The sequence below is a fragment of the Salmo salar genome, chromosome 15 (assembly GCF_965601325.2).
Source record: "Salmo salar chromosome 15, fSalSal1, whole genome shotgun sequence".
Classification (NCBI taxonomy): domain Eukaryota; kingdom Metazoa; phylum Chordata; class Actinopteri; order Salmoniformes; family Salmonidae; genus Salmo; species Salmo salar.
Window position 1 is genome coordinate 65,906,371 of NC_138305.1, and position 144,179 is coordinate 66,050,549.

General features: G+C 42.7%; 2 protein-coding genes across 2 annotated transcripts; one reads left to right on the forward strand and one right to left on the reverse strand.

Moving 5' to 3' along the window:
• Positions 1 to 27,984: 27,984 nt before the first annotated feature.
• Positions 27,985 to 67,706, reverse strand: LOC106571864 (MAP kinase-activated protein kinase 2). Its single transcript, XM_014145367.3, has 10 exons — positions 67,099 to 67,706; positions 48,108 to 48,247; positions 47,963 to 48,027; positions 34,944 to 35,023; positions 34,715 to 34,841; positions 34,485 to 34,560; positions 34,249 to 34,373; positions 32,441 to 32,526; positions 29,720 to 29,800; positions 27,985 to 29,473 (listed from the first exon to the last, which is right to left on the reverse strand). Exons 1-10 carry the CDS (start codon positions 67,339 to 67,341, stop codon positions 29,330 to 29,332), a joined length of 1,167 nt encoding a protein of 388 aa, XP_014000842.1. The 5' UTR covers positions 67,342 to 67,706; the 3' UTR covers positions 27,985 to 29,329.
• Positions 67,707 to 83,470: 15,764 nt separating this feature from the next.
• eif2d (eukaryotic translation initiation factor 2D) lies at positions 83,471 to 97,251 on the forward strand. The gene is made up of 15 exons (XM_014145366.3): positions 83,471 to 83,719; positions 92,829 to 93,019; positions 93,111 to 93,194; positions 93,294 to 93,384; positions 93,532 to 93,639; positions 94,521 to 94,768; positions 95,111 to 95,228; positions 95,369 to 95,414; positions 95,610 to 95,716; positions 95,806 to 95,964; positions 96,082 to 96,171; positions 96,367 to 96,462; positions 96,556 to 96,676; positions 96,791 to 96,965; positions 97,082 to 97,251. Exons 1-15 carry the CDS (start codon positions 83,664 to 83,666, stop codon positions 97,153 to 97,155), a joined length of 1,764 nt encoding a protein of 587 aa, XP_014000841.1. The 5' UTR covers positions 83,471 to 83,663; the 3' UTR covers positions 97,156 to 97,251.
• Positions 97,252 to 144,179: the final 46,928 nt, after the last annotated feature.

Genomic DNA, 144,179 nt, shown 5'->3' on the forward strand with positions numbered 1-144,179 from the left:
TTGTTTTACTCCATGTACAACTCTGTGTTGTTGTATGTGTCGAACTGCTTTGCTTTATCTTGGCCAGGTCGCAATTGTAAATGAGAACTTGTTCTCAACTTGCCTATCTGGTTAAATAAAGGTGAAATAAATAAATAAAAAGAAAATATAACTTGACTTAAAATCAATATTTTCGAATAATGTCTATGGTGATTGATGTGCCTTTGTCCACTATATAAAAAAAACGTTTTGTTTCAAATCAATACAAATAAATCTATTTAGACTGTTACAAAAGTTTCATTAGGGTTGGTACCATTATATTGCTTCCAGTTCTTTGATTGTGGGGGGATTGATGTCAGGTCATCCAGAATGTTGCGAACTTGTTTCAAAACAGCCAATCAACGAGCTAATTGAAACTTTAAAAGCCATTTCATAGCCACTAAATCCTTTTGCTCTCACCACTTTGTTACCTATTTAAAAATGTTTAAGCCTACCCAAGGGCAGACTTAGTGATTTGGAGGCCCCAATTTTAATAATAGCATTCACCTAGGAACTCACTTGGTGAAGGCCACAAGACTGAAAATGAACAAATTCAATAACCAATGTCTTTGTCAATAACTAGTACAGTCATGGGTGGTAACTCAACACTTCACTCGAAAAGGCTAGGCACACTGAGAAATATGCAAATTGACTTTTACACCATACAGTTTAAAACAGCACCCCAAAACGAGTTACTGTAACACCACAGGTGTTAACTTCCTTACACTGACAAATTGTAACATCTTCAACACTAAACCAGTGTTAATTTAACACTGAAATGTGTGGACCCGTATAGGCACTGGATCAGTGTTAAATGTAACACTCTTAGTGCTGATTCAACACTGGAGAATTTGCTGTATAACTGAAAAGACTTGAAATGCCCTTCACTAGTAAAGGTCTTTGCATCCCCACATAGAACAGGGTTGGGCAATAATTTGGACTTGAGAGCCACATCGGGATTTCGGAAGATCGACCAATTATTTTATATAAAAGTTTTTCATTGTATGACCTTTTTAATAAACATTCTAGCACAGATACAAACTGCAACCAAGTTTCTATTTTCATAAGGCTAATACGAAAATATGTCAAATGACTTAAATGGGAAAGGTGTAACAATTTCTTACATCAGCTGATATCTCAAAGTGCTGTACAGAAACCCAGCCTAAAACCCCAAACAGCAAGCAATGCAGGTGTAGAAGCACAGTGGCTAGGAAAAACTCCCTAGAAAGGCCAGAACCTAGGAAGAAACCAAGAGAGGAACCAGGCTATGAGGGGTGGCCAGTGCTGTGCCGGGTGGAGATTATAACAGAACATGGCCAAGATGTTCAAATGTTCATAGGTGACCAGCAGGGTCAAATAAAAATAATCACAGTGGATGTCGAGGGTGCAACAGGTCAGCACCTCAGGAGTAAATGTCAGTTGGCTTTTCATAGCCGATCATTCAGAGTATCTCTACCACTCCTGCTGTCTCTAGAGTCTAGAGAGTTGAAAACAGCAGGTCTGGGACAGGTAGCATGCCCGGTGAACAGGTCTGATTCCATAGCCGCAGGCAGAACAGTTGAAACTGGAGCAGCAGCACGGCCAGGTGGACTGGGGACAGCAAGGAGTCATCATGCCAGGTAGTCCTGAGGCATGGGCCTAGGTCCTCCGAGAGAAAGAAAGAAAGAAAGAAAGAAAGAGAGAAAGCGAGAAAGAAAGAGAGAAAAAGAGAGAGTTAGAGAGAGCATATTTAAATTCACACAGGACACCGGATAAGACAGGAGAAACACTCCAGATATAACAAACTGGCCCTAGCCCCCGGACACATAAACTACTGCAGCATAAATACTGGAGGCTGAGACAGGAGTGGTTGGGAAACACTGTGGGCCCATCCGACAATACCCCCGGACAGGGCCAAACAGGCAGGATATAACTCCACCCACTTGGCCAGAGCACAACCCCCACACCACTAGAGGGATACCTTCAACCACCAACTTACCATCCAGAGACAAGGCAGAGTATAGCCCACAAAGATCTCCGCCACGGCACAACCCAAGGTGGGGCGCCAACCCAGACAGGAAGATCACGTCTATGACTCAACCCACTCAAGTGACGCACCCCTCCCAGGGACGGCATGGAAGAGCACCAGTAAGCCAGTGACTCAGCCCCTGTAACAGGGTTAGAGGCAGAGAATCCCAGTGGAGAGAGGGGGACCGGTCAGGCAGAGACAGCAAGGGCGGTTCGTTGCTCCAGTGCCTTTCCGTTCACCTTCACACTCCTGGGCCAGACTACACTCAATCATAGGACCTACTGAAGAGATGAGTCTTCAATAAAGACTTAAAGGTTGAGACCAAGTCTGCGTCTCTCACATGGGTAAGCAGACCATTCCATAAAAATGGAGCTCTATAGGAGAAAGCCTCAGTTAATAATTGTGTGTATAAAAAAAGATATGCATTGTTTTCAATGGCAGACATTACACACCTTTCAGACCTAGTCCGTAGAAAACAGTTACAAAATGTATTGCAATGGAAACCATTTACTCCAAGAGTTTCTATTAGGCAAATTCAGGTAGGTCCCTCCCCATTTCATTCTGTTTGGTTTGTTTGGTTCCCAGTGGATTTATGCTTAATGGTTCCACGGAACAATAGACTGTTAGCCAGCACTTCTCGTAGACCAGTGGTTCCCAACTTCAGCCTTTGAATACCCCCAATAGTACACCTTTTTATTGTAGCCCCGGACAAGCACACCTGATTCAACTTGTCAGATAATCATCAGGCCCTCAATGAGTTGAATCCGGTGTTCTGTTTGGGGTACTTAAAGACTGGAGTTGTGAGCCACTGTCATAGACAATTGGCTTGCAGGCTGGCAGTGCTGTTGGTCCACTGGCTGTGCTGTTCTGCTACTGGCACTAGTTTCCCCCAAACACTTTTTCAAGAAGCCAAATATGTTTATTTCTCCATTGCCTGCTGCTTACATGCCCCACTAAAACATGGTTGAGTGCATTTCACACACTATCATACGAACATCTTCTGTTCTGTACTATAATGCAGTGTGTGTCCCCCACCTGGGGCCCAGGACTGAATTTGTGAAACCCTGCTATAATGTGTGGTACAAGTGTATAACATATCGTCAGTGTGGATGTTATGGTATGAGTTGTGTGATGTGTCAATAATCTCTCCATTCCTGCTCCGTTATGAGAAGTGGGAAAGCATTCCTATAATTTGGTGTGTTAGAGATTAAAAACAGCTGTTAAAGATGAAAAGAAGAGCCTTTGACAGATCTCCCAATATGATTTAGTTCAAATATGTGGAAATTGGCCCCAGAATAAGAGAAGTATTGTCTGGAGAGCCGCCCACCCTCCGAGTGAGCACTTTAAGGTGAAACATGAAGGAAAAGGCAGAGTAGCAACCATGGTTTTGATTTCTGCAAACAATGAGCTGGTAGAAATCTAATTCAATATGACAGGCAATTAAGTGTTTTTTTTATGTCTATATGACTCTACTAAACACTGTTTAATTGCATTACCCAGGTTGGTCAGGCTTAAAGCATGTAATTATTTTTGATACTTTAAGATCCAAACAAGGTTTTTGTCAATCTCTGATTATCCATCACATATCTAGTGAATCCATTATTATCAATGTGCACACGTAATGGATAAAATGATATGCGAAAACAGATAAAACAATTGTTGACCTCGAGACCTCTCTGAACCATGCATACAAGAGTATCGAAGATCTTAAACTTGCAAACACTGCAACCTCTGATAAATGTACTGCACAGGAGAAGACCATCGCTGACATGCAAGAGCGCTTGTTGGAATTAGAGCGATACCGGTTGGGGCTAAGGCTTTATGGTGTCCCCGAGGACCAGGGTGAGAATGTGAAGCTCAAAGTAAGTGACATCTGTAACCAAGTGGCCCTAGACTTCCCCGAAGGATATATGGACATGGCTGTGGATGTCGCTCATCGTATTGGAAAGAAGCAAGATTCCATCTGCAGCCGGTCATGTAATATATGGAGCTATACACCTTTAATGACAGTTCATAACTCCCTTGTGTTTAACAGCCAATCAGTATCACTCTTGAGGTTGAGGGTCTACCGTGCCATCAAGAACACGACATGTTGTCAGAAGTGTCAGAAGATAAAACAAAAAACTGAGAAAAAAATTCCAGTGCTAGCTGCATGAGTGAGAACATGGACTTCACCAGCAGACCACTAAAACGAGTGGCTAGTTAGCAGGCTAATGCTAATGTGAGTGAAACAACATACTTTGATATTGTTAGCTATCAAGCTTGAGATTAGCAGCAATGCAGTCTTTACACCAACATCTCCGTTGTTATTGACTGGAAACCTTGCAGAAAAGTTTTCGGAAATGGGAACAAAGACTGAACTTGTACTACAAGCCAGAGGCTAGGAAAATAGGAGTTTTGCTACACTGCATCGGCAAAGACGTGCTGGAGATATACAACACGATGGAGATCACATATTCCGACCCGAAAAACAAGACACTGGCAGAGGTGATGAAAACATTGGAAACTACTGTGCACCACGCAGGAATACTGTGTTCGAGAGACATCAGTTTTGGGCATACAAGTTCAATTAACAGGCAGGTATTGACAAGTTTGTAACTGAACTGAGACTGAGCATGCAACTTTGAGTTCAAAGTGTCACAGCTCCTCCTCTGCAGTGCAGGGGTGGTTCCCCCTGCAGGCAGAGGAGGGTCGTTAGTGATTGCAGCTGGTGTGATTGGAGCCACCTGGGCTCAGGGTATTTAACCAACTGCTCCACTAACCTCCTGTCTGGTCTGGTCTGGCTCCTCGCTGAGCTTCTGGCTCGCTGGGCTTGCTCTCTTTCTCCCTGCTCCTCCAGGTATGATCGGGTTTTGTTTGTTCCGTTGTAGATGTATTTAGTTTCCACTCAGTCATGTTTACACATACATATTCACGCATCCATGCACCTTACATACACCTTACATTATGACATTTCCACACCTCATTCCTTTTTTTTGTTTATAGTTAATAGTTTTGTTTTATAATAAAGAACATTTTGAATTGGCCTATACCAGTTGTCGATGTCCTCTCATTTTTGCCACAGGCTATGAGCCGGCCTGTGACAAGTGGGGGCTCATCCATAAGTTGTGACAAGTGGGGTGTCATCTATAATTTAAGGTTAGTTGTAGTTATAGTTGGGTTAGTTTAGTTCAGATTGCCAAGTTTTTGTTTGAGAGGGATGTTTTTGGTTTGGCCAATATTGTTGGAGAGAGCATTGAGAGCCATGGGTTCTTTTGGTTCAGTTAGCTTGGTAGCTAAATTTGATTAACAATTCACTCTGGGTTTTTGTTCAAGTGGGAGTCCTCTCCTGTTCAGGCTTATCAGCGAGTATCAATAGGAGGCTCGTGGTGTTTTTGTTTTAGGTGGCAGTGAACGTGGGTAGAGCTTCCCTTTTCCTTTCCCCTACATCGGCTCGGGAGCACCTCCGTGGTTATGGGGGGGCCGCCAGTTTCTGGTTGTCTTCTCCACTCCGCTGGTTTTGTGTGCATAAAACCCCACCACATGTGACTGCACGAAGACTAGGGCCAGTTAGTTGGTTGTTTTTGGAGGATAGTGGGGTGTGGCTCCTGTTCTTGAACCCAGACTGACAGCAGGTGAGTTGTTTTTTTTTTTTGAGCATTTGTAATAGTTGTATTGGTTGAGGAAAATGTCTTCCATTCTGAGTGGTTTTGTTCAAGCTCCTTCAGAGGTAGCCTTAGAGTTGTGTACTAAGGAGCAGTTAATTGAAATTGCTGAACATTATCAGATTGAGGTTGTTGATAAATTTTTTTAGAGACTATTAAAGCTAAATTAAAGCAGGGTCTTATGGAAATGGGTGTTTTTTCAGGTCAATCTGCTAGTAGTGAAGGTACAAGTTTTCAGTCTAGTACTTCATTAACATTTGAGCAACAGCGGGAGCTGTTGGGAATGCAGCGGGAGCTGTTAGAGCGATTGCGACATGCTAATAGACCAGAAGGACTACCAGTTTGATGTTTCACAGAATCTTCGTTTGTTGCCTAAATTTGATGAGTCAGATCCAGATACATACTTTACTTTATTTGAGCGTATTGCGGAAGCTAGAGCTTGGTCAGATTTGAACATGACTATGTTGTTGCAATGTGTACTTACAGGTAAAGCACGTGAGGCTTTTGCAGCACTGAGTGTAGCTGACAGTAAAGTGTATGCTAAAGTTAAATCAGCAGTTCTGGAGATTTACGAACATGTGCCAGAAGCATATCGTCAACGTTTTCGTTACAGGAAAAAGCTAGATTCACAAACTTATTCTGAGTTTGATTTGACTTCTGCATTTAATTGTTGGTGTACAGCTCAGAAGTTAGTACTTTTGAGGATCTGTCTAATTTGATTGTGTTAGAACAGTTCAAAAGTTCTGTGTCTGACCAGGTTGCTACATACATGAATGAACGTAAAGTTAAGTCTCCAAGTGATGCAGCAGTCCTTGCGATGAGTACAGGCTAACACATAAAAGCCATTTTGAGTCACAGTGACATGTACCATAAAAATAACTTTACTTCCAGGAATAGTAGGTCAAATTTTTCTGGAGCTTCTTTCCAAAGGCCTCAACAGAAGTTTGGGTCTGGAGGACTTAAAGCACCGGTGAATGCTAATACCTGTCGCTACTGTTTAGTTGAAGGACATTGGAAGAAAGATTGTCCTCTACTTAAATCAAAGAAGTCAGGTCAAGTTAAACCTGCTGTGATGGCAACTCCTGTTTCAGCCTCTGACCACCAGGGTGAGTTTTTTTTTTCAGCCATTAGTAGTGTTTGATTCTGTCTTCCCACTGTTATTTTTCAGCCTTTATTTCAGAGGGTGTAGTGTCCCTGAAAAATGGCAACCAAAATGTTTCGATCAAGATCTTAAGAGACACTGGAGCTTTAGATTATTTTATTCTGGAATCTGTTTTGCCATTCTCTAAGGAGTCTGATACTGGCAGATGTGTAATGGTATGTGGTATGGGTTTAGTTCCATTCTCTTCTCCTTTACATGAAGTTACCTTAAAATGTGGTCTGGTAGAGGGTGATGTAGATGTTGGGGTTAGACCCCAGTTGCCAGTAGAGGGAGTCCACATGATTTGGGGGAATGATTTAGCAGGTAGTAAGGTGTGGGCAGATGGAAAAGTAAACATCTTTACGAAGCAACCTTCAGTGTCCCCAGCAAGGGTAACTCCAGATCACAACTGTGTATCTCCTGAGATATTTCCAGTTTGTGCTGTTACCTGCGCTGCCTCTCGTAATAAGGTTGAGAGTAAACCAGAAAGTCTTGAGTTGCCAGTCAAACTCCAGACAGAACAGTTGACTAGTTATAGAGATCCATTGATAGCTGAGCAAAAGGCTGACACTACTTTGGATGATCGGTTTGAGAAAGTTGTTCCTGATTCAGTGGTGAGGAATAGTGCTCAGTGTTACTTTCTTCTTGATGGACTGTTGGTTAGGAAATGGGTTCCACACTATGATCAGGGTCTAGGTGAACCAGTCTTTCAAATAGTTGTACCTACTACTTTGCAAAATAAAGTGTTGCAAACTTCACATGGTGATGTGGCAGGTCATATGGGTGTTCGTAAAACTTATGATCGTATACTCCGATATTTTTTCTGGCCACGTTTAAAGCGGGATGTATCTCAGTTTATTAACCTCTCTAGGGTAGGTGGCACCAAATCGTCCCACCTACGTAACAGCCAGTGGAATCCTGTGGCGCGTTATCGTATCTGGGCTAGGCGGGACGAATTCGTCCCACCTACGTAACAGCCACTTTAAGCCTGTGGCGCGATTTTCAAAACCTTAAAAATCCTATTACTTCAATTTCTCAAACATATGACTATTTTACAGCTATTTAAAGACAAGACTCTCGTTAATCTAACCACACTGTCCGATTTCAAAAAGGCTTTACAACGAAAGCAAAAACATTAGATTATGTCAGCAGAGTACCCAGCCAGAAATAATCAGACACCCATTTTTCAAGCTAGCATATAATGTCACATAAACCCAAACCACAGCTAAATGTAGCACTAACCTTTGATCTTCATCAGATGACAACCCTAGGACATTATGTTATACAATACATGCATGTTTTGTTCAATCAAGCTCATATTTATATCAAAAACCAGCTTTTTACATTAGCATGTGACTAGCATGTGACTAGCATTTCCACCGAACACTGCCGGTGAATTTACTAAATTACTCACGATAAACGTTCACAAAAAGCAAAACAATTATTTTAAGAATTATAGATACAGAACTCCTCTATGCACTCGATATGTCCGATTTTAAAATAGCATTTCGGTGAAAGCACATTTTGCAATATTCTCAGTAGATAGCCTAGCCATTTAGACACCGACCAAGTTTAGCCCTGATCAAACTCCGATTTACTATTACAAAAGTTTCATTACCTTTGTTGTCTTCGTCAGAATGCACTCCCAGGACTGCTACTTCAATAACAAATGTTGGTTTGGTCCAAAATAATCCATCGTTATATCCGAATAGCGGCGTTTTGTTCGTGCGTTCCAGACACTATCTGAAATGGTAAATCAGGGTCGCGAGCATGGCGCAATTCGTGACAAAAGATTTCTAAATATTCCATTACCGTACTTCGAAGCATGTCAACCGCTGTTTAAAATCCATTTTTATGCCATTTTTTCTCGTAAAAAAGCGATAATATTCCGACCGGGAATCTCCGTTTAGCTAAACAGAGGAAAGTAAATAAAGCTTTCGGTCGACGCGGGCACGAGCCTGAGTGTCACAGTACTGTAACCAGCCACTACCCAAACGCGCTACTTTGTTTCAGCCAGAGCCTGCAAAGCCACGATTCAGCATTTTGCCGCCTTCTGAGAGTCCATGTGAGCCGTAGAAAGTGTCACGTAAGAGCAGAGATCCCCTGTAATTGATAGAGATAATCAACAAGGCCAAGAAATGGTCAGACAGGGTACTTCCTGTACAGAATCTTCTCAGGTTTTGGCCTGCCAAATGAGTTCTGTTATACTCACAGACACCATTCAAACAGTTTTAGAAACTTTGGAGTGTTTTCTATCCAAAGCTAATAATTATATGCATATTCTAGTTTCTGGGCAGGAGTACTAATCAGATTAAATCGGGTACGTTTTTTTATCCGTCCGTGAAAATACTGCCCCCTAGCCATAACAGGTTAAAATAAATTTTTATGCCATTTTTCTCATAAAAAAGCGATAATATTCAGACCGAGAATCTGCGTTTAGGTAAACAGACAAAATAAAATAAAGCATGGGGTCGACTCCGGCACGCGCCTAAGCCCATGGTACTCTGATCGGCCACTTGTCAAATGCGATAAAGTGTTTCAGCCAGAGGCTGCATCGATATCGTTCAGCTTTTTCCCGGGCTCTGAGAGCCTCTGGGAGCTGTAGGAAGTGTCACGTTATAGCAAAGATCCTCAGTCTTCAATAAAAAGAGCCAAGATGAAACACAACTTGTCAGACAGGCCACTTCCTGCATGGAATCTTCTCAGGTTTTGGCCTGCCATATGAGTTCTGTTATACTCACAGACACCATTTAAACAGTTTCAGAAACTTTAGGGTGTTTTCTATCCAAAGTCAATAATTATATGCATATTCTAGTTACTGGGCAGGAGTAGTAACCAGATTAAATTGGGTACGTTTTTTATCCAGCCGTGTCAATACTGCCCCCTAGCCCTAACAGGTTAATCCAGCCACCAGCCACAAATGAACACTCCTAGGACATTATGTTAGACAATGCATGCATTTTTAGTTCTATCAAGTTCATATTTATATCCAAAAACAGCGTTTTACTATGGCATTGATGTTGAGGAAATCGTTTCCCTCCAATAACCGGCAGTCAAGTCAGCGTCACAAATTAAATAATTAAAATTAGAAAACATTGGTAAAATATTATATTGTCATTTAAAGAATTATAGATTTACATCTCTTGAACTCAATCAACTTGCCAGATTTAAAAATAACCTTACTGGGAAATCACACTTTGCAATAATCTGAGCACTGCGCCCAGAAAAATACGCGTTGCGATACAGACTAGACGTCATGTTGGGGAGATCTAAAATCGAAAATACTATGTAAATAATCCATTACCTTTGATTCTCTTCATCAGATGTCACTTCCAGGTATCACAGGTCCATAACGAATGTAGTTTTGTTCAAAAAAGCTCATCATTTATGTCCAAAAATCTCCGTCTCGTTAGCACATGATGTAAGCCAGCCGGACTTCTCGTCATGAACGAGGGGAAAAAATATATTTCCGTTCGTTCAAACATGTCAAACGTTGTATAGCATAAATCATTAGGGCCTTTTTTAACCAGAACATGAATAATATTCAAGGTGGACGAATGCATACTCTTTTATAACGTATTGGAACGAGGGTACCCAACATGAACTCGCGCGCCAGGTGTCTAATGGGACATCATCGTTCCATGGCTCTTGTTCGGTCAGATCTCCCTCCAGAAGACTCAAAACACTTTGTAAAGGCTGGTGACATCTAGTGGAAGCAATAGGAAGTGCCAAAATATTCCTAAACCCCTGTGTTTTTCAATGGGATAGGTTTAAAGTCAATACAACACATCAGGTATCCACTTCCTGTCAGAAAATGTCTCAGGGTTTTGCCTGCCAAATGAGTTCTGTTATACTCACAGACACCATTCAAACAGTTAAAGAAACTTTGAGTGTTTTCTATCCATATATAATAAGTATATGCATATTCTAGTTACTGGGTAGGATTAGTAACCAGATTAAATCGGGTACATTTTTTTTATCCAGACGTGCAAATGCTGCCCCCTAGACCCAACAGGTTAAAACTTGTGATACGTGTCAGCGTACAAGCAAGCCAAAACAGGTTGTAAAGCCAGCGCCTTTGTATCCAATACCAGCCGTAGGGCAACCTTTTGAGCATTTTATCGATTGTGTTGGGCCTTTACCACGGTCCAAGTCAGGTCATAGCTACTTATTAACTGTTATGTGTCAAGCAACTAGATATCCGGCAGCTTTTCCCTTGCGTACCATAACTTCAAAATCAGTAGTTGAAGCGTTAACTCAATTTATTTTTTGGGATTCCAAAAATCATCCAGTCAGATCAGGGATCTAACTTTACCTCCCATTTATTTGCTCAGGTTCTCAAACGGCTTAAAGTTAAACACAATAAGTCTACTGCGTACCATGCTCAGAGTCAGGGAGCTGTGGAACATTTTCATCAAACTTTAAAATCCTTGCTTCGTGCATACTGTACAGAACTGTCTGCAGATTGGGAGGAGGGGTTACCTTGGCTGTTACTAGCTGCTCGTGAAGTAGTGCAGGAAAGCACTGGGTTTAGCCCAAATGACTTAGTGTTTGGTCATAAGGTGCGTGGGCCTTTAGCAGTGCTGCAGGATGGTTGTTTGCCTGAGGAACCACCTCGGAACCTTATTGACTATGTAAATGGTTTTAGGTTCAAGTTGTATAGGGCTGGTGAACTGGCGAAAGAGAAACTAAAATGTTCTCAACAGAAAATGAAACAGAAATGACCGACAGGCTGAGCTGCGTGAGTTTTGTCCCGGTGATCGTGTACTTGCTCTTTTGCCTCTTGTAAGTTCACCTTTTCAGGCAAAATACTGTGGTCCTTTCACTGTGTTGCGCAAAGTGTCAGATTTGAACTATCTTATTGAAACCCCTGGTCATAGGAAGTCCTCTAAATTATGCCATGTGAACCTGTTAAAATGTTATCACTCCCGTGATCTAAGCAAAGTGGAAGGCACTCCAGCAGTGAGGTCAGCGTTGACTGCTGCTCCAGTCACTGAATCTTGTGGCTTTAACTTTGGAGGGGGGAGAAGAGGAGGTAGTTAGGGTTTCGGATGAGGTCTTACAAGGTTGTTGAAAAACTCAGACTTTGCAAAACCTTGGGGTTTTGGTAGATCATTTAGACTCTGAGAAACGTGATGAATTGGTAGCTCTTATTAGAAGCTACCTTGTTTTGTTTTCTGACACTCTATCGAAAACCCACTTAATTGAGCATGACATAGACATCGGAGATGCTAAGCCTATCAAACAGAGATTTTATCGTGTATCTCAGGAGAAGAGACTGCAATTGGAAACAGAGGTGCAGTATATGTTGGGCAATGGTATTGCGGAGCCATGTTATTCGAAATGGGCTTCACCCTGTCTTCTGGTGAAAAAGTCTGATTCCACTTTCAGACCTTGCACTGATTATAGAAAAGTTAACAATGTTACTAAAGCAGACCTTTACCCTCTTCCTAGGATGGAGGACTGTATTGATCAAGTTGGGTCAGCAAAGTATGTTAGCAAATTTGATCTTTTAACCTCTTGGGGCTAGGTGGGACGCTAGCGTGCCACCCGTGGTGCACTCCATCAACAGCAGGTGCATTTCAAGAGCGGCAAATTTGAATCCAAATAAATGTCAAAATTCAAATTTTTCAAAAATACAACTATGTTACACCATTTGAAAGATAAACATCTCCTTAATCTAACCACGTTTTACGATTTCAAAAAGGTTTTACGGCGAAAGCATAAATTTAGAGTATGTTAGGACAGTACATTTACAAGAGTTGTGTGTAATGTTTTGTCAAGTCAAAGACAGGGTCACCAAAACCATAAAACCAGCTAAAATGATACACTAACCTTTTACAATCTCCATCAGATGACACTCCTAGGACATTATGTTAGACAATGCATGCATTTTTAGTTCTATCAAGTTGATATTTATATCCAAAAACAGCGTTTTACTATGGCATTGATGTTGAGGAAATCGTTTCCCTCCAATAACCGGCAGTCAAGTCAGCGTCACAAATTAAATAATTAAAATTAGAAAACATTGGTAAAATATTATATTGTCATTTAAAGAATTATAGATTTACATCTTTTGAACGCAATCAACTTGCCAGATTTAAAAATAACCTTACTGGGAAATCACACTTTGCAATAATCTGAGCACTGTGCCCAGAAAAATACGCGTTGCGATACAGACTAGACGTCATGTTGGGGAGATCTAAAATCGAAAATACTATGTAAATAATCCATTACCTTTGATTCTCTTCATCAGATGTCACTTCCAGGTATCACAGGTCCATAACGAATGTAGTTTTGTTCAAAAAAGCTCATCATTTATGTCCAAAAATCTCCGTCTCGTTAGCACATGATGTAAGCCAGCCGGACTTCTCGTCATGAACGAGGGGAAAAAATATATTTCCGTTCGTTCAAACATGTCAAACGTTGTATAGCATAAATCATTAGGGCCTTTTTTAACCAGAACATGAATAATATTCAAGGTGGACGAATGCATAGTCTTTTATAACGTATTGGAACGAGGGTACCCAACATGAAGTAGCGCGCCAGGTGTCTAATGGGACATCACCGTTCCATGGCTCTTGTTCGGTCAGATCTCCCTCCAGAAGACTCAAAACACTTTGTAAAGGCTGGTGACATCTAGTGGAAGCAATAGGAAGTGCCAAAATATTCCTAAACCCCTGTGTTTTTCAATGGGATAGGTTTAAAGTCAATACAACACATCAGGTATCCACTTCCTGTCAGAAAATGTCTCAGGGTTTTGCCTGCCAAATGAGTTCTGTTATACTCACAGACACCATTCAAACAGTTTTGGAAACTTTAGAGTGTTTTCTATCCATATATAATAAGTATATGCATATTCTAGTTACTGGGTAGGATTAGTAACCAGATTAAATCGGGTATATTTTTTTTATCCAGACGTGCAAATGCTGCCCCCTAGACCCAACAGGTTAAAGGGATATTGGCAAGTACCCTCACCAAAAGAGCTTGTGAGATTGCTGCCTTTATAACTCCATCTGGGTTGTTCTCTTATACAGTGATGCCCTTCGGGTTGCGGAATGCTCCAGCCACTTTCCAGAGGCTGATGAATCGGGTGGTCTCAGGTCTGGAAGGGTGTGCCGTGTACTTGGACGACGTGGTCGTCTACTCAGACACCTGGGAGGAGCATGTCTGTAGAGTGCAAGCCTTGTTCGAAAGACTGGTGTGGGCCAGGTTGACTATCAATTTGGCCAAGTGTGAGTTTGCCAAAGCCACAGTCACATACCTAGGCAAGGTTGTTGGTCAGGGTGTTGTCTGTCCCGTGGAAGCCAAGGTTCAGGCTGTGAAGCAGTTCCCACAGCCCTCCACAAAGAAAGAACTGATGCGCTTCCTGGGAATGGCGGGGTACTACCGTGCTTTTGTAAAAACTTTTCGGTAGTAGTGTCCCCCCTGACCAATCTGCTGAAGGCCAAGGCTGAATTTCTCTGGTCCACCCAGTGTCAAGAGGCATTTTATGCAGTTAAGGCTCTTTTGTGTTTGTCACCCGTGTTGGTAGCACCAAATTGAGAAACCTTTCAAATTGCAGGTAGACGCCAGTCAAATCGGTGCTGGGGCTGTGCTTCTCCAGGAAAATGATGACCATATTGAGTGTCCAGTCAGTTTCTTTTCCCGGAAATGTATTCAGAAGTATCAGAAAAAATATTCTGTAATTGAAAAGGAGGCTTTATGTCTCATTTGGGCTTTACAGCACTTCGAGGTCTATGTCGGTTCTGGTTTAACCCCTTTAACTGTGTTCACGGACCACAACCCACTTACTTTTCTGAAGTCCTTTCAAAATCCCAACCAGCGCCTGATGCGTTGGGCTTTGTTCTTGCAACCATTCAACCTGGATATTAGACACATTAGGGGTAAGGATGATATTATTGCTGATGCTCTGTCTCGTGCTCCTTTAACCTAGTTTGTATTTTCTCTCTGAACCCTGCACCTTCTTTTCTCTTAATTTGCTCCCGAGGTACCAGGGCTGCTGAGTTGAGGACAGACCGTCAGCTTGGGGACACGGTGCTACTATTAGGAGCCGGGACTGGTATCTGTTTTTTTGTTTGTTTTGAAGAATTTGGATTATGTGTTTTTTATGTTGGGTCATAATTTGAATTGAGGGTGGGACCCTCATTTTAAGGAGGGGGGTGTCACGGCTCCTCCTCTGCAGTGCAGGGGTGGTTCCCCCTGCAGGCAGAGGAGGGTCGTTAGTAATTGCAGCTGGTGTGATTGGAGCCACCTGGGCTCAGGGTATTTAATCAGGGTATTTGTTTGTTCCTTTGTAGCTGTATTTAGTTTCCACTCAGTCATGTTTACACATGCATATTCACGCATCCATGCACCTTACATACACCTTACATTATGACATTTCCACACCTCATTCCTTTTTCTTTGTTTATAGTTAATAGTTTTGTTTTATAATAAAGAACGTTTTGAATTGGCCTATACCAGTTGTCGATGTCCTCTCATTTTTGCCACAGGCTATGAGCCGGCCTGTGACAAGTGGGGGCTCGTCCGCAAGTTGTGACAAAAGACACTGATCTAATGCTAATGGGAAAAATTGTGTTTAGCGTCACAGATAGTGGACTAAGAGAGAAACTACTCTCCATTTCAGATTTAACCCTAGCTAAGGCCATAGATGTTTGCTGTGCAAAATAAGTTAACTCAGCTCAGGCTAATTCTCTCTTTCTGTCCTTTCTTTCTTTCTTTGTTTCTTTCTTTCTCTCGGGGGACCTGAGCCCTAGGACCATGCCTCTGGACTACCTGGCATGATGACTCCTTGCTGTCCCCAGTACACCTGGCTGTGCTGCTGCTCCAGTTTCAACTGTTCTGCCTGCGGCTATAGAACCCTGACCTGTTCACCGGACGTGCTACCTGTCCCAGACCTGCTGTTTTCAACTCTCTAGAGACAGCAGGAGCGGTAGAGATACTCTCAATGATCGACTATGAATAGCCAACTGACATTTACTCCTGAGGTGCTGACCTGTTGCACCCTTGACATCCACTGTGATTATTATTATTTGACCATATTGGTCATTTATGAACATTTGAACATCTTGGCCATGTTCTGTTATAATCTCCACCCGGCACAGCCAGAAGAAGACTGGCCACCCCTCATAGCCTGGTTCCTCTCTAGGTTCCTTCCTAGGTTTTGGCCTTTCTAGGGAGTTTTTCCTTGCCACCGTGCTTCTACACCTGCATTGCTTACTGTTTGGGGTTTTAGGCTGGGTTTCTGTACAGCACTTTGAGATATCAGCTAATGTAAGAAGGGCTATATAAATATATATAAAACATTTTTTTTGCCATGTCAGCTATCAATAGCACAGAGCAGTTTGTAAATGCTATGGAAAAAAACTTCTGCCATTTTTAGCAGTCAGAACAAAAGCAGGCCGGGCGGCAGACAGACTCAACCAGCGAGCAGCAGATAAAGACTTGAGTCCTGCATTCAATGTTGAGTGTAAAAAAATGTGGCAAGTGAAATCACTTTGCAGCTGTGTGTAGGTCAGGGACAGAGCTTACTCCCGTTGAAAGATGTCAAGGAAGTTGACATGTTGTTCATAGGTACAGTAACACAAGCACACACAAATAAGATGCCGGCTGGCACACAAACTTGTGTATAAGGGACACAGACGGTCAACTTTAAGTTAGACACAAGAACTGAAGCTAATATGTTCCCAACAAGCAATAGCAGACAAATTGCCCAAGCAATTCAAAGTGAAAGAGACTGAGACTGTACTCATAGCCTATGGAGGCACCCGAATTAAACCAAAGGGCATCATGACATTGCAAGTGAACCCGAGGCACAAACAAGCCCATCTTTACTTCTATGTTACAGATGCACCACTACCAGGCAGAGAGGCCTGTGTGCATGCCATGCTCCGCCATGCTTCGCCATGCTTCAAGGAAGAGCTACTCAAGTGCTATGCATCTGTGTATAAAGGACTCAGTGAGTTTCCAGGCCAGTACCACATCTACAGTACCAGTCAAAAGTTTGGACTCTAACAAGAAATTTGTGGAGTGGTTGAAAAACGAGTTTTAATGACTCCAATCTAAGTGTGTGTAAACTTCCGACTTCAACTGTATATATACACTGCTCAAAAAAATAAAGGGAACACTTAAACAACACATCCTAGATCTGAATGAAATAAATAATCTTATTAAATACTTTTTTCTTTACATAGTTGAATGTGATGACAACACAATCACACAAAAATAATCAATGGAAATCCAATTTATCAACCCATGGAGGTCTGGATTTGGAGTCACAGTCAAAATTAAAGTGGAAAACCACACTACAGGCTGATCCAACTTTGATGTAATGTCCTTAAAACAAGTCAAAATGAGGCTCAGTAGTGTGTGTGGCCTCCACGTGCCTGTATGACCTCCCTACAATGCCTGGGCATGCTCCTGATGAGGTGGCGGATGGTCTCCTGAGGGATCTCCTCCCAGACCTGGACTAAAGCATCCGCCAACTCCTGGACAGTCTGTGGTGCAACGTGGCGTTGGTGGATGGAGCGAGACATGATGTCCCAGATGTGCTCAATTGGATTCAGGTCTGGGGAACGGGCGGGCCAGTCCATAGCATCAATGCCTTCCTCTTGCAGGAACTGCTGACACACTCCAGCCACATGAGGTCTAGCATTGTCTTGCATTAGGAGGAACCCAAGGCCAACCGCACCAGCATATGGTCTCACAAGGGGTCTGAGGATCTCATCTCGGTACCTAATGGCAGTCGGGCTACCTCTGGCGAGCACAAGGAGGGCTGTGCGGCCCCCTAAAGAAATGCCACCCCACACCATGACTGACCCACCGCCAAACCAGTCATGCTGGAGGATGTTGCAGGCAGCTGAACGTTCTCCACGGCGTCTTCAGACTCTGTCACGTCTGTCATGAAAGCAGGTTCACACTGAGCACATCTGTGAAGAGCACAGGGCGCCAGTGGCGAATTTGCCAATCTTGGTGTTCTCTGGCAAATGCCAAACGTCCTGCACGGCGTTGGGCTGTAAGCACAACCCCCACCTGTGGACGTCGGGCCCTCATACCACCCTCATGGAGTCTGTTTCTGACCGTTTGAGCAGACACATGCACATTTGTGGCCTGCTGGAGGTCATTTTGCAGGGCTCTGGCAGTGCTCCTCCTTGCACAAAGGCGGAGGTAGCAGTCCTGCTGCTGGGTTGTTGCCCTCCTACGGCCTCCTCCACGTCTCCTGATGTACTGGCCTGTCTCCTGGTAACGCCTCCATGCTCTGGACACTACGCTGACAGACACAGCAAACCTTCTTGCCACAGCTCACATTGATGTGCCATCCTGGATGAGCTGCACTACCTGAGCCACTTGTGTGGGTTGTAGACTCCGTCTCATGCTACCACTAGAGTGAAAGCACCGCCAGCATTCAAAAGTGACCAAAACATCAGCCAGGAAGCATAGGAACTGAGAAGTGGTCTGTGGTCCCCACCTGCAGAACCACTCCTTTATTGGGGGTGTCTTGCTAATTGCCAATAATTTCCACCTGTTGTCTATTCCATTTGCACAACAGCATGTAAAATGTATTGTCAATCAGTGTTGCTTCCTAAGTGGACAGTTTGATTTCACAGAAGTGTGATTGACATGGAGTTACATTGTGTTGTTTAAGTGTTCCCTTTATTTTTTTTAGCAGTGTATTATAGAATAGTGTAATTGTTTTTAGGCCAGCTGTTTTTAGTCAAGATGTTTGTGTTTTTAAATGTAATATGTTTTTGTTGTACTGTATGTGTGTTTATAGTTTTGTTTAATGTTGTGTATGTAATTTGGTTTGTCTGAAACGTTGTTCCCCTTGCTGCTATTGGACCAGGTCTCTCTTGGAAAATAGATATTTATCTCAATGAGAATAAACCTGTATAAATAAAGGTAAAATTTAAAATTCATGACATTATTCTGAAAAAGGCACAGTGATGCCGAAACGTTGGTGTTTTACCAATAAAAGAAACGTCCCATTTTCAGGACCTTGTCTTTCAAAGATAATTCATAAATATCCAAATAACTTCACAGATCTTCATTGTAAAGGGTTTTAACACTGTTTCCCATGCTTGTTCAATGAACCATAAACAATTAATTAACCTGTTAGGGCTAGGGGGCAGTATTGACACGGCTGGATAAAAAACGTACCCAATTTAATCTGGTTACTACTCCTGCCCAGTAACTAGAATATGCATATAATTATTGGCTTTGGATAGAAAACACTCCAAAGTTTCTAAAACTGTTTGAATGGTGTCTATGAGTATAACAGAACTCAAATGGCAGGTCAAAACCTGAGAGATTCCTTTACAGGAAGTGGCCTGTCTGACCATTTATTGTCTTTCTTTGACATCTCATTCAATTACAAAGGATCTCTGCGGTAACGTGACACTTCCCACGGCTCCAATAGGCTCTCAGAGCCCGGGAAAAACCTGGATGTCGTCATTCCAGCCCCAGGCTGAAACACATTATCGCCTTTCTCAAGTGGCCGATAATGGGACTGTGGGCTTAGGCGCGTGCACTGGCCGCCCCCGTCTTTGTGTTTTTTCCTCTGTTTGCCGAAAAGGAGTTTCCCGGTCGGAATATTATCGCTTTTTTACGAGATAAATTGCATAAAAATTGATTTTAAACAGTGGTTGACATGCTTCGAGGTACGGTATTGGAATATTTAGAATTTTTTTGTCACGAATTGCGCCATGCGCGTGACCCTGATTTACCATTTCGGATAGTGTCTGGGACGCACGAACAAAACGCCGCTATTCGGATATAACGATGGATTATTTTGGACCAAACCAACATTTGTTATTGAAGTAGCAGTCCTGGGAGTGCATTCTGACGAAGACAACAAAAGGTAATCAAACTTTTATAATAGTAAATCTGATTTTGGTGAAGGCTAAACTTGCCGGGTGTCTAAATAGCTAGCCCGTGATGGCTGGGCTATGTACTTAGAATATTGCAAAATGTGCTTTCACCAAAAAGCTATTTTAAAATCGGACATATCGAGTGCATAGAGGAGGTCTGTATCTATAATTCTTAAAATAATTGTTATGCTTTTTGTGAACGTTTATCGTGAGTAATTTAGTAAATTGTTAGTAAATTCCCCGGAAGTTTGCGGGGGTATGCTAGTTCTGAACGTCACATGCTAATGTAAAAAGCAGTTTTTTGATATAAATATGAACTTGATTGAACAAAACATGCATGTATTGTATAACATAATGTCCTAGGGTTGTCATCTGATGAAGATCATCAAAGGTTAGTGCTGCATTTAGCTGTCTTCTGGGTTTTTGTGACATTATATGCTAGCTTGAAAAATGGGTGTCTGATTATTTCTGGCTGGGTACTCTGCTGACATAATCTAATGTTTTGCTTTCGTTGTAAAGCCTTTTTGAAATCGGACAGTGTGGTTAGATTAACGAGAGTCTTGTCTTTTAAATAGCTGTAAAATAGGAATATGTTTGAGAAATTGAAGTAATAGGATTTTTAAGGTATTTGAAAATCGTGCCACTGGATTACACTGGCTGTTACGTAGGTGGGACGATTACGTCCCGCCTAGCCCATAGTTAACATGCACCTGTGGAACGGTCGTTAAGACACTAACAGCTTACAGATGGTTGGCAATTAAGGCCACAGTTATGAAACCTTAGGACACTAAAGAGGCCTTTCTACTGACTCTGAAAAAGACCAAAAGAAAGATGCCCAGGGTCCCTGCTCATCTGCGTGAACTTGCCTTAGGCATGTTGCAAGGAGGCATGAGGACTGCAGATGTGGCCAGGGCAATAAATTGCAATGTCCGTACTGTGAGACACCTAAGACAGCGCTACAGAGAGACAGGACGGACAGCTGATCGTCCTCTCAGAGGCAGACCACGTGTAACAACACCTGCACAGGATCGGTACATCCGAACATCACACCTGCAGGACAGGTACAGGATGGCAACAACAACTGCCCGAGTTACACCAGGAACACACAATCCCTCCATCAGTTCTCAGATTGTCCGCAATAGGCTGAGAGAGGCTGGACTGAGGGCTTGTAGGCCTGTTGTAAGGCAGGTTCTCACCAGACATCACCGGCAACAATGTCACCTATGGGCACAAACCCACCGTCACTGGACCAGACAGGACTGGCAAAAAGTGCTCTTCACTGACGAGTTGTGGTTTTGTCTCACCAGGGGTGATGGTCGGATTCGCGTTTATCTTCAAAGGAATGAGCGTTACTCCGAGGCCTGTACTCTGGAGCGGGATCGATTTGGAGTTTGAGGGTCCGTCATGGTCTGGGGCGGTGTGTCACAGCATCATCAGACTGAGCTTGTTGTCATTGCCGGCAATCTCAACGCTGTACATTACAGGGAAGACTTACTGCAAGCCAGGAATGTCAGTGTTCTGCCATGGCCAGTGAAGAGCCCGGATCTCAATTCTATTGAGCACGTTTGGGACCTGTTGGATCGGAGGGTGAGGGCTAGGGCCATTTCGCCCAGAAATGTCCGGGAACTTGCAGGTGCCTTGGTGGAAGAGTGGGGTAACGTTACAGCAAGAACTGGCAAATCTGGTGCAGTCCATGAGGAGGAGATGCACTGCAGTACTTATCTGGCCACACCAGATACTGACTGCTACTTTTGACCCCCCCTTTGTTCTGGGACACATTATTCCCTTTTTGTTAGTCACATGTCTGTGGAACTTGTTCAGTGTAGGTCTCAGTTGATGAATCTTGTTATGTTCATACAAATATTTACACATGTTAAGTTTGATGAAAATAAATGTAGTTGACTGTGAGAGGACGTTTCTTTTTTTGCTGAGTTTATATGTATACAGAGTATGACTCTTTGTTTTCATATCTTACAGTTTATTTGTCAGCACCTCTACACTAAATAAGTTTCTCTGGGTGTGCGCCAGCTCATGCTTTTTATTAGACAATAATCCATCTGATTGTAACATCCCTGAAACATATACTGTAACCTACATCGGTGTAAAGATCACCAAAAATCTCAAGACTGTGAATGATCTTAATTTGAATCCTGTAACTGAATTGATAACAACAACAAAAACTCATGGTTAGGGACGGGGCTTTTAGCCAAAGCTGAGGGGCTATCTCGTGCATTCAATCTTTTTTCATCTATTGACATTCCCAAATCCACTTGCTGTACCTTAGATAGGCTATTGTACAACTTCATATGGAAAAACAAGCCACATAAGATAAAAAGAGATGTTATCACCAACAGGGTTTGTGATGGTGGTCTAAATGTCTTAGACTTCACTCTCTTTCATCAGAAATCAAAAGTCAACTGGGTTAAAAGTTACTTAAAAAATCCTCCGTTTTTGGAATACTGTACCTCAGTTTGTTTTTCAGAAGTTCGGAAGGCTTCATTTTTTACATAAGACCGAATCCAGGTGGTGAGTCACATAAATCGTACCATACAACCTTTGCCTGTAACCCTTTCCTGAAAGCCTTCAGGTAGAAACATCATGGCATAGCCCATTGCTGATCTAAAGCAAATGATAAGGCACAACAGAGAGGGGGAAACAAGGAAGGATCTGACCCTTTTTTCCCCTTCAATTTTTGCCTAAAATGACATACTCAAATCTAACTGCCTGTAGCTCAGGACCTGAAGCAAGGATATGCATATTCTTGATACCATTTGAACGGAAACACTTTGGAAGTGTGTGAAATTAATGTAGGAGAATATAACACATTAGATCTGGTAAAAGATAACACAAAGAAAAACATTTTCTATATAAAAAAAGCATAATCTTTGAAATGCAAGAGAAAGGCCATTATATCACTTAGGAGTCCAAGCACAATTTCTATTTTGGCCAGTAGATGGCAGCATGACATGTTCAAAGTTTTAGACTGATCCAATGGACCATTGAATTACTGTTCAAAATATTGTACCAAGTCTGCCAAAATGTATCAATTGGCCAATTGATACATTTTCAAGTACATAACTATAGAGAACACACAAAAATGATAAGGTAATAAAACATTTAAGTTTACACACTCCCAGGAATGTCATAAATGATGGATACTTAGCTTCCCTACATAAAATATTAACCTTCACACATCTAGATGGGGGTGGGCTGGCCAGACATAGCAGGGGTTCAAACTGTAGAACCCATTTTTTTATTTTATTTTATTTCACCTTTATTTAACCAGGTAGGCTAGTTGAGAGCAAGTTCTCATTTACAACTGCAACCTGGCCAAGATAAAGCAAAGCTGTTTGACACATACCACAACACAGTTACTCATGGAATAAACAAACATACAGTCAATAATACAGTAGAAAAAGTATATATACAGTGTGTGCAAATGAGGTAAGATAAGGGAGGTAAAGCAACAAATAGGCCATGGTGGCGAAGTAATTACAATATACCAATTAAACACTGGAGTGATTGATGTGCAGAAGATGAATGTGCAAGTAGAGGTACTGAGGTGCAAAGGAGCAAGATAAATAAATAAATACAGTAAGGGGATGAGGTAGTTGGATGGGCTATTTACAGATGTACTATGTACAGGTGCAGTGTTCTGTGAGTTCCTACATTTGAAAATAAAAATTGATTTTATCAAACAAAACTATGCTACATTTTATCTCTGGGACCCTCAGGATGACAAATCAGAGCAAGATTACTGAATGTAAGTACATTATTTACCTTCAGAGGTGAAAGTATCAAACCAGTTGCCGTGATAAGTTTTTTGTTGTTGGACAGTGCAGTTAGCTTAAATTCTTGTTAATTTTTCTGCCCATATAAGACATGTCTATGTCCTGGGAAATGTTCTTGTTACTTACAACGTCATGCTAATCACATTAGCACACGTTAGCTCAACCGTCACACAGGGGACAGACAGACACACCGATCCCGTAGATGTTAAAGACTAGATGGCAGCGCCGCCAATACACAGATGGGATTTATATTGACATGGCTGGGGGTGATGTATTACATGGTTGTGGAAAGTTTTTTTGTTGTAATGAGAGAGTGGCTGGGCTGCAGCTGGGGAGGGAGAGAGGGGGATGACTGAAAGAGGTAAGAGGGCTATTTACACCATGCTAAAAAAAAACTCTAAAACCCTTCTCCAGTTCCGTCTGAAGGAGACACTGCAAAAGAGTCTGGGGAGGAGGGACTGCCTCTAAATAGGCTGGAAGGTTACTGTAGTTTAATGCACGATTATTTCTATTCTTGAAATTATGAATTTAAATGAGTGATTGTTTGTGGATAAACATACTTGGAGAGTTTGAATTTTCATTGAGCCAATTAAAGGCTTTCAGAATGTGAATAATGGGCAACCTTCAAGCTTTATCAAATCTTGATTTCACAGTCCTGTCTCAGTTAATTCGTTATTTACAAGTGAATACCACTATGTATTAAGTACCAACAGATACTTTCTAGACTGAATTTCAAAACAATTGGTTTCAACTCAGTTGCAAAGTATTTGGTGGAAAATAAGGGTGTTTATTTCAATCAATAACAAAGAATAAAATATATTATTGGATGAAGTGCTTTCCCTTCACTCTGCGGTCCAACTCATACCAAACCATCTCAACTGGGTTGAGGTCGGGTGATTGTGGAGGCCAGGTCATCTGATGCAGCACTCCATCATTCTCCTTGGTCAAATAGCCCTTACACAGCCTGGAGGTGTGTTTTGGGTCATTGTCCTGTTGAAAAACAAATGATAGTTCCACTAAGTGTAAACCAGATGGGATGGCGTACCGCTGCAGAATGCTGTGGTAGCCATGCTGGTTAAGTGTGCCTTGAATTCTAAATGAATCTAAGACATTGTCACCAGCAAAGCACCCCCACACCATCACACCTCCTCCTCCATGCTTCACGGTGGGAACCACACATGCGGAGATCATCCGTTCACCTACTCTGCGTCTCACAAAGACACGGCGGTTGGAATCAAAAATCTTACATTTGGACTCAACAGACCAAAGGACAGATTTCCACCGGTCTAATGTCCAATGCTCGTGTTTCTGATGTCCTTTAGCAGTGGTTTCTTTTCAGCAATTCAAACATGAAGGCCTGATTCACGCAGTCTCCTCTGAACAGTTGATGTTGAGATGTGTCTGTTACTTGAACTCTGTGAAGCATTTATTTAGGCTGAGGTGCAGTTAATTGCGGTGCAATTGCAGTGCTTCTTCACTATTATTCCACAATGTAGAAAATAGTAAAAATAAAGAGAAACACTTGAATGAGTAGGAGTGTCCAAACTTTTGACTGGCACTCTAGGTCCTGGATGGCAGGTCAGGGGCCGAGCAGTTGCCATACCAGGTGGTGATGCAACCAGTCAGGATGCTCTTGATGGTGCAGCTGTATAACTTTTGAGGATCTGGGGACCCACGCCAAATCTTTTCAGTCTCCTGAGGAGGAAAAGGCATTGACGTGCTCTCTTCAAGACTTTCATGGTGTGTTTGGACTATGATAGTCTGTTGGTGATGTGGACACCAAGGAACTTGAAACTCTGGACCCGCTCCACTACAGCCCTGTCGATGTTAATGGGGGCGTGTTCGGCCCTCCTTTTTCTGTAGTCCACAATCATCTCCTTTGTCTTGCTCAAGTTGAGGGAGAGGTTGTTGTTCTGGCACCACACTGCCAGGTCTCTGACCTCCTCCCTATAGGCTGTGTCATCATTGTCAGTGATCAGGCCTACCACTGTTGTGTAGTAAGGAAACTTAGTGATGGTTTTGGAGTCGTACTTGGCCACGCAGTCATGGGTGAACAGGGAGTACAGGAGGGGATTAAGCATGCACCCTTGAGGGGACCCCATGTTGAGGATTAGCGTGGCAGATGTGTTGTTGCCTACCCTTACTACCTGGGGGCAGCCCGTCAGGAGGTCCAGGATCAAGTTGCAGAGAGAGGTGTTTAGTCCCAGGGCCCTTACCTTAGTGATGATCTTTGTAGGCACTATGGTGTTGAACACTGAGCTGTAGTCAATGAACAGCATTCTCACGTGTTATTTTTGTTCATTTGGGAAATGGCAGTATGGAGTGTGATCGAGATTGCTTCATCTGTGGATCTGTTGGGGCGGTATGCAAATTGGAGTGGGTCTAGGGTTTCCAGGATGATGGTGTTGATATGAGCCATGACCAGCCTTTCAAAGCAGTTCATGGCTACTGATGTGAGTGCTACAGGGGAAGGAGTCATTTAGGCAGGTTGCCTTCGCTTTCTTGGGCACAGGGACTATGGTGGTCTGCTTGAAACATGTTGGTATTACAGACTCAGTCAGGGAGAGCTGGCCCTAGCCTTTTGGGGTCCCTAAGTGAGGTTTTGTTGGGGAGCCAACAAGCAAAACATTTTAGCTGTGCCACTCTTGACAGTTTCCTGCAATTCTACACATTTTGCCATAGGAAGGAGACAAATGTTTGCAGTTTTAAATACGATTGAGTGACTAACAAAATCAATGGGACCCCCCCCCCAAATTTCACCTTGTGTATTTCTACTATTCTAACTCCCAACAGTAAGTTGGGGGAGAAGGGGGGAATTGATCCGCAGGCCTACAATAGGGTGTCTGGTTGTAACCACACATCAGGGGACATGGCAATAATGACATGACCAAATGCAACAAACATCTTATGTAAGCCTCTTCCTTGAAGTGTTGAACTGCATTACATTACAAATCGTCCGCTCCAAGCCACCACATATAGTGTCTTCAGAAAGGATTCACACACTTTGAATGTCAAAATGTTGCGTTAAAGCCTGAATTTAAAATAGATCACATTTACACTTTGTCACTGGCCCTCACACAATACCCCATAATGTCAAAGTGGAATTATGTTTTTAGAATTGTCTTTGTCAGTAAGTATTCAACCCCTTTATGGAAATAATAAATAAGTTTAGGAGTAAAAATGTGCTTAACAAGTCACATAAGTTGCATGGACTCAGTGTGCAATAATAGTGTTAAACATGATTACCTCATCTCTGTACTTCACACATACAGATAATTGTAAGGTCCCTCAGTTCAGCAGTGCATTTCAAACAGATTCAACCACAAAGACCAGGGAGGTTTTCCAATTCCTCGCTAGATGAGTATAAAAAAAGCATACATTGAATATCGCTTTGAGCATTAAGTTATTGATTACACCTTGAATGGTGTATTAATACACCCACTCACAAGAAAGATTCATGCGTCCTTCCTAACTCAGTTGCCGGAGAGGAAGGAAACCGCTCAAGGATTTCACCATGAGGCAGATGGTGAATTTAAAACAGTTTAATGGCTGTGATATAAAACTGAGGATGGATCAACATTGTAGTTACTTCACAATACTAACCTAATTGACAGAGTGAAAAGGAGGAAGCAAGTACAAAATACAAATATTCCAAAACATGCATCCTGTTTGCAATAAGGCACTAAATTTATAAAGCCAAAAAAAATGTGGCAAAGCAATTTACTTTTTGTCCTGAATACAATGTGTTGTTAATGTATTGGATTTTCCCCAAACACCACGAGTACCACTCTCCATATTTTCAAGCATAGTGGTGGCGGCATCATGTTATGGACCAGCTCCACTACAGGTATGCTTGTAATCGTTAAGGACGGGGGAGTTTCAGGATAAAAAAAAGAAATGGAATGGAACTAAGCACAGGCAAAATCCCAGAGGAAGACCTTGTTCAGTCTGCTTTCCACCAGACACTGGGAGATTAATTCACCTTTCAGCAGGACAATAACATAAAACAAGGCCAAATCTACACTGGAGTTGTTTACCAAGACAGTGATTGTCCCGAGTGGCCGAAAATGATCAACTAATTTGACAGAGCTTGAAGGATTTAAAAAAATGATAAATGTGCAAATGTTGCACAATCCAGGTGTGGAAACCTCTTAGAGACCCACCCAGAAAAACTCACAGCTCCAATTCCTGCCAAAAGAGAAACAGGGGGTTGACTAGTTATCTAATCATATTTAATTTTTTTTACAAGTTAGAATTTTTCTTGCAGTTTGACATGATTAAAATCAATTTTACTCCCACTTTGTAACACAACAAATGTGGAAAAAGTCAAGGGTTGTGAATGCTTTCTGAAGACACTATATCAGAGGTTGTCTTTCCATCTCCATGACAGCAGAGGGTGGTACAGGGCTGCACAAACAGGATAATGTCCTGCATTGCCAGTTTGACATCAAGGCTACTTTAGGATTCTGGCACAACACCACCAGTCACACATCAATCAACACATTTGAGCGGATAAGGGATTTTGTACAAGTTTTAATCCAAAAGACAGCCAGTGCTACATGTCATATGTGTACTGCCATACCCCCATGCATTACAATGGTGCCCTTGCGCTCAGTGTTCCCCATCACCTAACACAGCAGAAACGCTTAACAACATTATTGCTGCTGTGTGGAAACTGATAGTGACACTTGTGTTGTATAGTTCATTAGTGGGAATTCACTGAAAATATATTTAAACAAGTGCAATCAGCATTGAACTGTGACTTTCATCAGGATAATTGTGAAGTGGGCTACAACATCTGTGGGATGTGGGGATTTTGTGATCTCATGGTTTGGATATTTGATAACACAATGTACATTTGCTACTGCCAAAGTGGCTTGAATATTCCCCCACTGTCATCACATTGGGAAAAATCCGAATTTGAGATTAGTGCACAGACCTTGAACTTGTGTCAATCATGCATAACCTCAATGGGAGATGTGTGTGAAAATTTAGGCTATGGGCACAAATATCAAGTAAGGATTTTTCCCAAAGTCCTCAAGGCACACAGTCTTTCTAAACAGTCAGTCCACTCTAAAAATATGGTGACTATAACTTTGGCTACAGGTGCGTTGGCTAAGAAATCAAACCCAACCAACAATGAAAACACATTCAACTGCAGTCATACAATTCAGAAGTCCAATCAAAACAAAAGCAAAGAGTTCAGGGCAACAAAAACCCTACACAACAAATAGAAAATGTATATACAATGAATGACAACTAAAAAGGAAGAAGAAACTAAAGCCCATTCAATTATACATAAACAAAAATGATGCTTCCGCCATTGTGTAGTTAACAAGTGCATAGCAGAAAATGATTATGGATCCACAGTATAACTGGAGGAGCATTCAATGTTTTCATGGTCTCTCAGCTACCCATGGCAGTATCATCTGAAGACCCATAGATAAAGTTAGAAAAACATGTGGCCAATACTGAGGGGAATCAACAATGATAAAACACAGAACAGAGCTGGGTCAGATACTGGATTAGTTACAGTGCAGTCAGCTTGCATAGTGATCAGCAACAACGACAGAAAAACCCAGTACATCACCGAGATGTGACGATAAACATCTTATCTCTATGTGGCCAAAAAAAGCAAATGAACAAAATGGTTCTTTACCTTGAATGGCAAGGTGGGGGGAAAAAAACATTAAAGGGGTAAAACGATGAGAATAAAACAGCGACAAAGGAAGTTAAAAACACTGGAAATGTAATATTTCTGGAGATTCAGACTTTCACCCCTTAATAATCCCTGTTTGCCCTTTCAGCTCTCTTTCACCACAATGAAGGGCGTGCGTGTGTGTGTAAGTTATTTTGTTTCACAGGCCCGGTGGTTCAGTGGCTGCATTGTTTGCCTTCTTCCTTCTCTTAATCAGCAGCGGATTGGTCGAATCCTCGATGGTCTTGATTTTGATTTGCTCATAGTCCACTCTCATGGTTGCCAGGGCACTTGTCATTTCCTCCTAGTAACAAAAATCACACCATTAGCATATCACATAGAAACAATTATAAATAATGTGTAAAGGACCAAGAAATTCCAAAGGAGCAAATGCGCAATTGTGTAGATAGAAGCAGACCAAAACACTGTATTTTGTACAGTCTATAGTAGGATATTGTTGTTTTTGTGCTCAATCTGCATGCTAGAGGTGTGTGGATCCAAGTTTGATGCAGAAAGAATGCATTCACATCACTGCAGTGCCAGTGCTCACCTTGACCTCCTCCCAGACATCCTGTTCCTCTTGCAGCACACGACTGGTGTGGAGAGGGGTCTGAGGGACCTCCATAGACTGCTGTAGGGAGACCAGCTTAGATTAGCGCATTGCTTTGGAAAAAACATTGTGTCCAATCAAGGAACATGAATATAGGATCAAATTGGAAATGTGAAAAGTATTCAGCAACTCTAGCAACTCAATTATTACAAAAAAACATTGTTGCAAAAGATGAGCCCGGTCTCATACCGTATGTGGTTTTATGGTTGCCAAGTTAACATTACTGAGAGGCCAGTTTCTTTGGTATGACAAAGAAGCAAAACAGAGAAAAGTTAGCTTAAGCACAAACAGACTGGACCACCAGGCACAAAAAGGATGAGTGCAACAACATAATACGCTACGACAGCAAATGTGTCGTGTTGACATCACATGGCCAGTTTAGTTTGGTTGACTGAAGAATGTGATTGTCATTAGGACTTCATGCGGTGGTACATATGATTAACTTCATCCATGACGCTTGTATGTTTCTGTAATTGCAATGTACAGTGGTGTAAGAATATTTTAAGATAATACACAACACTAGAGGTCAATAGGAAATTAACGATCAATGGAAATATGTTGAATTGAAAATCAACTCTGGTTAGAATCTGTGTAGGGATTTCAGTCCTGGATTCATGTGGCAAGATCTCATTGGTCTGAATCGTCTATACATTGAGCCTGAAACAGGATACTTGTTTTTTGGCCCAATTTTACTGCAAGGAATTCTAATTGGTCAATCAAAGGCTAGGGTTAGGGGTTATAAAATACCTCCTGTCTTTGTTCTGTGGAGAATCCTTGAGGACAGGGAAGAATGAACATTGACCATCTACTTCCCAACATAACATCTATGATTTCTTCTTTGAATAAACCTATTTTTCTCCCCCTGATTTGCTTTGGGGGCTGTGTTATTGAAGAATAACATCAACTGCTAACAGTGGGTATAGAAAGTAACCACCACCTTTCAAAATGTTCACCTTTTGTTGCCTTACAGCTTGAAATTTAAAAACACAAAATTTGACTTTTTCCAGCTTTATTTACACTGTAACCCACAAAATCCAAGTAAAATACCCTATTTGGATAAGTGAACACCACCCCCTTAGAATTGCAATTGCAAACGTGAAGTATAACCAACCATCCTCCAGATCACAAATCAAGCTAATTGGCTTCTGTGGTCAATTGTAGTGACTTTGATTAGTTCAGAATAAAAGCAGTTGTTCATAGAGAACTCCACTGCTTAGTAGAGCAATTCAAAGCAAATAATCCACTATAGGTGGAAAGGTACTTTCAAAGGATCTACGAGATAAAGTTGTGGAAACACACAAGTCAGGGGATGGATATAAAAAAATGTCAAAGGCTTTGTCTATCCCTCGGCGCACAGTTAAGACCATTATTAAGTGGAAGGCGTATGGCACCACCCAGCCCTGCATAGATCAGGCAATCCCTCCAAACTGGATGATCGGGCAAGGAGAAGACTGATCAGAGAGGCTAACAAGAAGCCAATGGCGACTGAGTGAGATTCAGGCCTTTATGGAAAAGACTGGTCAAGTGTGCATATGACCACAATATCACAATCGCTCCACAAATCTGACCTCTATGGCAAGAAAAAAACCTTCCTCAAAAAAGCTACATCAAGTCTTGTTTGAGCTTTGCCAAAAAGCACATCGTAGATTCTAAGGCCAAGTGGCAAAAGGTGCTTTGGTCAAAATCCAATACATCTTTCCACCCAAAGAACCCCATGCCAGTAAAGTACAGTAAAGCTTGGCGGTGGCAGCATCCTGTTGCAGGGGTGTTTCTCTTCAGCAGGGACTGGAGCACTTGTCAGAAGAGAAGGGAAAATGGACAGTGCAAAACACCGATAGATTCTTGAGGAAGACCTACAGCCCTCCACCAAGAAGTTGAAAATAGGAAGATGGTTCACGTTTCAACATGACAATGACCCAAAGCACACTGCCAAAGTAACAGTACAGTGGCTGAAGGACAAGAAGGTGAATGTCCTTGAGTGGCCTAGACAGAGCCCCGACCTAAATCCCATTGAAAATCTGTGGAATGACTCGAAGAGTGTAGTCCGTGAACGGTCACCATGCAATTTGTCTGAGTTTGAACAATTCTGCAAGGAAGAATGGGCAAATTTTGCACAGTCTACGTGTACAAAGTAAGTAATTCAAGCAAAAGGTGGTTCCACTAAGTATTAACTCAGGGGGGTGTTCAGTTATCCAAATAGGGTATTTTACTGTTTTAATGTCAATACATTTTCTAGATTTTTTCCCCACACCTGGATATTGTGGCTTACTGTGTGTAAAAGCCAGAAAAAAAGGTTTTGAAAGGGGGTGGTGACTTTCTATACCCACTGTATGTGTTATGTTTGATATTTATCTGAATCATTGTTTCCCTCTGCTGCTGTCTTGGTTGGACCAGGTCTCTATTGAAAAATATATGTTTATCTCAATGAGACTAACCTAGATAAATTAAGGTTAAATAAAAATGTAATATGATAACTTTTGAGAATTGTGAAATTCCATTCAGAAAAAACAAAAATGTATTGCACTGTGTTGTCTTCTTGTTGTCTAGTTGCATTGAAAGCAGCTAGTGAATAATCAGTATGTATCTTCATAACAATCGACAACGATTGCTTCATGGTCATACTGCCTGGACTGGGGGATAACAGAAGGGTGCTGTGCTTACATTGATCCAGGGGTGGTTCATGAACTCTGTGATGCTCATCCTCTGGGTGGGCTCAGTCTTTAGTAAGTGGCGGATCAACTGCTTGGCTGGGAGAGAGAAAACACAGGAAAAAACAAAGTTTTAAGCAATTCACATAATTACCAAAGTCATGACATTCATTTTGAAACCAGCCCATATACAGTTGAAGTGGGAAGTTTACATAGACTTAGGTTGGAGTCATTAAAACTCATTTTTCAACCACTCCACAAATTTCTTGTTAAACTATAGTTTGGCAAGTCAGTTAGGACATCCACTTTGTGCATGACAAGTACTTTTTCCAACAATTGCTTACAGACAGATTATATAACTTATAATTCACCGTATCACAATTCCAGTGGTTCAGAAGTTCACATACACGTTGACTGTGCCTTTAAACAGCGTGGAAAATTCCAGAAAATGATGTCATGGCTTTAGAAGCTTCTAATTGACATCATTTGAGTCAATTGGAGCTGTACCTGTGGATGTATTTCAAGGCCTACCTTCAAACTCAGTGCCTCTTGCTTGACATCATGGGAAAATCAAAATAAATCAGCCAAGACCTCAGAAAGAAATTGTAGACCTCCACAAGTCTGGTTCAGCCTTGGGAGCAATTTCCAAATGCCTGAAGGTAACACGTTCATCTGTACAAACAATAGTACACAAGTATAAACACCATGGGACCACGCAGCCGTCATAGTGCTCAGGAAGGAGACACGTTCTGTCTCCTAGCGTACTTTGGTGCGAAAAGTGCAAATCAATCCCAGAACAACAGCAAAGGACCTTGTGAAGATGCTGGAGGAAACGGGTACAAAAGTATCTATATCCACAGTAAAATGAGTCCTATATTGACATAACCTGAAAGGCCGCTCAGCAAGGAAGAAGCCACTTCTCCAAAAGCGCCATGAAAAAGCCAGACTATGGTTTGCAACCGCACATGGAAACAAAGATCGTACTTTTTGGAGAAATGTCCTCTGGTCTGATGAAACAAAAATAGAACTGTTTGGCCATAATGACCATCATTATATTTGGAAGAAAAAGGGGGAGGCTTGCAAGCCGAAGAACACCATCCCAACCGTGAAGCACGGGGGTAGCAGCATCATGTTGTGGGGGTGCTTTGCTGCAGGAGGGACTGGTGCACTTTACAAAATAGATGGCATCATGAGGCAGGAAAATTATGTGGATATATTGAAGCAACATCTCAAGACATCAGTCAGGAAGTTAAAGCTTGGTTGCAAATGGGTCTTCCAAATGGACAATGACCCCAAGCATACTTCCAAAGTTTTTGAAAAATGGCTTAAGAACAACAAAGTCAAGGTATTGGAGTGGCCATCACAAAGCCCTGACCTCAATCCTATAGAAAATGTGTGGGCAGAACTGAAAAAGCATGTGCGAGCAAGGAGGCCTACAAACCTGACTCAGTTACACCAGCTCTGTCAGGAGGAATGGGTCAAAATTCACCCAACTTGTTGTGGGAAGCTTGTGGAAGGCAAGCCGAAATGTTTGACCCAAGTTAAACAATTTAAAGGCAATACTACCAAATACTAATTGAGTGTATGTAAACTTCTGACCCACTGGGAATGTGATGAAATAAAAGCTGAAATAAATAATTCTCTACTATTATTCTGACATTTCACATTCTTATAATAAAGTGGTGATCCTAACTGACCTAAGACAGGGAGTTTTTACTTGGATTAAATGTCAGGAATTGTGAAAAACTGAGTTTAAATGTATTTGGCTAAGGTGGATGTAAACTTCCGACTTCAACTGTAAATATCTGTCTTCTCTCTTACCGTCCTCTGACACGTCAGACCACTCTGGGTTGGGGAACTCGTACTGTCCGTTCCTGATGCGTTTTTTCATCCCAGGGGAGATGGCCAGGCCGTGGTTAGAGTAGAAGGGAGGATATCCACACAGCCTAGGCGGAGGAGGAGAGGAAAATATATAAGAACCACGTAAGGTGCTACGTCTTGTACACTGCAGTTATTGGGAATTGATTCATGCTGTCAAGCTATTTTGTATCACTTACAGGATATACATGATAACACCCAGAGACCACATATCACAGGATTTGTCGTACTTCTCTGGACCAAGAACCTCAGGGGCTGGGATCAAGGAGAGGAAATACAGACTTAAAATACATTGAAGCCATATATTTTATGAACTTAATAGTCAATGCCACTGAAATATTCATGAATAATTATACTAACAGGGTAGGCCGTACTATTAAACCAGTAAGACTGAGTTGCGTGCCCTTACCAACATAATAAGGGGTGTAGCATGGCGTTGCCAGGGAGTTGAGTGTGGTGATTTCTTTGGCAAACCCAAAATCGGTTAGTTTGAGGAGTGCATCTGGTTTTTTGGAGGTGTACAACAGATTTTCTGGCTGACGGACGAGAAAATAGCATACTTATTTATTGGACTGAACATGTATGCAAAAGAGATGTTTAGTATAATTCTGTTCATTGAATCACCAGACAGACTTTACCTTAATATCTCTGTGAGCGATGTCAATGGCATGCAGATACTGGATGGCTTCTCCTATACTCTTCATGATGTCAGAGGCCTCTAGACAGGGTGGGAGAGAAGAGAAAGACAGAGTTGAATACCAGTGGAGTGAAGAGATTAGAGGTCGACCGACTATTTTTAAACACCGATACAGATTGGAGGACCAAAATAAGCCGAAACCAATTAAAATCAGCCAATTTTTATATATATTTGTAATAATGACAATTACAAAAATACTGAATGAACAATGAACACTTTTATTTTAACTTACTATAATACATAAATAAAATAAAATGTAGTCTCAAATAAATAATGAAACATGTTCAATTTGGTTTAAATAATGCAAAAACACAGTGTTGGAGAAGAAAGTAAAAGTGCAATATGTGCCATGTAAAAAAGCTAACGTTTAAGTTCCTTGCTCAGAACATGAGAACATACGAAAACTGGTGGTTCCTTTTAACATGAGTCTTCAATATTCCCAGTTAAGTTTTAGGTTGTAGTGCAGAAAGCAGAGCTTGTCTGCATGTTCCCCTGTCAGTCTGCTCCTCTGCTTATCATAAAATGAGCCCCACCTCTCTCGCTTGGGACCGAAGAAGGTGGGGAACAGAGAAACTTCTTTACCAGTGGAGCGAGTGATTGAAGTCTGTCCTCATTCTGCTTCCACCACTCCAAAGGCAAGCCGCTCTTTCTGTCAATGACAGGCTCTGTGAGGTAACGCTTCAACTCAATTTCAAAACTTCACTGGACTGCCCTCTTGACTCCCAAGGATTCTAGTGTAGAGGCTGTCCACCAGACTGGGTGGCCGATCTACCCGGACTCTTAGCACCTGGATCTGGGTCCTCCTCTTCACTAGTCCCTTCTGCTGTGGCTCTGTTTTTTTTTTTTTAGTAGGTCAGATTCCTCCTTCAGCCACTCTTTTGCTTTCTCTCATGCTGTCCCTGAGGTGAAGGCGTAGCTCTTGTAACGTGGATACAGGACAGTTGCCAACACCAGGCACTTGGTCTCCTCGGCCTTGGAGAACCACCTTGTCAGACTGTCCAAGATGGTCTTCCGTAAAGTTGATGCCTTGAGTAGAAGAAACCTCCTGCTGCAGCATCAGCACCAACACACTGGGGATGATGCATGCAGCTGTAGAGTTGGAGTGGCACATCTCCAGTGTCACCTCCTCCATAGGTGCCAGAGTCTCAATTAGGTTAGAGACAATGTCCCACTGTGCAGCAGACAAACTGCTGATGTGTCCGTATTCACCTGCATACACATTCAGTGCCCGCCACTGTTCAAACATCCTCTGCAACGTGTAGTGTTGAGTTCCAGCGAGTTTGAACTGCTTGGATGATGCTGTGTTTGGGAAGGCCAAGCGCTTCCTGAATGACCCTCAGCCTCTGTTTGGCCAGTACAGAGTGGTCAAAGTGAGTTGCACAGCTCTTCAACATGGCAATAATGTCTAGCACAGCTCTCTGACTGGATAGGCCATCATTGATTACAAGCTGTAGGGTGTGTGCACCGCAGCTGAAGTCTGGAAGCTCTGCCAGTCTCATACCTTTCACCATGTCTGCCCCACTGTCCCTGAGGATCAGCACAACACGTAGTGTGGATTTCCCAGTATTCCAACATGGTCAAAAACATCTCTCTGATGTAGTTTCCTGTGTGTGATCCAGTCATAGTCTTGACATTCAGCACAACCTGCTTTCTTGTCCAGACATTGTCAATGAAATGTCCAGTAAGGCTCATCAGGGACTCTGTAGTGCCTGACCAGCAGTCAGTTGTGAATGCCATGTGTGGAGCATTCACTAGTGCCACCAGATTCTTCACTTTCATCACAACTCTTTCATGGTGTTTTATCTAGCATTTCTGTGGAGGTAGAATTTTTCATATTTGATCCTGTACCAGGGTTCAGCAAGAGTAATCAGCCACTTAAAACCAACATCAGACACCACTGTGAATGGCTGGTTGTCAGTGGCAATCATCTCAAAAATTGCTTCATCCATCTTCTTGGCCCTTGGGTCTTTTGTCTTGCCATTTTGTTTGTTTATTAAAAAGTTGTAATATTGTAGCCTGTGACGTGTCTGTATCACCTTTTCCTTGTGAAGAATTTGTTTGCTTTTTTCATCACTGCTTCCTTATGAGCTTTTGGATGTGTGTTCTTAAGGTGATTCCACAGGTTGGTGGTATTTTTTGACCTACAGCTTTCTCACAAATAAGACACCTTGCTTTCCCTGGTGCCAATTCAATGTAATAGTCCCACACTGGTGCTCTGCTTTTCTCTGCCGTCTGTAAAATTAATATAATCGTACACACACGCACAGCTCTCTGAAGTGACAAGGACACTTGAAGAGTCTGCTTAGGAGACAAATACGCTCAACTGTTTGAATAATAAAACTATAGTTTAAGTTACCTGTAATGAATGTTGAAAACAAAAACTAATTTCTATATGCAGGAAATCCTATTTTAATAATGGGCATGGTAAGAATTGACTACCAAAGTGTGATTCATAATTCCCATGACACCTTCCAGCAAAATCTGAAAAGCGTTTCCTTCAATCATTTATTCCATAGGATATTTTTAGATTCACTTCAAAAGAAGGTCTGTGTTTCGTGTAGGCTTACACCACCTTGCCAATTTGATAACTGTGTAGATATCCATAGGACAAGGTAACTCTGATCAATACTGGCTAAATATAAGCAAAGATAGTTTTTTTTTTTGTAGAGTGGATTTATGAAAATATGTTGACAAACTTTACCTTATATTTGCAAGATTTACACGAGCATCAACACGCTGAGGTGGTTTAAGCCTGCACGAAACACAGACCTTATTTGAAGTAGTTCAAGACATTCCCTACAGAAGAGATGAACGGTAAAATAACGAAGGAACCCCTTTCAAGTTCAGCTGCAAGTTATTATAAGAATTATGACGTGTCAACTATTACTCTCTATACCATTTGTATTTCATGGACCTTTGACTATTGGATGGTCTTATAGGCACTTTAGTATTGCCAGACTATTCTCAGGAGTTGATAGGCTTGAAGTCATAAACAGCGCTGTGCTTCAAGCATTGCTAAGAGCTGCTGGCAAACGCAGTAAAGTGCTATTTGAATGAATGCTTACGAGCTTGCTGCTGCCTACCACCGCTCAGACTGCTCTATCAAATCATAGACTTAATTATAATATACTAAACACACAGAAATACGAGCCTTAGGTCATTAATATGGTCAAATCCGGAAACTATCATTTCGAAAACAAAACGTTTATTCTTTCAGTGTATTACGGAAGCGTTCTGTATTTTATCGAACGGCTGGCAACCCCAAATCTAAATATTGCTGTTACATTGCACAACCTTTAATGTTATGTCATAAGTACGTAACATTTTGGAAAATGAATTACGGTCTTTGTTAACCTGTTAGGGCTAGGGGGCAGTATTGACACGGCTGGATAAAAAACATACCCGATTTAATCTGGTTACCACTCCTACCCAGTAACTAGAATATGCATATACTTATTACATATGGATAGAAAACACCCTAAATTTTCTAAAACTGTTTGAATGGTGTCTGTGAGTATAACAGAACTCAAATGGCAGGTCAAAACCTGAGAGATTCCTTTACAGGAAGTGGCCTGTCTGACCATTTCTTGAACTTCTTTTCCATCTCTATCATTTACTAAGGATCTCTGCTCTAACGTGACACTTCCCACGTCGTCCATAGGCGCTCAGAGCCCGGGAAAAAACAGAATGTCGTCATTCCAGCCCCAGGCTGAAACACATTATCGCCTTTCTCAAGTGGCCGATCAAGGGACACTGGGCTTAGGCGCGTGACCCGACCGCCCCCGCCTTTGTGATTTTTTCCTCTGTTTGCCGAAAAGGAGATTCCCTGTCGGAATATTATCGCTTTTCTACGAGAAAAATGTCGTAAAAATTGATTTTAAACAGCGGTTGACATGCTTCGAAGTACGGTAATGGAATATTTAGAATTTTATTGTCACGAATTGCGCGCGACACTTCTTTACTATTTCGGATAGTGTCTGGAACGCACGAACAAAACGCCGCTATTCGGATATAACGATGGATTATTTTGGACCAAACCAACATTTGTTATTGAAGTAGCAGTCCTGGGTGTGCATTCTGACGAAGACAACAAAAGGTAATCAAACTTTTATAATAGTAAATATGATTATGGTGAGTGCTAAACTTGCCGGGTGTCTAAATAGCGAGCCCGTGATGCCTGGGCTATGTACTTAGAATATTGCAAAATGTGCTTTCACCAAAAAGCTATTTTAAAATCGGACATATCGAGTGCATAGAGGAGGTCTGTATCTATAATTCTTAAAATAATTGTTATGCTTTTTGTGAACGTTTATCGTGAGTAATTTAGTAAAATGTTAGCGAATTCCCCGGAAGTTTGCGGGGGGTATGCTAGTTCTGAACGTCACATGCTAATGTAAAAAGCTGGTTTTTGATATAAATATGAACTTGATTGAACAAAACATGCATGTATTGTATAACATAATGTCCTAGGAGTGTCATCTGATGAAGATCAAAGGTTAGTGTTGCATTTAGCTGTGGTTTGGGTTTATGTGACATTATATGCTAGCTTGAAAAATGGGTGTCTGATTATTTCTGGCTGGGTACTCTGCTGACATAATCTAATGTTTTGCTTTCGTTGTAAAGCCTTTTTGAAATCAGAAAGTGTGGTTAGATTAACGAGAGTCTTGTCTTTAAAATGGTGTAAAAATAGTCATATGTTTGAGAAATTGAAGTAATAGCATTTCTAAGGTATTTGAATATCGCGCCACAGGATTCCACTGGCTGTTGAGGCCCATTGAGGTTAATATTGCCTGCTAACGTGAATCTTTTAACCTGTTAGGGCTAGGGGGCAGCATTTGCACGTCTGGATAGAAAAAATGTACCCGATTTAATCTGGTTACTAATCCTACCCAGTAACTAGAATATGCATATACTTATTATATATGGATAGAAAACACTCTAAAGTTTCTAAAACTGTTTGAATGGTGTCTGTGAGTATAACAGAACTCATTTGGCGGGCAAAACCCTGAGACATTTTCTGACAGGAAGTGGATACCTGATGTGTTGTATTACCTTTAAACCTATCCCATTGAAAAACACAGGGGCTGAGGAATATTTTGGCACTTCCTATTGCTTCCACTAGATGTCACCAGCCTTTACAAAGTGTTTTGAGTCTTCTGGAGGGAGATCTGACCGAACAAGAGCCATGGAACGATGATGGCCCATTAGACACCTGGCGCGCGAGTTCATGTTGGGTACCCTCGTTCCAATACGTTATAAAAGAGTATGCATTCGTCCACCTTGAATATTATTCATGTTCTGGTTAAAAAAGGCCCTAATGATTTATGCTATACAACGTTTGACATGTTTGAACGAACGTAAATATATTTTTTCCCCTCGTTCATGACGAGAAGTCCGGCTGGCTTAGATCATGTGCTAACAAGACGGAGATTTTTGGACATAAATGATGAGCTTTTTTGAACAAAACTACATTCGTTATGGACCTGTGATACCTGGAAGTGACATCTGATGAAGAGAATCAAAGGTAATGGATTATTTACATAGTATTTTCGATTTTAGATCTCCCCAACATGACGGCTAGTCTGTATCGCAACGCGTATTTTTCTGGGCGCAGTGCTCAGATTATTGCAAAGTGTGATTTCCCAGTAAGGTTATTTTTAAATCTGGCAAGTTGATTGCGTTCAAGAGATGTACATCTATAATTCTTTAAATGACAATATAATATTTTACCAATGTTTTCTAATTTTAATTATTTAATTTGTGACGCTGACTTGACTGCCGGTTATTGGAGGGAAACGATTTCCTCAACATCAATGCCATAGTAAAACGCTGTTTTTGGATATAAATATGAACTTGATAGAACTAAAAATGCATGCATTGTCTAACATAATGTCCTAGGAGTGTCATCTGATGGAGATTGTAAAAGGTTAGTGCATCATTTTAGCTGGTTTTATGGTTTTGGTGACCCTGTCTTTGACTTGACAAAACATTACACACAACTCTTGTAAATGTACTGTCCTAACATACTCTAAATTTATGCTTTCGCCGTAAAACCTTTTTGAAATCGTAAAACGTGGTTAGATTAAGGAGATGTTTATCTTTCAAAGGGTGTAAAATAGTTGTATGTTTGAAAAATTAGAATTTTGACATTTATTTGGATTCAAATTTGCCGCTCTTGAAATGCACCTGCTGTTGATGGAGTGCACCACGGGTGGCACGCTAGCATCCCACCTAGCCCATAGAGGTTAACTAAATATGCAGGTTTAAAATATATTTATGTGTATTGATTTTAAGAAAAGGTATTGATGTTGATGGTTAGGTACATTAGTGCAACGATTGTGCTTTTTTCGCGGATGCTCTTTTGTGAAATCCGCATCCGTTTGGCGAAGTTGAAGTAGGCTGTGATTCGATGATAAATTAACAGGCACCACAGTGATTATATGCAACGCAGGACAAGCTAGTTAACCTAGTAATAACATCAACCAGGTGTAGTTAACCTGTTGGGGCTAGGGGGCAGTATTGAGAATTTTGAAAAAAATATGTGCCCATTTTTAACTTCCTCCTACACCAACTCAGAAGCTGAGATATGAATATTATTAACAGATTTGGATAGAAAACTCTGAATTTTCTAAAACTGTTTGAATGGTGTCTGTAAGTATAACATAACTCATTTGGCAGTCAAAACCCTGAGACAAATTCTGACAGGAAGTGGATACCTGATGTGTTGAATTACTTTTAAGCCTATGCCATTGAAACACAGGGACTTATTAATCATTGAGCACTTCCTACGCCATCCACTAGATGTCACCAGTCTTTACAAAGTGGTTTGAGTCTTCTACTGTGAAAACTGACCGAACAAGAGACTTGGAACGTTGGTCATAAGCGGATGGCCAATACTACTCTGGCGCGCGAGTGCATGTTTGGGTACTCTCGTTCCAATACGTTTTAAAAGAGAATGCAATCGTCCGCCTTGAATATTATTGAAGTTCTGATTGAAAAAGGTCCTAATGATTTATGCTATACAACGTTTGACATGTTTGAACGAACGTAAATATTTTTTTTCTCCCTCTTTGGTGAAGACAAGTCCGGCGGGCGACGTTCATGTTTTTGAGTAGCCTACAGGACGCGCTAACAACACGGAGCTTTTTGGACATAAATTATGAGCTTTTTCGAACAAAACTACATTTGTTATGGACCTGGGATCCCTGGAAGTGCCTTCTGATGAAGATAATCAAAGGTAAGGGAATATTTACATAGTATTTTTGATTTTAGATCTCTCCAACATGGCGCCTAGTCTGTATCGCCAAGCCTATTTTTCTGAGAACAGGACCTCGTTTATTGCAAAGTGTGATTTCCCAGTAAAGTTATTTTTAAATCTGGCAATGCGGTTGCGTTCACGAGATGTTAATGTATAATTCTTTGAATGACAATATAATATTTTACCAATGGTTTCGAATAGTAATTATTTAATTTGTTGTGCTGATTGACTGGCGGTATTGGAGGGAAAATTATTTTCTCAACATCAACGCCATTGTAAAATTCTGTTTTTGGATATAAATATGAACTTCATAGACAATACATGCATTTTTTGTTCTAACATAATGTCCTAGGAGTGTCATCTGATGAAGATTGTCAAAGGTTAGTGCATAATTTTAGCTGGTTTTCTGCTTTTGGTGACGCCCGTCTTTGCATTGACAAAACATTACACACAGCTATTTTGAATGTACTGTCCTAACATAATCTAACTTTATGCTTTCGCCGTAAAGCCTTTTTGAAATCGGACAACGTGGTTAGATTAAGGAGATGTTTATCTTTCAAAGGGTGTAAGATTGTTGTATGTTTGAGAAATTTGAATTGACATTTAATTGTTTTCAAATTTGGCGCTCTTGATATTTCACCTGCTGTTTATAGGGTGTACCAGGGGTGGGACGCTTGCATCCCACCAAGCCCATAGAAGTTAACTAGTGATTATGTGAAGATTGATTGTTTTTTTTATATAGTTAAGTTTAATGCTAACTAGCAACTTACCTTGTCTCCTGGTAGCCACAAGGTCCTTTTGACGCTGCACTCGCGAAACAGGTGGTCAACCTGCCACGCAGTCTCCGTGGATTGCAATTTAATCAGCGTCCAAAAAGGCAGATTACCGATTATTATGAAAACTTGAAAATCGGCCCTAAGTAAATCGGTCGACCTCTAGAAGGAATACATTATTCAAAATGGTCAGAAATTAGAGAAATTATTTTTCATTACTAGGGCAGTGGCGGGGTCATGAAATTTTGGCAGCCGGTGATTGTCAAGCAAATAACTGCCGGTCTCACGGTAACTGACCGTTAATTAACATACACATTTAGCATCTACTGGCTTCGATGCATAGCCTACAAGCCACTGATCCAGACCTTTGGAACATCTACATTTTAAAAAGTCTAATAAAGCCATGTAATATAGCCTACAGCTTCACAATAAATCCATTATTTATTTTAGACAGGTCTAAAGAAACATAAGAAAAATGGTCTATTTCAGATTAACAGAAAAGCATACTCTGAGTTGTCCTTATGTTAGGCCCTGATCTGCCTATGCCATATGGCTGTGGGCAAAACTAGTTCATTTAGCAGACAACATTTGCCTTGAATTCAATGGCATTTTATAGCATGACGAATACAATTGAACATAGATGAATACAATGAGGGAGTGCACTCATGCAGCTATTCTGTGTTGAGTGGTTAACAAAGAAAGAGGTACTCCTATATTCTTCATGTAGAGTTATTTACGTAATTTTAGTTGTGATACAAATGTTGGGCTACAGTTGAAGTCAGAAGTTTACATACACCTTAGCCAAATACGTTCAAACTCAGTTTCACAATTCCTGACATTTAATCCTAGTAAAAATTCCCTGTCTTAGGTCAGTTAGGATCACCACTTTATTTTAAGAATATGAAATGTCAGAATAAATTATTTCAGCTTTATTTCTTTCATCACATTCCCAGTAGGTCAGAAGTTTACATACACAATTAGTATTTGGTAGCATTGCCCTTAAAATTGTTTAACTTGGGTCAAACGTTTCGGGTAGCCTTCCACAAGCTTCCCACAATAAGTTGGGTGAATTTTGACCCATTCACCCTGACAGAGCTGGTGTAACTGAGTCAGGTTTGTAGGCCTCCTTGCTCGCACATGCTTTTTCAGTTCTGCCCACACATTTTCTATAGGATTGAGGTCAGGGCTTTGTAATGGCCACTCCAATACCTTGACCTTGTTGTCCTTAAGCTATTTTGCCACAACATTGGAAGTATGCTTGGGGTCATTGTCCATTTGGAAGACCCCTTTGCGACATCAGTCAGGAAGATGAGATGTTGCTTCAATATATCCACAATTTTCCTGCCTCATGATGCCATCTATTTTGTGAAGTGCACCAGTCCCTCCTGCAACAAAGCACCCCCACAACATGATGCTGCCACCCCCGTGCTTCATGTTTGGAATGGTGTTCTTCGGCTTGCAAGCGTCCCCCTTTTTCCTCCAAACTTAACGATGGTCGTTATGGCCAAACAGTTCTATTTTTGTTTCATCAGACCAGAGGACATTACTCCAAAAAGTACGATCTTTGTTTCCATGTGCGGTTGCAAACCATAGTCTGGCTTTTTCATGGCGGTTTTGGAGCAGTGGCTTCTTCCTTGCTGAGCTGCCTTTCAGGTTATGTCGATATAGGACTCGTTTTACTGTGGATATAGATACTTTTGTACCCGTTTCCTCCAGCATCTTCACAAGGTCCTTTGCTGTTGTTCTGGGATTGATTTGCACTTTTCGCACCAAAGTACGTTCATCTCTAGGAGATAGAACGTGTCTCCTTCCTGAGCAGTATGACGGCTGCGTGGTCCCATGGTGTTTATACTTGTGTACTATTGTTTGTACAGATGAACGTGTTACCTTCAGGCATTTGGAAATTGCTCCCAAGGCTGAACCAGACTTGGAGGTCTACAATTTTTTTCTGAGGTCTTGGCTGATTTCATTTGATTTTCCCTTGTCAAGCAAGAGGCACTGAGTTTGAAGGTAGGCCTTGAAATACATCCACAGGTACACTTCCAATTGACTCAAATGATGTCAATTAGCCTATCAGAAGCTTCTAAAGCCATGACATCATTTTCTGGAATTTTCCACGCTGTTTAAAGGCACAGTCAACTTAGTCTACGTAAACTTCTGGTATTGTGATATGGTGAATTATAGGTGGAATAATCTGTCTGTAAACAATTTCTGGAAAAATTACTTATGTCATGCACAAAGTAGATGTCCTAATCGACTTGCCAAAACTATAGTTTAACAAGAAATTTGTGGAGTGGTTGAAAAACAAGTTAATGACTCCAACCTAAGTGTATGTAAACTTCCGACTTCAACTGTATGTTTTGATTTTTAATACATTCTAAGGCTGCAGGATGCGACTAATGATGATTTGAAAAATGTCACATGAAAGGCATGAGGTCTGCTGTTTTTTTGCGAAGGCTGTACACACTTCATCTGTCTCTCATTCACAATATGACAAGCACTTGATAATGCCTCAAATTTCCCAGCTGCATCTCCTTTGTAATGCCCCCTAAAAAAGTCCATGCGTCTTGCGGCCAGTGGCCCTTGTGCTGAATATAATAATTATTATTCCCTTCTCCCGGCTGAGTGCCGAAGCACCTCTCACTCACATGGCTCTACGTCATGTGATCGAGTCTTTCTCACAGGCTACAAGTGAAGATAGACACATCGGGGACGCAACTGCACGCCTACTTATCCAATTCCGAGGTGCATATTGAAGAAATTGGAAGAACTGTCCACATTTATGAAATGAACCTAACAGATGAGATTGTTTAGCTTAAAATGTTGATCAACTATTAGGCTATATGAGCGAATGTTCCATTAGCAGCAAAACACCATTCTCAAAAGTGCATGTAATGCTTTTATTATAAAAAGGTGCATTTTTATGGTGAAAATTATCTTCCCCAAACTTGAAATTCACACACTGTGTATGCATGTCAGTTAGGCTCTACACCCGATGTAAAGCAGATTAATGTGTTTCATTTAAAGAAGTTATTTGCCCACTTTAGTTGTTATACAAACCTTACCAGAACATATAGGCCTATGGGCTAGGCTACATGAGGTGTGCGACTATGATTTGGAAAGTCACAAAAAAAGCATGCGCAACAGCTAGGCATCATTCACAAGTGATAGGCTAATATTGTCACCCATCACACTATTCTTGATTTAAGTTCGTCATTCCATATCCTAAATAATATACATGTGAAATGTGTTTTGATTTAGAATGGACCATTATCATGCACCTGTCTCGAAACAGAGCAGCGGAAAAAAATATGTAATCCAGGATTGGGTAGGTTACTTTCTATATGTAATCCGTTACAGTTACTAGTTACCTGTCCAAAATTGTAATCATTAACGTCACTTTTGGATTACCCAAACTCAGTAATCTAAAAGTAACTGAATGTAATCTGATTACTTTCCCCTTAAGAGGCATTAGAAGACAAAAATGTACGTTACCAATTGAATGACATCTATTGCAGGATAAATCACTGTTAAAGTTTACATACTTGGCCATATATGGATGTTACATTTTACTTTATGGGTTGGTTATGTAGGCTTCTTCTAACCCATCGCTTTCTACTACATATAATAATAATAATAAATATATAATTTATGTAAAGATAATTGAATTAAGTCCAAAAATGGATGCAGCAACTAAAGATTGTCCCTTTAAGTCTATCAAAAGTCTGCAAATTAGGCCTATTGATAAAAAAAATCCTTATCAGCATGAATTAGATTGAGCAATAAAAGCCCCACTTTTATTCCATAGGCTGGGATCTGCTGTTGCAAGAGCAGATTTTCCACTGGTTTCAAAAACAATGATTGATAGGCAGCTTAAAGTTCTTGAATTCAACAATTATTGAGTTCAAATACACATTGAAATTTGTGAACAGCCATCCACAACAACCACAATCCGTAAGGCCCAAATAGCTAAATGACAGCAGCAGCAGGATTCACATCAATGCGCTATGTAGATATGAATAATAAGTGATATCCGTATCCCCATAGACTACACCACTGCTGTCATCCTTATCTCCAAGCTATTATTCAAGTTGGATAATCTTTGGATGCCGACAGCAGTCGCAGCATTGAAAGACATAGCTTGGACTGTAGCCTACACATTTGGCATGTCATCACAGTGGTCTCTGACTTGTGGTCAGACTCACTCAGGTGGAACAAACTTAAAAACTTGCGCCTTTTTTCAATCCTTATTAGAGAAGTGTGAAATATTTTCTTAACGCAAACATCCTTTCTGAATTTAAAAGTAATCCTCGATGTAATTCTCTAGTTTTTCAAAAGTATCTGTAATCTGATGACAATATTTCAGCTGGTAAAGGATTAGTTACCGGTTTTTCGTAATCTCTTACATGTAACAGATTACATGAAATCCGTTACTTCCCAACTCTGATGTCACCTATGCGCTTAAATAGCAAATGGAGGACTCTTTTCCCGTGGTTCATTTTCATGCCAGCCAGGTAGGCTATACTCCTCTAGTAAAGAGAAGCAATGTGCTTAATATTTGGAAAGTTAAGAAATAAATATAGTAGGTATAGTCTATAGAAAGCTGATGGGATCCTCTTTTTAATAGAGGTCATCATTGTTTTCTACCGCAATTGCATAGTTATAGAAATGTTGCACAACATGAGCTCATGAAGTGTTTGATTAGATTTTAGATTACATTTGCATTGATGTCAGAGTGAATAGAGGGACAACAGAGTGCTGAGTACCAGGCAGTTAGCAAGTTTGGTAGGCTACTAATGACCATCAGCAGCATCAGAGCTTGGAGAAGCCTAACTACCGTGACTAAACGGTCACATGGAATTTGACTGTCATGACTCGTTACCGCCGGTGTGGCGGTAATACGGTCCCCATAACAGCCCTACTCATTACCTCTTTCTGTGAATGCCTGGTTCCCTCGGTCTTGAATATGGCTGAATAGCTCACCTCCATCCATACTAAAATGGAGAGAGAAAACATTGAATAACATAGGCTAAATGTGTGTGTGTGTGTGTGTGTGTGTGTGTCAGTCACCCACCACTCCATGACGATGAGCAGGCACTTCCTGCTTTGGTAGAGGTTTTCGTAGACGTCCATGATGCGTACGATGTGAGAGCATGGCGACGCCCTCCAGTGGAGCTCTACCTCCCGACGAGCCTTCGCACAATCCTGCAGCATCTGAAGAGGGGGCGGAGTAGATGAGAAGAGAAACGAGGGAATCGGAGGGTAAATCGGATCTTCATGGCTTCCTTTCCTCCTCTCACCACCATTAAAATCAAATCAAACTTTGTCACATGCCCCGAATACAACCCGTGAAATGCTCACTTACAAGCCCTTAACCAAAAGTGCAGTTCAAGAAGATTATCTCTGATATCAGTGGTAACAGGTTTAAATAAAAGTGAAAGAAATATGATGGAAGGGTGAGAGACAATTACCAGCATGAGTGATTTTTAGGCTAATGAGGCAAACCACACAGAGCGAGCTGCTGACTAACATGTCTTTCAAAAGGTTACGTCTAGATTTCTCACCAACCAGTGTCTAGTGCAGCCTACTTTCTCCGCTACTGATAGTACATCAGGCCAGGGGTCTCAAAGATGCAGTGTCTAATTTGTCATTGTTTCTGAATTACAAAAACAATGCAGAAGATTTTCCTTCCTCAGTTCACGCCAAGTTCAGAGGCCTCAAACCACGACAGAGCAAAAGCCATCCAGAGGTAGTCACTTCCCTGATTTTGACATTCAGATCTGATTACGGCAGCCTCAGACACATCATAATACAATTTCCCTCCTTCCCAGATGGAACAAGCCTAATGGAACCTAATGACATTACTCACCAATTTGGGAGTTCAAGAACAATACCACACAAAAGACCAAGCTGGTTGAAAAGGTAAAGGCTTAACCCTTGGTCAACCTGACGTGTGGCTAGTAAGCAAACACACATTGACAATCAATCCACCGCATCCGCCAATGGTGGCCTTCCGCATCAGGAGTGGAAGGTGGCCGAGCTACAGCGGTGTTTGTGAGAACATGAGACATCCCAAAAATCTGTAGGGATGGAACGGTTTGGCCCAAGATCCACTCTGGAAAGATGACTCATGAACGTGATGGTGTTCTCAGTTCTGCTCTACGACACCCACAAGTGTCAAGGGATTCGTCTGAAGTCGGTACCGCCAATCTGCCCACTTCTGTCTGTAGCATCCGAACAGTTTAGGCTATATATCACCCCTCTATGGAAAGGTTAGACTCAGGAAAACGTACAAATAATAAACTCAGCAAAAAAAGAAACGTCCTCTCACTGTCAACTGCGTTTATTTTCAGCAAACTAATCATGTGTAAATATTTATATGAAAATAAGATTCAACAGGCAAACTGAACAAGTTCCACAGACATGTGACTAACAGAAATGGAATAATGTGTCTCTGAATAAAGGGGGGGTAAAAGTAACAGTCAGTATCTGGTGTGGCCACCAGCTGCATTAAGTACTGCAGTGCATTTCCTCCTCATGGACTGCACCAGATTTGCCAGTTCTTGATGTTACCCCACTCTTCCACCAAGGCACCTGCAAGTTCCCGGACATTTCTGGGGGGAATGGCCCTAGCTCTCACCCTCCGATCCAACAGGTCCCAGATGTGCTCAATGGGATTGAGATCCGGGCTCTTCGCTGGTCATGGCAGAACACTGACATTCCTGTCTTGCAGAAAATCACGCACAGAACGAGCAGTATGGCTGGTGGCATTGTCATGCTGGAGAGTCATGTCAGGATGAGCCTGGAGGAAGGGTACGACGTGAGGGATGAGGATGTCTTCCCTGTAACGCAGTGTTGAGATTGCATGCAATGACAACGAGCTCAGTCCGATGATGCTGTGACACACCGCCCCAGACCATGACGGACCCTCCACCTCCATCCCGCTCCAGAGTACAGGCCTCGGTGTAATGCTCATTCCCTCAACGATAAACGCGAATAAGACCAACACCCCTGGTGAGACAAAACCGCGACTCGTCAGACAAAAGCACTTTTTGCCAGTCCTGTCTGGTCCAGCGATGGTGGGTTTGTACCCATAGGCGACGTTGTTGCCGGTGATGTCTGGTGAGGACCTGCCTTACAACAGGCCTACAAGCCCTCAGTCCAGCCTCTCTCAGCCTATTGCGGACAGTCTGATCACTGAAGGAGGGATTGTGCATTCCTGGTGTAACTCAGGCAGTTGTTGTTGCCATCCAGTACCTGTCCCGCAGGTGTGATGTTCGGATGTACCGATACTGTGCAGGTGTTGTTACACGTAGTCTGCCACTGCGAGGACGATCAGCTGTCCGTCCTGTCTCCCTGTAGCGGTGTCTTAGGCGTCTCACAGTATGGACATTGCAATTTACTGCCCTGGCCACATCTGCAGTCCTCATGCCTCCTTGCAGCATGCCTAAGGCACGTTCACACAGATGAGCAGTGACCATGGGTATCTTCATTTTGGTGTTTTTTCAGAGTCAGTAGAAAGGCCTCTTTAGTGTCCTTAGTTTTCATAACTGTGACCTTAATTGCCTACCGTCTGTAAGCTGTTGGTGTCTTAACGACCGTTCCACAGGTGCATGTTCATTAATTGTTTATGGTTCATTGAACAAGCATGGGAAACAGTGTTTAAACCCTTTACAATGAAGATCTGAAGTTATTTGGATTCAAGAATTAGTTTATATAATATACACATATTATATAATATACACATACACTACCGTTCCAAAAAATTTGGGGTCACTTAGAAATGTCCTTGTTTTTTGAAAAAGCAAAGCCATTTTGTTGTCCATTAAAATAACATAACATTTATCAGAATTCCAGTGTAGACATTGATATTGTTGTAAATGACTATTGTAGTTGGAAAATAGATTTTTTTTATGGAATATCTACATACAGCGGCCCATTATCAGAAACCATCACTCCTGTGTTCCAATGGCACGTTGTGTTAGCTAATCCAAGTTTATAATTTTAAAAGGCTAATTGATCATTAGAAAACCCTTTTGCAATTATGTTAGCACAGCTGAAAACTGTTGTTCTGATTAAATAAGCAATAAAACTGGCCTTCTTTAGACTAGCTAGACTAGTAGACTAGCGTCAGCACTTGTGGGTTTGATTATAGGCTCAAAATGGCCAGAAACAAAGACCTTTCTTCTGAACTCGTCAGTCTGTTTTTGTTCTGAGAAATGAAGGCTATTCCATGCGAGAAATTGCCAAGAAACTGAACTTCTCGTACAACGCTGTGTACTACTCCCTTCACAGAACACCGCAAACTGGCTCTAAACAGAATAGAAACAGGAGTGGGAGGCCCCGGTGCACAACTGAGCAAGAGGACAGGTACATTAGAGTGTCTAGTTTGAGAAACAGACGCCTCACAAGTCCTCAACTGGCAGCTTCATTAAATAGTACCCGCAAAAGACCAGTCTCAACATCAACAGTGAAGAGGTGACTCCGGGATGCTGGCCTTCTTGGCAGAGTTCATCTCTCCAGTGTCTGTTTTCTTTTGCCCATCTAAATCTTGTATTTTATTGGCCAGTCTGAGATATGGCTTTTTCATTGCAACTCTGCCTAGAAGGCCAGCATCCCAGAGTCACCTCTTCACAGTTGAGACGTTTTTTTTGCGGGTACTATTTAATGAAGCAGCCAGTTACAGCCTAGTGTCTTCTTGGATATGACGCTACAAGCTTGGCACGCTACAAGCCTTGGGGATCTTCTCTGCAGATCCTCTCAAGCCCTGTCAGGTTGGATGGGGAGCGTCGCTACTCCGCCATTTTCAGGTCCCTCCAGAGATATTCGACAGGATTCAATTGCAGGATCTGGCTGGGCCACTCTAGAACATTCAGAGACTTGTCCCACAGCCACTCCTGTGTTGTCTTGGCTGTGTGCTTAGGGTCGTTGTTCTGAGCAGGTTTTTCATCAAGGATCTCTGTACTTTAATCCGTTCGTCTTTCCCTCGATCCTGACTAGTCTCACAGTCCCTGGCAATGAAAAACATGCCCACGGCATGATGCTGCCACCACCATGCTTCACCGTAGGGATGGTGCCAGGTTTCCTCCAGACGTGAAGCTTGGCATTCAGGCCAAAGAGTTCAATATTTCTTTCAGAGAATCGTGTTTCTCATGCTCCGAGAGTCCTTTACGTACCTTTTGTCAAACTCCAAGCGGGCAGTCCTGTGCCTTTTACTGAGGAGCGGCTTCGGTCTGGCCACTCCTCAGTAAAAGGCGCACTGTGGGACCTTTATATAGACCGCTGTGTGTCTTTCCAAATCATGTCCAATCAATTGAATTTACCACAGGTGAACTCCAATCAAGTTATAGAAACATCAAAGATGATCAATAGAAACAGGATGCACCGGAGCTCAATTTTGAGTCTCATAGGGTCTGAATACTTAAGTAAATAAGGTATGTTATTTTTTATGAATTTGAACTTTTTTTCCTAAAAACCTGTTTCTTTTTTTCATTTTGGGGTGTTATGTGTAGATTGATGAGGGGGGAAAAAAATACTTTAATCCATTTTAGAATAGGGCTGTAACGTAACAAAATGTGGAAAAAGTCAAGGGGTCTGAAAGCACCGTATTTCTCTCACATAGAACACACATCAAGCCGACTAGGTAAATAGGTCAACTATTCTACTATGGCAGGGGTGTTAAACTCATTCCATGGAGGGCCTAGTGTCCGCTGTTTTTTCCCCTTTCAATGAACCCCTAGACAAACAGGTGAGGAGAGTTCTTTACTAATTAGTGACCTTCAATCAAGTACAAGGGAATGAGTTTGACACGTGTACTATGGGGTTGTCTGATTTAGTTTTAACCTCTATAGGATCGGTGTCCCCCCATGGGGTGGTTAAGCTAACATAGGCTAATATGTGATTAGGATGAGGTTGTAAGTAACATGAACATTTTTCAGGACAGACAACTTTAACAATAATTGCACTATCCAATTTACAGTAGCTATTACAGTGAAAGAATACCATGCGATTGTTTGAGGAGAGTGCACAGTAATGAACTTGAAAATGTATTATTAAACCAATTAGGCACATTTGGGCAGTCTGATACAACATTTTGAACAGATATGCATTGGATCATTCTAAAACTTTGCACATACACTGCTGCCATCTAGCAGCCAAAATCTAAATTGCGCCTGGGCTGGAATAATGCATTATGGCGTTTCTCTTGCATTTCAAAGACGATGGTACAAAAAATTTATACTTTGTATTATCTTTTACCAGATCTAATGTGTTATATTCTCCAACATTTATTTCACAATTCCACAAATGTCAGTGTTTCCATTCAAATGGTACCAAGAATATGCATATCCTTGCTTCAGGTCCTGAGCTACAGGCAGTTAGATTTGGGTATGTCATTTTAGGCGAAAATTGGAGAAAAAAAAACAGGTTGGATCCTTAAGAGGTTCTAAAAGCAACATTACTTGGCAAAAATAGTAGCACTGGAAAGTTACATCCTGAATGATAAAGTAGCCTATAGGCTTTAAATTACTTTTACCAGCAGCTACAGTAGGCTGCACACAGCTGTTTGAGTTGGCGGTGTGCATTATATGAATTTATTTTGTATAACAGACATGCTTCTGTATTATGTCATCTCCAAATTGCAACTACTTTTCAATGTCCATGGGTGTGCGGTGTTACTCGGTGCTCATGTGGTGAGGATGCTTGTTACAATAAATGGAAAGAGGGTAGGTGTCAGAGAGCGGGAGCGAGGTTAAAGAAGGCTTCTTAAGCCTTGAGACAATTTAGACATGCATTGTGCCATTCAGAGGGTGAATGGACAAGACAAAATATTTAAGTGCCTTTGAACGTGGTATGGTAGTAGGTGCCAGAAGCAATGGTTTGAGTGTCAAAAACTGCAGCACTGCTGGGGTTTTCAGACTCAAAACAGTTTGTATCAAGAATGGTCCACCACCCAAAGGACATCCAACTTAACACAACTGAGCATTGCAGTCAACATGGGACAGTATCCCTTTGGAACACATAGACACCTTGTAGAGTCCGTGCCCTGACAAATTGAGGCTGTTCTGAGGGCAAAAGGGGGTGCAACGCAATATTAGGAAGGTGTTCCTAATGTTTTGTAAACTCAGTGTATATTAGAGTGAGCCATGTCAAGAATCCAGTATATAAATCAAATAAATAAATATGTGAGGTATAAAAAGTAACTAAAATACAATTTACAGTAGTAGAAATATTAGAATGAGATGTCGGGGATACAGTATTTAAATACACATTGTGTAACGAAGTGTCCAGTGGTTCAATGTCTCTATAGCATGTGACAGCAGCATTGGCTGAGTGTGTGTGTGTGTGTGTGTGTATATATGTATATGTGCATGTGTTTGTGAGTATGAGGTATGCGTGTGTGTGATAGCGTATGTGTGTGTGTGTGTGTGTGTGTGTGTGTGTGTGTGTGTGTGTGTGTGTGTGTGTGTGTGTGTGTTGTGTGATTGTGCAACAGTCTGATGACCTGAAAATAGAGGCTGTTTTTTAGTCTCTCTTAGCTCTGATGCACCTGTACTGTCAGACGGTAGCCGAGTGAACAGTCCATGGCTCAGGTGACTGAGGGCCTTAATGATCTTCTTGGCCAGGAACAATTGTGGCCATCTTTCTCAAGCGAAGGTCTTTGCTAACTGCCTCATTCAGTTCAGCTAGCAGAGTTCGGCTAAGCGCCAGCTGAACTGAAGCATGCTGGCTCCTTTAGGGGCCATGCTGAATTTCCTCAGCTGCCTGAGGCTGTAGAGGCACTGTTGCAACTTCTTCACGACTGTGCCGGTGTGGCGTCGATGAGGAAGGGGGTGTGCTCCCTCTTTCGTCTCCTGTAGAGCACGATAAGCTCCTTGGTTTTGTTGACCTCGAGGGAGCGGTTATTTTCCTGGCATCACTCCACCAGGGCTCTAACCTCCTCCCTGTAGTCATAGGTGAGAAGGAAGTACTGGAGGGATCCAGTTGCACATGGAGAAGTTCAGACAAGCTTGAAGGGCACTATCGTGTTAAAAGCTGAACTGTAGTCAATTTACAGCATTCTCATAGGTTTTCCTCTTGTTCAGGAAAGACAAGACGTGATTGCGTCATCAGTGGATATGTTGAGGGGGTATGGTGGAGGTGATATGATCCTTGACTTTCAAAGCACTTCATGGATGACAGAAGTGAGCGCTATTTTTATTTAACTATGCAAGTCAGTTAAGAACAAATTCTTATTTACAATGATGGCCTACACCGGCCAAACCCGTACGACGCTGGGCCAATTGTGCGCCACCCTATAGGACTCCCAATCACGGCTGGTTGTGATACAGCCTGAATGCTATGGGGCGAGTCATTTAGTTCAGTTAGCTTGCTTGGGTACAGGACCAATTGTGGCCATCTTGAAGCAAGTGGGGTTGACAGACTGGGATAGTGAGAGGTTGAAAAGGTCTGTAAACACTCCAGCCATACCGTCTGCGCATGTTCTGAAAACGCGGCTTGGGATGCCATACGGGCCGGCAGGCTTGAGGGGGTTAACACACTAGAAGGTCCTACTCACATAGGCTACAGAGATCGGGAGCCCGCAGTCCTTGTGAGCAGCGGAGGCCCATGTCAGTGGCGCTGTGTTGTTTTCCTCAAAGCTGGCACAAAAGGTGTTTAGCTTGGTTGGTTTTCCCTTTGTAATCCATGATTGTCTGAAGTCCCTGCCACATGGGTCTCGTATCTGGGCCGTTGAATTGCGATTCCACTTGTAAGGTCTTTTTGTCTCTGTCTTGCGGTGGTCTGTTTGTACTCGGCAGTGTTTTCAGTCAGTGTTTCCAGTTTCCAGCGTTGAACAGACCATACCACGTGTGCTTCCAGTTTGAATTTCTGCCTCTAGGCTGGGAGGAGATGGAGAATGAAGGTGTTGTCTAGGGCTGGGCGGTATACCTTATTTTACTATATACACCAGTATTGATGCACGAACCGGTTTGGGTTTTTACTTTACCTTCAATAACAGTATTTAAATGTTTGGTTTGTTAAATGTTATAGGCCGTATGTAACGTACATTTTTGTAGTTTACACCGCTACTTGAGTCATCCCTCTCCACTCTCACCATGCCGCTTTCCACACAGACCTAGCCCCGACCCGGCAATCAAGGAGCGCATTTTTTGTTACTTGACCACGAGACACTTGCGTTCAGTCTGCATGGTCAATCGGGCACATGCAACAACATTGATGACAACGATGTTGTTTCCACTTTGCTTCTTAATATAACTCCACAAGTGTTCTAGAATTACACTACTAGTTTGTTTCTCTTACATCTGCAAAAATCTAGTTTGTTTTTTCTTAGCAAGGTTTAGCTAAATCTTGTTAGCTGCTTATGCAAATTGATAGTTAGCTGGCAAGCTAGCTAATAAATGTACTGAGTCAGAACAACCTTAGCTAGCTATACAGCTTAATACCAGTGATGGTGTAGCCCTAAATCTGCATGTTTATGCAACAGTATCTTCTAAAAGAGGAATAGGCGAAGCACGAATAGGTTTCTAGAAACGTTTGCTAATTTATAAAAAATTAATTAGCGCTGTCCTCCCGGTCAAACTGAGCAATCGGGGGAGAAGGGTCTTGGGCAGGGAGGTGACCAAGAACCCGATCGTCCTCTGTGGACATGGGAGAACCTTCCAGAAGGACAACCATCTCTGTAGCACTCCACCAATCAGACCTTTATGGTAGAGTGCCAGACTGAAGCCACTCCTCAGTAAAAGGCACATGACAGCCGCTTGGAGTTGGCCAAAAGGCACCTAAAGGACTATCAGACCATGAGAAACAAGATTCTCTGGTCTGAGGAAACCAAGATTGAACTCTCTGGCCTGAATGCCAAGAGTCACGTCTGGAAGAACGAAGCAAAGTACAGAAAGATCCTTGATGAAAACCTGCTCCAGAGTGCTCAGGACCTCAGACTGGGGCAATGGATCACCTTCCAACAGGACTACAACCTGAAAATAGCTGTGCAGCGACACTCCCAATCCAACCTGACAGAGCTTGAGAGGATCTGCATAGAAGAATGGGAGAAACTCCCCAAATACAGGTGTGCCAAGCTTGTAACGTCAAACCTAAGAAAACTCAAGGATATAACCGCTGCTTCAACAAAGTACTGAGTAAAGGGTCTGAATACTTGTGTAAATGTGATATTTCTAAAAACCTTCTTTTGTCTTCTCATTATGGGGTATTGTGTGAGGATTTAATACATTTGGAATAAGGCTGTAACGTAACAACATTTGGAAAAACTCAAGGGGTTTGAATACTTTACGAATGCACTGTATGTGGGTTTTTGGTAACGGAATTACAAGGCACTGTTTCTTAAACTTAGAGAAGGCAAATAATTTCTACCAAACTAAATATAAAAGCGCTGATATTAGGGTCTTCACTTCAATATTGTGTTTTTACATATTTAGCTTTTAAAATACTTTTTCTGGTAGATGTCCAAAATCCCTTTTCCATCTGTTTGACCAGAAATCAAACTCTTTGCTTATTCCTAATTGTTAGGATGGCAAATGGTAATAAAATGTATATATGCTTTCATTTCAACAACAAAAAATATATAGACTCCTCGCTTTCATTTGACATGCTCCCATGAACTTCACGTTGGTGCTCATGGGTACTTTACATGGAAATGCCCAACACACACAGAGACATAAGAAATTCTCCTCATTAAAGTATTGTATACATTTGGAAATACCCAGTACAGTTGACTCCTGATATCATCTCAATGTAAATATGCACTAAACCAAACATGCAGAAATCCAGAGCAACTAAAAAGTAGGCCAACTGAATTTGAACAGGGGAACGGCGCTAATATGAATAAATAGCACTTAATCCACGTCGGAAGTTTAAGGCGCAAGGTGTCAGCGATGTTGTGTCCTCCTGACCCTGCTTACTGCGTGTAGCCTACCCACTTCCACATCAACAAACATGAGTCATTCCCTGACGTCATTCAGTATTCACGGGAGGAAGGGGCACCGTACAGCTGGCACTACCATTGCCTCAGCATGACACACACCGACCACACGTATTTACACATGCGCGTCGCACACACACACACACACACACGTGTGTGTATGGACCACCTAAGCATTGTCACGACAGCAGGATGTGATCGTCACAACTTTTATCAGGGAGAACGGTACTAGCCCAGTCAGTTTTAATGATAAAGTGATTCCAGTGTGACGGAATTACAATTTGATTCTGATTTTTCACTTAAAAAAGAAATGTATGCCAAACAAAAAACACTGATTTCAAAAAGTTTAACAAAGCCATACAAACTCTATGCACAATGACTTCTTTGTACAATTTAGACAGACAAATTCCCAAAAACACATTTACTGGATGAACTGTCCAAATGGAAAGTTTTGTAACAGAATTACGGTAAAATCTCCTTCAGTTGTTATGCGACCACGTTTTCCAAAAACTCTTAAATATCTGCGGCCGGCTGCAACACAGCCCGGGATCGAGCCCGGATCTGTAATGATGCCTCAAGCACTGCAATGTAGTGCCTTAGACCGATGCGCAACTTGGGAGGCTCTCAGTCACATTTAAGACCTTTGAAAACTGAATAAGACAATTTATATAAATGAATGTAATTCTTTAAAGGACCCGCAGACACTGACAGTAGTTGAGTAGAGTTCAGTACAGTACAATACATTATACAGTACTGTTCTATACCTTTCTTTACTGTCCTGTACTCTACTTTCTTTACTGTATTGTGTGGTGGGAAAACAATTTCGGGACGGTAAAACATTTTCAGTGTAAACTTAAATGACTAAAACCAGATATAAAGTATGCAGAAAGTACTGTAGAGTACAGTATAACGTCTTGTATTGAACTCTTCTCTACTAATGTCAGGGTGTCCACGGGTCCTTTACATTCATTTATCTAAATTAAATGCCTTAAAAGTCATCTCAAGGGAGAGGTTCGGTATGAAATACACTCCCTTCTAGATGTGCTGGGTGGTACCACCTGAAGGCTTACTATAAAAGCAGGTGACAGCGCGCCTTATTTGGCAATGGTCCTGTTAAATGGAGTGTGCCAATATATTTTGCATGTTTCCTTGACTAGACTACTGACGTTACACAAATTTCAAAAGGCAGTAAGGCACATTTCCGTACTTACGTTTTTTTATTTTTTATTATGCGGATAGCCAGGGGCACAAATTAAGCATTTGTTTAGTGAGTCCGCCAGATCAGAAGCAGTAGGGATGACCAGGGATGTTCTCTTGATAAGTGTGTGTCAGGGAAAATGTATGGAGTAAAAAGTACATTATTTTCTTTAGAAATGTAGCAAAGTAAAAGTTGCCAAAAATCGAAATAGTAAAGTACAGATACCCCAAAAAACTACTTCAGTAGTACTTGAAAGTATTTTTTACACCACTGGTCCACGTTTCAAAAAAATGTTTTGCGCGCAATGGGGGTATTCAAACTTACACTGCAAGTGTAAATAGATGTCAGGAACTTGGTGCCTTACCCCTGTGAGCCATGTGTCCTGGGACCGGTTTCCCAAAAGCATTTTAAGGCTAAGTTCATTGTTAGGCCGTCATTGTAAATAAAAATGTGTTCTTAACCAACTTGCCTAGTTAAATAAAAAATACAAATATTGTTAGAACCTTCGTAGGAGCATCGTTAAAATATCCGAGCTGTTAACTAAAACCAATGTTATTAATGCTGCACTTAAACTCTCATATTCTAACACCAGCCTCAGACCTCTCATAGAACAGCCACGTTGCTAGAAGCTTTTTGCCCTCCCGCATCACTTTATAAAGAGAAGATCTCCGCTAAGCATAGAAGAATAACAGTGATACCCGTCTCTCCATGACCGCCGATAACTGACTACATTTTGTCAGCGGGGGCAAATTTCATGTTCATTCAGTTGAGTTGCATTTAGCTACTGTCAATTTTTTTGCCTTAATATACTTCATGATGAACGAAGCTACCCAGTGCCACATCAATTTACAACAGGTATGTCTTCAATTGGGTCATACACCTAACATGTGCGCAATGATGTGAAACATATTAATGTAGTGCATTATAGGGTAAGCATTAGATAAGCCGCTCAATATTTACAGCTGGTGATATTTACATGTGATAATCTCTCTCCAGGAGCTGATCTGTCGTCAGTATTTAGGAATAATTCTAATGTTAACTTCTTATGGCTTGGGGGCCTATTTTCACGTCCGGATGAAAAGTGTGCCCAATGTAAACTGCCTGCTACTCAGGCCCAGAAGCTAGGATATGCATATAATTGGTAGATTTGGATAGAAAACACTCTAAAGGTTTCTAAAAATGTTTGAATGATGTCTGTGAGTATAACATAACTTATTTGGCAGGCGAAACCCAGAGGACAAACCATCCAGGGAAAAAAAAATTGAGGCCACTCTTTTCAATGGGTTTTCATTGAGAATCTAGAATTCTAAGGCACTTGCTTGCAGTTCCTATCGCTTCCACTGGATGTCAACAGTCTTTAGAAATTGGTTGATGTTTTTCCTTTGTGTAATGAAGAAGTATTGCTGTTCAGAATGAGGGTAGAGTGAAGTGTACTGTTTGATAGAGGCGCGTAACCTGAAAAGCACACTCCACTTTGTTTTCCTCCGGTATTGAACGCAGTTTATCCCGTCTTAAATTTTATTGATTATTTACGTAAAAAAAATACCTAAAGTTGTATTAGGGAAGTTGTTTGAAATGTTTGGACAAAGATTACAGGTAATTTATGAGATATTTTGTAGTCATATTGCGCGAGTTGGAACCGGTGTTTTCCTGGATCAAACGCGCCAAATAAATGGACATTTTGGATATATAACGACGGAATTAATCGAACAAAAGGACCATTTGTGATGTTTATGGGACATATTGGAGTGCCAACAGAAGAAGCTCGTCAAAGGTAAGGCATGAATTATATCGTTATTTCTGAGTTTTGTCGCGCCTGGTGGGATGAAATATGATTGTGTTTTTTGATGGGGTTTGCTTTCGCCGTAAAGCCTTTTTGAAATCTGACACGGTGGCTAGATTAACAAGAAATTCAACTTTAATTTGGTGTATTGCACTTGTGAATGTATGAAAGTGAAATATTTGTAATACTTTTTTTATTTGGCGCTCTGCCATTTCACCGGATGTTGTCAAATCGATCCCGTTAACGGGATATGAGGCATAAGTTGTTAACCTGTTTAGGATAGGGGGCAGTATTTTCACGGCTGGATAAAAAACGTACCCGATTTAATCTGGTTATTACTCCTGCCCAGAAACTAGAATATGCATATAATTGTTTGATTTGGATAGAAAACACCCTAAAGTTTCTAAAACTGTTTGAATGGTGTCTGTGAGTATAACAGAACTCATATGGCAGGCCAAAACCTGAGAAGATTCTATACAGGAAGTGCCCTCTCTGAACATTTCTTGTCCTTCTATAGCCTCTTTATGGAAAATAGAGGATCTCTGCTGTAACGTGACATTTTCTAAGGCTCCCATAGGCTCTCAGAAGGCGCCAGAACGGGGAATGATGACTCTGCAGTCCCTGGGCGAAAAACAGTAGGGGATTTAGAAAGTGGTCGATCTGAGAACAATGACACGGGTGCGCCAGTACATGTGAAGACACCATTTTCTTCTTTCAGTGTTTGAACGGATACAACGTATCCCGGTCGGAATATTATCGCTATTTTACGAGAAAAATCGCATAAAAATTGATTTTAAACAGCGTTTGACATGCTTCGAAGTACGGTAATGGAATATTTAGAATTTTTTTGTCACGATCACCCTTCGGATAGTGTCTTGAACGCAAGAACAAAACGCCGCTATTTGGATATAACTATGGATTATTTGGAACCAAAACAACATTGGGTGTTGAAGTAGAAGTCCTGGGAGTGCATTCTGACGAAGAACAGCAAAGGTAATCACATTTTTCTTATAGTAAATCTGAGTTTGGTGAGTGCCAAACTTGGTGGGTGTCAAAATGGCTAGCCTGTGATGGCCGGGCTATCTACTCAGAATATTGCAAAATGTGCTTTCACCGAAAAGCTATTTTAAAAATCGGACACCGCGATTGCATAAAGGAGTTCTGTATCTATAATTCTTAAAATAATTGTTATGTTTTTTGTTTATCGTGAGTAATTTAGTAAATTCACCGGAAGATTTCGGTGGGAATGCTAGTCACATGCTAATGTAAAAAGCTGTTTTTTGATATAAATATGAACTTGATTGAACAAAACATGCATGTATTGTATAACATAATGTCCTAGGAGTGTCATCTCATGAAGATCATCAAAGGTTAGTGCTGCATTTAGCTGTGGTTTTGGTTTTTGTGACATTATATGCTAGCTTGAAAAATGGGTGTCTGATTATTTCTGGCTGGGTACTCTCCTGACATAATCTAATGTTTTGCTTTCGTTGTAAAGCCTTTTTGAAATCGGATAATGTGGTTAGATAAAGGAGAGTCTTGTCTTTAAAATGGTGTATAATAGTAATATGTTTGAAAAATTGAAGTTTTTGGATTTTTGAGGAGTTTGTAATTCGCGCCACGCTCTATCATTGGATATTGGCGAGGCGTACCGCTAGCGGAACATCTAGATGTAAGAGGGAACTCCTGATTTAGTCCAGAAATCAAAGACTTTGCTTATTCATAATTTTTGGGATGGGAAATGGTTGAAAAATGTATTCAAGAAAGTACAGTATTCAGACCACTTGACTGTTTCCACATTCTACTACAATACATTTGCCTTATTCTTAAATGGATAAAAAAAAAAAAGAAGGAAACTCTTCAATACACAAACACCCCATAATGAAAGAGCAAAGAGGTTGACATTTTTGCAAATGTATTAAAAAAAAAAAAAAATTAAAACTACTGAAATGTCATATTTAAATACAGTTGAAGTTGGAAGTTTACATCCACCTTAGCCAAATACATTTAACCTCAGTTTTTCACAATTCCTGAAATTTAATCCTAGCAAAAGTTCCTGTCTTAGGTCAGTTAGGATCATCACTTTATTTTAAGAATGTGAAATGTCAGAATAATAGAAGAGAGAATGATTTATTTCAGCTTTTATTTCTTTCATCACATTCCCAGTGGGTCAGAAGTTTACATACACTCAATTAGAATTTGGTAGCATTGCCTTTAAATTGGGTCAAACGTGTCTGGTAGACTTCCACAAGCCTCCCACAATAAAATTGGGGGAATTTAAGTTGGGGGAATTTTGGCCCATTCCTCCTGACAGAGCTGGTGTAACTGACTCAGGTTTGTAGGCCTCCTTACTCGCACACTCTTTTTCTGTCATCCTCCCACAAATCAGCTAGCTAGCTTAGTTTTGCATTTTTTTGGTACTGCATTTGCAATGTACCCAATTTCTGTTTGTGTGGTTATTGGTATAGCTTTCTGTAACTTTGTAGCAAGTACGGTCTGCATGTGTAGGTGCATATTGTTTCAAGATTGCAAGGTGTCCTGATTTATTTTCCAACTGTCCATTATCTGGTTTTAAATGCACATTCTAGAATGCCCTTCTAGCCTATCAGAAACGAGTACTCAACAATGCTGTGTTATAGGGCTGAGCGGTATACCGTATTTTATGATATACCGGTATTGATGCAGGGACCGGTTTGGGTTTTTACTTTACCTTCTATACCGGTATTTGAATGTTTGGTTTGTTAAATGTGATACGCCATGTGTAAAGTAAATTTTGTAGTTTACTTTGCTACTTGAGTCATCTCTCTCCGCGCCACTTTCCACACAGACCTAGCCACGCCACCTGTCACTCAAGGAGCGCATTTGATGTGCATCAACCACGAGATACTTGCGTTCAGTCTGCATGGTCAATGCAGCACATGCAACAATGTTCATGACAACAATGCTGTTTTCACTTCTCTTCTTAATATAAATCCCCACTAGCAATCTATAATGAAACTATTAGTTTGTGTTTCTTACATCAGCAAACAGGTAGTTTGTATTTTCTTAGATAGTTGCCCTAAATCTTGTGAGACACTAATTGTTAGCCGCTAATGCTAATAAATGTACTGAGTAAGAGAAAACGTAGCTAGTTAATACAGCCTGATAATACCAGTGATGGAGTAGACCTAAATCTGCATGTTGTTTGTGCAACAGTATCTTCTAAATCAAAGAGGAATATGCAAAGAAAGAATATGTAAGCTACATGAAGTAGATAAGAGAAAACATGCAATGTAGTCAAAGCTTAAAGGGTCCCCTAGGAAACACTTATCAACACTTCAGTTCCTACCCTGTCACAATAACTCCTCCCTGGCATTTTAATTTGTCATCATCTCAAACACTGTATTCAATGTGCCCACTATTATATTCTAACTGTAGAATTAGAATAGTAATTATATTTCCATGATTCCAACAGTTTTGCTCTAATTCGAAAGTCAAAAATCGCAATTACAACATTTGGCTAAAAATAAGTCCTAGATTATTTGCCCATATCGTGCAGCCCTACACGGCTGTGTGGAAATTATCTCAATTGAGCAGTGGTGTAAAGTAATTAAGTAAAAATACTTTCAAGTACTACTTAAGTTGTTTTGTTCTTTGTATCTGTACTTTACTTTTATTGACAACTTTTACTTCACTACATTCCTAAAGAAAATACTGTACTTTTTACTTCATACATTTTCTCTGACACCTAAAAGTACTCGTTACATTTTGAATGCTTAGCTGGACAGGAAAATTGACCAATTCATGCACTTGTCAAGAGAACATCCCTGGTCATCTACTGCCTCTGATCTGGAGAACACTAAACACAAATGGTTTGTTTGTAAATTATGTCTGAGTGTGCCCTGGCTATCCGTAAATAAAAAAATAAAAAAATAAAATGGTGCCATCTAGTTTGCTTAATATAAGGAATTTGAAATGTTTTATACTTTAGATACTTAAGTACATTTCATCAATTACATTTACTTTTGACACTTAAGTATATTTAAAGCTAAATACTTTTATACAAGTAGTATTTTACTGGGTGACTTTCACTTTTACTTGAGTCATTTTCTATTAACGCATCTTTACTTTTACTCAAGTATGACAATTGAGTACTTTTTCCACCACTGCAATTGAGTGCAGGAATCACAGAAATTATGAAAATGCTGAAATTGTTTTATACTGTTCACTTCAACCAAAACAATCAGAATGGAGAAATACTCATTGAAATCACTTAGAATATATATGTGTTGCCACCCTAGGATCACTCACTACTCATAAAGCAAATGTATAACCTTTATTTTTCAAAAACTCTACAGTCAAATACCGTCATACAGTCCAATTTTTTTTTAAACTACCGTGATATATTTTGGCCATATCGCCCAGCCCTACTGTGGTATAAATGCATATACACATCATCCTCACACTCATCTCCACTTCAAAGTCAAGCTGTGCTCAGCATCCCAAAGCTGCAACCCTGGTCCCCCAAATGGAGCAGGTGTCCAGGAGGAGGACACATACATTAGGGCTGACTAATAGATCCCAGAGGAGCAGACTGAGGAACTATCAGGGGAAGTGATCAATTTTCAATGATCTTTGCCTGCCTACTAACACTGGGGCTTGCAGGCAGAGACACTGCCCTGAGGAGTAATGAAAGGAGGAAGAGTGTGTGTCTGTGAGATCAGAGGAAGAGTGTGTGAGGTGAAAGGAGACAGGAGGGGGTGGGATGCTGTTATTGGTTAAGGCTTATCTGAGAGATCTAGAAAACAGCATGGGACATTGTCTAATTCAAGTCTGCCAATTATCTAGAACAGGAGTATTCAACTCTTCCCCTACAAGGTCTGAAGCCTGCTGGTTTTCTGTTCTACCTGATAATTATTGCACCCACCTGGTGTCCCAGGTCTAAATCAGTCCCTAATTAGAAGGCAAAAATGAAAGAAAAAAACCCCCAGTGGAACTGACTTCGAGGTCCATGGTTGAATTTGAGGGATCTAGAAGATCTTATAGTTGAAGCAAAGGAGTTATAGTGGACTCTTACAACAATGCAGTGAGTGAGGCAAACAAATGAGTGGCATATCAGTTACTTAACTTCCGAAAAAAAACAGTTCTGGTGTACAGTATTTAAAAAACATTGTCCCTTCTAAAAATGTTTCCTGGAAACCTCTAAAGTTATCAAATCTGTGGGGACAAATGGTTTAATTTTAGCCTTGAATATAACTGTTACATAAATAGGCCTATAGATCTGATAATGTGTTAGACTCATTGTTTTTTAAATACTGAGAAAAATGAAAGCAATGTCAGAATAGGTGCAGAGGAGGCCTAAATGCAGACATATTCAAACAAGATCAGAAAGTTTACCCATTTTAAAATGAGAGGAGAGGCTGACCATAATGCATTCAAAAAAGCAATGATTTGGTCAGATATGAATCATTGGATTTCTAGTGTATAGTCAGGGCCTCAGGGAGAAAGTGGCACCCACAAGAGACTAACTGGTATCGTGGGACTCTCGTCTGCTGTCTTATGAGTAAACAGATTTCTCACCCCAATTTAAAAATAAATAAAAAATTGAACAGAAACATATTGTGCTTCAAATTATCCATATCACACAGTACTAAATAGAGCCATGACTATATGGAACTCGATTCCACATCAAGTAACTGATGCAAGCAGTAAAATCAGAATTAACAAAAACCTTATGGAACAGCGGGACTGAAGCAAAACAGCAGCTAATGCGGATCCATAATAAAGTACAAATCACTTTGAAAACATTATATGGTAACAAAGTTGCAAGTGAGATGTATTAAACTATTCAACTTCCAGTCTGGAAATGGAATGTGCTTTGGAAAGTGTGGGTATGTCTTAAGGAATTAATTCGCGTTTTTGCTGTCAAAATAACATTTCGGCCATTGCACATGGAAGTGCACTACCATAATTGATCATTCATCAGTGGGATGGTAAAAATACTTACCTCGATTGTGTTTACAAATATGCAGGGCTATAGAAGCACTATTCCTCAAAATGTAAAATGGTTCCACTTTCTTGACCACTTTAGACAGTTTCACTAGGTAGTCTCAAATAAAAAGAATAACACAACATTGTATCAAGTCGAGTGATACACAAAACACATTTACCTTCAGAGCGTATTTATCTCCACTTCCTTTTTGGAATATTTCCAATACTTTCCCATTGATGCCCATCCCAAGGACTTGATTTGTAACTTTGTAGTCGTCAGTTATGGCATTCTTTTTTATTTGAAGAGGGTTGTGGGGTTTGACGAAAAACGGAGGAAATGGAGCAGAGTTCAGATTTGGCACTTGCTGTTGTTGCTGGTTCGGAAACGCCGGTTGGTTCTGGTTTTGAGGATTCGACAACATTTTTCTGATTTGGTTTGAGAGAGCGGGTTCACTGATAACAATTCTAATTTTTCCGCCGTGAAATCCTCAGTTAAAATGGAAACAGTGGCTTCCTTAATGGTTCGCTAATGCTAGCTAGTTACCTGCTGATGTGTGGTTGCACTAGCATGCTAACGATCTAGCAATATCTTACAATGAAAATCTCAGTTCTACAGTCAACAGTACACTTAAAATAACTTTAGATAGATAGCCAACGAGCTAGCTAGCTAGCTAACCTACTTGCTTATGAACCGTCGCGTGATATTCATATCTAGCAAAGTTATATCAACTTATCTTGGCGGCGAAGCTAGCTGGCTAGATTGACTCGTTCCGACTCACTCACTGCCACCTGCATTAAAGTCACCACCAGAGAAAGGAGGAGGGGTTATTTTTCGTGAAGCACACACCACAGACAGAACAATGAAACAGACATTTCACTGGATGTATAAATATGAAGCATCCGCTTGGCGTTTCCACACACTACCACATATGGTAGTGAGAGGAAGCCCAGCGGCCGGCAGTGGGAGAACTTGAAAGGAGAAGGAGTTTGGCCTAGATTCTGCAAATCTTCTCATCCATTAATCATTTGATCTCAATCCAATATTATTTACCCCAAACTAGAATATGTTATGAACAGAGTGGACTAAGTTTTGTAGACTTTTTACCCTTTGACAACGTTTTACAAAATCACGTTGTCTGTGAGTGCAAAGGCGAATTGAGTTATTTCACTCGCGTAGTGCATAGGCCAATAGGATCTCGCTAGCTCGTGCTTGGCTCTGCCCACCTCCTTGTTTGTTCTGCCCACTATGACTCATCTGTTCCGGTTGGAAACGACAGGCTGTGGTCTCTTGTTTTAGTTATAAAAAATCTTTGCAGACGCTTTCCTTTTATTGACAAGATGTTATCATGTCTTATCATGTCTTCGTCGCTTCTGTCTTTACAGGGTACCTCCCCCTGCAAAAAAAATCCCCTGGCTTCAGTATCGAATGGGCCAGACGTCACGACTTCCTAGGTTGTCTGCTGACTCTGCTTCCCATGACCTCACAGTTGTAGCTCGAATCATGGATTGGCAGGCATCAGAGAGCGGTCTCTGGACATGGTGGGCAAATTAGCTAATTTCCCCAATAACAAAAACACATGTTGGTAGAGATAAAAGTAATAATTCTTCCAATATTTTAAACATGGGAAGATTGATCATGGCTGATCAAAGGCCAGACAACAGATCTAATGGTGCATGATCAATAAATGAGGTATTATCACCACTGACCCACACAGTTGAGTGTATCTTTATTGTTTAAAAAAAAAACAATATAGGTTTAATCCTGTTCCTGTCTGCACAATACATTTCCCAGTTGGAGAAATAAAGTTTGACATTACATTTTGACCTGACTTGATTGTACAGTGCAATCAATTTACAGTATGTCCCTCAGAGGGCTTTTTTTTATTGCTTCAACACTTCACCTCTTGAGCCAAAAAATGAAAACTTGAACTTTTCTTATTCTATTGTAGCAATCCTCACTATATGAGCTACGTTACAATTCCCTCTTCCCTCTCTCTCAATTCAATTCAAGGGCTTTATTGGCATGGGAAACATATGTTAACATTGCCAAAGCAAGTGAGTAGATAATAAACAATGCACATTTGCAGTAAACATTACACTCACAGAAGTTCCAAAAGAATAAAGACATTTCAAATGTCATATTATGTATATATACAGTGTTGTAATGATGTGCAAACAGTGAAAGTACAAAAGGGGAAATAAATAAACATAAATATGTGTTGTATTTACAATGGTGTTTGTTCTTCACTGGTTTCCCTTTTCTTGTGGCAATAGGTCACAAATGTTGCTGCTGTGATGGCACACTGTGGTATTTCACCCAGTAGATATGGGAGTTTATCAAACATTTTTTTTCTTTCTTTGTGGATCTGTGTAATCTGTGGGAAATATGTGTCGCTATTATTGTCATATATTTGGCAGGAGGTTAGGAAGTGCAGCTCAGTTTCCACCTCATTTTGTGGGCAGTGTGTACATAGCCTGTCTTCTCTTGGGAGCCAGGACTGCCTACGGTGGCCTTTCTCAATAGCAAGGCTATGCTCACTGAGTCTGTACATAGTCAAAGCTTCCCTTAAGTTTGGGTCAGTCACAGTGGTCAGGTATTCTGCCACTGTGTACTCTCTGTTTAGGGCCAAGTAGCATTCTAGTGTTGCTTTCCTGGGGCTCTGTGGGTGTCTGTTTGTATTTGTGAACAGAGCCCCAGGACCAGCTTGCTTAGGGGACTCTTCTCCAGGTTCATGTCTCTGTAGGGGATGGCTTTGTTATGAAAGGTTTGGGAATCGTTTCCTTTTAGGTGGTTGTAGAATTTAACCTCTCTTTTCTGGATTTTGATAATTAGCGGGTATCGGTCTAATTCTGCTCTGCATGCATTATTTGGTGTTTTACGTTGTACACTGAGGAGATTTTTGCAGAATTTTGCATGCAGAGTCTCAGATTGGTGTTTGTCCCATCTATTGAATTATTGGTTGGTGAGACCTCACAACCCCAGACCTCACAACCATAAAGGGCAATGGGTTCTATAACGGATTCAAGTATATGTCAAATTTGATGTTCTTTTTGATTGCATAGAAGGCCCTTCTTGCCTTGTCTCTCAGATCATTCACAGCTGGGTGGCACTGATGTTTAGGCCGTGGTATGTATAGTTTTTTGTTTGCTCTAGGGCAACGGTGTCTAGATGGAATTTTTATTTGTGGTCCTGGTGACTGGACCTTTTTTGGAACACCATTATTTTTGGCTTACTGAGATTTACTTTCAGGGCTCAGGTCTGGCAGTATCTGTGCAGAAGATCTAGGTGTTGCTGTAGGCCCTCAGTTGAGGACAGAAGCTCCAGATCATCAGCAAACAGTAAACATTTGACTTCAGATTCTAGTGAGGCCGGGTGCTGCAAACTGTTCTAGTGCCCTCGCCAGTTCGTTGATATATATGTTGAAGAGGGTGGGGTTTAAGCTGCTTCCCTGTCTCACCCCACGGCCCTGTGGAAAGAAATGTGTGTTTTTTTTGCCAATTTTAACCCCACTTGTTGTTTGTGTACATGGATTTTATAATGTTGTATGTTTTCCCCCAACACCACTTTCCATCAATTTGTATAGCAGACCCTCATGCCAAATTGAGTCAAAGGCTTTTTTGAAATCAACAAACCATGAGAAGACTTTGCCTTTGTTTTGGTTTGGTTGTTTGTCAATTAGGGTGTGCAGGGTGAATACCTGGTCTGTCGTACGGTCAATTGGTAAAAAGCCAATTTGACATTTGCTCAGTACATTGTTTTCACTGAGGAAATGTACGAGTCTTCTGTTAATGATAATGCAGAGGATTTTCCCAAGGTTGCTGTTGACGCATATCCCACGGTAGTTATTGGGGTCAAATTTGTCTCCACTTTTGTGGATTGGTGCCACGGATCCCTCCAGAACATTCATCACGCACACCTGTCCCCTATTCCCACTGATTAGTATTTGTACATATGTTCCCTTTGGTTTCCATTGGGGGTCGATTATTGTTACAATGTCCGTTGGTGTGTGTGAGTACCTGTGCTGTGTGTTTTGGGCTTTTGTGCCCCTGTGGATTGCACAGATGATTATGGGTCTCGTCCCGTGTGTTAATCATCGTGCGCATGTGTTATTTCTACACGGTACTTCTCGCTCTTTTGTTTGGGTTTCAACCCTGTGTTTTTGTTAAGTGTTTGTTTGGTCCTCATCCACATGCCTTTACATGGCACGCCATAATTTGGGCTGAATAAAAAACCCTATTACGCATTCCTGCGTCTGTCTCCCGATCCTTCATTCCAATGTGACAGAATAATCGACAATTAAGGGAGACAGCGGGAATGGCCCGTCCGACGACGCTGCGACTGGTCTGTCCGGCGCCGCAACTGGGCCATCCGACGACGTCACTTCAGAAGCCACAACTGGCCCGTCCGACGCCGCCACAACCGGTCTGTCCGACACCACTGCTACTGGTCAGTCTGACGCCACCACCACTTTTGACGACGACGTAACTTCGGCAGCTGCATCGGGCCCTGATCGACTGCATTCCTGTGATTGTCCTCGAGGCCGGTGTCGATGCACTGCTCGTCAGCGCATGGGGGGGTACTTTCAAGGATCCCTCCGGAACTTTCATCACGCACACTTATCCCCTATTCCAACTGACTAGTATTTGTATATAAACTCAGCAAAAAAAGAAACGTCCTCTCACTGTCAACTTCGTTTATTTCCAGCAAAATTAACATGTGTAAATATTTGTATGAACATAACAAGAGTCAACAACTGAGACATAAACTCAACAAGTTCCACAGACATGTGACTAACAGAAATGGAATAATGTGTCCCTGAACAAAGGGGAGGTCAAAAGTAACAGTCAGTATCTGGTGTGGCCAACAGCTGCATTAAGTACTGCAGTGCATTTCCTCCTCATGGACTGCACCAGATTTGCCAGTTTTTGCTGTGAGATTTTACCCCACTCTTCCACCAAGGCACCTGCAAGTTCCCGGACATTTCTGGGGGGAATGGCCCTAGCCCTCACCCTCCAATCCAACAGGTCCCAGACGTGCTCAATGAGATTGAGATCCGGGCTCTTCGCTGGCCATGGCAGAACACTGACATTCCTGTCCTGCAGGAAATCACGCACAGAACGAGCAGTATGGCTGGTGGCATTGTCATGCTGAGCCTGCAGAAAGGGTACCACATAAGGGAAGAGTATGTCTTCCCTGTATCGCACAGCGTTGAGATTGCCTGCAGTGACAACAAGCTCAGTCCGATGATGCTGTGACACACCGCCCCAGACCATGACGGACCTTCCACCTCCAAATCGATCCTGCTCCAGAGTACAGGCCTTGGTGTAACGCTCATTCTTTCGATGACAAACGCGAATCCGACCATCACCCCTGGTGAGACAAAACCGCGACTCATCAGTGAAGAGCACTTTTTGCCAGTCCTGTCTGGTCCAGTGACGGTGAGTTTGTGCCCATAGGCGACGTTGTTGCCGGTGATGTCTGGTGAGGACCTGCCTTACAACAGGCCTACAAGCCCTCAGTCCAGCCTCTCTCAGCCTATTGCGGACAGTCTGAGCACTGATGGAGGGATTGTGCATTCCTGGTGTAACTCGGGCAGTTGTTGTTGCCATCCTGTACCTGTCCCGCATGTGTGATGTTCGGATGTACCGATCCTGTGCAGGTGTTGTTACACGTAGTTTGCCACTGCGAGAATGATCAGCTGTCCATCCTGTTTCCCTGTAGCGCTGTCTTAGGCGTCTCACAGTACGGACATTGCAATTTATTGCCCTGGCCACATCTGCAGTCCTCATGCCTCCTTGCAGCATGCCTAAGGCATGTTCACACAGATGAACAGGGACCCTGGGCTTCTTTATTTTGGTGTTTTTCGGAGTCAGTAAAAAGGCCTCTTTATTACCCTAAGTTTTCATAACTGTGACCTTAATTGCCTACCATCTGTAAGCTGTTAGTGTCTTAACAACCGTTCCACAGGTGCATGTTCATTAATTGTTTATGGTTCATTGAACAAGCATGGGAAACAGTGTTTAAAACCTTTACAATGAAGAGCTGTGAAGTTGTTTGGATTTTTATTAATGATCTTTGAAAGACAGGGTCCTGGATAAGGGACGTTTCTTTTTTTGCTGAGTTTATTTGCCATTTGGTTTCCATTGGGGGTTGATTATTGTTACAATGTCCATTGGTGCGTGTGAGTACCTGTGCTGTATGTTTTGGGCTTTCTTGCCCTTGTGGATTGCGCAGATGATTACGGGACTTGTCCCGTGTGTTGATCATCGTGTGCGTGTGTTATTTATTTAGTTATGTCGTCAAACTCTTTTGTTTGGGTTTCAACCCTGTGGTTTTGTTACATGTTTGTTTGGTCTTCATCCTCGTGCCTTTACGCAGCACGCCGTATTTTAGGCTGAATAAAAAACTCTATTACGCATTCTTGCGTCTGTCTCCCGATCCTTCATGCCAGCGTGACAATTGGAGTGATCAGTCCTTGCTTTCAAATATTGGGGAAGATGCCAGAGCTAAGGATCATGTTAAAGAGTTTAAGTATAGCCAATTGAAATGTGTTGTCTGTGTATTTTATCATTTCATTGAGGATACCATCAACACCACAGCCCTTTTTGGATTGGAGGGCAACTTTAGTCCTCGAGGGCATGATTGGTGTCACACTTTTTCTCCCTTCCTAGCAAACACAGTTGATTAATCAAATTTCATTCGAAACTGAAGACCACGATTAGGTGATTATTGGAGTCAGGAGTGTTAGCTGGGGCTGGGGCAAAACTGTGACACCAATCAGGCCCTCGAGGACTGGAATTGCCCACCCCTGGTAAAGCGTTGGGCCAGTAACCGAAAGGTTGCTGAATCAAATCCCCGAGCTAACAAGGTAGAAATCTGTTGTTTGGCCCCTGAGCAAGGCAATCCCCTGGGCACTGAAGACGTGGATGTCGATTAAGGCAGCCCCCCACTCCTCTGATTCAGAGGGGTTGGGTTAAATTCGGAAGACACATTTCAGTTGAAGGCATTCAGTAGTACCACTGACTAGGTATCCCCGTTTCCTTTTCCCGTAGTGTATGTCTGTATTGTTTTAGTGATTTATCATAGTAAAGGCGTAGACTCAGATTTTCTGAGTCTCTATGATTTTGGTTGGATAGGTTTCTTAGTTTCTTTCTTAGGTTTTTGCATTCTACATCAAACCATTTGTCATTGTTGTTCATTTTCTTCGGTCCTCTGTTTGAGATTATTTTTATAGGGAGGCTGAGAGGTCAAATATACTGTTTAGATTTTCTACTGCCAAGTTTACACCTTCACTATTACAGTGGAACGTTTTGTCCAGGAAGTTGTCTAAAAGGGACTGAATTTGTTGTTGCCTAATGTTTTTTTTGGGTACGTTTTCACACTACATTCCTTCCATTTATAGCATTTCTTAATATTATTCCATTCCCTTAGCTTTGATTCCTCATGATTGAGTATTGCTCTGTTCAAGTAGACTGTGATTTTGCTGTGATCTGATAGGGGTGTCAGTGGGCTGACTGTGAATGTTCTGAGAGACTCTGGGTTGAGGTCAGTGATAAAGTACTACTGCCAAGAGATGAGCTATAGGTGTACCTAACACAGGAGTCCCCTTGAAGCCTACCATTGACTATGTACATACCCAGGGAATGCTGTTACCTCCAGGCAGGTGTTTGTGCCCCTGTGTGCTGAGGGTGTCAGGTTCTTGTCTGGTTCTGGCATTTAGGTCGCCACAGACTAGTACATGTCCTTGGGCTTGGATATGATTGCTTTCACCCTCCAGGATGGAGAAGCTGTCTTCATTAACTTCTATGGGCTACGTGGCTGGCTGTGTCCCGTAGCGTCCCACCTATGGGACACAGCCAGTGAAATATCAGGGCGGCAAATTCAAAAACAACAAAATGTCATAATTCAACTTTCTCAAACATACAACTATTTTACACCATTTTAAAGATACACTTCTCCTTGATGTAACCACATTGTCCGATTTCAAAAAGGCTTTACAGCGAAAGGAAAACATTAGATTATGTTAGGAGGGTACATAGACCAAAATAATCACACAGTCATTTTCCAAGCAAGGACATGTGTCAATAAAACCCAAAACACAGCTAAATGAAGCACTAACCTTTGACGAACTTCATCAGATGACACTCCTAGGACATTATGTTACACAATACATGTATGTTTTGTTCGATAAAGTTCATATTTATATCCAAAAACAGCATTTTACATTTGCGCGTGATGTTCAGAAAATGTATTCCCACCAAAACGTACAGTGAATGTGCACATCAATTTACAAAAATATTCATCATAAACGTTGGCAAAATATATAACAATTATTTAAAGAATTATAGATAGACTACTCCTGGATGCAACCGCTGTGTCAGATTTTTAAATAGCTTTACGGAGGAAGCACATTTTTCAATATTCTGAGTACATAGCTCAGCCATCATGGCAAGCTATACAGACACCCGCCAAGTTCGGCGCAACCTAAACTCAGAATTAGTATTAGAAATATTCTCTTACCTTTGCTGAACTTCGTCAGAATGCACTCCCAGGACTGCTACTTCCACAAGAAATGTTGTTTTTGTTGCAAATAATCCCTATTTATGTCCAAATACCTCCGTTTTGTTCGTACGTTCAGAGCACTATCCAAAGGCATAACGCGCGAGCGTGGTACCAGAGACGAAAAGTCAAAATGTTCCATTACCATACATAGAAGCATGTCAAACGCTGTTTAAAATCAATCTTTATGGTATTTTTTTACGTAAAATTGCGATAATATTCAATCCGGACAATAGCGTATTCATTCAAGGAGAAAAAGAAGGAACAGCGTGCTCGTGTGACCGTGCATATCCAATCCCTTTGTTGCCAGACAGTCCACTCAGAAACTGAGCTCCTATTATCTGCCCAGTGAGAGGAGAATGCTCAAACCACTGTCTGAGGCTTTAGACAGCCAATGGAAGCCTTAGGAAGTGCAACGTAACCCCACGGATACTGTAGTTTCGAAAGGAACTAGAAAGAAGAACTACAATTCTCAGATCCTCCACTTTCTGGTTGACTTTTTCTCAGGTTTTTGCCTGCCATATGAGTTCTGTTATACTCACAGACACAATTCAAACAGTTTTAGAAACTTTAGAGTGTTTTCTATCCAAATCTACCAATAATATGCATATTGTAGTTTCTGGGCCAGAGTAATAACCTGTTTAAATTGGGTACGTTTTTCATCCGGCCGTGAAAATACTGCCCCCTAGCCCAGACAGGTTAAAGTATGGGGATTCTAGTGGGGGGATATAGGTAGCACACAGGAGGAAATCTTTCTCTGTTAAGATAATTTCCTTTTGAATTTCTAGCCAAAATGTAAAATGTTCCTGTTTTGATTAATTTAACAGAGTGAGTTAGGTCTGCTCTATGCCAAATTAGCATATCTCCTGAGTCTCTTCCCTGTTTCACACCTGGTAGTTTGGTGGATGGGACTACCAGCTCTCTATAAACTAGAGGGCAACCAGTGGGACAGTCTCCTCTATACCATGTTTCTTGTAGGATGACAATGTCTGTATTTCATATTTCTTTGGTGAAGTCTAGGTTCCTGCTCTTTAGGCCAAAGGGAGATGACCTCAGGCCTTGGATATTCCAGGATGAGATAGTGAAGGCTTTGTGTTCCATAAAGTGTCCAATGTTGTTGGTCGTGTGGTTTTGCCTCAGGCCAGTCAGTGTGAGCAGTGCCTGCTGAGCATCTGGAACATGGCATTGGCTTGGATTAGTGTAAGAGTGGGGGTTGGGCCTGTTTGCCTACTCACGGCCTGGGCGCATGTGTGACTTCCATGTTGAGGCCATCTTTGTGGGGGGAATGGGGTGGGCAGGAGGGGCATAGGTCTGATCTGATCTACATTAGGTGTGGGCATGATTGACTTAGGGGGGGGGGGGGTGTTGATTGGTTGGTGTGGGGGTGTGGATGTGGCTGGTGGTGCTGTGGTCTGGATGTAGGTCCTCTCGGCGTGGGTCCTCTATGTGTAGGTCCGGGGGGGTCCCGCAGGTCTGGGAGAGTGTCTTGCTGGTCTGAGCCGGTGTCTATTGATCTCTTGCTCCTGTGTGAAGTGTTGGGGCTGCGTTTAAGGGCGATGTCCTTTAGTGTCCGGGCGAAGGTGGGCACTGCTGCCTTGTACAGGTGGATCTGGTTGCAAAGGCTGTTCAAGTCCAGGGTGTAGTGGTGGGCCAGGTAAACATTTGGTTTTGATGCACAGTCACGGGAAATACTTGCATTTACCCGCTGTATGGTATCAGGGTGGAAGTCTTTTTGTGGTAGCAAAGTGGAGATAATCGCTTGTGTGTTGGGGAAAGTAGAGGAAGCTTTTTCAATCACTCCCTTGAGTGCTGTTGCCACCCATTCCTGCTGTGCTCTCAGGTCATTTGTGCCTGTATGTATTATGTAACTGGGTGACCCTAGTTGGTCCTCAGACAGAAGGTCAAGAGGCACACTGGGTATTGGACACCAGAGTTTAGACACTCTGTGTTTGGGAAAAAGTGTATTTTCTTGTATATTCTTCCCGTTTGCGTCCATAAGGAGTGCAATCTGTGTCTTGTGTATGTCCTCAATGGGTGTGGGGCTGTTGTCAGGAGGGCTATCAGGATGGCTGACAGGGAGGGTGCTCAAAGGGGGTGGGATCCCCTGGGCTTGGGGTTCTTCATTTGTCTGTTCTGCTGTGATGTTGACGCTACGGTCAGGGTCTGGTGTGGACTGTTCTGCTGTGGTGTCAAGACTTTTGTCGGGAGCTGAGCTGGGCTGTTCTGCTGGTTCTCTGCGGGGGTGGCCACCTCTCTAATGGGTTGTTCTCTGTCACATCACTCCCTATCCTCCAGCACTCTGATCCTCTCCCTCCATTCCCCTCTCCCTCTCCTCCAGCAGTCTGATCCTCTCCTCTAGTGCTCTGTTCTGCTCCTGCTCCTGCTCTTTCTCCTGGTGATGTTGTCTCACCACAGTCCAGAGTACAGATATGTCTCTCTCCACCTCCAGCTCTCCGAGTCTGGTTGATGGGTGTTGTTGATCTGGATGATTTTTTTGTACTGACTGGAGTGTGTTCTCCTCCTGTTCCAGCTCCACCTGCCTTACCTCCAGCTGGGTGAATGTATCCTTTATTTCAATGAGGGAGTAGTAGTCTGTGCTGGGAGGTTGACTTTCCGCTTGGGGTTGCTCGTCTATATGGTTGTTTAGTGAAGAGGTCTGGTCTGACACACTCGGGGTGGGAGTATCTTTCTCAAGAGAGAGCTTATTGTGCTGAGCTATATCTGTGATAATGTGAAAGTCCAGCTGAAACTGTTTTGGGTTTCTCTGTACCATTACTGTTCCAGATTTGTACACATTCACTGACACCTCCTCATTGTCCAATTTCCTCTCTCTGTGTCCCCTCTCCCGGCTCTTACTGACACCTACCCATGAGCCCCGCTCTCTCCATTTACTGTAACCAGCATCTTCACTCACTGAGCACCGACACCGGACGTCCATGGACGTTGAAAAGTAGTTGACATTTGGTAAGTCGCCCTGCCCTTGATTTCAACGTCCAAAGACGTCGGTTTTGGGTCCGGTCTGGATCGGCCTTGATTTCAACATGGAAAATGCTATACAGACACTCCTGACTGCAAAACGCTATTTCATTTTAGAATTGGTTAAAATTAGGTTATGGTTATGGTTAAGGTTAGGGTCAGTTTGAGATATTGGTTAGTCTTTTTACAGGTCAATAGTGTCCTTTCAAGGTAGAGTTTTGGGCCTTTTTTTTGGCCCAAGCATAGACGTCCATGATTGGTTCAGATTTGGTCTGGTCCGGACAGCACAGTTCACTACTGTACAGTAACGTAAATAATAGTAAAGTAAAGTACAGTAGAGCACAGTTTACCCACATATTATTTTTACACCTACATCACTGCTTGGCGTACCTATTCAGGACACATTACCATGAAGAGAAAGACATTCATATCCATAATGATGCATTTCTGTTTAATTCAGATCAGGGACCCATGATGTAATCCCGTTACCATAATTATGTTACCAGGTGTAAATCCACTTCACTTACTGTAATTGAATAACCAAGAGATTTTTTCAAATGCAAGGTGCCATGTCATTGCTGACACCCCAGTCTTTCTACAGATATATTTTAAACTAAATTCGGAGCCGAGATTTGTCGTTGTAACGGCGTTGGTAGTCGTGTTGTTAGGAATGAGGCGCAGGAAGCAACGAGCACAGGGAGTGTTGTTTTTTAATAACACTTTGAAGGCATAAAACAAAGTTCCCAAACACAGGGGAAAAAATACAAGGTACGACAATGCCAAGCCGACACGAACTAGACAGTCGAATACAACAATTAATCCCGCACGACAAGGAGCGGGCCAGCTAAACTAAATAGCCCCTCTAATGGCTAATTGACCACAGGTGTCTAAAATAAAAAAAAGGGAAAAGCAAAAGGGAATTGGTGGCAGCTAATAGGCCGGTGACGACGACCGCCGAGCGCCACCCGAGCAGGAGGGGGTGCCACCGTCGGTGGGAATCGTGACAGTCGCATAACAAATTGAGGGAGATTTTTCTGTAATTCTATTACCAAACTTTGCATCTGCACAGTTCTTCCAGTAAATGTTTTTGTACAAATTTAACATTTTGAAATCAATACATTTTAAAGTGAAAAAATGGAGTCTCCATCTAATTCTGTTATCGTGGAATTGCCCTAATGCAAGTCAATAAAGTCCTTATCATCCTCTTTGGTCAGCTAACATCCCAATGGAGCCAGGTTTCCTGATTTAAATATCACAATACAATTCCCTAAACGTGTCAAAGTTTTTACCAAACACACTTGGATACTTACGGTTCGTGTCAATTATTATATAAGGGTGATATTGAGAGCTTCAAGTTCCTTGGTGTCCACATCACCAATGAACTGTCATGGTCCAAGCACACCAAGAGAGTCATGAAGAGGGCACAACGGCGCCTATTCCCCCTCAGGAGACTGAAAAGATTTTGCATGGGTCCTCAGACCCTCAAAGTTCTACAGCTGCACCATCGAGAGCATCTGACTGGTTTCATCACCGCCTAGTATGGCAACTGCTGGCCTCCGACTGCAAGGTACTTCAGAGGGTAGTGTGTACGGCCCAGTACATCCCTGGGGCCAAGCTTCCTGCCATCCAGGACCTCTATACCAGGCAGTGTCAGAGGAAGGCAATAAAAATTGCCAAAGACTCCAGCCACACTAGTCATTCACTGTTCTCTGCTACCGCACTGCAAGCGGTACCAGATCGCCAAGTCTAGGTCCCCATGCTGCTGCTCTCTGTTTATTGTCTATACATGGTCACCTTATTTCTACCTACATGTAGATATTATCTCCACTGACCAGTGCCCCCGCGCATTTACTCTGTGTGCCGGTGCCCCCTGTGTATAGCCTCATTGCTCTTATTTTATTGTTCCATTTAAATTAGTTGTTATTTTTCTATTTTCTTCATTAGTTGTTTATTTTGTAAATACTTTAACATATACACTGCTCAAAAAAATAAAGGGAACACTTAAACAACACAATGTAACTCCAAGTCAATCACACTTCTGTGAAATCAAACTGTCCACTTAGGAAGCAACACTGATTGACAATAAATTTCACATGCTGTTGTGCAAATGGAATAGACAACAGGTGGAAATTATAGGCAATTAGCAAGACACCCCCAATAAAGGAGTGGTTCTGCAGGTGGGGACCACAGACCACTTCTCAGTTCCTATGCTTCCTGGCTGATGTTTTGGTCACTTTTGAATGCTGGCGGTGCTTTCACTCTAGTGGTAGCATGAGACAGAGTCTACAACCCACACAAGTGGCTCAGGTAGTGCAGCTCATCCAGGATGGCACATCAATGCGAGCTGTGGCAAGAAGGTTTGCTGTGTCTGTCAGCGTAGTGTCCAGAGGATGGAGGCGCTACCAGGAGACAGGCCAGTACATCAGGAGACGTGGAGGAGGCCGTAGGAGGGCAACAACCCAGCAGCAGGATGGCTACCTCCACCTTTGTGCAAGGAGGCTCATCTTGAACATTTATTAGACTCAAAATGAACATACAAAATAACAAAACGAACTCACGATATAGACAGTCTTCTCAGGCTCACATACGCTAGACAAGAAACAATCTCCCACAAATGACAAACACAAACACACCCTAATATATGGGACTCTCAATCAAATGCAAAGAGAAAACACCTGCCTTCAATTGAGAGTCCCAACCCCAATTAATCAACCATAGAAACACACTCACTAGACTCCACATAGAAATACATAAACATAGACCATAAACCAAAAACCCGGAAATACTAAATCCAACGCCCTTTTACCAAAACACCACCCCGAACCACATAAAACAAATACCCTCTGCCACGTCCTGACCAAACTACAATGACAATTAACCCTTATACTGGCCAGGACATGACAGGAAGGGTCAGGGGCGGAAATCCCGGGGGACACGGGGGGGACACGACCCCCCCATCCTTGGAAAAATATGATTTGTCACCCCCCCAATATATCACTGAAACATAACTATGTAATTTAAATAATATTAATAATACGCAATGAAAGCAATTGTGCTGATTATAGACACTTAATAGCGCATTTTTAAGTTTCAAAAGATTGCGACCCCCCCACCCTTTGCCTCACAATGTTTTGATCCACTGCCAGTTCTTTAGTTGGCAAGGTAACAGAGGGGTCGTGTCTACAGTCTGAAAGGCACTCAATGAACGTAACTGAAGTGAGGTTAATCCAGTCAATCGCACACACACACTAGCTGAATATGCAGAGCTAGCGCGCAAATATTAATTATTAAGCTAGCTAGTACCTATTCCATTTATGTGACCTCGTCAAAGATGGAATCTTTGCTATCGTCAATTTATTCCAAGATCAGCATGCAGATGATGTAAGTTAGTGCTTCAAAGTCCCTGCGATAAGGTTAGCGATAAACTGAAGTCCAAACTGAACAGAACTACACTCTCTTCTACCATTGTCTTAAATATATTTAATGGTCTCATTGCAAAAGCTAAATTGTCGCAAGGGAACTTTTATTTATTTATTTATTTTATTTCACCTTTATTTAACCCGGGTAGCAAAGATTATAGCAAACACCACTGAAACGGAATTGGTGCTCGCTAGCTTTGCAAATTCAGCTCTTGTTGGAAGCCAGCCAATATGAAACAAACTATTAAAATTACAAAAGGTTGCAGCATATGTTGTGTAAATGGTGAACTCATACAGCTGTCAACTCTTGTCATTTTAATCCGTTTCACATTTGCTAGCTACCTATTTAGATCGAAGCCCAAATAGAATGATAAAAGATAAGATGATAGAAGCCCATCTCCTACTGTAAATAACCTACACACTGTGTGTGTGTGTGTAGCCAGCCAGCCAGCCAGGTAGAAAAATGGCAGAAAAATAAAAGACGGACATCAGAGTATTTTTCAGTACACCAAAACGCAAAGTAAGAACCCTAGTAGCCTAATATCTCAAAGACTAGTTGATAAAATGTTCATAAGAAAGAAATGAAATTCTAATGGAAATGTTTCACAATGATGTCATTAGGCAGAGCAGGCAACAGATGGTACACAGACAGCAGAGTTGGGGACAGATATGCAGGGACAGACTGGCAGAGACAGGGAGTCTCAGGTAAGTTTGTTGAGTCTTTGTTTGGCAACATTATGAAAGGTTCTCAATTTTTTTAACTTGTAAAATAGGAACATAATTGGAAAATGCCATGGATACCCCCACTCTCAACTTAAACTGGTGACTGAACTAAGATTTGTTAAAGGCAATGGTATTGCTGTTGTGATTAGTTGTGTAGTTTTGGGTACTGGTAGTTAGGAGTACGGCAAACACCTTATTTATTTGGTTCCTCAATATACATTTACCATATTACAATGTAGGCTATGTGTTACAGCATTACTTTTGGTGTCCCCCTCAGGAATTGCTCTTGAGAAAATTTCATGTAATTGTCCCCTCCAAAGTTGATATCAGATTTTCGCCCCTGGGAAGGGTACCAACAAATTTCACAGCCGAGGTTGTGCAAGAAATCCTGTCGGTGGATGTTCCTCCTTCACAGGAGCCCGAGGCTGTGTAGGGATTTATTTAGGATAATTAACTGGGTGGTTCAAGCCCTGAATGCTGATTGGCTGCCAGCCGTATACCACGGGTATGATAAAGCATTTATTTGTATTGCTTTAATTACGTTGGTAACCAGTTTATAATAGCAATTCGGCAATTGTGGTATATGGCCAATATACCATGGCTAAGGGCTGTATCCAGGCCTCTGCGTTGCATCGTACAAAAGAAAAAACGTTAACCGTTGAATATTGGCCATATACCACACCCCCTCGTGATTTATTTGTTAAGTGGACTGATTGAAGTGGAATGGGTTTTGTTAATTTGTGTTTAATTTTGTATGTCGTTTTTTTTGTTTCTTTTAAAAACTCCGTCCAGATGGTGGCGGTAATGAATTGGATGCCAACTGCCGTTAAACCCCATCAAAGAAGGTAGCTATGTTGAAATATTTCTTAGGAACTAACTAGCAGCAATGGCAGAGTCTTGTCGGACGTATTTTATGATGCACCAAAATGGACACGCTGCTTTCCATTTCTAGTGCTGTATTTTAATTTTTTTTACGAATAAACTTGCGAAATGTGGGTTTAAACTTAGTAAATATTTGAATACATCTCAGGAGTAAGAGCTTTAATTAACGACGGTCAGATTTACGATGTTTTCGAAATCGTTCCGTGTCAAGTCCAACACAGTGATCAAAGGATCCGACAGGTGAGGAGAGTCCCTTGTTCCATTTGCTATAGACTGGCAGGGTAAACCCGTCTTAGGTTTATTTCTGTATATCACAGCAGGTTTTTGGACTCGGTCAGCGGTTTCTACCTGGTTAAGTACAATACCATTGGAAATTAATGTTGACAGTTAGATTCCTAAAACTGAAGTTAAATTGTTTTGCTGCTTCCAGTTGAGACAACATTCAGATAAATCGCCCAATAGCACAGTTAACATGTCCAAATCAATAGCCAATATGCAGAAACAGTTAGTGATATTGAAGACTTAAAATGTACCATCTACACATACATGGGAATAAATAGTAACCGTATTACTTGTATTTATTAACTGCACACGCACCAAAACTGTCTACGGGTTTTGGTTTTAATACGTTCCAGTTGTCAATGGGAACAACATCCTCAATTCACTTCCTGATGAACCCAGTCACCCATTCAGTGTATACGTCAATACTATTCTCAGAGGCGATAATTCACTGATATTTACAGTGCATTTAGAGATGATTCAGACCCCTTGACTTTTTCCACATTGTTATGCTACAGCCTTATTCTAAAATTGATTAAATAGCTTTTTCCCCTCATCAATCTACACACAATACCCCATAATGACAAAGCACTAATAGGTTTTTAGAAATGTTTGCAAATGTCAAAAATGAAATATCACATTTACATAAGCATTCAGACCTTTTACTCTGTACTTTGTTGAAGCACCTTTGGCAGCGATTACAGCCTTAACTCTTCTTGGCTATGATGCTACAAGCTTGGCACACCTGTATTTGGGGAGTTTCTCCCATTCTTCTCTGCAGATCCTCTCAAGCTCTGTCAGGTTGGAGGGGACCGTCGCTGCACAGCTATTTTCAGGTCTCTCCAGTAATGTTGGATCGGGTTCAAGTCCGGGCTCTGGCTGGGCCACGCAAGGACATTGACTTGTCCAGAAGCCACTCCTGCGTTGTCTTGGCTGTGTGCTTAGGGTCGTTGTCTTGTTGGAAGGTGAACCTTAACCCCAGTCTGAGGTCCTGAGCGCTCTGAAATAGGTTTTCATCAAGGATCTCTCTACTTTGCTCTGTTCATCTTTGCCTCGATCCTGACTACTCTCCCAGTCCCTGTCGCTGACAAACATCCCTACAGCATGATGCTGCCACCACCATGATTAACTGTAGGGATGGTGCAAGGTTTCCTCCAGATGTGATGCTTGGGATTCAGGCCAAAGAGTTCAATCTTGGCTTCATCAGACCAGAGAATCTTGTTTCTCATGGTCTGACAATTATTTAGATGCCTTTTGGCAAACCTCAAATGGATTGTCATGTGCCTTTTACTGAGGAGTGTCTTCTGTCTGGCCACTCTACCATAAAGGTCTAATTGGTGGAGTGCTGCAGAAAGGGTTGTCCTTCTGGAAGGTTCTCCCATCTCCACAGAGAAACTCTGAAGCTCTGTCAGAGTGATCATCGGGTTCTTGGTCATCTCTCTGACCAAAGCCCTTCTCCCCCGATTGCTCAGTTTGGCTGGGTGGGCAGCTCTAGGAATAGTGTTGGTCGTCCTACATTTCTTCCATTTAAGAATGGTGGAGGCCAATGTGTTCTTGGGGACCTTCAATGCTGCAGAGATTTTTTTTTCGGTACCCTTCCCCAGATCTGTGCTGCGACACAATCCTGTCTCGGAGCTCTACGGACAATTCCTTTCGATCTCAGGGCTTGGTTTTTGCTCTGACATGCACTGTGAACTGTGGGACCTTTTATATAGACCGGTGTGTGCCTTTCCAAATCAAGTCCAATCAATTGAATTTACCACATGTGGACTCCAATCAAGTTGTATAAACATCCCAAGGATTTTCAATGGAAACACGATGCACCTGAACTCAGTTTTGTGTCTCATAGCAAAGGGTCTGAATACTTATGTAATTTTTATTTATTTTTTAATTAAATTTGCCACCATTTCTAAACCTGCTTTCGCTTTGTCATTATGGGGTATTGTTTTTAGATTGAGGGTTTAATTTAAAAACAATCCAGCGTCCCGAGTGGTGCAGTGGTCTATGGCACTGCATCTCAGTGCTAGTGGCGTCACTACAGACACCCTGGTTTGATTCCAGGCTGAATCACAAGCGGCCGTGATTTGGAGTCCCATAGGGCGGCGCGCAATTGGCCGGTGTAGGCAGTCATTGTAAAGAAGAATTTGTTCTTAACTGACTTGCCTAGTTAAATAAAAAAATAATTAAAAAAAAGACTAACATAACAAAATGTGGGAACGGGTCTCATAACTTTCCCAGTGCACTGTATTCATCTGTCTAGGTTGGAACTATTGCGGTCAGAACTTGTGGCAAACGGGACTCCATTTGATGACAGCGGTCATTTGATGACATCTGAGAGTGATGGTGAGTGAGAATGACAAGTCATTGGCTGACAGCGCATCATCTGCTGCCTAATGACAGCGCTGTGTCGTGTGCTGTGGGGAGTGATCTTCAAGAACACTACAGAAAAAAGATCCGGCAAACAGCGAAGCACACGGGCATCTCCCTCCCACTCGCGCAGCTGCCAAACTGACACCGCTGTTAAGCAGAGAGCGCAATGACTAGAGTCCATTTGCACTTGGCCAAATCAATTCCATTAATTAATGAAATCATTGTACATTTACTCTAAACCATTAACAGGTCCGTCGTGACCCATACTTTAAGAAAGGCTGATCTAGACTCTTCCAAGAGCTGGCCACCTAGCAATCATGGGAGAAGTGCCTTGGTCAAGGAGGTGACCAAGAACACTCTGACAGAGCTCCGGAGTTCCTCCTGGAGATGGGAGAACCTTCCAGAAGGACAACCATCTCTGCAGCACTCCACCAATCAGGTCTTTATGGTAGTGGACAGTCGGAAGCCATTCCCAAGTAAAAGGCACATGACAGCCTGCGTGGAGTTTGCCAAAAGGCACCGAAAGAACTCTCCGACCATGAGAAACAAGATTCTCTGGTCTGATGAAACCAAGATTGAACTTTTTGGCCTGAATGTCAAGCGTCACGTCTGGAGGAAACCTGGCACCATCCCTACGGTGAAGCATGGTTGGTGGCTGCATCATGCTGTGGGGATATTTTTCAGCGGCAGGCCTGGGAGACTAGTCAGGATCGAGGGAAAGATTAATGGAGCAAAGTACAGAGATCCTTGATGAAAACCTATTTCAGAGCACTTAAGACCTCAGACTGGGGCAAAGGTTCACCTTCCAACAGGACAACAACGTCCCTACGCACACAGCCAATACGACGTAGCAGTGGCTTCGGGACAAGTCTCTGAAGGTCTTTGAGTGGCCCAGGCAGAGCCCGGACTTGAACCCGATCCAACATCTCTGGAGAGACCTGATAAAAGCTGTGCAGCGACGCTCCCCATCCAATCTGACAGCTTGAGAGGATCTGCAGAGTAGAATGGTAGAAACTTCCCAAATACAGGTGTGCCAAGCTTGTTTTTTTTAAAAATACTTTTGCAAAAATGTCTAAAGCTGTTTTTGCTTTGTCATTATGGGATATTGTATTGATTGAGGATCAATTTTAGAATAAGACTAACGAAATGTGGAAAAGTCAAAGGGTCTGAATACTTTCCGCGTGGACAGTATGTATTAGGGGGGAATTGGGTTGTGTGTGTGTGTGCTGTTGAAACTACCAACTCAAAAACCACATTGAAACTGGAGGTATTTTTACAGCATTGGTTAGAGAACAACCCGCAGAAGACCAACCGCTATGTTTTGAAAAGTATGGGGTTACCAAAACATAAAGAGGAATTCACCACGTCAATCATTCATCGATTATCACTTCAAATTAAATAGTGCGAGAGGGGGGAGATGAGGTTGCACATCCTGTTTTAAAACTAACAACCCTCCAACACTACACATAATATGTACATCACTGGTTAGAGGACAACTTGTAGAACACACACCTTTGGCATCGATTCACAGGTGTCTTGGGTAAGTCTATAAGAGCTTTACACACCTAGGTTGTGTGATATTTGCCCATTTATTATTATCAAAATTCTTCAAGCTCTGTCAAGATTTTGGGGATCATGGCTAGACAGCAATTTTCAAGTCTTGCCATAGATTTTCAAGCAGATTTAAGTAAAAACTATAACTTGGCCACTCAGGAACATTCACTGTCTTGGTAAGCAACTCCAGTGTAGATTTGGCCTTGTGTTGAAGGTTATTGTCCTGCTGAAAGGTGAATTCCTCTCCTAGTCTCTGGTGTAAAGCAGACTGAAGCAGGTTTTCCTCCAGGATTTTGCCTGTGCTTAGCCCATACCATGATGCAGCCACCATCACTGAGTAACTGCCTCATTTGTGTGATGTGTTGTTGGGTTTGCCTCAAACATAAGGCTTTGCGTTGAGGCCAAAACATTTTTTTTTGCAGTATTACTTTAGTGCCTTGTTGCATACAAGATGCATGTTTTTGATTTATATTCTGTATATTTGTATTCTTTTCACTCAATGTTGATCCATCCTAATTTTTCTCCTATCAAAGCCATTGAACTCTGTAGGTGTTTTAAAACCACCAAAGTTATCATGGTAACATCCCTGAGCAGTTTAATTTGTGTTCTGCAATTCTGTTCAGAAGGATGACCATCTTTGTGTCTGGGTGGTCTAATACATACTGTAGTTACTAACTTGACTAGTGATGCACCGATATGACATAAGATGGCTCCAGAGCAGAAGGCAGATGTTTTATGTGCCCCCAACCGATCGTGTATTTTTTTGTTCGTTTATCTGCGTTGTTTGTAACTTATGTTTTTGCTATTTCTGTACATAATGTTGCCGCTACCGTCTCTTATGACCGAAAATAACTTCTAGACATCAGGACTGCGATTTCCCACCACAGACTAGTAGAATCCTTTTTCTTCTTTCACTACTCTGACGAGCCCAAGGCGGAGGATATCCTGTTATGGCTAGACGTTCCGCTAGCGGAACATCTCGACAACATCCAGTGAAATTGCAGAGCGCGGAATTCTAATTAAATTAGAAATATTTAACTTTCATAAAATCACAAGTCTAATACATCGAAATAAAGCTTACCTTCTTGTTAACCTCTATGGGGCAGGCGGGACGAATTCGTCCCACCTACGTAACAGCCAGTTGAATCCTGTGGCGCGATTTTCAAAACCTTTGAAATGCTATTACTTCAATTTCTCAAACATATGACTATTTTACAGCTATTTAAAGACAAGACTCTCGTTAATCTAACCACACTGTCCGATTTCAAAAAGGCTTTACAACGAAAGCAAAACATTAGATTATGTCAGCAGAGTACCAAGCCAGAAATAATCAGACACCCATTTTTCAAGCTAGCATATAATGTCACAAAAACCCAGAAGACAGCTAAATGCAGCACTAACCTTTGATGATCTTCATCAGATGACAATCCTAGGACATTATGTTATACAATACATGCATGTTTTGTTCAATCAAGTTCATATTTATATCAAAAACCAGCTTTTTACATTAGCATGTGACGTTCAGAACTAGCATACCCCCCGCAAACTTCCGGGGAATTTACTAACAATTTACTAAATTACTCACGATAAACGTTCACAAAAAGCATAACAATTATTTTAAGAATTATAGATACAGAACTCCTCTATGCACTCGATATGTCCGATTTTAAAATAGCTTTTTGGTGAAAGCACATTTTGCAATATTCTAAGTACATAGCCCAGCCATCACGGGCTAGCTATTTAGACACCCGGCAAGTTTAGCACTCACCAATATCAGATTTACTATTATAAAAGTTTGATTACCTTTTGTTGTCTTCGTCAGAATGCACTCCCAGGACTGCTACTTCAATAACAAATGTTGGTTTGGTCCAAAATAATCCATCGTTATATCCGAATAGCGGCGTTTTGTTCGTGCGTCCCAGACACTATCCGAAATGGTAAATCAGGGTCGTGCGCATGGCGCAATTCGTGACAATTTTTTTTTAAATATTCCATTACCGTACTTCGAAGCATGTCAACCGCTGTTTAAAATCCATTTTTATGCCATTTTTCTCGTAAAAAAGCGATAATATTCCGACCGGGAATGTCCATTTAGCTAAACAGAGGAAAGAAAACAAAGCTTTCGGTCGACGCGGGCACGAGCCTGAGTCTCACAGTACTGTAACCAGCCACTACCCAAACGCGCTACTTTGTTTCAGCCAGAGCCTGCAAAGCCACGATTCAGCGTTTTGCCGACTTCTGAGAGCATATGGCAGCCGTAGGAAGTGTCACGGGACAGCTAAGATCCTCACTCTTCAATAAACAGAGACAAGAAGAACGACACCTTGTCAGACAGGCCACTTCCTGCATGAAATCTTCTCAGGTTTTTGCCTGCCATATGAGTTCTGTTATACTCACAGACACCATTCAAACAGTTTTAGAAACTTTAGGGTGTTTTCTATACAAAGCCAATAATTATATGCATATTCTAGTTACTGGGCAGGAGTAGTAACCAGATGAAATCGGGTACGTTTTTTATCCAGCCGTGTCAATACTGCCCCCTAGCCCTAACAGGTTAATCCAGCCACCGTGTCAGATTTCAAAAAGGCTTTATAGCGAAAGCAAACCATGCGATTATCTGAGGACAGCGCCCCATCATACAAATGCATGACAAACACATTTCAACCAGGGAGGTGCGACACGAAAGTCAGAAATAGCGATATAAAAAATGCCTTACCTTTGATCTTCTTCTGTTGGCACTCCAAAAGGTCTGTTACATCACAAATGGTCCTTTTGTTCGATAATGTCCTTCTTTATATCCATAAAAACTCAGTTTAGCTGGCGCGCTTCAGTCAATAATCCACTCAGTTTCCCTCCGTCAAAATGCATACAAAATGAATCCCAAATGTTACTAATAAACTTTTCCAAACAAGTCAAACAACGTTTATAATCAAACCTTTAGATATCCTAATACGCAAATAAACGATACAATTTAAGACGGAGAAGCGTTATTGTCTTTACCAGAGATAAACAAGAAAGAACGCGCTTTCCTCCACGCGCTTGGAAACACTACTGCCAAAATGGGAGCCACCTAGAAAAACTACAATTTCTGGGTCATTTTTCCAAAAACCAGCCTGAAACTCTTTCTAAAGACTGTTGACATCTTATGCTTCACGGAGTCGTGGCTGAACGACGACAATATCCACATTCCACATCAACCATCAAGGGGGAACGAGGTCTGTATGTTCCATACAGGTGGCCCAACAACTCTTGATATGGGCCCTACCCCATCTGGCCTCCCTACAAGCCATTCATCTCCCAGGCAAGGTGAACGAGGTGGATGATAATTTAATGAAAGCCTACTGGATGATAACTTGTTTTTAACTAGGACAGAATAATTTATAACTGACTTTTTCCGACATAACATAGGTACAGCAGATCCCCTTATTGTATGGGACACTTAAATGTGCCTTTGGAGGCCATGCAATTCAGTACTCATCGATAAAACAAAAGATCAAGAGTCCATATTAACAAAGGGAATTGAATGACTAACAGTACAGTTAGATAGCAATAAAAACTGTACAATAGAGCTTCAGAATAAGTTACAGGAAAAACAAAAAGAAATGGAGGAACTTATTCAATAAAGATCCAGTGTAATATTTTATTAAAAATCAAGCGAACTGGATGGATTATGGGGGAAAAAATGCACAATTCTTTTTCAATATTCGAAGTTTCACCTTACAACAGGACAACAACCCTAAGCACACAGCCAAGACAACGCATGAGTGGTTTCGGACAAGTCTCCGAATATCCGAGTGGCCCAGCCAGAGCACGGACTTGAACCCGATCTAATATCTCTGGAAAGACCTGAAAATAGCTGTGCATCTATGCTCCCCATCCAACTTGACAGATCTTCAGAGGATCTGCAGAGAAGAATGAGAGAGACTCCCCAAATACAGGTATGCCAAGCTTGTAGCGTCATACCCAAGAAGACTCGCGGCTGTAATCGCTGCCAAAGGTGCTTCAACAAAGTACTTTGTAAAAGGTCTGAATACTTATGTAAATGTGACATTTTCAATACATTTGCAGAAATGTCTATGAAATGTCATTATGGGGTATTGTGTGTAGATTGAGGACACTTATTTAATCTATTTTAGAATAAGGCTGTAATGTAATTAAATGTGGAAAAAGTCAAGGGGTCTGAATACTTCACAGATGCACTGTATAGTCAAAGGACCTTACATGTTCTGTTTAGAGGCGAATTGGCCAAATACTCCGTCTTATTGGGAATCAAATTGATTCTCAATTGCGGTACGTACGGTTCTTGAAACCTAAAGATCTCTACTTTTATATCACATCAAAATATACACTTACTGGACACTTTTTAACTGGTTTTAACACAATTGCAGCCGACAGTGTTTTTCAGTGACCACACGTTTGTGGCGTCAGTCTTCCGTTTACACACAGGTGTTTGGAGATGCAGAAATCTATTTAGCGCTGATATGCCTGTCTTCCATCTCTTTTCCGTGAACAAGTGCTTTAACATGGAAATATGGCTGTGTGGTAACCCTATGAAGGTGTGTAGTAATTAAACATTTTGTTTTTTTGAAAATGATTTCTCACTGATATAAGGAACACAATCTTTTAATATTTCCAAAACATTACTGGAAGTGATGCCTGTTCACATTTAGAGAAAGCGTCGGGGCTCTTAACAAAAGTCCCCCATGAAATGCGTATTGAGCCCCCTTCGTCAATAGACGCTAAAGATATTTAGCGTCTATGATTAGTGTAGATGGGTACCTATCTGCTCTTATTAGCAACGCTGGAGTATTTACACTGCAGTGTTGCTCGCTATTGTATTGGGTTGCACAAAAACTGTCGCTGGGAAGCCAGAAGTTAAATCAAATTTCAACTTACTGTGCCGGTAGCTCGAAGGCCGGCAGATGGCGATGAAGCGACTAAATATCGCCATCTGCCGGCCTTTGGGCTACTGAAGATTATTGCATACATCTAGGTTTTGGATATCTGACCTGTTCCATTTCCTACTCCACCACTAAGGTGCAGATGGTGGTTGTAATTCAGTTATTATAGGCTTGTGGAAATGAAAGCATAACAACATTTCCTGAAAACTATTTCAGATAATATTTCATATCGCCTCTCACCTTAGGAGGAAGCTGAAAGCTGACATATCCACAGCCTTTCCCTCTCTGTCCGTGGAGGAACTGTCCGAGTTGGTCCCAAACAAGGAGGAGCTGAATGTAGTGAAGATTTATGCCCACAAGGGAGATGCAGTGACCCTCTACATGCTTCATAAGAACCCAGTGTTCTTTGAGCTGGAGAAATGCCTCTATCCCACAGGTAGTGTTACAGTCAAGTGGCAGATGCACTGACCATATAATTCAGGAAAAAAAGGGAAATCTTGACTGTACAGTGTCTTGTTGTTTTTCAGTGTATACGCTTTGGCATTATCCCCATGTCTTGCCAACATTCACAACATGGCCTCCAGTGCTACAGAAGCTGGCTGGAGGGGCAGGTAAGGTTATTTGTCTTATGTAAAACCTGGACTAATATTAATCAATGTATCAGTCATTAACATGTATTCTGAAACTCTATCCTCCCTGCTCCTCCACAGATCTCATGCTGCCTGGAGTGGTGGTGCCTCTAAGTGGTCTCCCAGAGGTGAAGAAGGGGGACTGCTGTGCTGTTAAAGTTGTTAGCAACAGGTAGGGCTAAGCCATACATCAGAAGGAAGTTGATCGACTGAAGCTGTTTGTGGTCACTAATTGGCTATTACCGCTGTCTATAATGAACACATTGACAATGACAGGCTTCATATTCTTTCTCACAACGTCCTGGTTGTTTGTTTCCAGGGCTCCCATGGCAGTGGGCACTGCCACCATGTCCAGTGCTGAGATGAGGAGCTTGGGCATGAAGGGCAGAGGGGTGTCAGTCCTCCACACCTACATGGACAGCCTGTGGTGAGTGCCTGGTCAACCTCAACACACACACTGAAGCATGGTCAGACTGTCAATTACTATAACCCTGACACATTTGTTTGTCAATAGCTAGTTTTTCATCCAGTTGGGGACAGATTTTAATGTGAATATTCTAAAATCCACATAAAGAAAAAAGCATTTTGTGCGTTTCCACCCAATGAACTTGTTGCGAAAGAAAAGAAATGTACATGATGACGTAGTGCAAACAAAATATTATTTTTTGCTTAAGTTTTCATGTAACAAATAAAAACCTAAAGTTCCATCACATTTTCAACTCTACCGATAGTTTTGTCACAAACTGTTGCATTGAATAGCCTACTCTGGCCTTGGCATGTGTGCTCTAGAAGATACAGTGCGGGTAGGCTAGTCTACATGATGATATTATTATGGTTGAGGGCGAGAATAATATTTTTATTTGTGAAATGGTAGTCCAGCATCATTCAGCAGGTCACCAGAATAAGACCATTGATATTTATTGGGAAAGGGTCATCAAGATCACAGTGCACTTTCACCACCCTGTGAAGTCTGTAGCCTAGTAAACTGCATGGTTTCCCGAGTCATAGTCGGAGGACGACCATATAATCGCGTGACTTCAAGTCTACTTCAATATTATATTATATCAATATTTGTGCATAAAGTCGTTTCCACCACCATTTATTGCATAATTAATTTTAGACACAAAAAGATCCCACCATGTCGAACGAACAGATTCTGTCGACATTTATAAAATTGTAACGAAACTTCCTGTTTCCATCACAGCTGTCGTGATTTTTTTTATTTTTTATACGGTATGACTTTACTCGCATAAACTGTGGATGGAAACCTGGTTAGTGTTACACTTTTCATTTTTTTATTTTTTTTAGGGCATTTGGAGACAAGTCTGGTCCTCCCTCCATTCCTGATATGGACACTGAGGGTGTCGAGGCAATGTATGGAGAAGAAGAGGAGGATGATGAGGCAACAGAGGGGGATGAAGAGGAACCGTGTCCCAACTCTGATGGTGACAAGGCCACAGATGCCCCCTGTCCTGGTATCCAGGAGCTCAGCCTGGCTGACAGGGAGGAGGGGGAGCACGGGAAAGAGGAAGGAGAAGACCTGAGAAGCCCACAAGGTAGCTATTACTGCTCAACTGGAGATCCAGGGAGAGGAGAGTTTGGCAGTTATTATATGTATCCATGTGTTTGGGTCTAAGGGAATTGAGAAGAGTTCTGTTTTTTTTGTTACTCTAGTGTTCTGTCAATATGTAATTCCAACACAATTACTTTGTCCTTAATAAATCAAAATCCTAAAACAAAGAGATTGATGGCAAACATATTTGATGTTAAGTGTCTTTCTTTGAAAGCAGGTATCTTATTGCATATGAGTCATGAATTGACCAAAAAAAAGAGACATGTTTGTGATATATATATATATACTGTAATTGTATCTCACAAACATAGTCCTGTCCTTACAGAACAGATGGATGCCCTGCTGCTGCAGTGTTTCCTCCAGGCACTCAAGAGCAAAGTGAAGAAGTCAGAGCTCCCCCTGCTGACCAGTAGCTTCCTGCGCATCCACATGTTCTCCTGCTGGTAAACACTACTCGGGAACATTGAGTTTCCCACTGACATCAGTGCAAAATAGTTCTGTGCATCTGGCCTATCTCAAGTTAGGATTCTGCTTAAAAGAAGTAGCTTTGAATTGAACACTCATATGAATTGTTGTTTTACAGTCCAAGTGGAAAGCAACTTGACATCAAGAAATCAAGCTATAAAAAGGTAACCCCTGCCTTAGAATAAGAGTTGTCCTCGACTTAACTTGTAAAATACATTTCATTTCATAATGCTATGATGTTTCTAATAAACTTGAATTTTGGAGACAGGATGGCAAAACCCAGACATTTTTAATTTGACTATCCATCAATGATCACTGAATTATCCTTTTAAATCCTAAATCTAATGTTTTGTCCCCAGTTATCCAAGTTCCTTCAGTGCATGCAGCAGCAGCACAGCCTGGTGAGGGTGAAGGAGCTGAGTAAAGGGGTGGAGAGCATTGTAGAGGTTGACTGGAAGAACCCAGAGTGAGTATAGCCTCTTCCACCTACGACATTTATGAAGGGACTTGAGATTAGCAATAGTGTTTTACTACTGTCTTTTCTGCTGCATCTAGACTGCGCTCCTTCCGCACCCCAAAGGATCCTGGGATAGAGGAGGCCTCAGTGGAGGTGGGAGGAGCAGATGGGGAGAAGCCCTACCATCCCCCTGAGATCACTACCCTCTATAGTGTGTCCTCTCGTCTGGAGCCTCTGTTTCAAGATGCCAAGAAGAGGTGAGTCTGGGTACATGCCTGCACGCGTTAGTGTGTTTGTAGTCTTTTTTTATTTTTTATGTTTTAATATATATATTTTTTTGTGTTATACTGACATGTATGTGCTCTCTCTCAAAGGAAAGGAACAGTACTCCAACCAGCGGAAGTGAGAGCAATCATCACAGATTATGTGAAGAGGAACGAGCTGGTTGATGAGAATAATAAAAAGTGAGATGATTGCGTGGATTCAAAGCTTTCACTTTCATTCATTATTTGAGACATGATTTTATGATTTGAGACGTTCAATATCCAGTTGTTTGGGAGATGCACTGCTAGCGCAAATATGCCCCAAGAGAGTATCTGTTCAAGGTGGTAGCTATCAACAATCCTATATTAACACAGTCTGTGTGAACTCTCCACCAGTTATGTCATCATTAACCCGATCCTATGTGACTGCCTACTGGAGAAGTCAGAATACCAGGAGGTGGAGGCACTCAAGTGGGATGACCTTTTCAGCAGGTAAACAGCTATGGGAAGTGAAACATTGGCCTGAAGTCATGCTGCATCACTGGCCTTGGATTATGATTTAACACCACCATCTTGTGTCCATAGGACGCTATACAAAATGCAGCACTGCCACCAGCTGGTGTTCCCTGGCCAGCCACCCATAGTAAAGAAGGGCCACATTGAGCCCATAGACATCTCTGTGGCCTCCAGGGGCTCCAACAAGAAGGTACACCCATGACAACATGTTTACGAACTCATGTTTTAAAGCAACACTCCTCAATCTTTGTGATTTTAATAAAATATCCTTCCTTCCGTCCATCCCTTTCTCCCTTCTCTTTAGGTGACTATGATAAAGAACCTGGAGGTGTATGGTCTGGACCCCATGGCTGTGTCAGTCGCCCTGCAGCACAGAGTCCAAGCCAGCTCAGCTCTGAACCCGGTCCCCGGCTCCAAGGACCGAGTCCTGGTCCAAATACAGGGAAACCAGGTCCAGCAAGTCTGCAAACTTCTACTAGGTTCGCAAATATGTCCTTTTGGAAACCTCAGTCTTGTAATGTCTTGATTCCGTCTCTTGATTTAACAGGTGTTTATGTGCATAATTTCTAAGGCTTTTTCACGCTTTATTTTGCAGACAAGTATCAAATTCCCTGCAAGTACATCCAGGGACTAGACAACAAAGTTCAGAAGCCTGGGAGGAAGAAATAGAAGTTCAATATTTCATCAACAAGTATGTATAGATGTGCAAAAAAGCCCAACAACAACAAATTGTTTATCATTCATGAAATAAAGTCTACTCCAGGATTTGGCTAAATTGGTGTTATTAATGTTACAATACACTACACAGTTAGAATATGACCTGGCCAAGCATCATCCTCTGGGTCTATGGGTGGGGTTAACAATACCTGACATTGGGCATTCTGTGACCATGGCTGCTTATGACAAAATGACCAAGTCATTAAAATATGACTGCCCTGTGTTCCGTAGAAACAGCCCTCATTAACGATACAATGCCCAGAATTTCTTTGACAGAATTACCAGGCTGAGAAAGTGAAGGAAGTCTCTGACTTGCATCCAGGCTAACATTGTGCTCTCTGTAGCCTTAAAATGAGGACACCTGTTTCATTGAATAGGCCTTATTATTGTACATATAGCAAATTGGCAAGGAATGGTTTGATATTATTTTAGGATCTTTATTAATAAAAAAACGAAATTATGCTGATATGAAGCAGATATTTTGCCGTACATGTATATGACATCTGCTTTGACTACATTTTCTACTGAATGACTGAGTGTGGGATGCTACATGTAAGTGTCCACACACACAATTCCATAGTGACAGACAGAATGCAATAACTTCTCTGACAAAGTGTAGGTTGTTAGAAGTACTGCTTTGTAACTGTTATTACACTGCAAAATCAGTAGCTAAGCAGTAAACATGTCATATTTACACTTTTGGAAGATTTTAATCATGGTAAAATACTGTGGTCAAGAGATGGAGCGTTTCACCAAAACCTACCACCGCATAGTTCTGTAATTGAGTCACTGGTGAATTTCCATCAAAGGCTTTACAGAGGTGAAAAGTTATCAGATTAAATATATATCCTATTATACATTATCAGATTAAATAGATAGCTTTGATTTCCTTAAAAAAAAAAATCATTCAAATGTATTGGTAAAGTCCTTCCAAATGTGGTAGTTTAAAGCAAAACATTTATAGCCCATTTGAAAATGAAATATATTTTCATATTGAAGAATTGTATTAAACTTTGTCAGAATATAAGCACATTTAATACAATAGTAACTAACATGTTTTAAATGCCTTTGGCCCAATTCTATACAGTATATTTCATATTTACAGTGCATAGTGAAGGTCTACACACCCCTTGCGCAGTTCGCATTTTGCCGCCTTAAAATTAAATCTAAAAAGGATTACATTTTATATTTTTCTTACCGGTCTACGTTATTTTCTCAAAGTGAAGGAAAATGTGAAAATGTTCCAAAAAATATTTAAATGGAACAGCTGTGAATCATTTTGAATAAGATTCCACAAACCTTGCACAACTCTTAGGACAACATACAGGTAATTGCCAAAATAAATTATGTTAATAGGGTGTTGGGCCACCATGAACTGCCAGAACAGCTTCAATGCGCCTCTGGAACTCTATTGTAGGGATGCGACGCCATACTTCCACAAAATGCTTTCTCAGGCAGGCCCTAAGCATGATGAGATTTTAATGAATTACTTAACTCAGGTACCACACCTGTGTTGAAGCACCTGCTTTCAATATACTTTTTATCCCTCATTTACTTGAAGTGTTACCTTTTATTTCCATTGTTTTTGTCAATTGCTGTAGTTCAGTAAATTTGGTTGGGAGTCATTGGACAGCAATATTCAAACATTGTCTCAGATTTGTTTAAGCAGCTTAAAGTCAAGACTGAGACTGGACCGTTCAGGAACACTCAACACCTCTTGGAAATACATTCTGGTGTGTCTTTGGCATAACAATGTGTGTAATTGTCCTGCAGAAAATCAATCCCAGGATTAGGTTTTCAGAAGACTGAGTATGGTTGTCCTCTAAGTTTTTACTTGGGCTTTGCTCTGTTATTTATTTTGATCCTGACAAAAACTCCCCAGCTCGAAGTAAACAATCACACAGCATCTGATGGAGACAGACAGGTCGAGTGGTGAGAGATGAGCCCCTCTCCTCCATCAAGGGAGTCACTCGCCCGCCCAACTGGTCATTCTCGCCTGTCTTCCTTGCAGAAGTTGACTGCGTACACTAAAGCGCTCCTCAACTCGACTGGATTTCTGTTTTTCTTACTGAACCGTTCTCAGGAGAACCGTGAGGTTAACACTGCCAAATGTAGGACTTCAACTTAAAAGGTTTTGCTTAGAGTAGAATTAATCTTCTACTCGTCAGTCTCCGTTTAGCTAGCACCACACGGCTTGCTATTGGTATTAGTTTAGTCATTGCCGCTGCAAGGCTTTAGCCAACCAGCTGCAAGGCTAGCTAACCGTACTAGTACTACACAGCAACGGTAGTGTTGCTAGCTCCGATCTCTCGCCTAGCTAGCTAGAAATGACACTACAAAGATTAGCTCTTGCCGTAAGGCTTAGCTAACGCAGGTAACTCGCCGGAAGGCTAGCTACCCGAAACTAGCTTTTTCACCCGCAAGTGTAAAATTGTTAACTCGCATTTAGCTCAACCCACGGGCTGGGCGGGATACGAATATTTTGAAGATAAATACACAACTGAGAGGACTAAAAACTAGAGTACTAAATATAGTATACCTATATACCTATTTTCCTCCCGCTGATTTGCTTTGGAGTTTGTGTTATTGTAGAATTACGTCAATTGCTAACAGCGGTAAACCATTAAAAAAAAATATATATATATATACCTGTATTCATTCACGGACTGGTTTGGATTTTCATGTTTGATTTGTTTTCATAATTATTTAAATCTGTTTTTATAGCTAGCAAGAAACTGCTAAAAGCTGAGAACTTCGGGAGGGCAACCATGCCAAATAGATAATTCTGTCGTCTTACTACCTCTAGTGGTGAAATTAAGAACTGTATTTGAAGATGAAAATGCACAGCCAGAAAAATTATAGGCATACTAACACACAAAAATGTGTGTAAATGATAAAACATTGTAAAAAATAACTATGCAAATGGAAAACCATTGGTCGAGTACCATAGTTAGTCTACAAAAGAGGATTTTCATTCCTATGCAATGTTCTACAAATAAGACAACTGACAGTGAAGTATTGTCCTACTTATTTTTGGTTGAAGTTTGGTTGAACAGTATAAAGGAATCAGAATGGATAAAGCCCACATTAAACCACTTAGAATTAAGTTGCCATCCTAGGGTCATGCATCCGAGAGACACATTTTTTTGTCGAGTGACAAGGGAAGCCCACGCTTCTCTCCGGCTAGCAATGTGCTGACTAGCTAGGCTAGTGCCATGAGCCCTGTGGTGGTGTTCAGAGAGAGAGCCGTGTGGCTCAACTTGTCTAGACTCCCTGTTTTTCCAAAGTATTTATAGAGCAAGTTGTGTTGTGCCTTTTTAAGTGTCAGAGTAAGGGCCAGCTCGCTGTCAGGATCAAAATAAATATAAAATATGCAAAGTTAAAGGAAAAGTTGTTGTAGTCTTCTCAAATACCTAACCCTTCGATAAAGTTGTATTTTTCAGCGGGACAATTACACATTTTAATACTGAAGACAGACCAGTAGAGGTGTTGAGGGTTCCTGAATGGTCCTGACATGAATCTGCTTGAAAATCAGAAGGTTTGAATACTGCCTTCCATCAATGATTCTCAAGAAAATATACTGAGCTTGAGCAATTTTGACAAGCAATTGATATATAGTACACTCGGAAAGTTTTCAGACCCCTTGACTTTTTCCACATTTTATCATGTTACAGCCTTATTCTAAAATGTATGAAATTCTTTTTTTTATTATCAATCTACACACAATAGCCCATAATAACAGAGCAAAACAGGTTTAGACATTTTAGCAAATGTATAAAAAATACAACTGAAATATCACATTTACATAAGAATTCAGACCCTTTGCTCAGTACTTTGTTGAAGCACCTTTGGCAGCGATTACAGCCTTTACTCTTCTTGGCCACAAGCTTGGCACACCTGTATTTGGGGAGTTTCTCCCATTCTTCTCTGCATATCCTCTCAAGCTCTTTCAGGTTGGATGGGTACCGTCGCTGCACAGCTATTTGATCACGTTCAAGTCCGGGCTCTGGCTGTGCCACTCAAGAACATCCAGAGACTTGTCCCGAAGCCACTCCTGTGTTGTCTTGGCTGTGTGCTTAGGGCCGTTGTCCTGTTGGAAGGTGAACCTTTGCCCCAGTCTGAGGTCTTAATCTGCTCCAGAGCACTTTTCATCAAGGATCTCTGTACTTTGCTCCACTCACCTTTCCATCCATCCTGACTAGTCTCCCAGTCCCTGCCGCTGAGAAACATCCCCACAGCATGATGCTGCCACCACCGTGCTTCACCGTAGGGATGGTGCCAGTTTTCCTCCAGATGTGACTCTTGGCATTCAGGCCAAGAAGTTCGATCTTGGTTTCATCAGTCCAGAGAATCTTGTTTTTCAGAGTCCTTTAGGTGCCTTTTGGCAAACTCCAAGTGGGCTGTCGTGCCTTTTATTGAGGAGTAGCTTCTGTCTGGCCACTCTACCATAGCGGCCTGATTGGTGAGTGCTGCAGCGATGGTTGTCCTTCTGGAAGGTTCTCCCATCTCCACAGAGGAACTCTGGAGCTCTGTCAGAGTGACCATCGGGTTCTTGGTCACCTCCATGACCAAGGCACTTCTCCCCCGATTGCTCAGTTTGGCCGGGCGGCCAGCTCTAGGATGAGTCTGGAGGCCACTGTGTTCTTCGGGACCTTCAATGCTGCAGAAATGTTTTGGTACCCTTCCACTGATCTGTGTCTCAACACAATCCTGTCTCGGAGCTCTACGGACAATTTCCTTGAACCTCATGGCTTGGTTTTAGCTCTGACATGCACTGTCAACTGTGGGACCTTTTATAGACAGGTGTGTGTGTGTGTGTGTGTGTGTGTGTGTGTGTGTGTGTGTGTGTGTGTGTGTGTGTGTGTGTGTGTGCCTTTCCAAATCATGTCCAATCAATTGAATTTACCACAGGTGGACTCCAAGTTGTAGAAACATCTCAAGGATGATCAATGGAAACAGGATGCACCTGAACTCAATTTTGAGTCTCATAGCAAAGGGTCTGAATACTTATGTAAATAAAGTATTTCTGTAACAAAAAATATATAAATGTGCAAATCTGTCTAAACCTGTTTTCGCCTTGTCATTATGGGGTATTGTGTGTAGATTGATCAGGAAAACATGTATTTAATCCATTTTAGAATAAGGCTGTAATGTAACAGTTCTACTCTATGGGGCATAGGGAAAATGGGCAGTTTAAAGGTTTGCTGCAATTCTACACATTTTGCCATAGGATGGAGAGGAATGTTTGCAGTTTTTAATATGATGTAAGAGTGTGCGTGACAAACAAAATCAATGCGGGCCCCCCGGTCACTAATTCCACCATGATTACTACAAGTTTAGATTGATCATTTAGTCTAGCCAGCTATCTTAAAAATGTTAGCTGACATTGGCTAATTTAGTGACTGTCAGAGGGAAACTGCTGATGCACAACCAAAATTCGAACTTGCACTATAGACCACAAATGTTCCCTCCCAAAAACGAACACAATTGCATTTTATTGATTGCAATTTGAATGCACAGAGATACCTTGACAAAACCCTGAGGCACATTGTCATGCCATTCATCCATCGCCATCACCTCGTGTTTCAGCATGATAATGCACAGACCCATATCGGAAGGATCTGTTCACAATTACTGGAAGCTGAAAATGTCCCAGTTCGTCCATGGCCTACATACTCACCAGACATGTCACCCGTTGAGCATGTTTGGGATGCTCTGGTTCGACGTGTACGACAGTGTGTTCCAGGTCCCACCAATATCCAGAAACTTTGCACAGCCATTGAAGAGGACAGCACTACAGGCCACAAACGACAGCCTGATCAACTCTATGCAAAGGAGATGTGTTGCGCTGCATGGGCAAATGGTAGTCTTACCAGATACTGATTTTCTGATCCACATTGTTAAGGTATTGTGGCCAACAGTGCATATCTGTATTCCCATTCATGTGAACTCCGTAGATTAGGGCCTAATTAATTTATTCCAATGACTGATTTCCTTATGAACCGTAACTCAGCAAACCTTTGAAATTGTCACATGTTGCGTTTTATTTTGTTCAGGGTAATAGATTTTGCATTCAGGCTGTAACACAACAAAATGTGGATTAAGTCGAGGGGTATGTGTGCCTTCAGAAAGTATTATCTGTTTCCATCACAGCTTGAACAATATGACTTTACTCGCATAAAAACTGGATGGAAACGTGGTTAGTTATGACATAATCCTGTGGTTGAAATTTCACCCTCTAAACAACAGTTTACACTTTTTTCAAAGCCAATGTATTTTCCACATCACAATGCGTTGACAAATGCCCTTGATTCAATCATTTTGTGCCCAATACACAGAAAAGCATATTTTCCATAATTTTACTCAAACCTTGGAATTGGCACACAAAAATACCTTCCTCTGATATTGTAGATCCCCTCTTACTACTTAGAAAATCACTTCTGAATAATAAGCACTTTACCTTGTGAGGATCTGACATTCTGGGGCAGAGATATTGGGACTCCATTTTTGAGGTAACAATAGATTTTGACCGTTGGGCACCAGATTGCTATGATGTGGTTAGCTGATACGTAAATTACCTATCCTAGGCGGCTTAAGATCTGGCATGCGTCAGCAATGTCTGAGCAGGGGAACATGACCTGAACCTACCATCCTATAAGTAGATTGTGCTGACTTCAAAATCGCGTGATTATTGTAGGCCGGCTCTGGCTCAACCTATTGATTTTGCCCGATAGCACAGTCGTTGATGTGGCACGCAGCCATTGTTGATGCATGCAACGTCTGAGCAGGGGAGGTCGAACGCATTGGGTATGTTCGAGTTGTAAGGCTACTGAAGGTGACTATTGACTAAAGTCGTCAGGGGAGGTGCATCTGCCATAGCCGAAAGCCGGACACTGTAGTGGCTTTCCATCAGCAAGGCTCAGATCAATATGGTAGTGTGAACACAGCTGCCGTTGTTAAATATAAAAACAACTCTTTCAAGCAGGCTTAAGCAAACAGCAGACAATGCTACCACTCCAAAATATTTGTTGACAAAACAATCAAGATAGCATTTCTTAATCCCAGGCACCTGTTTTAGGAAATAAAAAATGGTACAGCCAGGAACAGAGCTCTCCCTTTCTTGTATATCTGTCTCCTTTTGTTTGCATTGTAACTGGAAACCTATTCAAAGAAATTAATTCTGACTGCAGGGGCAAACATTGCAGATGTGTAATTCTGCTGTGAGCATTGACAGGGTGATGTTATCCTACTTTTACAGAGCAACAAAAGGTGTAAAGTACACATTTAATTTTACCTTTATTTAACTAGGCAAGTCAGTGAAGAACAAATTCTTATTTACAATGACGACCTAGGAACAGTGGGTTAACTGCCTTGTTCAAGGGCAGAACGACAGATTTTTACCTTCGATCTAGCAACCTTTTGGTTACTGGCCCAACACTCTAACCACTAGGCTACCTGCCACCCCACACATACTACCCGGGTGAGAATATTAACCTGTTGGGGCTCGGGGGCAGTATTGAGACATTTTGAAAAAAATATGTGCCCATTTTTAACTGCCTCCTACACCAACTCAGAAGCTAGGATATGCATATTATTAACACATTCGGATAGAAAACACTGAATTTTCTAAAACAGTTTGAATGGTGTCTGTAAGTATAACAAAACTCATATTGCAGGCAAAAACCTGTGAAAAATAGATCCAAAAAAATGTGAATTTTGTGACTGTACTATTTAGTGTCATTGTTTTATAGATACCATAGTGAGAAAGGATTCATTTCGCAACACCTACGGCTTCCACTAGATCTCAACGATCTTTATAAAGTTGTTTGAAGCGTCTATGATAAACAGAGAGCAAATTAGAATCCAAGGAAGTTGACATGTCATCACTTCATTTTTTTGCGCCTGCGCATAAATCTGAGAAACGTGAGTTTGTCATCATTTTTTATCTAGACATAGGATAGGTTGTGTGAAAATATTACTGATGTTTAACGTTAAAAATGGACCAAAAGATTAATGCTAAACAACATTTGACATGTTTGAACGAACATAAATAGATTATTTACTAGGTTTTTTTAGCTTTTCGGCGTGATTTTACCAGCCCCCCACCACGTTTTGTGGGAGCATAATGAACGCTAAGTACTTGGTGTTATTTGGACATAAATTATGAACTTTGTCAAAAGAAACCACATTTGTTCCGGACCTGGAATGCCTTCCGGACCTGGGATCCTGCCTTCTGATGGAGATAATCAAAGGTAAGGGGGTATTTACAATGTTATTATCGATTTTAGATGATGCTAACTGTATAGCATAGCCTGTTGTTCTTAGCATAGCACCCCGTTTATTGCAAAATGTGATTTCCCAGTAAAGTTATTTTGAGATCTGGCCATTCGGTAGCAATTACGAGATGATAATATATTATTCTTTGAATGACAATATTATAATTTACCAATGTTTTCGAATAGTAATTTTGTTATGTTCACCGGAAGCATTTCAGAGAAGAAAAAAATCTGAATTTCACGCTACTGTAAAATGCAGTTTTTGGATATAAATATGAACTTGATGGAACAAAAAATGCATGTATTGTATAACATAATGTCCTAGGAGTGTCATCTGATGGAGATTGACAAAAGTTAGTGCATAATTCAAGCTGGTTTCTGCTTTTGGTAACGCCTGACCTTGAATTGAAAATGGATGTTTGTACTTTTGTGGCTATGTACTGTCCTAACATAATCTAACTTTATGCTTTTGCCGTAAAGCCTCTTTGAAAATCGAACAATGTGGTTAGATTAAGGAGATGTTTATCATTTAAATTGTGTAAAATAGTTGATTGTTTGAGAAATTGAAATTATTAGATTTTTGATGTTTTGAATTTCCAGCCTTGTTAGCAATCCCGGCTCGGGGTTCATTGCTAACCTGTAGCCCCAACAGGTTTTAAACTGAGTTTTATTTTACATTTACATTTACGTCATTTAGCAGACGCTCTTATCCAGAGCGACTTACAAATTGGTGCATTCACCTTATGATATCCAGTGGAACAACCACTTTACAATAGTACATCTATATCTTTTTTGGGGGGAGGGTAGGGGGGGGGGAGGGTTAGAAGGATTACTTTATCCTATCCCAGGTATTCCTTAAAGAGGTGGGGTTTCAGGTGTCTCCGGAAGGTGGTGATTGACTCCGCTGTCCTGGCGTCGTGAGGGAGCTTGTTCCACCATTGGGGTGCCAGAGCAGCGAACAGTTTTGACTGGGCTGAGCGGGAACTGTGCTTCCGCAGAGGTAGGGAGGCGAGCAGGCCAGAAGTGGATGAACGCAGTGCCCTTCTTTGGGTGTAGGGACTGATCAGAGCCTAAAGGTACGGAGGTGCCGTTCCCCTCACAGCTCCGTAGGCAAGCACCATGGTCTTGTAGCAGATGCGAGCTTCAACTGGAAGCCAGTGGAGTGTGCGTAGGAGCGGGGTGACGTGAGAGAACTTGGGAAGGTTGAACACCAGACGGGCTGCGGCGTTCTGGATGAGTTGTAGGGGTTTAATGGCACAGGCAGGGAGCCTCGCCAACAGCGAGTTGCAGTAATCCAGACGGGAGATGACAAGTGCCTGGATTAGGACCTGCGCCGCTTCCTGTGTAAGGCAGGGTCGTACTCTGCGAATGTTGTAGAGCATGAACCTACAGGATCGGGTCACCGCCTTGATGTTAGCGGAGAACGACAGGGTGTTGTCCAGGGTCACGCCAAGGCTCTTAGCACTCTGGGAGGAGGACACAATGGAGTTGTCAACCGTGATGGCGAGATCATGGAACGGGCAGTGCTTCCCCGGGAGGAAGAGCAGCTCCGTCTTGCCGAGGTTCAGCTTGAGGTGGTGATCCGTCATCCACACTGATATGTCTGCCAGACATGCAGAGATGCGATTCACCACCTGGTTATCAGAAGGGGGAAAGGAGAAGATTAATTGTGTGTCGTCTGCATAGCAATGATAGGAGAGACCATGTGAGGATATGACAGAGCCAAGTGACTTGGTGTATAGCGAGAATAGGAGAGGGCCTAGAACTGAGCCCTGGGGGACACCAGTGGTGAGAGCACGTGGTGCGGAGACGGATTCTCGCCACGCCACCTGATAGGAGCGATCTGTCAGGTAGGACGCAATCCAAGAGTGAGCCGCGCCGGAGATGCCCAACTCGGAGAGGGTGGAGAGGAGGATCTGATGGTTCACAGTATCAAAGGCAGCAGATAGGTCTAGAAGGATGAGAACAGAGGAGAGAGAGTTAGCTTTAGCAGTGGGGAGAGCCTCCGTGACACAGAGAAGAGCAGTCTCAGTTGAATGACCAGTCTTGAAACCTGACTGATTTGGATGAAGAAGGTCATTCTGAGAGAGATAGCAAGAGAGCTGGCCAAGGACGGCATGCTCAAGAGTTTTGGAGAGAAAAGAAAGAAGGGATACTGGTCTGTAGTTGTTGACATCGGAGGGATCGAGTGTAGGTTTTTTGAGAAGGGGTGCAACTCTCGCTCTCTTGAAGACGGAAGGGACATAGCCAGCGGTAAAGGATGCGTTGATGAGCGAGGTGAGGTAAGGGAGAAGGTCTCCGGAAATGGTCTGGAGAAGAGAGGAAGGGATAAGGTCAAGCGGGCAGGTTGTTGGGTGGCTGGCCATCACAAGTCGCAAGATTTCATCTGAAGAGAGCGGGGAGAAAGAGGTCAAAGCATAGGCTAGGGCAATGTGAGCAGGACCAGCGGTGTCGTTTGACTTAACAAACGAGGATCGGATGTCGTCAACCTTCTTTTCAAAATGGTTGAAAAAGTCATCCACAGAGAGGGAGGGGGGATGAGGATTCAGGAGGGAGGAGAAGGTGGCAAAGAGCTTCCTAGGGTTAGAGGCAGATGCTTGGAATGTAGAGTGGTAGAAAGTGGCTTTAGCAGCAGAAACAGAGGAAGAAAATGTGGAGAGGAGGGAGTGAAAAGATGCCATGTCCGCAGGGAGGCTAGTTTTCCTCCATTTCCGCTCGGCTGCCCGGAGCCCTGTTCTGTGAGCTCGCAATGAGTCGTCAAGCCACGGCGCAGGAGGGGAGGACCGAGCGGCCGGGAGGATAGGGGACATAGAGAGTCAAAGGACGCAGAAAGGGAGGAGAGGAGGGTTGAGGAGGCAGAATCAGGAGATTGGTTGCAGAAGGATTGAGCAGAGGGAAGAGATGATAGGTTGGAAGAGGAGAGAGTAGCAGGAGAGAGAGAGCGAAGGTTGCGACGGCGCAATACCATCTGAGTAGGGGCAGAGTGAGTAGTGTTGGAGGAAAGCAAGAGCGAAAAGGATACAAGGTAGTGGTCGGAGACTTGGAGGGGAGTTGCAGTGAGATTAGTAGAAGAACAGCATCTAGTAAAGATGAGGTCAAGCGTATTGCCTGCCTTGTGAGTAGGGGGGGACGGTGAGAGGGTGAGGTCAAAAGAGGAGAGGAGTGGAAAGGAGGCAGAGAGAAATGAGTCAAAGGTAGGGAGGTTAAAGTCACCCAGAATTGTGAGGGGTGAGCCATCCTCAGGAAAGGAACTTATAAAGGCATCAAGCTCATTGATTAACTCTCCAAGGGAACCTGGAGGGCGATTAATGATAAGGATGTTAAGCTTGAATGGGCTAGTGACTGTGACAGCATGGAATTCAAAGGAGGAGATAGACAGATGGGTCAGGGGAGAAAGAGAGAATGTCCACTTGGGAGAGATGAGGATTCCAGTGCCACAACCCCGCTGACCAGATGCTCTCGGGGTATGCGAGAACACGTGGTCAGATGAGGAGAGAGCAGTAGGAGTAGCAGTGTTTTCTGTGGTAATCCATGTTTCCGTCAGCGCCAAGAAGTCGAGGGACTGGAGGGTTGCATAGGCTGAGATGAACTCTGCCTTGTTGGCCGCAGACCGGCAGTTCCAGAGGCTGCCGGAGACCTGGAACTCCACGTGGGTCGTGCGCGCTGGGACCACCAGGTTAGAGTGGCAGCGGCCATGCGGTGTGAAGCGTTTGTGTGGCCTGTGCAGAGAGGAGAGAACAGGGATCGACAAACACATAGTTGACAGGCTACAGGAGAGGCTACGCTAATGCAAAGGAGATTGGAATGAAAATTAACTAAACAACTGGGGAAGCGAGAGAGCAGGGCCTCCCTCACTAACCATTCACTGAAACACTCAAATAAACTTTTCCAACTTCCACTTTAGAAATTATAATTGATGTAAACTACAGTGGTTCAATGTTTCCAGGAATAGGCTCAAACGTAGTTTTTTCAGCTAGATAACTTTGTACAGTATTCTTCCGTGAAAGCCACCCAGTGCACCTTATCCTATGACGCCGTAGCTAACTAGCATGCTAGCATCCAATAACACACGGTTAGCACCAATACTTGGTTACAACAAACTACCAATGGATCATACGTGTCCGTGTCTAGTTCCTTTCATAACGCAGAAATAATTAACCTCTCTAGGCTAGGCGGGACGAATTCGTCCCACCTACGTAACAGCCACTGCTATCCTGTGGCGCGATTTTCAAAACCTTTAAAAATCCTATTACTTCAATTTCTCAAACATATGACTATTTTACAGCCATTTAAAGACAAGACTCTCGTTAATCTAACCACACTGTCCGATTTCAAAAAGGCTTTACAACGAAAGCAAAACATTAGATTATGTCAGCAGAGTACCAAGCCAGAAATAATCAGACACCCATTTTTCAAGCCAGCATATAATGTCACCAAAACCCAGAAGACAGCTAAATGCAGCACTCACCTTTGATGATCTTCATCAGATGACAACCCTAGGACATTATGTTATACAATACATGCATGTTTTGTTCAATCAAGTTCATATTTATATCAAAAACCAGCTTTTTACATTAGCATGTGACGTTCAGAACTAGCATACCCCCCGCAAACTTCCGGGGAATTCGCTAACATTTTACTAAATTACTCACGATAAACGTTCACAAAAAGCATAACAATTATTTTAAGAATTATAGATACAGACCTCCTCTATGCACTCGATATGTCCGATTTTAAAATAGCTTTTTGGTGAAAGCACATTTTGCAATATTCTAAGTACATAGCCCAGGCATCACGGGCTCGCTATTTAGACACCCGGCAAGTTTAGCACTCACCATAATCATATTTACTATTATAAAATTTCATTACCTTTTGTTGTCTTCATCAGAATACACACCCAGGACTGCTACTTCAATAACAAATGTTGGTTTGGTCCAAAATAATCCATCGTTATATCCGAATAGCGGCGTTTTGTTCGTGCGTTCCAGACACTATCCGAAATGGTAAAGAAGTGTCGCGCGCATGCGCAATTCGTGACAATAAAATTCTAAGTATTCCATTACCGTACTTCGAAGCATGTCAACCGCTGTTTAAAATCTATTTTTACGACATTTTTCTCGTAGAAAAGCGATAATATTCCGACAGGGAATCTCCTTTTCGGCAAACAGAGGAAAAAATCCCAAAGGCGGGGGCGGTCGGGGTCACGCGCATAAGCTAGTGTCTCTTGATCGGCCACTTGAGAAAGGCGATAATGTGTTTCAGCCTGGGGCTGGAATGACGACATTCTGTTTTTTTCCCGGGCTCTGAGCGCCTATAGACGACGTGGGAAGTGTCACGTTAGAGCAGAGATCCTTAGTAAATGATAGAGATGGAAAAGAAGTTCAACAAATGGTCAGACAGGCCACTTCCTGTAAAGGAATCTCTCAGGTTTTGACCTGCCATTTGAGTTCTGTTATACTCACAGACACCATTCAAACAGTTTTAGAAAATTTAGGGTGTTTTCTATCCATATGTAATAAGTATATGCATATTCTAGTTACTGGGTAGGAGTGGTAACCAGATTAAATCGGGTATGTTTTTTATCCAGCCGTGTCAATGCTGCCCCCTAGCCCTAACAGGTTAAACTTTGGCTAGCTGACAAAGTCAGTCCTGCTAGCTACACAAGTGGACTACACAACTCGAAAGTTCAGAAAGTTAAGCTTACGTTGCAAAAATGTTATTGACTAAAAATGATACAGTACTGCTAGCTGGTAGAGTTGGCTAGCTAGCAGTGGCTGCGTTTACCTTTATCTTTGATACAAAGACGACTATGTAACTAGCTAACATTACACTAATCAAATGGAGTTTATGGAGTTCCTAGTTAACCTCTCTAGGGTATGTGGGACGAAATCGTCCCACCTACTCAACAGCCAGTGGAATCCCGTGGCGCGATATTCAAATACCTTAGAAATGCTATTACTTCAATTTCTCAAACATATTACTATTTTACAGCTATTTAAAGACAAGACTCTCGTTAATCTAACCACACTGTCCGATTTCAAAAAGGCTTTACAACGAAAGCAAAACATTAGATTATGTCAGCAGAGTACCCAGCCAGAAATAATCAGACACCCATTTTTCAAGCTAGCATATAATGTCACATAAACCCAAACCACAGCTAAATGCAGCACTAACCTTTGATGATCTTCATCAGATGACACTCCTAGGACATTATGTTATACAATACATGCATGTTTTGTTCAATCAAGTTCATATTTATATCAAAAACCAGCTTTTTACATTAGCATGTGACGTTCAGAACTAGCATACTCACCGCAAACTTCCGGTGAATTTACTAAATTACTCACGATAAACGTTCACAAAAAACATAATTATTTTAAGAATTATAGATACAGAACTCCTTTATGCAATCGCTATGTCCGATTTTAAAATAGCTTTTCGGCAAAAGCACATTTTGCAATATTCTGAGTACATAGCTCGCCATCACGGGCTAGCTATTTTGACACCCACCAAGTTTGGCCCTCACCAAACTCCGATTTACTATAAGAAAAATTGGATTACCTTTGCTGTTCTTCGTCAGAATGCACTCCCAGGACTTCTACTTCAATAACAAATGTTGGTTTGGTTCAAAATAATCCATAGTTATGTTCAAATATCCTCTGTTTTGTTCGTGCGTTCAAGACACTATCCGAAGGGTGACGAAGGGTTACGCGCCCGACGCGTTTCGTGACAAAAAAATTATAAATATTCCATTACCGTACTTCGAAGCATGTCAACCGCTGTTTAAAATCAATTTTTATGCGATTTTTCTCGTAAAAAAGCGATAATATTCCGACCGGGAAACCCTGTTTCGTTCAAAGACGAAAAAATAAAAACATGGTGTCGGCTCGTGCACGTGCCCCCAGTCTCATTGTTCTCTGATCGACCACTATCCAAATGCGCTACTGTTTTTCAGCCTGGGCCTGCAAAGGCATCATTCCCCGTTCTGCCGCCTTCTGAGAGCCTATGGGAGCCGTAGGAAGTGTCACGTTACAGCAGAGATCCTCAGTTTTCAATAAAGAGAGTGTAGAAGGCCAAGAACTGGTCAGAGAGGGCACTTCCTGTAAGGAATCTTCTCAGGTTTTTGCCTGCCATATGAGTTCTGTTATACTCACAGACACCATTCAAACAGTTTTAGAAACTTTAGGGTGTTTTCTATCCATATATAATAATTATATGCATATTCTAGTTTCTGGGCAGTAGTAATAACCAGATTAAATCGGGTACGTTTTTTATTCGGCCGTGCAAATACTGCCCCCTACCCTAGAGAGGTTAACTAGATTTCTGGAGAAACGGTAATCATTTATGAATTTGTATTATGAGAACTAATCTGTTTCCCAGTCTCACTAACCCCAAGTACATTCAGCTTGGTCCAGACCTGGACAAGGCTAAAGTGTTATAAATTGTAAATAACAGGTCTACTGCTGGGCAGGGTTTTGTTAGTCTTGCAATGGGACAAAACCTGTCTGACACAGGTTATGAATATCTGATGGAACTTGGCCTGAGTGCAGGCTTAAAGGTACGTGTTGATAGCTGCATTACTGAGGCTCAGCATGCCTCCAATGTCCGCCGCCACATTGATCTGCAGGTTGTAGTCGTTGCGATCCTGGCCGTAGAAGAAGGTGGTGCGTATGATGATCTGGGTGATTGCGCGGGTGACGGATAGCAGCACAAAGCTCATGGACACAGTCACCAGGAGCACTACAGACTTCCTCTTTCTGGAGCGCAGCAGGGGCGTCACCCTGTAGGCCCCTAAGGTTAGGTCGGCAGCCGTCGCCACGTGGACCCTGTTGCTAAGGGAGATCTGTCGCAGAGTCAGCCTGTTGAGGGTGAGGATGATGAGGAAAGGTAGGACATAGGCCACTAAGGTCTGGGCCCCCACCAGGGCATGCACATAACCATGAGGAGCCTCAGGTTCGTATATACAGGCCCATCTGGTTGTGGTCGTAAACTGAGACATTGGACCAGTAGAATGGTATTGCCAGGAGGTGGCTGAGGAGGAAGATGGTGGTGATGGCTGCTAAGGCACTGCGCGGGGTGCAGAGTTTGGTCTTGATGGTCCAGGTGTGGATGGCAATGAAGCGCTCTGCGGTGAAAACCACCACCAGCCAGGCTGAGGTGTTGTAGGCCCCGTAGCTGAAAATGTCTCTCAGGCGGCACCAGGGCTCACGGCTCCAAAACGGCTCCTCAAATCAAATCAATCCTCATTTAAAGTGCATTTAAAATGGAGGGAACAGTTCTTAATGCCATCAGTGTAATAACAACAAACACTAAAATCCATTACAAAGAAATTACAAAACAATTAGTAAAGTAGACCAGGGTTTCCCGAACTCGGTCCTGGGACCCCCGTGGTTGCACATTTAGTTTTTTGCTTTAGAAGAACACCTCTGATTCAATAACCAACTCATCATCAAGCTTTGATTATTTGAATCAGCTGTGTACTACTTGGGCAAAAACTAAAGCATGCACTAGGGGACCCCAGAACACAGTTTGGGAAACCCTGAAATAGGCTACTGGGTTAATATAATGCTGTTACTGTAGTAATTACAGCGTTTTTATAGAAATTTAATCATACATGCATAGCCTATACCAAGCTTATATCAAGCCTTTGCTTAATGTTACTATAGCCATATAAATTCAGCAAAAAAAGAAATGTCCTCTCACTGTCAACCGCATTTATTTTCAAGCAACCTTAATGTGTAAATATTTGTATATTTATACCCTGATGAAGACAGCTTGGCTGTCGAAACGTTGGATATTACATTTTTGCATCTGAGCTCCTAGAGTGTGCGGCTCTCCCTTATTTTCAAGTTTTCTACTCCGCTAGCCAGCACCTCACCTTAATAGGTGTGCGTTTCTTTTTCGTCTAAATATTTGTATGAACATAACAAGATTCAACAAATGAGACATAAACTGAACAAGTTCCCCAGACATGTGACTAACAGAAATGGAATAGTTTGTCCATGAACAAAGGGGGTTCAAAATCAAAAGTAACAGTCAGGATCTGGTGTAGCCAACAGCTGCATTAAGTACTGCAGTGCATCTCCTCCTCATGGACTGCACCAGATTTGCCAGTTCTTGCTGTGAGATGTTACCCCACTCTTCCACCAAGGCACCTGCAAGTTCCCGTACATTTCTGGGGGGAATGGCCCTAGCCCTCATCCTCCAATCCAACAGGTCCCAGACGTGCTCAATGGGATTGAGATCCAGGCTCTTCGCTGGCCATGGCAGAATAATGACATTCCTGTCTTGCAGGAAATCACACACAGAATGAGCAGTATGGCTGGTGGCATTGTCATGCTGGAGGGTCATGTCAGCATGAGCCTGCAGGATGGGTACCACATGAGGGAGGAGGATGTCTTCCCTGTAACGCACAGCGTTGAGATTGCCTGCAATGACAACAAGCTCAGGCCGATGATGCTGTGACACACCGCCCCAGACCATGAGGGACCCTCCACCTCCAAATCGATGCCGCTCCAGAGTACCGTGACTCGTCAGTGAAGAGCACTTTCTCCCAGTCCTGTCTGGTCCAGCGACGGTGGGTTTGTGCCCATAGGTGACGTTGTTGCCGGTGATGTGATGTCTGGTGAGGACCTGCCTTACAACAGGCCTACAAGCCCTCAGTCCAGCCTCTCTCAGCCTATTGCGGACAGTCTGAGCACTGATGGAGGGATTGTGCGTTCCTGGTGCAACTCGGGCAGTTGTTGTTGCCATCCTGTACCTGTCCCGCAGGTGTGAAGTTTGGATGTATCGATCCTGTGCAGGTGTTGTTACACGTAGTCTGCCACTGCGAGGACGATCAGCTGTCCATCCTGTCTCCCTGTAATGCTGTGTTAGGCGTCTCACAGTACGGACATTGCAATTTATTGCCCTGGCTACATCTGCAGTCCTCATGCCTCCTTGCAGCATGCCTAAGGCATGTTCACGCAGATGAGCAGGGACCATGGGCATCTTTCTTTTGGTGTTTTTCAGAGTCCGTTGAATGGCCTCTTTAGTGTCCTTAGTTTTCATAACTGTGACCTTAATAACCTGTTGGGGCTAGGGGGCAGTATTTTCACGGCCGGATGAAAAACGTACCCAATTTAAACTGGTTACTACTCTTGCCCAGAAATGAGAATATGCATATAATTAGTAGATTTGGATAGAAAAAACTCTAAAGTTTCTAAAACTGTTTGAATGGTGTCTGTGAGTATAACAGAACTCATATGGCAGGCCAAAACCTGAGAAGATTCCATGCAGGAAGTGCCCTGTCTGACAATTTGTTGTCCTTCTGTTGCATCTCTATCAATATTACAGCATCTGTGCTGTTACGTGACACTTTCTAAGGCTTCCATTGGCTCTCTAATGCGTTCAGAAAGCGGAATGACGTGTCTCCTGTCTCTGGGCAAAGTACAGCAGCAGAGTTTGTAAGTGGCCTCCCTGGGGACAGTGAGACTGAGATGCACGTTCACAAGACTTCTCCATTTTTTTCTTTCAGTCTTTGAATGAATACAACGTTGTCTGGTTGGAATATTATCGCTATTGTACGAGAAAAATAGCATAACAATTTATTTTAAACAGCATTTGACATGCTTCGAAGTACGATAATGGAATATTTTGAAATTTCTTGTCACGAAATGCGCTCGCGCGTTACCCTTCGGATAGTGACCTGAACGCACAAACAAAACGGAGGTATTTGGATATAACTATGGATTATTTGGAACCAAAACAACATTTGTTGTTGAAGTAGAAGTCCTGGGAGTGCATTCTGACGAAGAACAGCAAAGGTAATCAAATCTTTCTAATAGTAATTCTGAGTTTAGGTTGCCCCAAACTTGGTGGGTGTCAAATTAGCTAGCCTGTGATGGCCGAGCTATGTACTCTGAGTATTGCAAAATGTGCTTTCGCCGAAAAGCTATTTTAAAATCTGACATAGCGTTTGCATAAAGGAGTTCTGTATCTATATTCTTAAAATAATTGTTATGTATTTTGTCAACGTTTATGATGAGTAATTCCGGAGTTCCGGAACTCCAATTTGAGCAGCAGCAGCTGAAAAATGAGCTCCTACAAATATTGAAATTTACATGGTTTTTAGAGTGAAGTACATCGGAAAAAAGCAAAAGAAAACTGCAAGACTGAATAGGAGAAAAAACAAGCAACAAACAAAGAAGATAGGCTTTTGAAAATAACTATTTTTCATAAAATTGTAGTTATCTTAGCAAGCTGAATTGTTTACCAGTTGCTAAGCAGTTGCTAGGGACTCTTTTGGAAGAAGCTAGCTAGCTAACGAAGAACAACAAAGAATATCTAGTTAACAGAAGAAAAGAAAGAGAAAATCAGGACAGAAGAAAAAGGATATCAAAGTGAAACAGTTCTCTAAAGACACAGGAGACAATAATACAAGAAACAACACTTCTGTAGCTTGTCAACTATGTGTCTGTCTATCCCTGTTCTCTCCTCTCTGCACAGGCCATACAAACGCTTCACACCGCGTGGCCGTTGCCACTCTAACCTGGTGGTCCCAGCGCGCACGACCCACGTGGAGTTCCAGGTCTCCGGCAGCCTCTGGAACTGCCGGTCTGCAGCCAACAAGGCTGAGTTCATCTCAGCCTATGCTACCCTCCAGTCCCTAGACTTCCTGGCGCTGACGGAAACATGGATTACCACAGATAACATTGCTACTCCTACTGCTCTCTCTTCGTCTGCCCACGTGTTCTCGCATACCCCTAGAGCATCGAGCCAGCGGGGTGGTGGCACTGGAATCCTCATCTCTCCCAAGTGGACATTCTCGCTTTCTCCCCTGACCCATCTGTCTATCTCCTCATTTGAATTCCATGCTGTCACAGTTACCAGCCCTTTCAAGCTTAACATCCTTATCATTTATCGCCCTCCAGGTTCCCTTGGAGAGTTCATCAATGAGCTTGACGCCTTGATAAGTTCCTTTCCTGAGGATGGCTCACCTCTCACAGTTCTGGGTGACTTTAACCTCCCCACGTCTACCTTTGACTCATTCCTCTCTGCCTCCTTCTTTCCACTCCTCTCCTCTTTTGACCTCACCCTCTCACCTTCCCCCCCTACTCACAAGGCAGGCAATACGCTTGACCTCATCTTTACTAGATGCTGTTCTTCCACTAATCTCATTGCAACTCCCCTCCAAATCTCCGACCACTACCTTGTATCCTTTTCCCTCTTGCTCTCATCCAACACTTCTCACTCTGCCCCTACTCGGATGGTATTGCGCCGTCCCAACCTTCGCTCTCTCTCTCCCGCTACTCTCTCCTCTTCCATCCTATCATCTCTTCCCTCTGCTCAAACCTTCTCCAACCTATCTCCTGATTCTGCCTCCTCAACCCTCCTCTCCTCCCTTTCTGCATCCTTTGATTTTCTCTGTCCCCTATCCTCCAGGCCGGCTCGGTCCTCCCCTCCTGCTCCGTGGCTCGACGACTCACTACGAGCTCACAGAACAAGGCTCCGGGCAGCCGAGCGGAAATGGAGGAAAACTCGCCTCCCTGCGGACCTGGCATCCTTTCACTCACTCCTCTCTACATTCTCCTCTTCTGTCTCTGCTGCTAAAGCCACTTTCTACCACTCTAAATTCCAAGCATCTGCCTCTAACCCTAGGAAGCTCTTTGCTACCTTCTCCTCCCTCCTGAATCCTCCTCCCCCTCCCCCCCCCTCCTCCCTCTCTGCGGATGACTTCGTCAACCATTTTGAAAAGAAGGTTGACGATATCCGATCCTCGTTTGCTAAGTCAAACGACACCGCTGGTCCTGCTCACACTGCCCTACCCTGTGCTTTGACCTCTTTCTCCCCTCTCTCTCCAGATGAAATCTCGCGTCTTGTGACGGCCGGCCGCCCAACAACCTGCCCACTTGACCCTATCCCCTCCTCTCTTCTCCAGACCATTTCCGGAGACCTTCTCCCCTTCCTCACCTCGTTCATCAACTCATCCTTGACCGCTGGCTACGTCCCTTCCGTCTTCAAGAGAGCGAGAGTTGCACCCCTTCTGAAAAAACCTACACTCGATCCCTCCGATGTCAACAACTACAGACCAGTATCCCTTCTTTCTTTTCTCTCCAAAACTCTTGAACGTGCCGTCCTTGGCCAGCTCTCCTGCTATCTCTCTCAGAATGACCTTCTTGATCCTAATCAGTCAGGTTTCAAGACTGGGCATTCAACTGAGACTGCTCTTCTCTGTGTCACGGAGGCTCTCCGCACTGCTAAAGCTAACTCTCTCTCCTCTGCTCTCATCCTTCTAGACCTATCTGCTGCCTTTGATACTGTGAACCATCAGATCCTCCTCTCCACCCTCTCCGAGTTGGGCATCTCCGGCGCGGCCCACGCTTGGATTGCATCCTACCTGACAGGTCGCTCCTACCAGGTGGCGTGGCGAGAATCTATCTCCGCACCATGCGCTCTCACCACTGGTGTCCCCCAGGGCTCTGTTCTAGGCCCTCTCCTATTCTCGCTATACACCAAGTCACTTGGCTCTGTCATATCCTCACATGGTCTCTCCTATCATTGCTATGCAGACGACACACAATTAATCTTCTCCTTTCCCCCTTCTGATAACCAGGCGGCGAATCGCATCTCTGCATGTCTGTCAGACATATCAGTGTGGATGACGGATCACCAGCTCAAGCTGAACCTCGGCAAGACGGAGCTGCTCTTCCTCCCGGGGAAGGACTGCCCCTTCCATGATCTCGCCATCACGGTTGACAACTCCCTTGTGTCCTCCTCCCAGAGTGCTAAGAACCTTGGCGTGATCCTGGACAACACCCTGTCGTTCTCCACTAACATCAAGGCGGTGACCCGATCCTGTAGGTTCATGCTCTACAACATTCGCAGAGTACGACCCTGCCTCACACAGGAAGCGGCGCAGGTCCTAATCCAGGCACTTGTCATCTCCCGTCTGGATTACTGCAACTCGCTGTTGGCTGGGCTCCCTGCCTGTGCCATTAAACCCCTACAACTCATCCAGAACGCCGCAGCCCGTCTGGTGTTCAACCTTCCCAAGTTCTCTCACGTCACCCCGCTCCTCCGCTCTCTCCACTGGCTTCCAGTTGAAGCTCGCATCCGCTACAAGACCATGGTGATTGCCTACGGAGCTGTGAAGGGAACGGCACCTCCATACCTTCAGGCTCTGATCAGGCCCTACACCCAAACAAGGGCACTGCGTTCATCCACCACTGGCCTGCTGGCCCCCCTACCTCTGAGGAAGCACAGTTCCCGCTCAGCCCAGTCAAAACTGTTCGCTGCTCTGGCACCCCAATGGTGGAACAAGCTCCCTCACGACGCCAGGACAGCGGAGTCAATCACCACCTTCCGGAGACACCTGAAACCCCACCTCTTTAAGGAATACCTAGGATAGGATAAAGTAATCCTTCTAACCCCCCCCCCCCCCCCCCCCTTAAAAGATTTAGATGCACTATTGTAAAGTGGTTGTTCCACTGGATATCATAAGGTGAATGCACCATTTTGTAAGTCGCTCTGGATAAGAGCGTCTGCTAAATGACTTAAATGTAAATGTAAATGTAATTTAGTAAATTCACCGGACGTTTTCGGTGGGTATGCTAGTTCTGAACATCACATGCTAATGTAAAAAGCTGTTTTTTTATATAAATATGAACTTGATTGAACAAAACATGCATGTATTGTATAACATAATGTCCTAGGGTTGTCATCTGATGAAGATCATCAAAGGTTAGTGCTGCATTTAGCTGTGGTTTTGGTTTTTGTGACATATATGCTTGCTTTGAAAATGGCTGTGTGATTATTTTTGGCAGGGTACTCTCCTGACATAATCGAATGTTTTGCTTTCGCTGTAAAGCCTTTTTGAAATTGGACAATGTGGTTAGATTAACGAGAGACTTGTCTTTTAAAATGGTGTAAAATAGTCATATGTTTGAGAAATTGAAGTTCTAGCATTTTTTAGGTATTTGTATTTCGCCCCACGCGATTCCACTGGCTGTTGAATAGAGTGGGACGCTAACGTCCCACTGGCCCAGAGAGGTTAATTGCCTATCATCTGTAAAATGCTATAACTTCAATTTCTCTAACATATGACTATTTTACACCATTTGAAAGATAAGACTCGTTAATCCAACCACAATGTCCAATTTCAAAAAGGCTTTACAGCGAAAGCAAAACATTAGATTATGTCAGGAGAGTACCCAGCCAAAAATAATCACACAGCCATTTTCAAAGCAAGCATATATGTCACAAAAACCAAAACCACAGCTAAATGCAGCACTAACCTTTGATGATCTTCATCAGATGACAACCCTAGGACATTATGTTATACAATACATGCATGTTTTGTTCAATCAAGTTCATATTTATATCAAAAAACAGCTTTTTACATTAGCATGTGATGTTCAGAACTAGCATACCCACCGAAAACTTCCGGTGAATATACTAAATTACTCATCATAAACGTTGACAAAATACATAACAATTATTTTAAGAATTATAGATACAGAACTCCTTTATGCAATCGCTATGTCAGATTTTAAAATAGCTTTTCGGCGAAAGCACATTTTGCAATATTCTGAGTACATAGCTCAGCCATCACAGGCTAGCTATTCAGACACCCGCCAACTTCGGGGCTCACTAAACTCAGAATTACTATTAGAAAAATTGGATTTCCTTTGCTGTTCTTCGTCAGAATGCACTCCCAGGACTTCTACTTCAACAACAAATGTTGTTTTGGTTCCAAATAATCCATAGTTATATCCAAATACCTCCGTTTTGTTCGTGCGTTCAGGTCACTCTCCAAAGGGTAACGCGCGAGCGCATTTCGTGACAAGAAATTTCAAAATGTTCCTTTACCGTACTTAGAGCATGTCAAACGCTGTTTAAAATCAATTTTATGATATTTTTCTCATAAAATAGCGATAATATTCCAACCGGACAACGTTGTATTCATTCAAAGAGGGAAAGAAAATAATGGCGAGGTCTCGTGATGCGCATCTCCAGTCTCTCTGTCACCAGGCAGTCCACTGACAAACTCTGCTCCTGTTATCTGCCCGGAGACAGGAGACACGTCAATCCGGTTTCTAAAGGCTTTAGAGAGCCAATGGAAGCCTTAGAAAGTGTCACGTAACAGCACAGATACTGTAATTTCGATAGAGATGCAACAGAAGGACTACAAATTGTTAGACAGGCCACTTCCTGCTTGTAATTTTCTCAGGTTTTTGCCTGCCATATGAGTTCTGTTATACTCACAGACACCATTCAAACAGTTTTAGAAACTTCAGAGTGTTTTCTATCCAAATCTACTGATAATATGCATATTCTCGTTTCTGGGCAAGAGTAGTAACCAGTTTAAATCGGGTACGTTTTTTTATCCGGCCGTGAAAATACTGCCCCCTATCCCAGACAGGTTCATTGTTTATGGTTCATTGAACGACCATGGGAGACAGTGTTTAAAACCCTTACAATGAAAATCTGTGAAGTTATTTTAATTTTTATGAATTACCTTTGAAAGACAGGGTCCTGAAAAAGCGACGTTCCTTTTTAATAATTTATTTAATAATTTACTCAAAGAAAGATTCATTATAACCATTAAATGCATTATCCATTAAATGCGGAATACATTTGACTTGTCAAACGTGCACATGTGTCTTTATTTACCTATTGTTAATCATTACTCTGTGAGGATCTCTGAGGCACAGACAAGCGTATTGGTTGGACTACAGAGGTTGGATATTCTACTCACCTTGTGTGCATCTAAAGAACCTTCCTCTCATCGATCTACTTTTCTTGTCTCATACTGACATCCAAGTTAACAACTCTAGGGAGAGAGAACGTTTTTGTAATATTACCCGTCTAGGGAGAGAGAACATTTTTGTAATACCCGTAATGTTCCTCTGATGTCTGAGTGTCCAGTTTTCCGTTAGATAAGGGAACAACAGCAAAAACCTCCAGAGAACCTATTTAGCAGGTATTGTTGTTAGGAGAACATTCAAACATGTTTGTGGCCACCAACCACAGACATTAGACAGGCTCTTCACACAAAGGAATTTCGATAAAGGATGGAGTGAGAAAATCACAGCGCGATTACAGAAATGATTGCAGTTGATATGCAGCCATTGTCAATGGTAAAGTATGCGGCTTCAATGTCCTGATGGCGTATCTAGATCCAGACTACAAGATGCCATGTCGAAAAAGCACGACTGTCCGAATAGAGAAATTGTACAATGATTGCTCTGCAACTACAAAGCACGAGCTCTCAAACACCCCATACATGGCGTTAACAACAGATTGTTGGACGTCTATGAACGCGATGTCATACATCACTGCAACGAGCCATCACATTGATGAAAAGTGGGACAGGAAGTCCCATGTACTGACCACTGAGAACATAGAGGAGAGGCACACAGAGGAATCTAATAACTGCATCATTGCTGAGTGAGTGGGGGGCAGCAATAAGGTGAGCGCCGTCTGGTAGCCATGACCGTAGTAGATGGAACTGCATAGCCCCCAAGCGGTCAAATGCAGGACCATACCTGCATTGTGAATTCACAAGAAATTGTATGATTTATTTGTATCGTTTAAAGTTTTAAACAATACAAAAAAATTACCAAATTGCCACGTGATATTCCTGGGTTTTATATCTACTGTATTTCCACCCTATGAGGTTGGATTAATACTTTGAAATTGTGAAAATGGTGATAATGCCCTTTTAGAGTACTACATTTCAGCCTGTTTTGGTCGGATGGAGTTTTGGCCTGTCTGGTGACATCACCAGGTGATAAATTAGTTAATAGACCAATAAGAAAAAGAGATCCAAACCTCTCTGCCAATAACAGCTTGTTTCTAGTTTTCTAAGGATTAGAAGAAAATTCCATCAATGTCACACCAAACATACACAGAAAAGGGTTGCCATGTTCTCAGAATATAATATATTAATATTTTAGACACATTTCATTGGAACATTGCAAGAACATTCCTGTGTCCAAAGATGTTTAACCATAGTGTTAATACATTATATTCAGAGAACGTGGCAACTTTTTCAATATATTCAGAGAACGTGGCATTGTGTTTGGTGTGACGTTCATGGAATATTCTCCTGAACCTCAGAAAACTGGACGTTCAATGAAACGTGTCTAGAATATTAATGTTGAGTGTTATGAGAACATGGTAACCACTGTCATGACTGGCCTGTTCGGGTCAGGTTACCGTGGACCATAATCCTACAGAGATATCTCTTACACCCACCAGCGGGGGAGAGATCGAGAGGTAAGGCAGCAGACAAAATCCCTTTTGTCCTCTAAGTATGGAGGTGTAACAGTGTAGGTTCCGTCCCTCTCTTCACCCCAACCTGGGCTCGAACCAGGGACCCTTGCACACATCAACAACTGACACCCCACGAAGCATCGTTACCCATCGCGCCACAAAAGCCGCGGCCCTTGCAACGCAAGGGGCAACCCTACTTCAAGTCTCAGAGCGGGTGACGTCACCGATTGAAACGCTATTAGCGCGCACCACCGCTAACTAACTAGCCATTTCACATCGGTTACACTCACCCCCCCTTTGACCTCCTCCTTTTCCGCAGCAACCAACGATCCGGGTCAACAGCATCAATGTAACAGTGTAGGTTCCGTTCCTCTCTTCGCCCCAACCTGGGCTCGAACCAGGGACCCTTGCACACATCAACAACTGACACCCCACGAAGCATCGTTACCCATCGCGCCACAAAAGCCGCGGCCCTTGCAACGCAAGGGGCAACCCTACTTCAAGTCTCAGAGCGGGTGACGTCACCGATTGAAACGCTATTAGCGCGCACCACCGCTAACTAACTAGCCATTTCACATCGGTTACAGAGGGATGGAACATATGATGGGCCTATGGAGAATCTACCTCTCAACAGTAACATGCAATAAATGGACTTTGGGACAATATGTTTTGGCAGCCAAAATGATATTAGTGATGATAGATGGAATATGAAAATGAATGTCCTTTTTGTTATGTTATTAAAAGTTAAATGACGATGTTATAACGAAAACATTGTAAATTGAAGAGTTTTCACACTATGTTCTTGAGGTTTGCATACTGCACGTCGTGTGGAAAGTGTCCAGATCAAATAGAATGTTTTTGTAAAAATGAAATGTGAAGTTAGTTGTCTAAGTTGGATCTGAGTAAAATCCAGACCTTGCCTCGTAACTAGTTACGCCCAGAGAACTTGCCCTGAAGGCGGAAACGCCCATTTCTGACCCGAGGGTATAAAACATGTGAATTAAGAATTAACCGCAGACTAGGTGAACCTGCGCTGCAGCCAAGGTCTGAGTAGTCAGCAACCCCAAAACACAACACGAGGTTGAAGAAGACAAAGGAAACTTTTAACAACCTATGCTACGGATGAGTAGCTGTCTAAAAGGGTGACTTCAAGCAGGACCACCCAGTTTTTCTCTCCAAGGAATAGTGTGTCTACACTGCTTTCATTTCCACGCTGGAGCCCTGAGCTACACGGCTGGCTGTTCTCAGACGACACCATTTCAGAACAAGGGCGAGGAAACAGACCACTAAGAGAAAAGACACTGACATCGTGAGGGCAAACAGAGAGTTACACCCTGTAACAGAAGACGTGCGTTCATAAGGGAAGTCGGAACCCAGTCCACGAAGAGACACCCCATTGGAGACCTTCAACACGTAATTACATCAGTATATTCTGACCCATAAGAGCAGCAGTTCGTGGCAAGGTTAGGGTTAAAATAAGCATAGTTGACAAATGTACAAAAGTGTGCTTTTCTCATTCACTCTCTTTCCTCTCTCTTTTGAAATCCCCATTTTGGGTATCATGTCCCATATTGCGTTGGCCCGCATGGGACCTGTTTCATTGTACTAAGTTCTAATCAATAGCCTAGACTGTGTGTATGTGTATCTTATATTATCATTTTAGCTTGTTAGTAAATAAATATTCAACTCCATTGATGTGGTACGGACTTATTTGGTGAGACTCGGGTTTGTACAGATTCCCGGACATTCAGAATGAGACTGTAGAGGAAATTAATTAATTAGCGACTGTTGTAAAATCGATATTCTGATATTCTTTGAGTTAATTTGGGAAATAGAAACTCAAAGCTAAAACTTTCCCATGGTGCCCCCTGTTAATGAGTTAATAATTACCTGATTCATTTAATCACGTAATTATAGACCGTTAATCATTCGATGAGCAGCAGTCGTCACATTAATCAATAAAACGTGACGACAACACGTTCTGGGTAAGTTCCGTTTGACATTAAGGGAATGGTCTCTTGGAAACAATCCTTGACATTACTGGCACATTGCTATGAAAACCAGGTCTCCGGCAGCCTCTGGAACTGCCGGTCTGCGGCCAACAAGGCTGAGTTCATCTCAGCCTATGCTACCCTCCAGTCCCTAGACTTCCTGGCGCTGACGGAAACATGGATCACCACAGATAACACTGCTACTCCTACTGCTCTCTCCTCGTCTGACTACGTGTTCTCGCATACCCCTAGAGCATCGAGCCAGCGGGGTGGTGGCACTGGAATCCTCATCTCTCCCAAGTGGACATTCTCTCTTTCTCCCCTGACCCATCTGTCTATCTCCTCATTTGAATTCCATGCTGTCACAGTTACCAGCCCTTTCAAGCTTAACATCCTTATCATTTATCGCCCTCCAGGTTCCCTTGGAGAGTTCATCAATGAGCTTGACGCCTTGATAAGTTCCTTTCCTGAGGATGGCTCACCTCTCACAGTTCTGGGTGACGTTAACCTCCCCACGTCTACCTTCGACTCATTCCTCTCTGCCTCCTTCTTTCCACTCCTCTCCTCTTTCGACCTCACCCTCTCACCTTCCCCCCCTACTCACAAGGCAGGCAATACGCTTGACCTCATCTTTACTAGATGCTGTTCTTCCACTAATCTCATTGCAACTCCCCTCCAAGTCTCCGACCACTACCTTGTATCCTTTTCCCTCTCGCTCTCATCCAACACTTCTCACTCTCCCCCTACTCGGATGGTATTGCGCCGTCCCAACCTTCGCTCTCTCTCTCCCGCTACTCTCTCCTCTTCCATCCTATCATCTCTTCCCTCTGCTCAAACCTTCTCCAACCTATCTCCTGATTCTGCCTCCTCAACCCTCCTCTCCTCCCTCTCTGCATCCTTTGATTTCCTCTGTCCCCTATCCTCCAGGCCGGCTCGGTCCTCCCCTCCTGCTCCGTGGCTCGACGACTCACTGCGAGCTCACAGAACAGGGCTCCGGGCAGCCGAGCGGAAATGGAGGAAAACTCGCCTCCCTGCGGACCTGGCATCCTTTCACTCCCTCCTCTCTACATTTTCCTCTTCTGTCTCTGCTGCTAAAGCCACTTTCTACCACTCTAAACTCCAAGCATCTGCCTCTAACCCTAGGAAGCTCTTTGCTACCTTCTCCTCCCTCCTTAATCCTCCTCCCCCTCCCCCCCCCTCCTCCCTCTCTGCGGATGACTTCGTCAACCATTTTGAAAAGAAGGTTGACGACATCCGATCCTCGTTTGCTAAGTCAAACGACACTGCTGGTCCTGCTCACACTGCCCTACCCTGTGCTTTGACCTCTTTCTCCCCTCTCTCTCCAGATGAACTCTCGCGTCTTGTGACGGCCGGCCGCCCAACAACCTGCCCACTTGACCCTATCCCCTCCTCTCTTCTCCAGACCATTTCCGGAGACCTTCTCCCCTACCTCACCTCGCTCATCAACGCATCCTTGACCGCTGGCTACGTCCCTTCCGTCTTCAAGAGAGCGAGAGTTGCACCCCTTCTGAAAAAACCTACACTCGATCCCTCCGATGTCAACAACTACAGGCCAGTATCCCTTCTTTCCTTTCTCTCCAAAACTCTTGAACGCGCCGTGCTTGGCCAGCTCTCTTGCTATCTCTCTCAGAATGACCTTCTTGATCCTAATCAGTCAGGTTTCAAGACTGGGCATTCAACTGAGACTGCTCTTCTCTGTGTCACGGAGGCTCTCCGCACTGCTAAAGCTAACTCTCTCTCCTCTGCTCTCATCCTTCTAGACCTATCTGCTGCCTTTGATACCGTGAACCATCAGATCCTCCTCTCCACCCTCTCCGAGCTGGGCATCTCCGGCACCGCGCACGCTTGGATTGCGTCCTACCTGACAGGTCGCTCCTACCAGGTGGCGTGGCGAGAATCTGTCTCCGCACCACGTGCTCTCACCACTGGTGTCCCCCAGGGCTCTGTTCTTGGCCCACTCCTATTCTCGCTATACACCAAGTCACTTGGCTCTGTCATATCCTCACATGGTCTCTCATATCATTGCTATGCAGACGACACACAATTAATCTTCTCCTTTCCCCCTTCTGACAACCAGGTGGCGAATCGCATCTCTGCATGTCTGGCAGACATATCAGTGTGGATGACGGATCACCACCTCAAGCTGAACCTCGGCAAGACGGAGCTGCTCTTCCTCCCGGGGAAGGACTGCCCGTTCCATGATCTCGCCATCACGGTTGACAACTCCCTTGTGTCCTCCTCCCAGAGTGCTAAGAGCCTTGGCGTGACCCTGGACAACACCCTGTCGTTCTCCACCAACATCAAGGCGGTGACCCGATCCTGTAGGTTCATGCTCTACAACATTCGCAGAGTACGACCCTGCCTCACACAGGAAGCGGCGCAGGTCCTAATCCAGGCACTTGTCATCTCCCGTCTGGATTACTGCAACTCGCTGTTGGCTGGGCTCCCTGCCTGTGCCATTAAACCCCTACAACTCATCCAGAACGCCGCAGCCCGTCTGGTGTTCAACCTTCCCAAGTTCTCTCACGTCACCCCGCTCCTCCGCTCTCTCCACTGGCTTCCAGTCGAAGCTCGCATCCGCTACAAGACCATGGTGCTTGCCTACGGAGCTGTGAGGGGAACGGCACCTCCGTACCTTCAGGCTCTGATCAGGCCCTACACCCAAACAAGGGCACTCCGTTCATCCACCTCTGGCCTGCTCGCCTCCCTACCTCTGAGGAAGCACAGTTCCCGCGCAGCCCAGTCAAAACTGTTCGCTGCTCTGGCACCCCAATGGTGGAACAAGCTCCCTCACGACGCCAGGACAGCGGAGTCAATCACCACCTTCCGGAGACACCTGAAACCCCACCTCTTCAAGGAATACCTGGGATAGGATAAAGTAATCCTTCTAACCCCCCCCTTAAAAGATTTAGATGCACTATTGTAAAGTGGTTGTTCCACTGGATATTATAGGTGAATGCACCAATTTGTAAGTCGCTCTGGATAAGAGCGTCTGCTAAATGACTAAAATGTAAAAAAAAAATGTAAAAATGTAAAACATTAGATAATGACCGAATGAGACTTGAAGGTGTCACATCTACACCCGCTCCTCCCCTCTGGCGTTTGACATCGTCTGTATACTAACCACCAGTCCTGGGATCCATCATTACGCACAGCTGGCATCAATCATTATGTGCACCTGCAGATCATCGTGATACTCACCTGGACTCCATTACCTTCCTGATTACCTCCGCTATATCTGTCACTCCCTTGGGTTCCTTCCTCAGTCAGTATTGTTCCTGTGTTCATGCGTAAACGCCACTGTTATGTTGTTTTGGTTGTTGTTTTATTAAACGTTTCTCCTGCTTCTTGACTCACAGCATCATCGTTACAGAATACTGACTCAAACAATGAAAGCAGCAGGAAAACCGAATATCTCCCATACGGTCAACAAGCAGGGTTACCTTCTACGTCAACACCATGACCAGCTGGCACAGCTATTGAAGAGGCTCTTCACAGTTTGCAAGGTCTCTAACACACCCTGGAGGCGTTGCATTCAGCTAGCGGAGGATACTCTACAACCAGCGAGCCAGCTCAGCAACCCGCTCAGGTCAGTGATGCCCGTTTGTCACTCCCAGATGAATATGACGGTACCCCATCTAAATGCTGTGGCTTTCTACTTAAGTGCTCCCTATACTTTACACATCAGTTGCGAGCCTCCACCACCGAGAGGTCCAAGGTTGCCACGGTTATTTCTCTACTGACTGGGCGGGCGTTGGAGTGGGCTACGGCTGTCTAGGAGAGTGGAGAGGATGATCTAGATTCCTGTGAGGGGTTCATGGCTCTGATTTTTAAATGTATCTTCGCTCATACCCCCCGGAGGGCAGAGAGGGGGGGGGGGGGGGGTGTGATGCGAGAGTCTACTTCAATTACAGCAGCGGGACCAGATGGCTCCCGATCAGCGCTCACCTTCCGGACAGTAGCAGCATCCAGTGGATGGAATGAGCCAGCACTTCGTGCACTATTCAGACGAGGTCTGCACGAGGAGGTCCAGAAGGAACTAGCCTGTCGAGACGACAACCTCACCTTGGATGCACCCACTGTGATGGCCATCCTTCTGGATAACTAACTTTGGGATCGTCGGTACTAAGATGCAATCCAACAAGGGTTCATCTGCACATCCACTTCTCCTGCGTCGGCTGGTTTCTTCTTCGTGGCCAAGAAGGTTGGAGGGTTACGTCCATGCATTGACTACAGAGGACTCAATAAGATTACACGAAGTATCGGTACCCTCTCCCGTTGGTGCCATCAAACCACTACACAGGGCCCGGTTCTTTACCAAACTGGACCTGCAGAGTGCTTACAATGTCATCTGCATCCGGGAGGGGGATGAGTGGAAGACTGATTTTAGCATGATGTCTGGTCACTAAGAGAACTCGGTGATGCCACGTGGCTTAGCCAAAGCCCCGTCAGTGTTCCAGGCATTCGTTAACGAGGTGTTCAGGGACATGCACGGACAACAGGTGGTTGTGTACATCGACATCTTGATCTATTCGGGTACCCTGGAGGATCACATCACTCACGTTCGAGCAGTCCTGGAACGCCTCCTGGCTAACCACCCATTCATCAAGGCTGAGTAGTGCCAATTTCATCAGAGGGCTGTCTCCTGCTTAGGCTACCAAATCAGCCCGCAGGGAGTGAGGATGGACGACAAGAAGGTAGATGTGGTCAGCTCATGGTCAGTCCCAACCACCATAAAGGGGTTACAAATGTTTTGGGGTTTTTCCAACTTCTCCTGCTGATTGATCAGGAACTTCAGCTGTCGTCGCTCCTCTTACCTTTCTCCTTAAGGGAGGGCCCCATAGGTTGGTGTGGAGCCCAGTGGCTGATGCCGCCTTCTGTCTACTCAAGGGACATTTCACCTCCACCCCATTGCTCAAACACCCAGATCCCACGATATCCTTTGTGGTGGAGGTGAACGCTTCAGAGGTAGGCGTGGAGGCAGTTCTGTCTCAACGACAGTGTAATCCATAGAAGTTGTACCCGTGTGCGTATTACTAAGAACCCTGCAGAGAGGAATTACGATGTCGGTGATTGTGAGCTCCTAGCGGTGAAGTTGGCTTTAGAGGAGTTGACACACTGGCTGGAGGGTGCCAAGGAACTATTCGTCATTCTCACTGACCATCGCAACCTGGAGTACATATGGACAGTGAGGAGGCTGAATCCGTGCCAAGCAAAGTGGGCCCTTCACAAGGTTTGACTTCACGCTGACCCATCGCCCAGGTTCTAAGAACATCAAGGCCGATGTCATGTCTCTACGATTCGGGAGAGGGTCCTGTCCAGAATGCGTCCATAATACCATCTTCCCATGTCTTTGCTCCTTTAGTCGGGGACGTAGATGTGGACATCCGCCAGGCTCTGGAGAGGGAGCCCACACCCACTAACTGTACTCCCGAGCGCATCTATGTCCCTAGGGACCAGCTGCTTATCTGGGCACACACAGCTGATGTCACTGGACATCCAGGTATTTCTCACACTACCCAATCCAACTCTGAGAAATACTGGTGGCCCACCTTGGTGCAGGATGTCACTCGCTACGTCAAATCCTGTTCCGTATGTGCCCAAACCAAATTTCCCTCCAGAACGCTCAAGCAGGGAAGCTCCTTCCCGTGCCTCAGCGTCCCTGGTCCCATCTATCCATTGACTTTGTTACTGATCTCCGCTCCCCTGGTTGTGGATAGATTTTCAAAATCCTGTCATTGAAATCCCTCTTTCTGATATCCCTACTGCCCAGCAGGTCTTCTGGAATTATGGTCTTCCTGGAGGACATCGTCTCTGACCGTGGCCCCCAATTCACATCACAGGTATGGAAAGCCTTTATGGAGAAGCTCGGGGTCACGGCCAGCCTCAGTTCTGGGTACTGGCCTCAGTCCAACGTGCAGGTGGAGAGGATGAACCAGGAGCTGGGGAGGTTCCTGAGGAGTCACTGTCAGGACCTGCAGGGAGAGTGGGCTCGACTCCTTCCATGGGCTGAGTACGCCCAGAACTTGCTACATCACTCCTCTTCTGGGTTGACCCCCTTCTAGTGTGTTCTGGGTTTTCAACCAGCCCTGGCTCCGTGGACCCTGGGTCAGACTGACACTCCTGCGGTTGAGTGGTTCCGGTGCGCAGAAGTGTGGAGCGACGCTCACGTGAGACTTCAGTGTGCCGTTCAGGAAGACCATCACCACAGTGTGACCCCTGTGTTCCACCCTGGGGATCAAGTCTGGCTTTCTACTAGGAACCTCCCACTCTGGGTTTGTGGGGCCGTTCAAGGTTCTCTGAAGGGTCAGCGAGGTCACATATAGGTTACAGCTTCCCAGTCACTACCGTATTTCACCTTTTCATATTTTCCTTCTCAGGCCGGTGGTTCCTGGTCCCCTAGCTGATGCTGTCCCCCACGACACCCCCTTGGACATCGAGGGGAGTCCAGCATATGCTGTCAGATCCCTACTGGACTCCTTACGTCGTGGGGGTCAGCTCCAGTACCTGGTGGACTGGGAGGGGTATGGCCCAAAGGAGTGGTGTTGGGTTCCGGTGGACATTCTGGATCCCAACATCATCCATGATTTCCACCTTCGCCACCCGGACCGGCTCGGTCCTCGGGGTCGTCCCTTTGGTCAGCGTTGTCCTGCGGCGGAAGCTGAGAGTCGCGTCTACTCCCACTCCTCCGGCCGTCGCCGGTATACTAACTACCAATCCATCATTACACACACACCTGGCATCCATCATTAAGCACACCTGCAGATCATCATGTTACTCACCTGGAAACCATTACTTCCCCTATATCTCACTCCCTTGTGTTCCTTCCTCAGTCAGTATTGTTCATGCGTAAACGCCACTGTTATGTTGTCTCGTTTTAATAAACATTTCTCCTGCACCTACTTCTCGTCTCACAGCATCATCGTTACATAAGGGAACGTTCTCTTATGTTGTGGGGAAGTTTGTTAGCTGGGATGGTTGTTTTTCCCTTTCTCTCTTGTTTTTTTAAGACATCGCTCATATGAAGACCTAAGGGTATTTTTTGCTGGTAAACATTTACTTTGACATCTAGCACTTATTTTAATTTTTTTTTATTTAACTAGGCAGTCTGTTAAGAAGAAATTTACAAATACTGATTACCCCGGCCAAAACCTAACCCGGATAATACTGGGCCAATTGTGTGCTGCCCTATGGGACTCCAATCACAGCCATTTGTGTTACAGCTTGGAATCAAACCAGGGTGTGTAGTGATGTCTTTAGCACTGAGATGCAGTGCCTTAGACACTGCGCCACTCAGGAGCTCTGCTCAAAGACAGTGGATGTGTACAGTATGTTCTCTCTTCTCATTCAAAATATAATGGCCCAATACATTGACCTGTCAGAATGGGAATAACACCTCTCTGTGGGTAATATCTGCTCTGCTGTTCCATCTCCACTATGACATGACAGTAAGCACTTCAGACTAGGGGCTGGAAAGGGTAGACCATGGCACGCCATGTTATCTGCATGAAGGGACTGTTTGTCTCTAGACAGTGTCTGTGTTCTCTTTTCCCAGTCCCTTTTGAAGTGATACTGAAGTGAGAAAAAAAATCAGGCTCTGACTGGAATATGGCTTGAAATAGAACATTAATTAAATTAATTAGAACATTTTTCATAACTCTCTCTGATTCATTGTGTGTTTCTGGACATGTTGCCTCAGGGTAGAATATATGCAGACGCACCCCTTTCTTTCTCCTCTCATGGCTGACTGAGTTGGGGGAGACAACATCCATCTGTGTATGTGCGTAGTGGTGCAGCAGGAAGCACTGTTTCCCAGGCAGCATCCGTCTGCAACTGTCACTCCTAGTCCATCCGTCTGCCACTGCCATAATCTGTAGGCTATGACGTCAAAAGTAGTGCATTAAGGTATAGGGTGTCATGAAAAACGGGTTGGTGCATGCCAAGGAACAATGTGCTGACGTTGGCAATGTATGACCTAGACTCTAGAAGGCAGAATGAGCATTCTATTGTGTTTCCTGCTGAGAGACCATAGACTGTATGAGACAGGCAGGATAAGGCTACTGTGACTTGCCCATGACCCTGTTTCATTATCAAGTCACAGGTGTCACAGGTTAAGTGATGTGCTTGGTGGAAGTTTGTTTTCTGCCTTCAAGGGGTGAATTGCTATTACTCCAATGTGAAATTTAGTTGTAGGCTAGAGTTGCATAATTACATTTAATGCTTCATTTGTCCATTAAATTGATGAGACAAATTCTTCCTGCTCAGATCTAATCTCATCAGATTCCAACCTGGAATGCAAATATGTCTCCCTCTATTTATTATATGTTACATTTCATATGGTATGTATTCATTTGTGGATGTCCATTCCACTTTGTTGTGGCTAACATTAGCTACGTAGTACACTTTAGCTAGGGGTTAGGGGAAGGGTTAGCTAACATGCTAAGTAGTTGCAAAATAGCCAAAAAGTAGTAAGTAGTTTCTAAAATACTAAAGTTGTCTGTGATGTGATTCGAACAGGCAACCTTTGGGTTGCCAGACATTCGCATCTGACGCCTAGCCATCCTCCCTCCTTTCATTTTTTTGGGCTTAAGTTTGAGTTTGTGTGAGGATCGACGCTGGAGACAGGAAGCAGGCACAGGGAAAACATTTAATAGACAATGGACATGAAACAGGACAGGAACAGTGTCTGGGCAGGGGACAAAATAACGACAAAAAATGCAGACACAGGGAACAAACGGGGGAGCAGACAATTATATTCGGGGTGAGTCCAATAAGCGCTGCGGCGCATAATGATGGTGACAGGTGTCCGTAATTAAGGGCAGCCTGGTGCCCTCAAGCGCCAGAGAAGGAGAGCGGGAGCAGGTGTGACAGTTTGAGTTTATTTTTACAGGGACAGTGCACATGAATCAACATTTCAGTAAAAGTGCCGGTTTTAGCCAGCCGGCAAATTTTCAGCTGCAGTCCCTGGGCTGGTTATTATTAAAAAGAATTACAATAAACAATACAGACAACAAATGAGCACATGCAAAGCAACAAAACACATAAAAGCAACAACGTGTTTACACAATTCACAAGCTACAGACAACAGATAAAATGGAAAGTAACCTTTTGTCTTATGTAACCATACCAAACATGATATTGTGCTAATTTGGGTGTCACGGATTTACATTTACTATGATACATCTATTCTTTGAGGCCAGGCTGCAGGTACAGATGAAGATGAAGTTTTATTGAAGAATTTAGTGTACTGCTGAAGCTAGCCAACAGATGGCACTGTGTGGGTACTTTGGGTAAAGGATTCCTTTCCAACAGTTTGATCTTTTGTAAGCTCACATTTTCTACACCACAAGCAAGGAATCTGTTCTGCACTGCACAATCTTACATGACATTTAGCTGGCCTAAAGACATCTCTGTGCAAAGGTTATATGCTGACAGTAGTTTACAATTTTTCCTATGATATTTATTTATTTTATTTAACCTTTATTTAACTAGGCAAGTCAGTTAAGAACACATTCTTATTTACAATGATGGCCTACCAAAAGGCAAAAGGTCTCCTGCGGGGACGACAAGAGAGACACCACAATACTACAGGAGAGACCTAAGACAATATAGTATGGCAGCAACACATGCCAACAACATGGTAGAAACACAACATGGCAGCAGCACAGCATGGTAGCAGCACAAAACATGGTACAAACATTATTGGGCACAGACAACAGCACAAAGGCAAGAAGGTAGAGACAACAATACATCATGCGAAGCAGCCACAACTGTCAGTAAGAGTGTCCATGATTGAGTCTTTGAATGAGTGAGCTTCCTGAGCTATGTTGTTGATGCACATTTTGAAGAGCGTGGGGCCTAGGATCGAGCCTTGGGTTACTCCCTTGGTGACAGGCAGTGATTGAGCCAGCAGATGTTCTGACTTTATACACTGCACCCTTTGAGAGAGGTAGTCAGCAAACCAGGCGAAAGACCCCTCAGAGACACCAATACTGGGATGGTCTACCGTATCAAAAGCTTTGGCCAAGTCAACAAAAATAGCTTAGAATCAAAGGCAATGGAGACATCATTTAGGACTTAAGGTTGCAGTGTCACATCCATAACCTGAGCGGAAACCAGATTGCATACCAGTGAGAATACTATAGACATCAAGAAAGCCAGTAAGTTGATTATTGACAAGTTTGTCCAACACTTTTGATAAACAGGGGAAAATAGAAATTGGCCTATAACAATTAGGACCAGCTTGATCTCCCCTTTAAAATATAGGAGGCAACGTGGCTGCCTTCCAAGCAATGGGAACCTCCCCAGAGAGGAGAGACAGTGACTGCCTGCAGGGAGAAACTTTGTAGTGGGGCAGGGGAAAAAGAGGGAGGAGCATCGGGGCTAGTCGCATTAGAAGGGGTGGGAGATGAGGACATGTTGGACAGGCAATGAGGCATAGCTGAGTCAAATAGGAATCCTAACTCAATGAAGTGGTGATTAAAGAGCTCCGCCATGTGCTCCTTGTCAGTAACAACCACATTATCAACATTAAGGGACATTGGCAGCTGTGAGGAGGAGGGTTTATTATCCAGGTCTTTAACTGTTTTACAGAACTTCTTGTGGTTAGACCCACAGAGGGTGAATTGCTCCTTAAAGTAACTGAGTGGACTTATTTCTCAATTGCCTGAACGAGACCCAGTCAGCCTGAGTATGCGTGTGCCGAAGCCTTTCGCCAAATGGAATTCTTGAGGTGGAGTAACTCTGTCAGATCACGGTCGAACCAGGGGCTGAACCTGTATTAATTCTGATTTTCTTTTGTGTGTGTGTGTGTGTGTGTGTGTGTGTGTTTGTTTTGAAAATATCAAAAAAGACTGTCCACGTTTCTTCGACAGAGGGGATCAAGCTGATTCTATACCAATTTACAGAGGCCAGGTCATGAAGGAAGGCTTGCTCATTAAAGTTTTTTAGCAAGCGTCTATGACAAATCAGGACAGGTCGTTTCACTGAGCAGCCGTTACGAACACAGGCTGTAAAACTGTGATCACTAAGGTCATTACAGAAAACACCAGATTGATACCTATCAGGATTATTTGTGAGGATACATCAAGGAGAGTAGCCTTTTCTGGATGAATGGAGTCATACCTTGTAAAATGTGTAAAAATCTGAGAAAGATTTAGGGAGTCCCATTGCTTTACGACTTGGTAAGTTGGTTTAAGCATGTCCCAGTTTAGGTCAACTAGCAGGACAAATTCAGACTTAGTGTAAGGGGCCAGGAGAGAGCTTAGGGCAGGTAGGGTACAGGCCGGTGCTGATGGAGGACGATAGCACCCAGCAACAGTCAACAAAGAGCTATTTGAAAGTTTAATGCTTTAAACCAGCAAATCAAATTGTTATGGAGACAGACTTGGTGGAGACAACCGAGCACTGAAGGTGTTCCTTGGTAAAGATTGCCACTCCCACACCTTTGGAAGATCTGTCTTGCAGAAAAAGATTACAAACAGAAAGGCTAACATCAGTGTTCAAAACACTCTCTTAACCATGTCTCAGTAATGACCAACACATCTGGATTGGAACTGTGAACCTACACTTTCAATTGATACATTTTAGCTAATGAGCTTCTAGTGTTAATGGGCAGAAAATCCAGGCTTTTCCAAGAGCAGAAATCAGTGAAGCAGATATCAGAGCACAAGTCAGATTTGGGGCTAGCAACTGTAGATGGGCCAGGGTGTACATGCACATGTCTAGATATCAGCTGTAATACAATCAGGGCACGGAAGAGGACAGGGAGAGCTCTGCAGTGCTGATTTTTATTAAATTTGAATGTGCATCAGATGACAGTAAGATCATATTGTACAGCAATTTCATCAGGTAAAATGAATACAAAGCTGGAGAGAGGTGGTTAGAATAGGATGGGAGGCCAAGAGTCTGTTTAACCTATAGAGAGTCAGATTCCCGAGTGTGGTAACAAAGATAGTCTGTGCAACGTTTGTGTAAATAAGCAAGTTCATAGTCAACAAAGCAGGCAGGAGCCATGAGGCAAATAGCATAAAGCACCAGAATAAAAAAAATCTAACGACTTGGGGCAAGCCATTGTAGGTTCAAGGAGTCACCCACCCCAACAAGATTAACTTGATAGAGTGACTCTCTATGAGTCCAGTAGGCTATAAAAGTATGAGAAAATAAATAGTAGGCCTATATTAGTTAATTAAAGCGTTTCTGAGTAAGTTTACATAATTAGCCTACCTAAAAATCGAGAGAGAGAGAGAGAGAGAGAGAGAGAGAGAGAGAGAGAGAGAGGAGAGAGAGAGAGAGAGAGATGTGGCGGGGTACCTGTACCTTACAGGCCAGAGCAGATGGTGAACAAATCGCCAGGTCGAATCAGATATGACTGACCCCCAGGCAGTGAGTGATGGTATTTTGGGCACCAAGGGGAACACAATGACAGTAATGACAATAATCATGGCTTCAAAGCTCAATTTATTAGGTAACAGGATCCAGTCCTGGGGTGCTTACCTGCTTGAAATTTTGCAACGTACAACAGCATGCCAACCACACTGATTAGAGGTGTATAGAAAATTATTTCTGCTCCTCATAAAACATGTTGAAAGCAGAGGGAAATGCCTTGGAGGAGGTGTGAACAAAACAGGCATGCCACTGATTGAAAAGACATGACGAGAATAAGGGTTGGTTGGAATTAGAAAACAACAAAAACATTCTGGCACATGTGCTGGTTGCTATATTAGAAGAGGAGTCTTGTTGCCAGGGAAACCAGGGTTCCGTGATCAGTATTCTGAGCAGTGAAGAGGAATTGTTGTGGAGGATTCAACATCTGGGGTCATCTTGTACTTCACCCCCTGAGGGACAGGGTGATGATAATGAAAATGATGATAATGCTGTTTAAGTACAAGAGCTGTTTGAAAAGACAGCCTGAAATATCAGCCTGTTTTGACCTGCCTGGTGATATCACCAGTTGATAAATTAGTTAATAGACCAATAAGAAAAATAATTTCAAACCTCTCTGCCAATACCATAGTTTTCAGTTTTCCCCTCCCCACTCCGACAGTACTATCAAAATTCTTGCTTGAGCTATTTTTGTTTTAGTCCATTTGAAAACAATCATAGCAAGGTGCTTCATTGTTACCCATAAAATGATATGATATTGAGATAAAAACTCATTGGAGCTTTAAATATTTCTGTATTTGGCATCTGTTCAATCCCATTCAGTAGATGGTAATGGTGATGATAAAAGGGTATCATTCTGGTGCAACTGTTGAGGATGGTTTTATCTCCCACACAGTGACGATTTCAGCATGTAAATCTTGGTGGGGCAAAACAATTAAAAGTGGGATGCATGCCAGCAAAGCCACTACCCAACCCAACACTAAACAATACATTCATTTTATTATAACGGTGACAAACAGTGCCCACATAAAGCTGTCCCAACATCTTACCAGTGCTACACCTGGCTATCAGTGGAGCCTTGTCTGGCAGCGAAACAGTTCAGCCTCATTTACTTCCTTTTAAAAAAGCATAGCTGATATGACTGACTTTCTTAAACAAATGTGGTTTCTAATGACAATTGAGATGTACAAACTATGACATAATGGGACAACAAGCAGAAAAGCTGCAATCTGTAATTTCAATTAAGAAATTAACCTCTCTGGGATTTGTGGGATGCTAGAAATTGCAGGGCGCCAAATTCAAGCAACAGAAATCTCATAATTAAAATTCCTCAAACATACAAGTATTATACACCATTTTAAAGATAAACTTCTTGTTAATCCAACCACAGTATCCGATTTCAAAAAGGCTTTACGGCAAAAGCACACCATGCGATTATCTGAGGACAGCACCCCATCAAACAAACACAGACAATCATATTTCATCCCACCAGGTGCAACACAAAACTCAGAAATAACGATATAATTCATGCCTTACCTTTGAAGATCTTCTTTTGTTGGCACTCCAATATGTCCCATAAACATCACAAATGGTCCTTTTGTTTGATTAATTCCATCGTTATATCTCCAAAATGTCCATTTATTTGGCGCGTTTGATCCAGAAAGCAACATGACTACAAAATATCTCATAAGTTACCTGTAATCTTTGTCCAAACATTTCAAACAACTTTCCTAATACAACTTTAGGTATTTTTTAACGTAAATAATCAATAAAATTTAAAACGGGATAAACTGCGTTCAATACCAGACGAAAACAAAGTGGGGCGTGCTTTCAGGTTACGCGCCTCTAACAAACAGTACACTTCACCCGGCCCTCATTCTTAACAGCAATACTTCATCATTACACAAAGGAAAAACATCAACCAATTTCTAAAGACTGTTAACATCCAGTGGAAGCGCTAGGAACTGCAAGCGCCTTAGAAATCTAGATTTCCATAGAAAATTCATTGAAAAGAGAGTGACCTCAAATTCTTTTTTTCTGGATGGTTTGTCCTCGGGCTTTCGCCTGCCAAATAGGTTCTGTTATACTCACAGACATCATTCAAACAGTTTTAGAAACTTCAGAGTGTTTTCTATTCAAATCTACTAATAATATGCATATCCTAGCTTCTGGGCCTGAGTAGCAGGCAGTTTACTTTGGGCACACGTTTCTTCCGGATGTGAAAATAGCGCCCCCTAGCCTAGAGAGATTTTAAGGAGCGAGCTAGGACGGACATAAGTTAGTCAATATAAATATTTGTTTAGCACTCTTGAAATTTACAGCGACAGAATTCAGAACATGGGCCATTCTTACAGTGTTCTCCCTGTTCACCAAGTCAGAACTGTGGGATAAAAGAGGGGGCATATACAGTGAGGGAAAAAAGTATTTGATCCCCTGCTGATTTTGTATGTTTGCCCACTGACAAAGAAATGATCAGTCTATAATTTTAATGGTAGGTTTATTTGAACAGTGAGAGACAGAATAACAACAACAAAAATCCAGAAAAACACATGTCAAAAATGTTATAAATTGATTTGCATTTTCATGAGGGAAATAAGTATTTGACCCCTCTGCAAAACATGACTTAGTACTTGGTGGCAAAACCCTTGTTGGCAATAACAGAGGTCAGACGTTTCTTGTAGTTGGCCACCAGGTTTGCACACATCTCAGGAGGGATTTTGTCCCACTCCTCTTTGCAGATTTTCTCCAAGTAATTAAGGTTTCGAGGCTGACATTTGGCAACTCGAACCTTCAGCTCCCTCCACATATTTTCTATGGGATTAAGGTCTGGAGACTGGCTAGGCCACTCCAGGACCTTAGTGTGCTTCTTCTTGAGCCAATCCTTTGTTGCCTTGGCCGTGTGTTTTGGGTCATTGTCATGCTGGAAAACCCATCCACGACCCATTTTCAATGCCCTGGCTGAGGGAAGGAGGTTCTCACCCAAGATTTGACGGTACATGGCCCCGTCCATCGTTTTTTTGATGCGGTGAAGTTGTCCTGTCCCCTTAGCAGAAAAACACCCCCAAAGCATAATGTTTCCACCTCCATGTTTGACGGTGGGGATGGTGTTCTTGGGGTCATAGGCAGCATTCCTCCTCCTCCAAACACGGAGAGTTGAGTTGATGCCAAAGAGCTCCATTTTGGTCTCATCTGACCACAACACTTTCACCCAGTTGTCCTCTGAATCATTCAGATGTTCATTGGCAAACTTCAGACGGGCATGTATATGTGCTTTCTTGAGCAGGGGGACCTTGCGGGCACTGCAGGATTTCAGTCCTTCACGGCGTAGTATGTTACCAATTGTTTTCTTGGTGACTATGGTCCCAGCTGCCTTGCTATCATTGACAAGATCCTCCCGTGTAGTTCTGGCTGATTCCTCACCGTTCTCATGATCATTGCAACTCCACGAGGTGAGATCTTGCATGGAGCCCTAGGCCGAGGGAGATTGACAGTTCTTTTGTGTTTCTTCAATTTGCGAATAATCGCACCAACTGTTGTCACCTTCTCAACAAGCTGCTTGACGAGGGTCTTGTAGCCCATTCCAGCCTTGTGTAGGTCTACAATCTTGTCCCTGACATCCTTGGAGAGCTCGTTGGTCTTGGCCATGGTGGAGAGTTTGGAATCTGATTGATTGATTGCTTCTGTGGACAGGTGTCTTTTATACAGGTAACAAACTGAGATTAGGAGCACTCCCTTTAAGAGTGTGCTCCTAATCTCAGCTCGTTACCTGTATAAAAGACACCTGGGAGACAGAAATCTTTCTGATTGAGAGGGGGTCAAATACTTATTATTTCCCTCATTAAAATGCAAATCAATTTATAACATTTTTGACATGTGTTTTATGGATTTTTTTGTTGTTATTCTGTCTCTCACTGTTCAAATAAACCTACCATTAAAATTATAGACTGCTCATTTCTTTGTCAGTAGTGGGCAAACGTACAAAATCAGCAGGGGATCAAATACTTTTTTCCCTAACTGTAAGCAGACAATGAAAGCTCTGACAATATTCGATGATTACATTTCTCTAAAACAGGTTATAGGCTACATGTGCACCACCAAGTAAGAACAGTAGGTGAAATTGAGATGGGTAAATAGACCAAATGATTAGGGTGAGGCACATGGGTTACTAACATCTAACAACATACACTTAGTATTACTTTCTTTGCTATGGTATACATATCTCCCTGGCATAGTACATCATTTATGCAGGAGCATACAATACATTTTGTTGGCTCACCTTTTTGTCCTTCGTGGGCAAATTTTGTCATCAAAGTATGGCATTCTCTGGATGTATGGTGCTTTCAAAACAACTGGGAACTCGAACAAAAACAAGGTCGAATCATGATGACGTCATTGATCTTCAGGTTGTAGCTCTAGAAAGAGGCCGGATTTACAATTCCGAGTTGGATGACCGATCAAAACTTATTTTCCCAGTCAGAGCTTAATTATTCCCAACTTCCCAGTTGTCTTGAACTCACTGAAGTCAAGTTTTCGCAGATACGTGATAACAGTTGTTTTGAGTGTGGCACAAATCATGCTTCATTGACAGCATTGGCCAATGTTGAATGTTTATCATTATAAACTTGGAAAAGAGCACCTTTAATCCCAGATTGGGGACCACACAGCCACTGTCACTGATTCCTTCCAAACCACTTTTTTTGCGATTTCCAACTTGTTGTGTAATGTTTATATCCAATGGCCAATGAGCACTGCTAAGTTTTTTATGTATAATTTCTCTTCATATGACAAGGATTAAAAAGTATTTGCCAGTAAATTGTCGACTTGATTCATGATGAAGACTGATAGCTAAGATTTTGAAAGTATGATGTTGAGATGATCAGTCCAATCAAAGCTACTGTACATAAACTCAGCAAAAACAGAAAAGTAAATTTTTCAGGACCCTGTCTTTCAAAGATAATTTGTAAAAAATCCAAATAACTTCACAGATCTTCATTGTAAAGGGTTTAAACACTGTTTCCCATGCTTGTTCAATGAACCATAAACAATTAATGAACATGCACCTGTGGAACGGTCATTAAGACACTAACAGCTACAGACAGTAGGCAATTAAGGTCACAGTTATGAAAACTTAGGACACTAAAGAGGCCTTTCTACTGACTCTGAAAAACACCAAAAGAAAGATGCCCACGGTCCCTGCTCATCTGCGTAAACGTGCCTTAGGCATGCTGCAGGGAGGCATGGGATGTGGCCAGGGCAATAAATTGCAATGTCCGTACTGTAAGACGCCTAAGACAGCGCTACAGGGAGACAGGATGGTCAGCTGATCATCCTCGCAGTGGCAGACCATGTGCAACAACACCTGCACAGGATCGGTACATCCGAACATCACCTGTGGGATAGGTACAGGATGGCAACAACAACTGCCCGAGTTACACCAGGAACGCACAATCCCTCCATCAGTGCTCAGACTGTCCGTGATAGGCTGAGAGAGGCTGGACTGAGGGCTTGTAGGCCTGTTGTAAGACAGGTCCTCACCAGACATCACCGGCAACAATGTCACCTATGGGCATAAAAACCCACCGTCACTGGACCAGACAGGACTGGCAAAAATTGCTCTTCACTGACGAGGCGCAGTTTTGTCTCACCAGGGGTGATTGTCGGATTCGCGTTTATCGTCGAAGGAATGAGCATTACACCGAGGCCTGTACTCTGGAGCGGGATCAATTTGGAGGTGGAGGGTCAGTCATGGTCTGGGGTGACTGAGCTTGCTGTCATTGCAGGCAATCTGAACACTGTGCATTACATGGAAGACATCCTCCTCCTTCATGTGGTACCCTACCTGCAGTCTTATCCTGACATGACCCTCCAGCATGACAATGCCACCAGCCACACTGCTCGTAATTTCCTGCAAGACAGGAATGTCAGTGTTCTGCCATGGCCAGCAAAGAGCCTGGATCTCAATCCCATTGAGCACTTCTGGATCAGAGGGTGAGGTCCTGGAACTTGCAGGTGCCTTGGTGGAAGAGTGGGTTTACATCTCACAGAA

Bases quoted from the DNA above. Each gene is read 5' to 3' on its own strand.
- LOC106571864 (XM_014145367.3), bottom strand. From the start codon at position 67,341: ATGTTGTCGAATCCTCAAAACCAGAACCAACCGGCGTTTCCGAACCAG. The intron at 34,561-34,714 runs GTAAGGGCACGC...CCTTGATCCCAG, and splicing joins CTACACCCCTTATTATGTTG to CCCCTGAGGTTCTTGGTCCA. The intron at 29,474-29,719 runs GTGAGCACTGGC...TTTTGTTACTAG, and splicing joins ATGTCTGGGAGGAGGTCAAG to GAGGAAATGACAAGTGCCCT.
- eif2d (XM_014145366.3), top strand. From the start codon at position 83,664: ATGTTTTCGAAATCGTTCCGTGTCAAGTCCAACACAGTGATCAAAGGA. The intron at 95,415-95,609 runs GTAACCCCTGCC...TTTTGTCCCCAG, and splicing joins AGAAATCAAGCTATAAAAAG to TTATCCAAGTTCCTTCAGTG. The intron at 96,966-97,081 runs GTTCGCAAATAT...TTTATTTTGCAG, and splicing joins AGTCTGCAAACTTCTACTAG to ACAAGTATCAAATTCCCTGC.